The sequence below is a fragment of the Zea mays genome, chromosome 4 (genome assembly GCF_902167145.1).
Source record: "Zea mays cultivar B73 chromosome 4, Zm-B73-REFERENCE-NAM-5.0, whole genome shotgun sequence".
In the NCBI taxonomy this organism is placed as follows: domain Eukaryota; kingdom Viridiplantae; phylum Streptophyta; class Magnoliopsida; order Poales; family Poaceae; genus Zea; species Zea mays.
In genome coordinates, this window is record NC_050099.1 from 25,018,911 (window position 1) to 25,163,089 (window position 144,179).

General features: G+C 46.9%; 6 protein-coding genes and 1 long non-coding RNA gene across 8 annotated transcripts; 5 read left to right on the forward strand and 2 right to left on the reverse strand.

Annotated features, from left to right (window-relative positions):
- Positions 1 to 2,530: 2,530 nt before the first annotated feature.
- On the forward strand, positions 2,531 to 5,034 carry LOC103652955 (uncharacterized; the record flags this gene model as incomplete). The annotated part of the gene is made up of 4 exons (XM_035967205.1): positions 2,531 to 2,812; positions 3,842 to 3,939; positions 4,481 to 4,630; positions 4,805 to 5,034. Coding segments are annotated over 4 exons (549 nt in total), but the record flags the coding sequence as incomplete, so codon positions are not given.
- Positions 5,035 to 24,711: 19,677 nt separating this feature from the next.
- LOC111591299 (uncharacterized) lies at positions 24,712 to 26,535 on the forward strand. Its single transcript, XR_002750456.1, has 2 exons — positions 24,712 to 24,963; positions 26,198 to 26,535. It is a non-coding gene; the product is annotated as an uncharacterized lncRNA (long non-coding RNA).
- Positions 26,536 to 33,426: 6,891 nt separating this feature from the next.
- On the forward strand, positions 33,427 to 34,134 carry LOC103652957 (Beta-13-N-Acetylglucosaminyltransferase family protein). The gene is made up of 2 exons (XM_008679939.3): positions 33,427 to 33,585; positions 33,686 to 34,134. The coding sequence occupies exons 1-2, from the start codon at positions 33,519 to 33,521 to the stop codon at positions 34,000 to 34,002; spliced, it is 384 nt and encodes a 127-aa protein (XP_008678161.1). The 5' UTR covers positions 33,427 to 33,518; the 3' UTR covers positions 34,003 to 34,134.
- A 1,645-nt stretch (positions 34,135 to 35,779) lies between these two features.
- Positions 35,780 to 36,184, forward strand: LOC109945690 (two-component response regulator ORR6-like). Its single transcript, XM_020552010.1, has one exon. The coding sequence runs from the start codon at positions 35,780 to 35,782 to the stop codon at positions 36,182 to 36,184; it is 405 nt and encodes a 134-aa protein (XP_020407599.1).
- Positions 36,185 to 59,134: 22,950 nt separating this feature from the next.
- LOC103652956 (Beta-13-N-Acetylglucosaminyltransferase family protein) lies at positions 59,135 to 59,773 on the forward strand. The gene is made up of 2 exons (XM_008679938.2): positions 59,135 to 59,207; positions 59,299 to 59,773. Exons 1-2 carry the CDS (start codon positions 59,141 to 59,143, stop codon positions 59,610 to 59,612), a joined length of 381 nt encoding a protein of 126 aa, XP_008678160.1. The 5' UTR covers positions 59,135 to 59,140; the 3' UTR covers positions 59,613 to 59,773.
- A 2,890-nt stretch (positions 59,774 to 62,663) lies between these two features.
- Positions 62,664 to 64,217, reverse strand: LOC100216716 (uncharacterized). The gene has a single exon (NM_001143121.1). It carries the CDS (start codon positions 64,199 to 64,201, stop codon positions 62,750 to 62,752), a length of 1,452 nt encoding a protein of 483 aa, NP_001136593.1. The 5' UTR covers positions 64,202 to 64,217; the 3' UTR covers positions 62,664 to 62,749.
- A 327-nt stretch (positions 64,218 to 64,544) lies between these two features.
- LOC103652958 (receptor kinase-like protein Xa21) lies at positions 64,545 to 72,516 on the reverse strand. 2 transcript variants are annotated; one of them, XM_008679942.3, is made up of 3 exons: positions 72,419 to 72,516; positions 65,229 to 68,026; positions 64,545 to 65,145 (listed from the first exon to the last, which is right to left on the reverse strand). In XM_008679942.3, the coding sequence occupies exons 2-3, from the start codon at positions 68,014 to 68,016 to the stop codon at positions 64,754 to 64,756; spliced, it is 3,180 nt and encodes a 1,059-aa protein (XP_008678164.1). In that variant the 5' UTR covers positions 68,017 to 68,026; positions 72,419 to 72,516; the 3' UTR covers positions 64,545 to 64,753. The 2 variants fall into 2 exon arrangements, with proteins under 2 accessions (XP_008678164.1, XP_008678163.1); XM_008679941.4 differs by lacking the exon at positions 72,419 to 72,516 and adding an exon at positions 71,714 to 71,801.
- Between the last annotated feature and the right edge of the window lie 71,663 nt (positions 72,517 to 144,179).

Genomic DNA, 144,179 nt, shown 5'->3' on the forward strand with positions numbered 1-144,179 from the left:
ACATCTCCGGCTCGCCCGAGGCCTTGGCTTCGCTAAGAAGCAACCCTGACTAAATCGCCGCACCGACTGACCGAGTTGCAGGAGCATTTAACGCAAAGGTGGCCTGACACCTTTATCCTGACGCGCCCCCCCCCCCCCCCCAGCAGAGCCGAAGTGACCGCCGTCACTCCGTCGCTCCACTGACCGGTCTGACAGAAGTACAGCGCCGCCTGCGCCACTCCGACTGCAGTGCCACTCGACAGAGTGAGTCTGACAGGCAGTCAGGCCTTGCCGAAGGCGCCATAGGAAACTCCGCTCCGCCCGACCCCAGGGCTCGGACTCGGGCTAAGACCCGGAAGACGGCGAACTCCGCTCCGCCCGACCCCAGGGCTCGGACTCGGGCTAAGACCCAGAAGACGGCGAACTCCGCTCCGCCCGACCCCAGGGCTCGGACTCGGGCTAAGACCCGGAAGACGGCGAACTCCGCTCCGCCCGACCCCAGGGCTCGGACTCGGGCTAAGACCCAGAAGACGGCGAACTCCGCTCCGCCCGACCCCAGGGCTCGGACTCGGGCTAAGACCCGGAAGACGGCGAACTCCGCTCCGCCCGACCCCAGGGCTCGGACTCGGGCTCAGCCCCAGAAGACAACGAACTCCGCCTCGCCCGACCCTAGGGCTCGGACTCCGCCCTGGCCTCTGCCGAACGATCTCCGCCTCGCCCGACCCGGGGGCTCGGGCTCGGCCTCGGCCACGGAAGACAGACTCGACCTCGGCTTCGGAGGAGCCCCCACGTCGCCCGACCTAGGGCGCAGGTCCGCCACGCCAACGGGAAGCGCCATCATCATCCTACCCCGAGCCGACTCGGGTCACGAAGAACAAGACCGGTGTCCCATCTGGCTAGCTCCGCCAGATGGGCAATGATGGCGCCCCACAAGCTCTGTGACGACGGCGGCTCTCAGCTCTCTTACGGAAGCAGGTGGACGTCAGCAAGGACTCGACCGCTCCGACAGCTGTCCCTCCGCCAGGCTCCGTTGCTCCTCCGACAGCCACGACATCACGCCAGCAGGGTGCCAAGATCTCTCCGGCTGCCACATTGGCATGTACCTAGGGCGCTAGCTCTCCCTCCGCTAGACACGTAGCACTCTGCTACACCCCCATTGTACACCTGGATCCTCTCCTTACGCCTATAAAAGGAAGGACCAGGGCCTTCTTAGAAAAGGTTGGCCGCGCGGGGACGAGGACGGGACAGGCGCTCTCTTGGGGCCGCTCGCTTCCCTCACCCGCGTGGACGCTTGTAACCCCCTACTGCAAGTGCACCCGACCTGGGCGCGGGACGAACACGAAGGCCGCGGGATCTCCACCTCTCTCACGCCCGTCTCCGGCCACCTCGCTTCTCCCCCCTTCGCGCTCGCCCACGCGCTCGACCCATCTGGGCTGGGGCACGCGGCACACTCACTCGTCGGCTCGGGGACCCCCCGGTCTCGAAACGCCAACAAAATTGTAATCTAGAGAATCTACAAGAAAAACATTGGAAATAGAATGGTCAGGAGATATAGCAATTTTACCAAGACCTTTGACCAAACCTTGATTTCCATCCCCGAATGTGATAGCCCGTTGAGGATCTTGGTTTTTCTCGTAGGAGGAGAACATCTTCTTCTCCCCTGTCATGTGGTTCGTGCATCCGCTGTCGAGTATCCAACTTGAGCCCCCGGATGCATAAACCTACAAAACAAGTTTAGTTCTTGACTTTAGGTACCCAAATGGTTTTGGGTCCTTTGGCATTAGACACAAGAACTTTGGGTACCCAAACACAAGTCTTTGACCCCTTGTGCTTGCCCCCAACATATTTGGCAACTATCTTGCCGGATTGTTAGTCAAAACATAAGATGCATCAAAAGTTTTAAATGAAATATTATGATCATTTGATGCACTAGGAGTTTTCTTTCTAGGCAACTTAGCAAGGGTTGGTTGCCTAGAGCTAGATGTCTCACCCTTATACATGAAAGCATGATTAGGGCCAGAGTGAGACTTCCTAGAATGAATTCTCCTAATTTTGCTCTCGGGATAACCGGCAGGGTATAAAATGTAACCCTCGTTATCCTAAGGCATGGGAGCCTTGCCCTTAACAAAGTTAGACAATCTTTTAGGAGGGGCACTAAGTTTGACATTGTCTCCCCTTTGGAAGCCAATGCCATCCTTGATGCCCGGGCGTCTCCCACTATAGAGCATACTTCTAGCAAATTTAAATTTTTCATTTTCTAAGTTATGCTCGGCAATTTTAGCATCTAATTTTGCTATATGATCATTTTGTTGTTTAATTAAAGTCATATGATCATGAATAGCATCAATGTTAACCACTACACGACGGTTGATCTTTAGCAACCCTTATTAGGTACCAACTGTTGGTTGCTAAAGGTTAGGGACCGACGGTCAGTCGCTAAATCTTTTTGTAGCAACGGTCGGTTGGTCGCTACAAGTCTAAAAATTTAACAACTTATGGTTGGTCGCTATAGATATCGTCTGTGACTAGCGGTGGGTCGCTATAGAATTAATGGGCCTTCTTGGGCCGTCCTCAAACCCTACACGTCCTCAGCCCTGCCAGCCGCCTAGCCATCCTCAGTCGGCAGCCGCTACAATGTCACCCAGACTCCAGACTCCGGCCAGAGTCCAGAGCCGCCAGGACGCCAGGTACGCCGCCGGGCGCCGGCCCCCTCCTCCCTCTTCTCGCCGGAGGAAATGGAGCCACTCGCTCTCCCCTCGGGCTCCTCGCACCCGACCCGCCCGCAGCCGCAGCCGTAGCCGCACCCGCTCCTCCACCATCTCCCGTCCAACAGGTTCCGGGATCAGCTTTTGTGGCAGGCGTCCGGATGGGTTTACTGTTCTTGCTCAAATCCGTGTGGATTTTGCATGGCCCCGTCCCGAAAATGCCACAGGCCAGCCGGTTCGGAAACCGTACCGCACGACGCCGTCGCCACGCTCCTCCTGGGGATGCATTTGCTGCGCGTCCTGAACCTACCGTGACGAGGGCATTCTCAGAGCCTTGCAATTTTGCAAGGCTGCTGCCTGTCCGTTCAGTTCTTCTGTAGTAGTAGTAGTTCTGTATCTTTGTGTGTGTGCATCCCGAGTTTTCTCTGCTGTCGTATTACCTTTCAGTTTTCCTAATAAATTATTAGGCTTGCTTGTCCTATTCCCACTCTTCTTCTGGTCGCGCTCAAGCATGGAACCAGAACTCTGGGAGCAATGGGTATTTCCTTTTTTTTCAAATTGCTGGTTGCATTTGGTAGTAGAGTACAACAACGTACACGTGGGTTTCTCTGGATAGAAACACTGGGATCCAAGTCCTTGAGATTCGGTTCAAAATTTGAACTATCAACACACATAGGAGTGCGAAATATTCCCAGAGCATCCTCCTTGTCAAATCGGGCCCTTTAAGTGTCTGCCAGAATTCCGAACTCAAAGTTTTGCCTGCATTGTGGGCTCCTGCAACTATGCTTTTGTTTTAATCTACATGTCTCATGTCCAACTGAGAAATATTCGTCTACCAGCTGTTGGCAGCATTTGCTATTATCCTTTTACAAGCACAAGAAATCGGGTTCATATATTTTGTGGCTAGCGGTTTTAGGTACCCTGCATGAGCGCCTTATTGTGCATACTAAATGCATTTAAGCGTGGTGGGTGCAGTTGATCACATGTTATATCGACAGAAATTCTAGTTAATTAGAGTTGACTGCTTGAGCCAATAGTTTATTACTTCAGGTAGCATATAGTTCAATATTATGTTTTTTTTGTATTTTGTATCTGTTCTAATTTCTACAATTGAGAACTACTGTGTCTAATATCCATGAGGTTTGTGTTTCCTACAGACCTTGAAGGAAGCAATTGAAATCAATAACTCTGTTCCTCAAGGATTGAGCAGTTCTATATTTACAAAGAGGCCAGATATTATTTTTAAGTGGCTCGGGTAAGTAGCTCAACGATACCGAGAATTTAATTGGTATTGAACAAAGGATGTCTCTGTATTTGTGGAAAGCAAATGCGAGCTGTATTGCTCATCCCTCTTTTGCATTAGATGCCTGTGTGGACACTTTGGTGGACTGGTGGTACTGCATCGGTAGCATTCTAGTTTTTGCTTAATTGAATGGTAGTTATTTTGGTTTACAAGGTATAGCTTAAGAAAGTCTGGTTCACTATTTTTCATTTTGGTTGGTATATTCACACAGCACACTATTCAGCTAGTCCCTTCTCTAGGACAAAAAATCATGTCTTTTTTGCGTGCCAATATCATATATTCAATCAGATAATATCCAGTAAAGCAGTAAGCTTAGCTGGAGTTTCCATACATGTCATAAACATTTAACCATACTCAGCCACAAAATAAACCCTATTTAACATATTTTGAAATTTGAATATTTATTGCAAAATGTTCTCATCTTTTGTGGGGTCCTTTCGGTTATATTTTTTGATTGCCAATAAGCCTCACTGTTTGTTCTCTTATTATGCAGGCCCCATGGTAGTGATTGTGGTATAGTGAATGTGAACATACCTACTAATGGTGCTGAAATTGGTGGAGCATTTGGTGGAGAAAAAGCAGCTGGTGGTGGACGAGAAGCAGGGAGTGATTCCTGGAAGCAGTACATGAGGAGGGCGACTTGGTAAGAGTATACACATTTTTGCTGTGAGTGCATTTGAAATGGTACTATATATAATCATTATTAGAGCAGTGCATAGTAAGGGTAGCAGGGCCGGGCCTAAGCACGTGCAACAGGTGTTATTTTGGAATGGATTTCTAAGTAGTCTACTAATGATTTGGGTTTTAATTTTGTCAGGAGGGAGGTCCTAGAGTAGTAAGTCACTTGTTTACTCCATGATGGCAATAGCAAGCAGATCGCGGTGGTGCCTATGGATGCTACAACAAGAAAGATCAAAAGTTCTTTTGGATGGATGCAGCTAGATATTTTGTTTTGTATTTTCTCCAAAAGAGAAATTTGCAACGTTGTGAATGATATTATAATTGTGATGCTTTTGTGAATATATAATTGTGGTGCTTTTGTGTTTATGTGATGGATCTATGACTGTGTTATACTGATTAACTGTGTATGTCTTTATGATTTGTGTATAAAAATATGTGATTTGTAGTGCTTAATTAAATATATATTATTATTAATAACAACTGTAAAAATGGCGACTTTCTGTTGGTTGCTAAATGTATAGTATGACGACTTATGGTTGGTTGCTAAATCTATAGTACAACAATCCACGGTTGGTCGCTAAATATACAATATTAGCAACGGACAGTCGGTCGCTAAAAAGATGTCGGTCGCTAAAGCCTTTAGCGACGGCACTTACAGCGACCATCCTTATGGGTCGCTAAAAGTTTTTAGCGACCAACCGTAGGTCGCTGAAGGCCGTTTTAGCAACCAACCGTAGGTCGCTGTAAGTGAACCGTCGTGTAGTGAACATCTTTACATCTAGTGCAAATAGATACATGCTCAACGATAGATGTAGAGGGTTTGCAAGATTTTAATTCTACAACCTTAGCATGTAACATGCCATTCTTGGTTCTAAGGTCGGAAATAGTAGCATTGCAAACATCAAAATCTTTAGCCTTAGCAAGCAATTTTTCATTTTCAATTCTAAGGCTAGCTAGGGAAGCATTTAACTCATCAATCCTAGCAAGTAAATCAACATTATCATCTCTAGGATTTGAAGTTGAAACATTGCAAACATGTGAATCAACCTTAGCATTTAAACTAGCATTTTCATTCCTAAGGTTGTCAATCATCTCACGGCAAGTGCTTAGCTCACTAGATAATTTTTCACATTTCTCAATTTCTAGAGCATAAGCATGTTTAACCTTAACATGTTTCTTATTTTCTTTAATAAGGAAGTCCTCTTGGGTGTCCAAGAGATCATCCTTTTCATGGATGGCACTAATCAATTCATTAAGTTTTTCTTTTTGTTGCATGTTGAGGTTGACAAAAAGGGTATGCAAATTATCCTCCTCATCACTAGCATTATCATCACTAGAAGACTCATATTTAGTGGAGGAGTTAGATTTAACCTTCTTCCGTTTGCCGTCCTTTGCCATGAGGCACTTGTGGCCGACGTTGGGGAAGAGAAGTCCCTTGGTGACGGCGATGTTGGCGGCGTCCTCGTCGTCGGAGGAGTCGCTAGAGCTTTCGTCGGAGTCCCACTCCCGACAAACATGGGCATCGCCACCCTTCTTCTTGTAGTACCTCTTCTTCTCCTTTCTTCTCCCCTTCTTGTCGTCGCCTCGGTCACTGTCACTTGATATAGGACATTTAGCAATAAAATGACCGGGCTTACCACATTTGTAGCAAACCTTCTTGGAGCGGGACTTGTAGTCTTTCCCTCTCCTTTGCTTGAGGATTTGGCGGAAGCTCTTGATGACGAGTGCCATTTCCTCATTGTCAAGCTTGGAGGCGTCTATTGGTTGTCGACTTGGGGTAGACTCCTCCCTCTTTTCTTCCGTCGCCTTGAATGCGACGGATTGAGCTTCAGATGTAGATGGATCATCAAGCTCGTTGATCTTCCTCGAGCCTTCGATCATGCACTCAAAACTTACAAAATGCCCGATTACTTCCTCGGGGGTCATTTTAGTATATCTAGGATTACCACGAATTAATTGAACTTGAGTAGGGTTAAGGAAAATAAGAGATCTTAGAATAACCTTAACCACTTCATGGTCATCCCATTTTACGCTCCCGAGGTTGCGCACTTGGTTCACCAAGGTCTTGAGCCGGTTGTACATGTGTTGTGGCTCCTCCCCTTTGCGAAGCCGGAACCGACCGAGCTCCCCCTCGATCGTTTCCCGCTTGGTGATCTTGGTGAGCTCGTCTCCCTCGTGCGCGGTTTTGAGCACATCCCAAACCTCCTTGGCGCTCTTCAACCCTTGAACTTTGTTATACTCCTCTCTACTCAAAGAGGCGAGGAGTATTGTTGTCGCTTGAGAGTTGAAGTGCTCGATTTGGGCCACCTCATCCTCGTCATAATCTTTATCCCCTACCGACGGTACCTGTGCACCAAACTCAACAACATCCCATATACTTTTGTGGAGTGAGGTTAGATGAAATCGCATTAAGTCACTCCACCTAGCATAATCTTCACCATCAAAAGTTGGTGGTTTGCCTAACGGGACGGAAAGTAGAGGTGCATGTTTAGAAATGCGAGAATAGTGTAGGGGGGTCTTACTAAACTTCTTACGCTCTTGGCATTTAGAAGTTACGGAGGGCGCATCGGAGCCGGAGGTCGATGTTGATGAAGTGTCGGTCTCGTAGTAGACCACTTTCCTCATCCTCTTTTGCTTGTCCCCACTCCGATGCGGCTTGTGGGAAGAAGATTTTTCCTTCTTCTCTTTGTGGTGAGAAGAAGATTTCTTCTCCTTCCCTTTGTTGGAGGAGCTCTTCTTCTTCTCCCTCCTCTTGGTGTGGGACTCTTCCGATGAAGTGCTCCCGTGGCTTGTAGTGGGCTTTTCGCCGGTCTCCATCTCCTTCTTGGCATGATCTCCCGACATCACTTCGAGCGGTTAGGCTCTAATGAAGCATCGGGCTCTGATACCAATTGAAAGTCGCCTAGAGGGGGGGGTGAATAGGGCGAAACTGAAATTTACAAATATAAACACAACTACAAGCCGGGTTAGCGTTAGAAATATAAACGAGTCCGCGAGAGAGGGCGCAAAACAAATCGCAAGCAAATGAAGAGTGTGACACGCGGATTTGTTTTACCGAGGTTCGGTTCTCGCAAACCTACTCCCCGTTGAGGAGGCCACAAAGGCCGGGTCTTTTTCAACCCTTCCCTCTCTCAAACGGTCCCTCGGACCGAGTGAGCTTCTCTTCTCAAATCAAAGCCGGGAACAAAACTTCCCCGCAAGGGCCACCACACAATTGGTGCCTCTTGCCTTGATTACAATGGAGTTTTGATCACAAGAACTAGTGAGAAAGAAAAGAAGCATTCCAAGCGCAAGAGCTCAAAAGAACACGGCAAATCTCTCTCACTAGTCACTAATGCTTTTATGGAGTTGGGAGAGGATTTGATCTCTTTTGGTGTGTCTAGAATTGAATGCCTAGCTCTTGTAAGTGGTTGAGAAGTGGAAAACTTGGATGCAATGAATGGTGGGGTGGTTGGGGTATTTATAGCCCCAACCACCAAAAGTGGCCGTTGGGAGGCTGTCTGTTCGATGGTGCACCGGACAGTCCGGTGCACACCGGACATGTCCGGTGCCCCCGCCACGTCATCACTGCCGTTGGATTCTGACCGTTGGAGCTCCTGACTTGTGGGCCCGCCTGGGTGTCCGGTGCACACCGGACATGCACTGTTCCTTGTCCGGTGTGCCAGTATGGGCACGCCTCACTTCTGCGCGCGCAGAGCGCGCATTAATTGCGTCGCAGGTAGCCGTTGGCGCCGAATAGCCGTTGCTCCGGAGTTGCACCGGACAGTCCGGTGCACACCGGACATGTCCGGTGAATTATAGCGGACTAGCCGTTGGAGTTTCCCGAAGCTGGCGAGTTCCTGAGGCCGCTCCTCCTTGGCGCACCGGACACTGTCCGGTGTACACCGGACAGTCCGGTGAATTATAGCGCGAGTGCCTCTGGAAATTCCCGAAGGTAGTGAGTTTGCGTAGGAGTCCTCTGGTGCACCGGACACTGTCCGGTGGTGCACCGGACACTGTCCGGTGTACACCGGACAGTCCGGTGCTCCCAGACCAGAGGGCCTTCGGTTGCCTCTTTGCTCCTTTGTTGAATCCAAAACTTGGTCTTTTATTGGCTAAATGTGAACTTTTTACACCTGTATAATCTATACACTTGGGCAAACTAGTTAGTCCAATTGTTTGTGTTGGGCAATTCAACCACCAAAATTATTTAGGAACTAGGTGTAAGCCTAATTCCCTTTCAACTCCGCTTCGCCCGACCCCAGGGCTCGGACTCAGCCCTGGCATCAGCCGACGATCTCCGCCTCGCCCGACCCAGGGGCTCGGATTTGACCTCGGCCTTGGAAGACAGACTCGACCTCAACCTCGTAGGAGCCTCCACCTCGCCCAACCCAGGGCACGGACCGACCACATCAACAGGAGGCGTCATCATTACCCTGCCCCAAGCTGACTCAGGCTACGGGGAACAAGACCGACGTCCCATCTGGCTCGCTCCACTATACGAGTAATGATGGCGTCCCGCACGCTCTATGACGACGGCGGCTCTCAGCCCCCTTACGGAAGCAAGAGGATGTCAGCAAGGACTCGACAGCCCCGACAGCTGTCCTTCCGCTAGGCTCCGGCGCTCCTCTGACGGCCACGACATCACACGAACCGGGTGCCAAAACCTCTCCGGCTGCCACGATGGCATGTACTTAGGGCGCTAGCTCTCCTCCGCTAGACACGTTAGCACACTGCTACACCCCCATTGTACACCTAGATCCTTTCCTTACGCCTATAAAAGGAAGATCCAGGGCCCTCTTACGAGGGTTGGCCGCGCGGGGAAGGACGGGACGGCGCTCGCGTGAGGCCGCTCGCTCCCTCCCGCGTGGACGCTTGTAACCCCCTACTGCAAGCGCACCCGATCTAGGTGCGGGACAAACACGAAGGCCGCAGGATTTCACCTCTCACGCCTGTCTCCCTCCGGCTTCTTCCCCCCTTCGCGCTCCGTCTCGCGCCGACCCATCTGGGCTAGGGCACGCGGCGATAATTTACTCGTCGGTCCAGGGACCCCCCGGGTTCGAAACGCCGACAGTACTAGAGCTAATAGTTAGCTGCTAAAATTAGTTAAAGACATCCAAACAGTTTAGCTAATAGTTCAGCTATTAGCTATTTTAGCAATTTAGCTAATTAATAGCTAGCTATTTGTTAGCTAATTGGTAGTTGACTAAAAAAATTGCTAGTGAAATTAGCTAGCTAACTATTAGAGCTAGTTTAAGAGCCATAAAACCGAAGGGCATTAGAGTGGATAGATTTCCTTTTTTATTCAATTTTAGGATTGGAGGGGATAGATTCTCCTTTTTATCAATTTTGAATAAGATGGAGAATCTAGCCCTCCATTTTTCTCCTGTTTTTATTTAATTTTAAATAAGAAGGGAAACGACCATGCAACCATGTAGCCAAACAATGCTTCCACATATCTTAGCTCAAGCAAAACAGCAACCAAACAAGACTATTGCACGTACTCAGTCTGTCTCTCACCAGAATGGGAAACAAACCAATCAGGCCCTCCATTGCTTCGGCCATGAGAAAAGTGGCTACAAAGAGGTGATGAATTGGGTGTTGCTGAACTCTTCAACTTGGGTACATGCTACTATGCTAGTTACAGATGCCACCTACCGCTGTCTCCAGTAGATAAGGTAAAACAGGAGACGCAGAACTGTAGATAACATTGTTTGACACTGTTTAGAGAGTGAAGTTTGAAATAGGGAATGAGATAGAGGATAAGATATGAAAGATCTGCTGGAGATAGCCAAACTATATGCTCCTGCAAGTGACATGGAGCCAACGTTACCCATCCCGTTTTTTAACCGAATTTCGTCTGTTTCCCAAAATGGAAAATAAATGATTTCACATTTCCTGAACGGTTTACGCTTTTAAATTAAAAAATTTGAATTTCACATTTCCCGGTCGAATTCCATCGTTTTCCGTCCGAATTTCGGTTTTTTTACCGGGAAATGTATTTTAGTTAGAAAAATAAATTTTTTGGTAGAGTTTGTCTATATTTTATTCAAATCATGTTGCACAATGAATAATTTGATGCCCAAAATCACATAAACCATACTTTCGCAAATAAAAACCCGTAATTTGAGTGCAACACAAAGCAATTGAAGGTTACAATCATGTCATACAATGATATAATAAGTACATCTAAAGTTTTTCATAACACAATTCTTCACACAAATTATGTATGTACCATATATTCACCCTGAAGTCATAGTATACTCGGCAAAGACCTTGAACATTTTTTGAACCAAATCCACGTTTTTTGTGGCCAGATTCAAACTCGCAACCTCTCTCTCACACATAACCTCATCTACCACTACACCCCTACGTCAATCGTGTCTATATCATGTTTTTCTTCTCCACATGTTATAACAAATCAAGTGTAAATTGATCCTTTGAGGCACTAAATGGATTCAAATGAAAAGTTGTCAACTATAAAGTTGCATAACTTTTCGAGATCTACAACTATTATTTTGACAATTTCTTCATCCATTGAAGTTTACAAAATTTGAATTTCAATTTTTTAAACTTCAAACATATTTTTATATGACAAGACGATTTCAAATAAAAAAGTTCTTAATTACAAAGTTTCGTAACATTTCAAGACATACAACTTTTATTTTGGTCATTTTTTCATGCTAGGTTGTTTGAAAATTCTAATTTTAAAATTCAAATGTAGTTTTGCGTGACAAGATGGTTTTAAACCAAAAATTTGTCAACTATAAAGTTTCATGATATTTTAAGACTTACAACTTTTGTTTTGGTGGTTTTTCCATCTGAGGTCTTTTGAAAAATTCAAATTTAAATTTTTTAAATTCTTACATAGTTTTTGTTTACAAGATAACTTTAAATCAAAACGTTGACAACTATAAAATTTTATAACGTCTCGAGATTTACAAAGTTTATTTTGGTTGTTTAATCATTTGTTCATCCAACATGTTGGTTCTGATATTATTCATAAATCTTATACATCTCACTTGTAGTTTCATAAACTAAAGAGATATAAGTCTTGTGACAAATTTACTTTTGATTTATCATATGAAGAAATGACCAAAATAAAAATTATGCATCTTGATGAGTTATACGGTAGTTGAAACTTTTTCATTTAAATTAATTTATAGCTTCAAAATGTGATTTGAAAATTCACTTTGCGTAGTGTCAAAAAACACTCGGCAAAGAAGACACTCGGTAAAGAAGTTTTTTACCGAGTGTCAAAAAAACACTAGGCAAAGAAACTTTAACCAAAATAACACTCGGTAAAAAGCTCTTTGCCGAATGTTTTTTGTTCGGCACTCGACAAAGGATTTCTTTGACAAGTGCCTGAAAAAAAACACTCGGCAAATCTCGACAAATAGCCGAATTCTGGTATTGCATATTCATGACCCTATACAAAGTTATAAAATAATATTAGGTAGATAATATAAATGGAACATTGGTAGCTAAATCTGAATTTAGGGGACTTTTTTTAGGAACCAATGGAGGTGCTCTAATATGCACACAAAAATACTCGGTGGATAACACGTACCACTAAATCAATGACCTAGAGGCTAGAACTAGCTTTAGTTCTTGATGAACGAAGAGGAGGATGCAGACGCTAAATGTCCGAGCCGTGCAATGCACGCAGCAGATCTGGCGAAACCCGCTGCTTTCTCGCTATGATTCGTGTAAAATCGAGTGAATCTCACGGATTTGTGGCCGATTCTTGTCGCCGTGGGCAGGTTGGGAGAGGAGCACAGACATTGGAAGGGCCTGAGATATGCGATTTTCAGAAGCAGAGTGGAGATTTTCAATGATGGGTTAACGGGTAAATCGAATTTATTTTCAATGCCAAAACATAATTTTTTTTTTCAGAAGCAGACTGAAGCCCGGCCCGTTTTGGTCTGCCCGCTAGGCACGATTAGAAAACCGGGCCGAGCCATTTAAACCTGCAGGCTCGTTTCCCTGTCTGAGTCCGGCCCGCAGCGGGCCTAAACGAATCAGGCTGGCCCGGTAAGCACGGAAAAAACGGACCGAAAAACGAGCTAAGCGGGCCGATAAGCACGATTTAGTGAAAAAAGCGGGCTTAACATGCTTAGAGATAAACGGGTCGTGCCGGGTCAGCCCATCGTGTTTAGTTTCCTGTCCGAGACCAACTCGTTTATTCTTGTCGGGCCGGTTCGGACCCGTATAGAACCGGTCCATGCCGGGCTCAGATCGTGCCCAAACAGTGGGCTTCATGCCGGACTTACGGACCTCGTGCTTATTGATCATCTATAGTTGCATCCTTAGAGCATAGCACAAGTAAATACAGTCAACCAAACTTAGTCATTAAGACACCATGAGTGAGAAGAGGCCCGGGGTTGCAGCTTTGCTGCTACGGACTCTAGAGGGATGATGGGGAGACCGCCTTGCTCGTGCTCTAGTAGATCCAGAATAGCTGGGGGCCCGAACTTCTGCTAGCGGTGGAGACGACAAGCGAGGCGTCTTCAGCCGGCCAATGGTAACAGTTGTCTTGGTGTTTTCTTTGTCTTTTCTTCTTCAAAGCGTTTCTCCAATTATCTACTACTAGAGTATAGTTGTTTCTATTGGGTCCTGCACTAACTCTAACTTTCAACCTTTTATATGACTTTCTCATGACTAACTAGGCAGCGGCCAATCGTTCGTGGACTGCCTGGAGACTGGAGTGATATAAGATAGCCATGGATCACGTCGACATCGTCCACTATAGATTGGACTGCCATGCCATGGACATACATGGTCAGCAGTCAGCACTCAGCAGCTAGCCGATCGATCAACGCTGAGCAATAAATAAGCACCGTTCTATTGACCAGTGAGGTTCAGTTCAGCTGCAAATGACGAGTCCAAGGTCGTCGCTCTGCAGCTAGCACACGACAGAACAAAAAAAAATCACGTCAGCATCTTGCCTTGATTCCAGTGAAAGCCAAACCTTTCTGGATTTCGGCAAGTTAACGCGCATTATTATCCTCGGGAAACCAAAACCACACATTGCAAAATTGACCTCAGGCCCGCCGCGCCAGACTGAAACGATGTTGTTATAACAAACTGATAAAACCCTGTCGCTTGGATCTTTTTTCCCGTCTTTCCTGTAAGCCTATTTTAGATACTCTAATAATGAAAGAAATTAAAGTAGATTGAAATATATAGTGGTAGTTTTTGATTTATTGGAGATTTATACACTCTTCAATCCCTTCAAACTATTTCTCAATACTAGAGTATCCAAACAAGGCCGTAGACGACACATCCCTGTCGAACGGATACGCTGGGCGATCATCGGCGGTGCCCGTTCACCTCCGACATAGCCGATCCATGTGGAAGAGGTGAACGGGGCGCTGAAGGTTGCGGCACAAAAAACAATAATAATAATGTTTGTGTCTAGTCTCAATATCACACCAATTAACTAGTTCAAATATATAAGTATGATACTACATATTATAAAAGGTACCTTTCTATCATATTTTACATTTTATGTGACATCTTTGGATATTGGAGTATCTTATTTTTGACTCGGAATAGCCTAATGATCAGTACATAAAAGCTCTTCTGGCTTTCATCACTCCAAAATAAAGGCCCAGCGTAAATACATTTATATTAATGGTTTTATTAAGTGAACTGTCAGTGTAAGTCTATTTATCTTGTCGTAGTTCATGAAAATCTGCTGCCTCTTGATTTTTTTAGATACGTGTTTAGTAGCATAAAGTGTCTATAAAACTATTGTTTAAACACATAGTTTTTCCAACATATTACTACTAAATATTATCTGATCCTAATCGCACTGTTCAACATATCCAAATATGCATCAAAATCAATTATATATATTTCCATACATCATAAAACTATATTTATTTATTATACCATAGTCATCAACCCAAGTATAAATATCAACCATAGTATCCATATATTTACATCAAAGGTTTCTGCTCCTAATAAGTTTTATAGAACATCCAAGTATAAATATCAACCATAGTATCAATATATTCACACAAGTCACCTAGATCCAACGGCTCGAGCAAGCCTATGTTCTTGACCTTGGGAGGTGATAGTAGAATAAGGACTATAATATGCATATACGCCTTGCTCAGTAGACCGACTATAAGAATATTCCTCTAGAATATGTCAAGTGCTAGAGTCTGCCATGTGAATAGAATCTTGGGGCACCAGGCCTTGCCAAGGCTCTGTTCTCTTAACCCTATGAGGCCATGTCGATCGCTCTCAATACCGGGTCACACCCAGGGTGTGACACAATGCGACAAGGACGAATGCGAGCTCGCTACATACATGACTCTATCTCTATGTTTACCTGCCAATTTCCCCATACATACAGGAAAATCTTTGGCATGTAATGAGCACCACAAGAAGGCAAACTTAGAGAAGATCCGACAACATGATCACACCTGATGATCAACACCAAGCACTAGTAGAGGATGTCAAAGGCGATTGAGGACTATAAGCTAGGAACTAGCACTACACCAAAATAGTAAACTTCCTAGAGCCTAAACCCTAGGAAGTTAGGCCTAAACTCTAGGAAGTTAGCGAAACTCTCGGAAGTTAAGCCATCCCGTCGGAAGTTTGGCTCTCGAAAATTTTTTGTCGGAAGTTAGCTTAACTTCCTAGAGGGCTCTAGGAAGTTAGTTAACTTCCTACGGCCTGCTAAGTCTCTCGGAAGTTAGTAGATTCTCGGAAGTTAGTAGTTTCACGCCGTCAGCGCCGTCAGCTGGCTAACTTCCTACGAGTAACTTCCTACGGCTGACTGTAGCCTCTAGGAAGTTAGCTGGCTAACTTCCTACGGCTGACTGTAGCCCCTAGGAAGTTAGCTGCCTAACTTCCTACGGCTGACTGTAGCCTCTAGGAAGTTAGCTGACTAACTTCCTACGGCTGACTGTAGCCTCTAGGAAGTTAGCTGTCTAACTTCCTACGGCTTTCTGTAGCCTCTAGGAAGTTAATTTGGCCAGCATTACAAATGCTGTTTATATTTTACACCACATTGCACAAAATAACAAATATATCAACAGCTACATAACACAACAGATTATCACATAAAACATCTCACACACAATCACATAACAATATTTAAATCCATAGTCTCATCAATTATTACATCACAAAAGTCTCATCCATAGTCTCATCATCACAAAAGTCTCACAAATATCATCATCCAGTACTAATAAAAGACAATATCTCATACATAGTCATAATAAAAGTCTCAAGTATCAGAACACAATAACATGGAAGCTCACAGTCGCCGATCACCATCGATACCTCCACTATTCAAGAGGGTATCGACAAAGTCTAACCCGTCCTCTTGTTCATGCGTCGGCAAGGTAGCTGGAGGGGTCTAATATAAATGTACAAATGACATTTGCTCAGTTACATCAAAATATACTAACAACAACTAAATGATGATAAATATGCATACCTGATGTTCGGTAGATGGAGATGTAGGTATAGGTGGAGGTGAAGACCAAGGATAATGGACGGGAGGTGGTGGTGGGGGGGGGGGCACCGGGACATGTATCCCTTGGGCCTGTGCTAGTTGCTACAAATTTGTCGAACTCATTCACATCAGCATTTTAAATAAATACATATCTTAAAGTGAAAGCTATTATGTTTTGAACTTACTTGTATGAGTGTTTGCTGTTGCTGAATCTGTGTAGCATAATATTCATGTTGCGCAGCTTGTTGCTTCAAGTAATCCTGATGTCGCCTAAGTTCTTCTCGCAGTTGCTCCACTTCTGCTGGATCTTGAGTGGAGCGACGGGAGCTACGAGCAGCAGACCTCGATGAACCTCCACGCTGAACCCTAACCTGGCTCGAGTCGATGATGTTAGCAAACATTGTGTACCTACAAAACAAGTAACATCACGACAGGATTAAGAATACATGTATTGCACTCAACCAATGAAACAATATAAGATATGTAGAGTCCTCACCTTCCATGAGCTTTTCCACCACTTGCATACACAGCCTGAGGATCAATAGGTGAGGTCCTCCAGTCATAGTCTGGTCCGTGCTGACTAGTCATCGCCTCGCCATATGCAGCCTCATACAAAAGAACAATGCAATCTTACATACAAAAATCCATATAAACAGAACCTACCAAACATTTCCAAACACTCACCACACGATCTGTTGCCTTTTGGCTACACAACACATCTGGATTTGCAGGATCTGGTCCTCTGTGCCCCCTAAGGTATATTTGAACATCACTGGGCACTGCACCAGTGCTAGCTTCCTGTATGTACATTTGACAAACACTATAACCAGAAATTACAGCAAGTCAACTACAATCAACGAAAATGGCTTAAACTGTACTTACCATTCGTTTTGCCAAACGAAAGTGATCATCACCTCCATACCTATGATACGACTCGGTTCCACGATTGGAACTGTGTCGCACAGACTTTGCCTTGAATTCAGCCGAAGCCCAGTAACGACATAACGCATGCCAAGCAGCATCATTGGCAGCTATCCATAGAATCGAATGCTACATGAACACAATTCATTTATAAGTAACTGTAATATCTAGAAGCAATGGAAATTTTTTCAACACAAGCAAAAACATCCATTACCTCAAGATATTGTTGCTCAGTCATATCGAGTCCATACTGTGTCGCCTCATTCTTACTCTCTGGACGTCGCCCTTCACTACCAAATTAAACATGGCTTGACTAATCACCTGGATTCGAGCATAGTACATCATATCCCCAACAACACTTGCCGCATTCCTATGGAACACGGAGTGTGCGTGTTCCGTATGAGTATCTCCTTCAGGCAACTTGTAATGTTTCTAAAAAAAGAAGCATAGTCAAAATCAATAATATGATAGCTTAACAAAAAATTACAACTTGTCGCATTCCTATCGAGATTACAACTTAACAAAAAAATTTAACATACCCAGAAGTCGTGCCAAACTGCAGCTTGTGCATTCCCATGTTGCGCATTTATTGCAAGGGCATATTGATCCCATCTTGTGACAGGGACCTCCTTACCATCCTCTATCACCAATCCAGGCCATTTCATACGACATATGTTGCCCAACACTTTCTTTACTTGCCTTCGACGACCTGTGCCAGTGAAACTACTATCCACCCAAGCCCTAAGAGCACAAGAACAATTATCAAATACAAAATGTAGTCGTGTAATAGTGTAAGATATAAGAACAAAGCAAGGATACTCTTACCCATCTCCAGTTGGTATTATCTCAACCCTATCAACTGGTTCTTTAGGAGGGGGGACCCAACTAGTTCTCTGCGGCTTCCGGACCCGTGAAGACCCTCCAACTCCCCCACTTCCAAAACCACAAGCTTCTCCTTCCCTTGACCCACTAGCTCCCCCAACTCCTGACCCTCCATCTCTTGGCCATCCACTTGCATCCTCAGGCCATTCACGCCATCCACTATGGCTATCATGTCCAAAACCACCAGTATCATGGCATCCCCACCCTGTCTCCGCCTCCTCTGTCTCTACCTCATCATCATCTCCCACCTGTCTCCCCTCCTCTGTCTCTACCTCATCATCATCTCCCACCTGTCTCCCCTCCTCTGTCTCTACCTCATCATCAACATTTCCCACCTGTCTCCCCTCCTCTGTCTCTACCCCATCTTCAGACTCATCCTACAAACATTACATTGCATTGCAAAACAAATATTATATTAATAATTTAGTTATAAGAACTCATACAAATATTACATTGCAAAACAAATATTGGTTACCTCATTCCTCTGAACGCCAACTGTCTGACCCTGCAACTCTGGAACATGCTCCAACAAAGCTCTACGCCTACTCGAGCTGGAACTAGTGCCCTTAAACACTAAGTCCTCCTTTCTCATAACATAGGACGCTCTCTTCGCAAGTCCCTTAGTGAACTGCTTCACCTTTTTAGACATCCTGTTATTAGAACAAAATCACATTAGTAAATGAGGATAATGTAAATGAACATAAAGTAAATGAACATAATGTATTGAAAACAATAATAAATACATAATTACTTTTTAGTCGTATTCGAAATCAGGATCAAATTGTTTCCTTCGATTCGATGTTTTCTTCTTTGACTTTCGTTTCCTTTTGTTAGGACTTACTACATCTTCCGAATCTCCCACTAAGGATTCTGGCAAAACCTCAGTATCTATATTAAAATTGGTTGGGAGTTCATCTTCTTGATAAATTTCTTCAACTTCTGTCTCGAACCATTCACCCTTGTTGTGTAACCGTTCATGAGGATTAACTTTGTACACTACCCACGTGGCTTCCAGCTTTGTACATGGATATGGTATGTAGTACACCTGGTCAACTTGGTGAGCAAGAACAAATTTGCTACATGCATTTGTTTTGAGCTCATGTTTGACTTCTACCATGCCAAATTGGTTTTCTACAGTCCCTTGATTAGGATCAAACCAATCACATTTGAAAAACACCACCTTAAGATTTTTGCTACCAGCAAAGTCGTACTCGAGTATGTCATTAATAACTCCATAATAATTCATCTCTCTTCCACGATCATCGACTGCCCTGCATACAACTCCAGTATTTCTTGTCGCCGCAAATGGACGAGTAGACTCAAATTTGGCCGAACGAAAACGAAACCCCTTAATGTCGTAACGACCGTAACTTCTGACTTTTACGATTGCGTAAGACATCTGAAGCAAGTCCTCGTCTAAATTTGGAATTTTATCACACTGTCAATTAGATAGTGAAATTAGATTTCTTAAACATAATATATAAAGTAGAATAATAGTGTTAATTTATTTACATGAGCTCGGAACCAATTAATGAAATTGGGCTTCCCAAGTCTTCCTCGAAGTGCATTTTCATACTGCCTCGAGGACAATTTCTCATTAAGTCGTGATTGGAATTCTCTGTTACAACAAATAAACAATAGCGTATTAAGTCACGATTACTACATAGATACACAAATGACAAATTTCATCTTACTTGAAATACGGAGTCATCTCATCCATATTTTCATACATATAGAGCAAAGCATCCAACTTTTCTTCGCGCTCGGGATGATATTCGGTGGATGCTCCGACAGTCTTGCCCTCAATCTCAAAAATTTGGAGATTGTTGTGAGTCCCTACTTTGTCATCATGATACCTCAATGTAGGGGCATTGATATTGTGCTCGTCTGCAAAGTATACACTCGTGAACGCTGCTACCTCTTTATATTTGAATTTTTCAGCTATGCACCCTTCAACTCTTCCTTTGTTACCAACCATAGAACTAAGTTTCTTTAATGCCCTTTCAATATGATACATCCACCTGTATTGCACAGGACCTCCAACCTTAGCTTCATATGGAAGGTGGACAAGTAGATGTTGCATTGGATTGAAGAATCCTGGGGGGAATATTTTTTCCAACTTGCATATAAGGACAGGAATTTCTGTCTCTAGCTTCTCCATCACATCTTTCTTTATTTCTTTGGCACAAAGTTGTCTATAAAAGTAGCTTAATTCAGCTAACGCCTTCCAAATACTGACATTGAAGTACCCACGAAACATTATAGGGAGGAGTCTTTCCATCATTATGTGATAATCATGGCTCTTCAATCCAGTTATTTTATTTGTATTCAAGTTCACAGCTCTCCTAAACCCTGCCGCATAACCATCTGGGAATTTCAAATTTTTCAACCATTCCATTACTTCTTTCTTCTGTTTAGGTTTTAGACAAAATTGAGCATGTGGCTTTTTTCCATTTTCGTCGAGTTCCTGGCTTGGTCGGTTACAAAGTTTTGCTAAGTCTTTTCTAGCCTTTATATTGTCTTTTGTTTTGTCGCCCAGATTCATGCAAGTACTTAGAATGCTTTCACCAACATTACGTTCCTGATGCATAACGTCAATGTTATGCATCAGAATCAATGTCTTAACATATGGGAGTTCCCATAAACCACATTTATGGGTCCAGTTATGCTCAGTTCCAAACCCGATGTATCCATCACCACTTTCTTTCTCTTTCAAATTATTAAGCATAGCCTCAATCTCAAGTCCGCTCAGACGCCTGGGCGGTCCCTTTGTCACGATAGTGCCCTTCTTAAAGGTGTTAACCTCGAACCTATACGGGTGAGTTTGGGGTAAGAAGCATCTGTGGCAATCAAAGTAACAGATCTTCCCCCCAAACTCAAGGCGAAAACAATCTGTATCCTTGCCACATATTGGACATGTTAGAATTCCATGACAGCTCCATCCAGCAAATAAACTGTATGCCATGAAATCATGAATGGACCACAAATATGCAACTCGGAGTGTGAATCTCTCCTTTTTGTAGCAATCGTATGCTTCAACACCTTCCCATAACTTTTTGAGATCATCGATCAAGGGTTGCATCATCACATTCAGCCCTTTCCCAGGATGGTCTGGTCCAGGAATAATTAGGGAAAGAAACATGTAATCATATTTCATGCACAGATGAGGTGGAAGGTTGTATGGAATAACAAATACAGGCCAACAAGAATATGATGCTGCATTTGTATTGAAAGGTGTAAACCCATCTGTTGCCAACCCAATTCGAATATTTCTCACTTCACTAGCAAATTCTGGATCAAAGTCATCTAGAGCCTTCCACGCATCACTGTCAGATGGGTGTGTCATCACATGAGTGTCCTCTCGTTCATGTTCTTTGTGCCATCTCATGTGCCTAGCTGTGTTTCTCGAAAGAAACAAACGCTTAAGACGAGGCGCAAGAGGCATGTAACGAAGTTGCTTTTGAGCTATCGTTGATGTGACCATTTCACCATCATCGTTTTTTACCTCTACATATCTCGACTTGCCACACTGACACTTCTTATCATTCTGATGATCCTTCCAGAAAAGCATACAATTATCTGGACAAACATCGATTTTTTGATAGTCCATACCTAGACCAGAGAGCAGTTTCCTGCATTGATACACGTCTTTCGGCATCTTGTGATTTGGTGGAAACACTTCGCTGATTAAGATCAAGAGCTCGTTGTAACAATTGTTCAAGAACACGTACTTAGACTTAATAGCCATAAGTCGAGTCACGAAAGCAAGGATGGAAACTTTTGTGTGTTCATGCAATGGTTCTTCTGCAGCCTTAAGGAGGTCAAAGAACTTTTTAACATCTGGAGGTAGCTCCTTACTATGTGGTGGAAACACAAAATCAGGATCCTCCCTTAAATCTTGAAGCATCTCTTCCATTCTATCATATTCCACGTCATCATTGTTGTGGGCTTCAAACACATTTTCACGGGGCAACTCCTCGCCGTGATACACCCAGACTTCATAGTTAGGCATGTAGCCATATTTGCAAAGGTGTCCCGACAGAGTTCTCTTGTCTTGGCATCTACAAACCCGACACATACTACATGGACATCGCACATCCGTGCCTCTTGACAAAGCAAAAGCACGATCAATAAAATTCTCTGTCTTTCTTATCCACTCCATCGAGGGATGATTCATACGCCAACCTTCATACATCCATCGACGGTCCACACCCACCATATTTGATGCTAAAATAAAATAACACGTGATTTATAAATTTTCACGATAAGCTTAATTAACCTAACTATATGCAGCGGTTAGCCACCATATTATTAATCAAACATAAACTTAATTTTAGCCATAACATACAAGATTAATTTTAGCCATAACATACAAGATTAATTTTCATCGAAGGTCCTCACCCACCATATTATTAATCAAACATAAACTTTATTTTAGCCATAACATACAAGATTAATTTTAGCCATAACATACAAGATTAATTTTCATCGAAGGTCCTCACCCACCATATTATTAATCAAACATAAACTTAATTTTAGCCATAACATAGAAGATTAATTTTAGCCATAACATACAAGATTAATTTTAGCCATAACATACAAGATTAATTTTCATCGAAGGTCCTCACCCATCATATTATTAATCAAACATAAACTTAATTTTAGGCATAACATACAAGATTAATTTTAGCCATAACATACAAGATTAATTTTAGTCATAACATACAAGATTAATTTTCATCGAAGGTCCTCACCCACCATATTATTAATCAAACATAAACTTAATTTTAGCAATAACATACAAGAGTTTAGCATAGCTAAACTATATGCAGCGGTTAGCCAATCAAGTTAATTAACCTAACTACCTACGGCATTATTTGAGTAAACTCTCGGAAGTTAGCACATTGAATAAAAAAATAAAAAAAGTATAAACACGGTACCTGACGGTTGCAGCGGGTGCGGATCGATGATTTGGGTCAGGGACGTCCACAGCGGGGTCGGTGGCTGCGCAGCGGGCGCCGACGGGCGGGGTGGACGGGGGGCGGGGCTGTCGGGGCGGGCTCCTCGTGGACGGGCGCTGCCGGGGGTGGGAGAGACGGTCGCTGGTGGGAGCTGCTGGGGGCGAGCGCTGCCGGGGCGTGCTCCTCGGGGGCGGACGCAGGCGGGCAGCAAATCCTCGGTGCCGGGACCGCGGCCGCGGTTGGGAGAGCCGCTACTCGGGGCCGGGCCGGCGGGCGTGGCTGGCGCGGCTAGCGGCGGCGCTCCTCGGGGCCGAGCCGGCTGGCACGGCTGGCGGCGGCGCTCCTCGGGGCAAGGTCGGCTGCGCGTCTGGCGGCGGCGGTGGATCGGAGCTCCTCGTGGCCGGGCCGGCGGGCGCGGCTGGCGGGGCTGGGACGGCGGGCGCGGCCGGCGGGGCCGGGGCGGGCAGGCGCGGCCGGCGGGGCCGGGGCGGGCAGGCGCGGCCGGCGGGGCCGGGGCGGGCAGGCGCGGTCGGCGGCGGCCGGTGCGGGCGGTGGCCGGGAAGAAGGGCTGGGGCGGCGCGGCCGTAAAAAAGTAGAATGGCGCGGCCGGGAAGATATTTTCTGAAAGGTGAGAGAAGAGGGAGCTAAAAGCTAAAAACCGTAACTTCCGAGAGTTTATGCTTTGCCTCTAGGAAGTTACTTAACTTCCTACAGCCGGCTGTAGGAAGTTAGATTTTCGTTTGACCGGTCAACAGATGAATCCTAACTTCCTAGAGGAGGCCGTAGGAAGTTATCTGGGCAGCTAACTTCCTAGAGCCAGCCGTAGGAAGTTATGTTTTCGGTTGACTGGTCAACAGCTCAAAGCTAACTTCCTAGAGGAGGCCGTAGGAAGTTATCTGGGTAGCTAACTTCCTAGAGCCAGCCGTAGGAAGTTAGCTATTCTATTGGCTTGTGAACGGATGAAACCTAACTTCCTAGAGCCAGCCGTAGGAAGTTAGTTAAGTTTCTACGGTTTTGTAACTTCCGACAGCCTTTATAAAAAACTGTAGGAAGTTCTGTTTATTTCCTAGAGGTATCAGTTGCCTCTCGGAAGTTATGTATTTCCTACGGTTTTATATAAAAGCTGTAGGAAGTTACAAAACCGTAGGAAGTGTATGATTTTGGTGTAGTGTAGGGATGAGATATGGTTCCTAGTATTGCCACTAACAGAAGACTAGGACACGAAACCCTAGAAACCCTTAGAACCATGTTATTTGTACTCCTGTTGCCCTTCGGTATATAAGTCTAGCATGTGTTTCTATATAAGAGGATCAATCTATCAAGCAATAAAACTCGACAACCCCTTGATCAGTGGCATGGAACTCCCCATACATCTCTCTCTTTTCCTATTGTGAACCCTTTGATGGAGCATTCTAACACGAATAACATTATTGTTGAATATAGGTCTTAGACGCTCCAACCAGGATAAAACCTTTTTTATGTTTTTAGTGCTTAAGCTACCAAAGATCTATGCATCGACCCATGTCTAATCACTCATCACTATCGTAGAATCGAGCCCATGTGGTCCTTTCTGAGCACTATTGTGAATGCTTCCTTCTCACATCCCTTCGCACAGATATCCCTCGTTAAACTAATGTTCACTAGTCGATTCTCTATTTGGCCTTATCTCCAAACTAGAAAGAACTATTAAGGAGCAATCAACTTTGAATCCACCATATCTCCTTGGATCAAGAATAACTTTACAGTGAAGGTGGTTGTGGAGATAGTGGTCTACAACCCATGGTTTCTAGGTGGCGTCGGTGAGTTAATGGTCGATGGCTGGCCAAAAAACTCAACCACCACCTATTCCTAGTTGACGAACTCCTATCACGATTCTGGTCCACACTCCCTTCAAACTGAATGCAACCTAGCCTCGTCCCTACTTGATGGATTGGAGGATGAGTTCTTTCTCTATCGTGCAGACAAGCGCAGCTTTGAGGCCGAGTAGTCTTCCATGGAGGGTGTGGCCCTGGCGACGGGTCGAGATCACCCTACCACATGTCTGCATCATGTCGTTCCTTTCTCCTCAATTTTAAGGTAAAATGTCAAGGTTTTGTTTTGTATTTTTCTATAGCTATAGGTAATTATTATACATATTTAGATAGTTTCTTTATATTACTTGGAATGTCATTAATTATAACGAAAAATAATAATATAACTGTTATTGTTGTCCATTGCTTAGACAGTATGGAGTCGATGAATATGTGTTGTAGTGTTTTAGTTGTTGTTTCTTTTCACAAGGTCTTATAAGAATTAAAAATGATGGTCCAATTACTAGTACAAGAGAAAACTTATCTGTAGTTATTATTAAAATTAAAAATGTCTTCCATTTCTCAACTTGCTTATCTATCTTACTAGTACTAGAGTAAAATTACTCTTATTCTATCCTTTGGTTCTTCACTTCTCGTTGTTACCTTTCTCATTTTGAGTTTGAAGCTAAAAAAATTGTTGGCTTCACACAGCTCGCAACTTCATTGTCATTGTATCATTCATGTTATACCTAGTCAATTGAGTTGTGTGTGCCAGTGTATGACTGGCCTTATACCTTTCTTAAGCTCACAACATGTAGAAAAAGACACCATGCAATTTAAGTTAGGAACATATCAGGTATAAATCATACACATTGATGCAACTATACAACCAATACACAGACTTGGAGGTGAGAGAACCTTTTAAAAATATTTTGAGGAGATGGAAGAGTTGTTTTGAAACAAAATAGTTTTTAAAAGGTTCTCTTACCTCCCAGTTTTATGTATTGGTTGCATGGTTACATGTTCCCATTTAACTTGTGTTAATTTCCTTCGTATTAGCATAACACTACCATTTATTATGTCTCTTGAATTTTATTTGATAAGGTTGGTCAAATCCAATTAAATCCATTAAAAATAGTTAGATCATTATTTAGTTTAGTAAACACGTCGCAATGCATTTGCATGTTTCATTATCGTAATTTTGATGATGGAACCCATGGAATTGCCCCAATAGCCATGATAATCCCTGCAGAGGAAATGCAAGCACTATTATGGCTAATCTCTGTTTGTTTGGCTTTAATTTGTACCAGCTTAGAGCATCTTCAAGAGAGGCCTCAAACTGAAATTCTTTTTTGAAATATAGGAGTTGATACTACAAAATAGCTTCCAAAAAAGTTGATATTTTATAAAGTTTCAACAAATTAATATAGCACATCAAGCATGAGGTGGCAAATATAACACCTCGGCCTGATGGGTCCTATTCCTTTCCGATGCAATAATTTTTTTGGTTACATTGCAAGAAAATGTCCGCCTACTCCCCGACGCCTCCCTCCCGACGGAGCGCCTTCCTTCCGGTTCCCACTCACCACTCTGTGCAGCATGGAGGCTTCGTTTATCACTCTTTCTCCGTCAGCAGAAAAGAAGGATTTCTTTGGAACATGTTTTATAAGAGGACAAGACAAGTGAAGGCTTATTCTAGATGCTGATGCTACTGAAGTTGGCTCGTCGCATGAGAGCAAATGCCAATATGCTGATGAGCACGTATATTTGACATTTAATCCTTTATTTTGTCAGACAACAAGCTTTGGCAAATAATGAGGAACAAATGCCAAGATGCTGAAGTTTACTTGTCATTTAATTCTTTATTTTGTCAGACATCAAGCTTGGCAAATAATCAGGAAGAGCCGACTGCTGCCCAGCGGAAAATGAGAGAACGTTGCCGCCAAAAACGACAGAAAGGCTAGGATTAACTAAATAACGTGATTATAGGAGTTACTGTTGGGAGTACAACGAATTTGTAGGTCCTAAATAATTTAAACCAGCTCGTATTTTGTTTGTTAGGACCCAAATTTAGGAGTCTCTCTTTGAGATGTTCTTATACTGCTTCTACAGTATTTTTGTCTCTATGAATTGTAGCTGCAGCAGTCCAAACAGCCAAGTCTCGGTATTCAATTTTAAATAGCGAGACGATTTTAGCCCTTCAAGTCTTGTTCGGTTGCATAGTGATTGAAGGGAATTAAATTCCATTCTATTCAATTTTGACTAAAAAAAGATTTAATCCTCTCCAATCCCTTGTTAATCGAACATGCCCTCAATCCCTCTTTAATCCATTTGCTCTCAAACACGCCTTATGGAAATATGAAAGGGTCTATAAGGTTTAGGATCTAGAAAGTGACGGATTCGTACTGTCACGACGACTCAGTCGATTATGTGTTCACGTCAATTTTTGACGGTTTTTATTAAATAAATTTTATAGAAGCTCGCTGAAAAGCTGAACATTTAGGCCTTGTTCGGTTATTTCCAATACACATGGATCGGATGGGATTGGAAAAAATTCTTAAGAAGTTTGACTTGTTTAGGATTCAAACTCATCCAATCTCACTCAATCCACATGTATCGAGAGCTAACCGAACAAGCCCTTAGCAGTGTCTAGCGGCTCGAATCAGAAAAAAAACTGAAACATTCAGGACCATGCTCAGCCAGCCAGTCCTCTCGTTTGGGTACGTACAGCAAAGCCAGCAAGAACGATCAAAGGATGATATCATCAGAACCGAATTCTCGCCGCCATCAACTCCGCGGTCGGCTTCAGTCCGTGTTTGACTGTTGGTGCCATTGAAGAATTGGCTGGTATGTGAAATCACCAGGAAGGGAAACGGTCAAACAATGGACAGCGAGAACAGTTTAGCTTTGGTACGCTACTCATGGGGCAAAAGCCACTCACAGTTATGGTCGCTGTCATTCTGTCAAGAAAAGTGTACCACGAAGTCGCCTCTCAAATTGATGAAGAGTTTTTGCAGGACTTTTCGGCACAGCTCTGAAACCAGAGCAGACACCACGCATGCCTGCTCTCTGCAGTAAATCAGCAGCTGCAGCCAGGGACGAAGGGCCCGTTATGACCAAGTATGGCCTGTACCATACCTCAGCCCCGCTCACTAGATGTGTAAAACCTAATTTCTCTAGTAGCCGGGTCTATCAGCAGGTGCACCCCGCACGCCAAGTCGCCAAGCTTGTGCGCGTCTGTCTCCCTACTCCGCGGCCGGCGGCGGATATCGCCCATAACCACCAATTGTCCAGCTTCTCGGCGGCCACCAGTCGCTAGCTCTATGCTCGACACGCTGCAGCCAACCAGCCCCGCGCAGTCGCGCACAACACACAGGCCCGGACCTAGGGGGTGCGAGGGGTGCCATGCCCCCCCAAGACATGGGCCCCCACCCTCCAAAAAACATAGGCATCTGCCTTGCTCGTCAGCCTTTTCACTGGAAGACTGTGTCTGCGTATCGAACACAATTACACAAACCCCGCGCTGCTCTCTTGGACTGGAAGTTGGATCTTGGTTGCGCCGCCTACGCTTAGCGCCTGCCCGCCCTGCCTTGGCGATCGGTGATCGCTTGATCGGCCTGCTCCTGCCACTGTGCCTACGTGCCCGTAGACGGTTGGACCTGGACGCCTGTGCCTGCGCGCCCGGCCACCCACCGCAGCCATCTGCGTGTCGCGTTGCCTGCCGCTGTCCGCTTGGAAGGTAAATTCATGCTTACCTAAAGGATATTTGTGGTACCTTTATTTGTTTTTAATTAGTTTAATTTGCTTTTATTTCTGATCATCCCATTAAGATAGTGATAAATAATACTCCATCTATCCTAATTTATAATTCGTTTGACTTTTTTCTGGTGAGTTTGATTGACTCGTCTTATTCAAAGTTTTTGCGAAAAAATGAAAAATTCGAAGCCATACTTAAAATATATTATATGATAAACGATATTACAGTAAAAATTAATAATAAATATGATTTTTTTGAATAAAACGAGCCGGTCAAACTTAGGGTAAAAAAGTTAAACGAATTATAAATTGGAATGGAGGAAGTATGTGTTTCTAATTATATATATACATGGGTGGATGGGGCCTCCATATTAGGTTTCGCCTTATACCCTCAAACAGTCAAGAATGGCCCTGAGCACACAGCTCCTGTCGCTGGCTACCGGAGCTTGTCCGTTGGACCGCACCTCGCCGCGACCCTCCCCTGGCTGCCCGAGCACATCCATGGACCGTGGCCGGTTGGCGATTGCCCGAGCTCGACTGTGCCTCGCAGGTCGCAGCCTCGGCGCCTCCCATCCTATTGAAGCAGTGAGGTTGTGTGCTTGTATGTGCACCACATAGCACAATGCACGATATTGAGAAAGTGAGCCAATGATAGTGAGGAATTGAGGATTAGAAATTGAGAAGAAGTGAGTCAGCAAGGAACAAAGGATTATAGTTCGAGATTTTTAGAGGAAGTCGTCATTGTCCACTGCCATACTTTATTTTTGGGTCCTGCTCGGCCACTGGCTGCAGCTGCCTGCGGCAGCACCCTTGTAATCAGCACACACGAGAAAGGAGAAACCACGCAGAATCTCACACAAGTAGGCCTGCGCCGCGCGCCTGTGCATCTAGGCCGTGACGATCATGGCGGCGGCCTCGCTGAACATCTCCGGCCTCGGGCTCACCAGCACGGTCTCCGCAACCGTCGGCAACCTCACGTACCTCGAGTCCCTCATCCTCGAGAAGAACCAGCTCTCACGGGGCCAATCCAATCCTCCATCGGTGACCTCACCCAACTGCTGGAGCTTGATCTGAGCAGTAATGCGCTGAGTGGGTCCATCTTTGACACTCTAGCCAACCTGACCCACCTAACGTCGCTCAACCTCTCGGGCAATGCCGTCACCGGCCACGTCCCCAGGGAAATTTCAGCCTGCCATCCTTGTCGTCCGCCATGCAGGCCCCTACCGCCATGGACTTGTCTCACAACCAGCTAGACGGCCCGCTTCCCTCTGACGTCTCTGGCCTCACCAACCTTGGTCAGGTAGCGCTATCCGGGAACAAATTGATAGTGACGAAAAACCAACTGCCTCGCTCCCCGCCCGCTGCCTCGCTCGCCGGACGTTTCGTTCGTGAACCTACGCGCCACCTTCGTAAAGCCGCCGCGCGCAGGCGCGCCTCGGTCGTGCACGCTTAGAGATGGCAATGGGTACCCGCTATCTGAAACCCGGTGGGTTTTTGCTCTATTAAGGTATGAGTTTGGGTCAATTTCTCTACCCATGGGTTTGTTAATGCGTTCAAATGAAAACCCAACGGGTACGTGGGCATGAATTTGTTCTTCCACTACCCATACCCGCAAACCCATGGGTTTTTAAAACCCACCTTAAAATAAACATTCCTTATAAATATATCTCATAATATTGTTAAGGTGATGAGAATACCAAATATTTCCATCTCAAAGCAAATGGAAATAGGAGAAGAATGAGAATTATTGCACTAAAGGACAATGGAAATATGGTTACAGATGAAGATGGAATAAATCTGGTGGCTACTAAGTACTTTAGGGACTTATTTGGGCCTCCAACTTTATGTTCCATTGCTATAAATGAGTTACTCATGGAGAAACTTGAACATGAGGATAGACATTTCCTCACTTCCGCTTTCTCAATGGAAGAAATTAAGATGGTAGTGGATAATCTGAAACAAAACAATTCTCCAGGTCCTGATGCCATATCCAAATTGACATATACAACATGTTTCAAGACTTCTTTATGGGAAATTTTCCCATAGAAAGACTTAATTATGGATTGGTTTCTCTAATTCCAAAAATTGTCAAACCCATGGATATGAAAAATTTCAGGCCTATCTACTTGTTAAATGTCAGTTACAAGATTATAACTAAAGTGCTTAACAACAGGTTGGCTTCTTGTATTGATAAGGTGATAAGCAATTATCAATTTGGGTTTATCAAAAACAGACATATTTTAGATTGTGTAGTGGCTTTACATGAGATTGTTCATGAAGTAAAAAGGAAAAAGCAAAATGGAATTATGTTGAAAATAGACTTTGAAAAAGCTTATGACAAAGTAAATTGGCATTTCCTTTACAAAATGATGGAGAAAAAGGTTTTGGGGAGAAATGGGGAGATTGGGTCATGAAACCTATCAGGGGTGGTAAAGTGGCTATCAGAACAAATGACAAAATTGGCCCTTTCTTCCCAACTCACAAAGGGGTTAGACAAGGAGACCTCTTCTCCCCCTTCTTTTTAATGTGGCTACTGATGGTTTAGCTTGCTTAATCAAAAAAGCTCTAGAAAGAGGGCTGCTAGGAGGTTTGATCCCCCACATCATTGATAAAGGTTGTACTTGTCTCCAGTATGCTGATGATACAATTCTTCTCCTTCAAGATAACATGGAGTATGCTAGCAATCTTAAATACGTCCTAATCTTATTTGAACTGATGTCAGGCCTTAAGATCAACTTTCACAATAGTGATTTTTTTGCTTTGGTGATGCCATTGAGAAAAGTGACTTTTACTCTAAAGTTTTACCTGCCCCATTAGAAAACTGCCCCATTAGAAAACTGCCCATTAGTGATAAGATTCTTAAAATCTCCCAATGGACCCAAATGTAAGAAAATTTTGAAAAAAACTTGGGGTTTGGCAAGGAAGATTCCTTAGCCTGGGTGGGAGATTAACCTTAATCAACATCAGTTTATGCAACATTCCTTTATACATGTTATCTGTGTTTTTTGCGCCCTCCACAGTTCTAAAAAATGGATATATACAGAAAAAGACTTTTGTGGCAAGAAGGAAAAAATACAAAAAGTATCATCTGGTTGGATGGGAAACTGTTTGTACACCTAAAAATTGAGGTGGTTTGGGAATTCTTGATCTCAGATGCATGGTATTAGTCTTTTGACTAAATGCATCTGGAAATTAGAAAACCAAGAGGGTCTCTGGCAGATTGTGGTGAGGAAAAAAATATATGAAAGACAAACCGATGAGTTTACAAATGAAGAAGCAAGGACGGTCCCAATTTTGGAAAGGGATCCTTGATGTGAAAGATCTGTTCTACAAGAATAGTAAAAAATTGGAAATGGAAATTCTACCAGTTTCTCGAATGAGGTTTGGATTGGTGATTCCCCCTTTTCAGTCAGATTTAAAAGATTATTATTTGAGCTTTCTTTGAATAAAGAGATAACTGTGAATATGGCTCTTTCTGATAATTATGATTCTCTAATATTTAGAAGAAGGTTACATGGAGAAAGTGCTCGGTTGTTGGAGGATTTGAAAAACATATGTAATGGCATTAATCTTGATGACTCAAGAGATAAAACTATCTGGACTATCAATAAAAAATGATTTTCTGTTGAATCCATTAATCTCAAATGTAGGAGTTCTTTGGATAAGGTTCCTTTCTGGTTTATTTGGAAGGCCAGGATCCCCCAAAGAATACAAGTTTTATTGTGGCTTGTAATAAAGAATATAATTTTATCAAATGAAAACCTAAAAACAGAAATTGGAAAGGAAACCTTAACTGCTACTGGTGTGGTTGTTTGGAAACCACACAACATATTTTCTTAGATTGTCAAATCGCTTCTTTCACTTGGAGGGTGATCAGTATAGCGATGAACATACATATCATGCCAAAAATGCTGAAAATATGTTTGGAGATTAGATTTATAAATATAAAAAGAATTGTTGAAACCTTTTGTAGTGGTGGGCTGGAGTGCGGTACTTTGGACCCTCTAGAGGGTTAGAAATGATGTATGTTTCAATGACAAAAACACATTATACATTAATACTATTTTTCTCGTGTGCTGCTTTTGGATGAATGTTTGGGTCCTGATCCAGACAAAGATGAAAGGACGCTGGAGGAAGGAAACTTGTAAATCCGAAAACTGGTTAAAGAATTTTTCAACCGAAATTTTGGATGAAGATTGGTGGATAGACGCATGTGTGGCTGATTTGTGTCATTGCTCCCGTGGATAGCGGCTTCTTGCTGTTCTTTTGGACAAACATCTACCTTTTGGAACTGTTAATGGTGATGCTCTTTCTGATTATGTTCAGTTCACCTGGTGACCGGATGATGTAGAACTCTCGCCCGGTTTAAAAGTTTGAGTTTCTTTGGGAAGCGTGGTTAGATGTAACCCGCTGGGGTGTGTTTTCCCCCAGTTCTGACTTAGCTAGCATTGGTCATGGTTGGTTGGGCTCTGGTGCCGGTCGTCCAAGGGTGCGATGGCCATGTGCCCTGCGGCTCCGACGGCGGCGGCGCGCATGTCTGGGAACGCGGCTGCCTTGTCTCTGCTGTGAGGGTCGCGCTCAGCTGCTGCACGCGGGGAGTGCCGCTCGTGGCGGATGCGGCCACCGAGTTGCGCTCCATCAGGGACGCTTGTGCCTGTTCGACTGAACAATAACGTAAATAGGCTCATGTAGAAGTGAGTTCAATTTCTTGCTGAAATGTGCGTCACATATTGAAAATTAATTTGTTAGGAAAAATCAAACTTTAGACTCATAGAACACAAAATCGAAATATTATTATGTAAATGATGCCGTAAGAGTAAGAGAGCAGGTTGCAGCAACGGATTTTTGCCATAAGAGAGCAGGTTTCAATCTTTCCATCACTAATACAATTCTTAACAAGGAGGTTTCTGCATGAATAGCCTCATTGCCGCAAATTTTGCCTAATTTAATACGCGATTTGAATTTGATTGCCTACTAATTTCTTGCAGCTCCATGATCTTCGCGTATTACATTACATTCTGAAAACGCTCGGCAGCTGGTGTATAAATAGGTGGCTAAGAGCGCCACAGAAACCACAGAAAACAAATGGAGACCTCGAAGATGGCGAAGAACATCGCGCTCTTGCTGCTGCTATTCACCGTTTGCAACCCAGGTACACCGTCTTCTTCCACACAAACAGCTCTTCTCTCCCTATACCACCGCACCCCTGATGAAGTGATGAGTCATGAACACATGCCTGTTTGAGCGAGCAGGATGCGCAGCCGCAGGTGCCTGCAGCCTCTCAGACCTCGCCGTAACGCAGACCGCGGTGCCCTCGAAGGCGAACGTCTACGCGGTGACGGTGGAGAACCGGTGCATCTGCACACAGGCGAACGTCAAGCTGGCGTGTGACGGGTTCAGCTCCTCCGTGGCCGTCGACCCGGGCGTGCTCAGCGTGGACGGCAAGCTCTGCACCCTCAACGGCGGGCGCCCCATCGGCATGGGCCCGGAGTACGCCGTCAAGTTCTCCTACGCCTCGCCGTCCCAGTTCGCCTTCAAACCCGTGTCGTCATCCATTGCCTGCTCTTGATTAACTCATCGAGGCCAGCCTTAGCTGTTGCTCTGCCATACTCACGTTCTTTTCCACGGCGATTTGATGTTTCGATCGAACAATATTTTGACGGTGAATAATTCATCGGGAGAGACATTTTTGATTGATTTCTGTGACCAGATATGCATGAATGGACAAAATAACTATTCAAAAACCGAATGTGACAATGTCATTTCATAGTTAGAAGAACTCGGACATGGTTCTAGATACAAACACTGTCCGTTCTATCCTCTATTCCAATTTTTGACTTTTTCACTAAATTTAACTGGCTCGTTTATTTAAACTTTTGTGAAAAAAAATAAAAAAATAAACCCATATTATATGATAAATGGTATCATAATAAAAATCAACAACAATTATGTAGTTTTTTAAATAAGACGAGTCCGTTAAACTTGGTAAAAAAATCAAGAGGGAGCAAAATTGCAGAAACGAGCATTATTTGGGAATTGATTTGTGGCTTGAAATGGCTCCTGATTCCAAAAATGATTGGATAGAGTGAGACTACACGGAAAACTATTTTCTGATTTGATGTTTAATTAAAACGAACGTTATATTAAAAAGTACTCGGTGAGCTCTATTTTTGCGCAGTTGACAACTTTTAATGCCTAAATACGTAATTCAGAAGATTATATAGAGCAAATACATGGATTTCATACCCTCTACGGTGACAATTGAGTGTGTGGTGGTGGTAAAAGCTTTTGGATGAAAAAGAGATCAATTGAAGTAGTATTAGAGATAATTGGTTCACACATGTACTTAGGCTATCTCCGACAGATCTTCTATCTCATTTCATATTTTAAACTTTTATCTACAAACAGTCTTAAATAGTGTCATCTACAGTTACTCGTCCCCTATTTTGCACACTCTACCGGAGACAGTCTTAGCTGGTGCTACTCAACCTGATACCTCCTTTACGATTAACAAATTGATCTAGTTTATTGTTAATCCAGGAGATGATCTTTTGCTTGAACTTGAGAGAGTTAGGCACTATTTGAGTGTTATAATGAGATATGGATTTCACTATTCTAGGTATCATAAGGTACTTGAGGGATATTGTGATTCTAATTGGATTCTTAATGTTGATGCGATAACGTTAACGGCAACAATAGGCTATGTCTTTACTCATGGAGGAGCCACTATCCAATGGAGGTTGTGCAAACATAACATATTGATGAGGTCAACCATAGAGGGTGAGCTTAGTGCATTATATATATATATATATATATATATATATATATATATATATATATATATGTAGTATTTATATAGTATTTAGAGCCCTAGGCTCTATTTAACTACAGGAAGCCCCGACCAGGGGCGCAGATCGCACCGGACATTTTTTGGCTTATTGTACCTAAATGTGCTTACGCTAAATTATAATACGAGTTATGCTGATGTGTGTATCAGTTTATGCAAATATAGTCTGCGCATATTACGTGCATCGGGCCCACGTTCCGGCCCACGCGCTCACAATTATTCAGTCCCACGCCGCCACTATAAAAACACCCCCACGCCGCCAGGGATTAGGTTTTAGCGGCGGCGGCGGTTCCCTCGGCTGTGCGAGCGGCGGTGATCCTGGGAGCTAGCAGCGGTGTCGCCTCGAGGCAGGCGACCGACGGCGGCGCTCCACCAGGAACGAGCGACAACGACGCTCCGAGGCAGGCGGGCAAGCGGTGACGACGCTGTCGAAGCGGACGGACGACGACAGCGCACCCTAGGCCCGGCGACAACGGCGGTTGTCCCGTCCGTCTCTGCGATGGCCACCGCCGCCGCCGCTCCAGCATCTGTGGCGTCGTCCCTTGCACCCAAGGCCAACGACAGCAGGAAGGCGGTGGTGCCCGTGGACGCGTCAAAGCTGGAGAAGCACATGCTGGCGGTGGACGACAAATCCGTGGACCGCGCCGCGATCGCTAGGATCCTGCGCGGCTCCAGGTACAGGGTAACCGCCTTGAAGTCGGCGACGCGCGCGCTAGAGTTGCTCGCGATGGGCCTGCTCCCCGACGTTAGCATGATCATCACCGACTACTGGATGCCTGGGATGATCGGGTACGAGCTGCTCAAGCGCGTCAAGGAGTCGGCGGCGCTCAGGGGCATCTACGTCGTCATCATGTCGTCTATGATCATCGTGATTTATACATTTTCAAACAAAATTTTACGATAGCTCTTATTGCATTTTACGCTTCCACTAAAAAGCAAGTGACACATTCGTCGTTACAAAACAGATCATTGCTTTACGCTAAAATTCGTATCCATTTACTCTGTTTCGCATCACGTTTTACGCTTAAATCCACCTGACCTAGAACCCGAGCACGATCGAAGCGCGATTTTCACGTCGTAATTTAGGCCACATTCGTCGTTACGAAATAGATTGATGATGTACGATAAAATTTGTACCCATTTACGCTGTTTGGTTCACATTTTACGCTGAAATTTGACCAAGCCAAAATCCGTGCACGATCGAACGTGATCAATTTTCACGCCATAATTTTCGGACCCTATTCGCTGTTACGAAATAGGTCTATAATTTACGTAAATTTCGTATTCATTTACGTTATGTCGATTCATGTTTTATGATTAAATCCACCCGAGCCAGAACCCTAGCACGATCGGCTGCATGCGATTTTCACGCCGTAATTTTGGGCCCCGTTTGATGTTACAAAATAGATATATGATTTACGCTAAATTTCGTATTCATTTACGCTGTTTTAGCTCACATTTTACGCCGGAATGTGCCCTAGCCAGAACCCGCGCACGATTGGGTGCACGCGATTTTCACGCCGTAATTTTGGGATTCGTTTGCTGTTACAAAACAGATATATGATTTACGCTAAATTCCGTACTCATTTACGCTGTTTTAGCTCACGTTTTACGCTGGAATCCGCCCAAGCAGAACCCGCGAACTGCGACTGTAAATTAAAATTTATTTCCTTTTACTAATGCTCCTCAAACCGTAATTGTCCCTTTATTTACGCGATTATGCAACACGTCTTTCCTTATATCAAACCGGTCAAGATTTATATAATGCATGTGAAAGGGAAATGTGCCCTTGGGCCATTTCTAAGTATTTTGGTGATTTAGTGTCCAACACAAGTGCCTAAGTGTTAAATGGTGGACAAAATACAAATCAAGTATAAAGGTATGTTTCTCAAACTTAGTACATTGTTTTAGAGACTAATGTATTGTGTCTAAGTGCTGGAAACAGGAAAAATCAAGTTGAAATTAAAGATGGCTTTGTTCAGCCAAAGTCAGCTCTGTCTAGGTGCACCGGACAGTGTCCGGTGCGCCAGGCTGGCTCAGGCGAACTTGCTGCTCTCGGGAAGTGATTAACGGCATACGGCTATAATTCACCGGACTGTCCGGTGTGCACCGGACTGTCCGGTGAGCCAACGGTCGGCCGCGCGATCCACGCTAGACACGTGACCGAGCCAACGGTCGGAAGGGGGCACCGGACTATCCGGTGTGCACCGGACAGTGTCCGGTGCGCCAACGGCTCCCAAGCGCCAACGGTTGGCTTCGCCAAAGAAGGAAAGAAATCCGCACCGGACAGTGTCCGGTGCGCCAGGCGACAGAAGGCAAGAATTGCCTTCCTAGAATGCACTCAACGGCTCCTAGCTGCCCTGGGGATATAAAAGGGACCCCTAGGCGCATGGAGGAGTACACCAAGCATTCTCTAAGCATTCCTAAGCACCAAGACTTCGATTCCGCGCATTTGATTCTTTGCGATAGCAATTAGAGCTCCATTTGAGTTGTGAACTCGCTGAGTTGTGTTGTGAGCTCTTGTTGCGACTTGTGTGCGTGTTGATACTCTGATTTCGTGTCTTGTGTGCGTTGTTCATCCCTTCCTTACTCCATGCTTCTTTGTGAACATCAAGTGTAAGGGCGAGAGGCTCCAAGTTGTGGAGATTCCTCGCAAGCGGGATATAGTAAAGTGAAACCAAAACACCGTGGTATTCAAGTGGGTCATTGGACCGCTTGAAAGGGGTTGATTGCAACCCTCGTCCGTTGGGACGCCACAACGTGTACTAGGCAAGTGTTGGACTTGGCCGAACCACGGGATAAACCATTGTGCCATCTCTGTGTTGATCTCTTTGTGGTTATCGTGTTGTGCAAGCTCTCCTCTCTAGCCACTTGGCGTAATTGTGCTAACTCCTAATCAAGTTTTTACAGGATCAACTATTCACCCCCCCTCTAGGTGCTCTCAATTGGTATCAAAGACGTTCTCTTCAAGAAAGGGACTAATCGCCCGAAGAGATGGATCCTAAGGGCAAGGGGATTGTGATCAATGATAAGGAGAAGGAGTCCTTCGTCAGCGAGCCTAAAGATGACAAGCCTACCGACTCGGGCTCGGGCCACAAATGAAAAGATGGAAAGAAGAAGAAGACGAGGCGCATCAAGGAGATCGTCTACTACGACGACAGCGACGAGTCCTCTTCTTCCCAAAAGGACGACGACAACGACTACGAGAAAAAGAAGACGGTTAACTCAAACTTCTCTTTCGATTATTCTCGTATTCCGCATAGCTCAAATGCACATTTGCTTTCCATTCCTCTTGGCAAACCTCCTCACTTTGATGGAGAGGACTACGGATTTTGGAGTCACAAAATGCGTAGTCACTTGTTCTCTCTCCATCCTAGCATATGGGAGATAGTCGAGAATGGAATGAAATTTGATAGCTCGGATAGTCCTTTGTTTATCAATGAACAGATTCATAAAAATGCACAAGCTACTACTGTGTTGTTAGCCTCATTATGCAGGGACGAGTACCATAAGGTGAGCGGCTTGGACAATGCCAAGCAGATCTGGGACACCCTCAAGGTCTCACATGAGGGGAACGACGTCACCATGCTCACCAAGATGGAGTTGGTGGAAGGCGAACTCGGGAGATTCACGATGATAAGAGGGGAGGAGCTAACCCAGACTTACAACAGGCTCAAGACCCTCGTCAACAAGATAAGGAGCTATGGAAGCACGCGATGGACGGACCACGACGTCGTCCGACTAATGCTAAGGTCCTTTACTGTACTTGATCCACATCTTGTGAACAATATTCGTGAGAATCCTAGGTACACGAAGATGACGCCTGAGGAGATCCTTGGAAAGTTCGTAAGCGGGCGAATGATGATCAAGTGAAAGGGAAATGTGCCTTTGGGCCATTTCTAAGTATTTTGGTGATTGAGTGCAAACACAAGTGCTTAAATGTGAAAATATGCCCAAGGATGATCAAAGTGCAAATCACAAGTTAAGGTATGTTTCTAAGCCTTAGTACATTGGTTTTGTGTACTAATATATTTGTCTAAGTGTTAGAAACAGATAGAAGAAGAGAAGAGAAGACTTGGCTGTGTACAGCCAAGGGGCTGCTTCGGTCTGGGGCACCGGACTGTCCGGTGGTGCACCGGACAGTGTCCGGTGGTGCACCGGACAGTGTCCGGTGCGCCAGGCTGCCTCGACCGAAGAGGCCGCTCTCGGGTTTTTTCTCCGGCGACTTCGGCTAAAATTCACCGGACTGTCCGGTGTGCACCGGACTGTCCGGTGAGCCAACGGTCGGCCGGGCCAACGGTCGGCCGCGCGATCGGCGCGCGACACGTGGCCGAGCCAACGGTCGGAAGGAAGCACCGGACTGTCCGGTGTGCACCGGACTGTCCGGTGCGCCAGATCTGCAACGGTCGGCAACGGTCGGCTTCGCTTTTTATGGAAACAAATCGGGCACCGGACAGTGTCCGGTGTGCACCGGACTGTCCGGTGCGCCACGAGACAGAAGGCAAAGATGGCCTTCCAGATTTGTTCCCAACGGCTCCTAGCTGCCTTGGGGCTATAAAAGGGACCCCTTGGCGCATGGAGGAGTATACCAAGTATTCCTTGAGCACTCTTGATCACTCACACATCAATCTCGCGCACTTGTTCGACATTCTAGTGATTTGAGCTCCGTTCTAGTGTGCTAGTCTTTTGAGCTCAAGTCTGGGTCTTGTGTGTGCGTATTCGCTGTGATCTTTGTGTCGTGTGTGAGTTGCTAATCCCTCCCTTGCTCTGTGATTCTCTGTGAACATCTTTTGTAAGGGCGAGAGGCTCCAAGTTGTGGAGATTCCTCGCAAACGGGATTGAGAAAAGAAAAGCAAGAACACCGTGGTATTCAAGTTGATCATTGGATCACTTGAGAGGAGTTGAGTGCAACTCTCGTCCGTTGGGACGCCACAACGTGGAGTAGGCAAGTTTTGTACTTGGCCGAACCACGGGATAACCACTGTGTCATCTCTGTGATTGGATTCTTGTGGTTATTGTGTTTTGACTCCTCTCTAGCCACTTGGCATAAACTGTGCTAACACCTAATCAAGTTTTGTGGCTATAAGTTTAAGTTTTTACAGGATCACCTATTCACCCCCCCCCCTCTAGGTGCTCTCAATTGGTATCGGAGCCGTTCTCTTCAAGAAAGGGACTAACCGCCCGAAGAGATGGATCCTAAGGGGAAGGGAATTGTGATCAACGACAAGGAGAAGGAGTCCTTCGTCAACGAGCCAAGGGATGACAAGTCCAATGACTCGGGCTCGGGCCACAAGCGAAGAGATGGGAAGAAGAAGAAGACAAGACGCATCAAGGAGATCGTCTACTACGACAGCGATGAGTCCTCTTCTTCCCAAAAGGACGACGACTACGACAAACAAAGGAAACCGGTTAATTCTAACTTTTCTTTTGACTACTCTCGTATTCCGCATAGTTCAAATTCACATTTGCTTTCCATTCCACTCGGCAAGCCCCCACACTTTGATGGGGAGGACTACGGATTTTGGAGCCACAAAATGCGTAGTCACCTATTCTCTCTCCATCCTAGCATATGGGAGATTGTAGATAGTGGAATGCACTTTAATAGTTCGGATAGTCCTATATTCATTAATGAGCAAATCCATAAGAATGCACAAGCTACTACTGTTCTTCTAGCCTCATTGTGCAGGGATGAATATAATAAAGTGAGTGGCTTGGATAACGCCAAGCAAATCTGGGATACCCTCAAGATCTCTCATGAGGGAAATGACGCTACCTTGCTCACCAAAATGGAGTTGGTGGAGGGCGAGCTTGGACGGTTCGCGATGATAAGGGGCGAGGAGCCAACTCAAACATACAACCGGCTCAAGACCCTTGTCAACAAAATAAGGAGCTACGGAAGCACGCGATGGACGGACCACGACGTCGTCCGACTAATGCTCAGGTCCTTTACCGTTCTTGATCCTCATTTGGTGAATAATATTCGTGAGAATCCCAGGTACACCAAAATGTCGCCCGAAGAAGTACTAGGAAAATTCGTCAGCGGGCGAATGATGATCAAGGAGGCAAGGTATGTGGACGACGCCTTGAATGGACCGATCAACGAGCCGCAACCTTTTGCTCTCAAAGCCACAGGGAACAAGGAGGCGCTACCCAGCAAGGTGGCGCAAATTGAGGCTGCCGGGCTTAATGATGAAGAAATGGCTCTCATCATTAAGCGCTTCAAGACGGTGCTAAAGGGTCGCAATGGACAGCCAAGCAAGACTAAGACCAAGGGGAAGCGATCATGCTTCAAATGCGGTAAGCTTGGTCATTTTATTGCTAACTGTCCTGATAATGAAAGTGACCAGGAAAAGGGAAACAAGAGGGAAAAGAAGAAGCATTATAAGAAGGCAAAGGGTGAGGCGCATCTAGGCAAGGAGTGGGACTCGGATTGCTCCTCATCCGACTCTGACAATGAAGGACTCGCCGCCACCGCCTTCAACAAATCAACCCTCTTCCCCAACGAGCGTCACACATGCCTTATGGCAAGGGAGAAGAAGGTATGTACTCGCAACTCTACCTATGCTTCTTCAAGTGAGGACGAATCTAGTGATGAGGATGAAGTAGATTATTCATGTTTGTTCAAGGGCTTAGATAGATCTAAGATAGACAAAATTAATGAATTAATTGATGCCTTGAATGAAAAGAATATACTTTTAGAAAAGCAAGAGGATTTGTTGTATGAAGAGCATGATAAATTTGTTGAGGCACGAAAATCCTATGCTTTAGAGGTTAAAAGAAATGAAATGCTTTCTTTTGAACTATCTACTTGTCATGAAACCATTTCTACTTTGAAAGGTGTCAACAATGATTTAAATGCTAAATTAGAAGTAGCAAATAAATCCAATTCTTGTGTAGAACATGTTGAAATTTGTACTAGGTGTAAAGATTTTGACATTAATGCTTGTAGTAAACACCTAGTTTCAATTTCCAAGCTTAATGATGAACTGGCTAGTCTTAATGCTCAACTTAAGACTAGCAAGAATGATTTCGATAAGCTAAAATTTGCAAGGGATGCCTACACAATTGGTAGACACCCCTCAATTAAGGATGGACTTGGCTTCAAGAGAGAAGCCAAGAACTTAACAAGCCATAAGGCTCCCATTCCCGCCAAGGAGAAAGGGAAGGCCCCTATGGCTAGTAATGTGCAAAAGAACCATGCATTTATGTATTATGATAGGAGACAAACTAGAAATGCTTATAGGAGTTATAATGCTTTTGATGATTTTGACTCTCATGCCATGTTTGCTTCTAGTTCTTCCTATATGCATGGTAGAAATATGTCTAGGAGAAATGCTATTCATCATGTGTCTAAAAAGAATGCTATTCATGCTCCTAGGAAAGTAGTGAATGAACCTTCCACAATTTATTATGCTTTAAATGCTTCCTTTGCTATTTGTAGAAAGGATAAGAAAATTGTTGCTAGGAAGTTAGGGGCAAAATGCAAGGGAGACAAAACTTGCATTTGGGTCCCTAAGGATATTTGCACTAACCTTGTAGGACCCAACATGAGTTGGGTACCTAAGACCCAAGCCTAAATTTGCCTTGCAGGTTTATGCATCCGGGGGTTCAAGCTGGATTATTGATAGCGGATGCACAAACCATATGACGGGGGAGAAGAAGATGTTCACCTCCTACGTCAAGAATAAGGATTCCCAAGATTCAATCATATTCGGTGATGGGAATCAAGGCAAGGTAAAAGGGTTAGGTAAAATTGCAATTTCTAATGAGCACTCTATCTCTAATGTGTTTTTAGTAGAGTCACTAGGATATAATTTACTATCTGTTAGTCAATTGTGCAATATGGGATATAACTGTCTGTTCACAAATATAGATGTGTCTGTCTTTAGAAGAAGTGATGGTTCACTAGCTTTTAAGGGTGTATTAGACGGCAAACTTTATTTAGTTGATTTTGCAAAAGAAGAGGCCGGTCTAGATGCATGCTTAATGGCTAAGACTTGCATGGGCTGGCTGTGGCATCGCCGCTTAGCTCATGTGGGGATGAAGAACCTCCACAAGCTTCTAAAGGGAGAACATGTGATAGGTCTAACCAATGTTCATTTCGAAAAAGATAGACCTTGTGCAGCTTGTCAAGCAGGGAAACAGGTGGGAGGAGCGCATCACAGCAAGAATGTGATGACCACTTCAAGACCCCTGGAGCTGCTGCATATGGATCTCTTCGGACCCGTCGCCTATCTAAGCATAGGGGGAAGTAAGTATGGTCTAGTTATTGTTGATGACTTTTCCCGCTTCACTTGGGTGTTCTTTTTGCAGGATAAGTCTGAAACCCAAGGGACCCTCAAGCGCTTCCTCAGGAGGGCTCAAAATGAGTTTGAGCTCAAAGTGAAAAAGATAAGGAGCGACAACGGGTCCGAGTTCAAGAACCTTCAAGTGGAGGAGTTCCTTGAAGAAGAAGGAATCAAGCACGAGTTCTCCGCTCCCTACACACCACAGCAAAATGGTGTGGTAGAGAGGAAGAACAGGACGCTCATCGACATGGCGAGGACGATGCTAGGAGAGTTCAAGACCCCCGAGTGCTTTTGGACGGAAGCCGTGAACACGGCTTGCCACGCCATCAACAGGGTCTACCTTCATCGCCTCCTCAAGAAGACGTCATATGAGCTACTAACCGGTAACAAACCCAATGTATCGTACTTTCGTGTATTTGGGAGTAAATGCTACATTCTAGTAAAGAAGGGTAGAAATTCTAAGTTTGCTCCCAAAGCTGTAGAAGGGTTTTTGCTAGGTTATGACTCAAATACAAAGGCGTATAGAGTCTTCAACAAATCATCGGGTTTGGTTGAAGTCTCTAGCGACGTTGTATTTGATGAGACTAATGGCTCTTCAAGAGAGCAAGTTGTTGATTGTGATGATGTAGATGAAGAAGATGTTCCGACAGCCGCTATACGAACCATGGCGATTGGAGAAGTGCGGCCACAGGAACAAGATGAGCAAGATCAACCCTCTTCCTCAATTATGGTGCATCCCCCGACTCAAGACGATGAACAGGTTCATCATAAGGAGGCGTGTGATCAAGGGGGAGCACAAGATGATAACGTAATGGAGGAAGAAGCGCAACCGGCACCTCCAACCCAAGTTCGAGCGATGATTCAAAGGGATCATCCCGTCGACCAAATTCTGGGTGACATTAGCAAGGGAGTAACTACTCGATCTCGATTAGTTAATTTTTGTGAGCATTACTCCTTTGTCTCTTCTATTGAGCCTTTCAGGGTAGAAGAGGCCTTGCTAGATCCAGACTGGGTGTTGGCCATGCAAGAGGAGTTAAACAACTTCAAGCGCAATGAAGTTTGGACACTGGTGCCTCGTCCGAAGCAAAATGTTGTGGGAACCAAGTGGGTGTTCCGCAACAAACAGGACGAGCACGGGGTGGTGACGAGGAACAAGGCTCGACTTGTGGCAAAAGGTTATGCCCAAGTCGCAGGTTTGGATTTCGAGGAGACCTTTGCTCCTGTGGCTAGGCTAGAGTCAATTCGAATCTTGCTAGCATATGCCGCTCACCATTCTTTCAGGTTGTTTCAAATGGATGTGAAGAGCGCTTTCCTCAACGGGCCAATCAAGGAGGAGGTGTACGTGGAGCAACCCCCTGGCTTCGAGGATGAACGGTACCCCGACCATGTGTGTAAGCTCTCTAAGGCGCTCTATGGACTTAAACAAGCCCCAAGAGCATGGTATGAATGCCTTAGAGACTTTTTACTTGCTAATGCTTTCAAGGTTGGGAAGGCCGATCCAACTCTTTTTACAAAGACATGTGATGGTGATTTGTTTGTGTGCCAAATTTATGTCGATGACATAATATTTGGTTCTACTAACCAAAAGTCTTGTGAAGAGTTTAGCAGGGTGATGACGCAGAAATTCGAGATGTCGATGATGGGCGAGTTGAACTACTTCCTTGGGTTCCAAGTGAAGCAACTCAAGGAAGGCACCTTCATCTCCCAAACGAAGTACACGCAAGATCTGCTAAAGCGGTTTGGGATGAAGGACGCCAAGCCCGCAAAGACGCCAATGGGGACCGACGGACACACCGACCTCAACAAAGGAGGTAAGTCCGTTGATCAAAAAGCATACCGGTCAATGATAGGTTCTTTGCTTTACTTATGTGCTAGTAGACCGGATATTATGCTTAGCGTATGCATGTGTGCTAGATTTCAATCCGATCCTAAGGAATGTCACTTAGTGGCGGTGAAGCGAATTCTTAGATATTTAGTTGCTACGCCTTGCTTCGGACTCTGGTATCCAAAGGGGTCTACCTTTGACTTAGTTGGATACTCAGACTCCGACTATGCTGGATGTAAGGTCGATAGGAAGAGTACATCGGGGACGTGCCAATTCTTAGGAAGGTCCCTGGTGTCATGGAACTCTAAGAAACAAACCTCCGTTGCCCTATCCACCGCTGAGGCCGAGTATGTTGCCGCAGGACAATGTTGCGCGCAACTACTTTGGATGAGGCAAACCCTCAGGGACTTTGGCTACAATCTGAGCAAAGTCCCACTCCTATGTGACAATGAGAGTGCTATCCGCATGGCGGAGAATCCTGTTGAGCACAGCCGCACAAAGCACATAGACATCCGGCATCACTTTTTGAGAGACCACCAGCAAAAGGGAGATATCGAAGTGTTTCATGTTAGCACCGAGAACCAGCTAGCCGATATCTTTACCAAGCCTCTAGATGAGAAGACCTTTTGCAGGCTGCGTAGTGAGCTAAATGTCTTAGATTCGCGGAACTTGGATTGAATTGTAGCATACATGTGTTTATGCATTTGATCAGGTTCATTCTGCATTCTGTTGCTTATTGTGGTGCTCAAGTTGTACCAACACTCCCTGGACCTCACAAGTCCGTTGCAAAGTGATGCACATGTTTAGGGGGAGATGTGTTACAACTTGACCCTTTGAGACTAACCATTTGCTTGAGTTTGCTTGATTTAGTCTCGAAGGAGGATTGAAAGGGAAAAGGTGGACTTGGACCATGAAAGACTTCCACTGCACTCCGATGAGAGGGTAACTAATTCCAAGTTCATCTCATGAAATCTTATTGCCATTTGCTCTTAATTGAAGACTTTGGTGAGGCAATGGGGTTAAAAGGCCAAGATTGATCCCGTTTTGGTGCTTGATGCCAAAGGGGGAGAAAATAAAGGCCAAAGCGATAAATGGATCAGCTACCACTTGAGAGATTTTGAAAATAGCAGAATAGAGTTTTTGTTGTGTCAAAAGCTTTTATTGTCTCTTATTGTCTCTATTGTCAAAAGTTGGCTTCTTGTGGGGAAAAGTATTGAGTATGGGAAATAGGGGGAGTTTTTGAAATCTTTGATCAATCTCTTTTGGAATGACTCTCTTTATACTTCAACATATGTGTTTGACTTAGAGATAGAGATTTGAGTTTGATTTGCAAAAACAAACCAAGTGGTGGCAAAGGATGATCCATATATGTCAAAATTGAATAAAACCAATTTGAGTTTTTATTTGAAGTGATTTTGCACTTGTTCTAGTTGCTTTATATTGTGTTGGCATAAATCACCAAAAAGGGGGAGATTGAAAGGGAAATGTGCCTTTGGGCCATTTCTAAGTATTTTGGTGATTGAGTGCAAACACAAGTGCTTAAATGTGAAAATATGCCCAAGGATGATCAAAGTGCAAATCACAAGTTAAGGTATGTTTCTAAGCCTTAGTACATTGGTTTTGTGTACTAATATATTTGTCTAAGTGTTAGAAACAGATAGAAGAAGAGAAGAGAAGACTTGGCTGTGTACAGCCAAGGGGCTGCTTCGGTCTGGGGCACCGGACTGTCCGGTGGTGCACCGGACAGTGTCCGGTGGTGCACCGGACAGTGTCCGGTGCGCCAGGCTGCCTCGACCGAAGAGGCCGCTCTCGGGTTTTTTCTCCGGCGACTTCGGCTAAAATTCACCGGACTGTCCGGTGTGCACCGGACTGTCCGGTGAGCCAACGGTCGGCCGGGCCAACGGTCGGCCGCGCGATCGGCGCGCGACACGTGGCCGAGCCAACGGTCGGAAGGAAGCACCGGACTGTCCGGTGTGCACCGGACTGTCCGGTGTGCACCGGACTGTCCGGTGCGCCAGATCTGCAACGGTCGGCAACGGTCGGCTTCGCTTTTTATGGAAACAAATCGGGCACCGGACAGTGTCCGGTGTGCACCGGACTGTCCGGTGCGCCACGAGACAGAAGGCAAAGATGGCCTTCCAGATTTGTTCCCAACGGCTCCTAGCTGCCTTGGGGCTATAAAAGGGACCCCTTGGCGCATGGAGGAGTATACCAAGTATTCCTTGAGCACTCTTGATCACTCACACATCAATCTCGCGCACTTGTTCGACATTCTAGTGATTTGAGCTCCGTTCTAGTGTGCTAGTCTTTTGAGCTCAAGTCTGGGTCTTGTGTGTGCGTATTCGCTGTGATCTTTGTGTCGTGTGTGAGTTGCTAATCCCTCCCTTGCTCTGTGATTCTCTGTGAACATCTTTTGTAAGGGCGAGAGGCTCCAAGTTGTGGAGATTCCTCGCAAACGGGATTGAGAAAAGAAAAGCAAGAACACCGTGGTATTCAAGTTGATCATTGGATCACTTGAGAGGAGTTGAGTGCAACTCTCGTCCGTTGGGACGCCACAACGTGGAGTAGGCAAGTTTTGTACTTGGCCGAACCACGGGATAACCACTGTGTCATCTCTATGATTGGATTCTTGTGGTTATTGTGTTTTGACTCCTCTCTAGCCACTTGGCATAAACTGTGCTAACACCTAATCAAGTTTTGTGGCTATAAGTTTAAGTTTTTACAGGATCACCTATTCACCCCCCCCTCTAGGTGCTCTCATCAAGGAGGCTAGATACATCGACGATGCATTAAATGGCCCAATCCAAGAGCCTCAAACTATTGCTCTCGAGGCAACAAGGAGCAAGGAGGTGCTACCTAGCAAGGTGGCGCAAGTTGAGGCGGTCGGGCTTAATGATGAAGAGATGGCCCTCATCATCAAGTGGTTCAAGACGGCGCTAAAGGGTCGCAAGGAGCACCCCAACAAGAACAAGACGAAGGGGAAGCGCTCCTGCTTCAAATGTGGTAAGATTGGTCATTTTATCGCTAATTGTCCCGATAATGATAGTGACCAGGAAAAGAAGAGTGGAAAGTGGGAAAAGAAGAAGAAGAACTACAAGAAGGCGAAGGGCGAGGCACATCTTGGAAAGGAGTGGGATTCGGATTGCTCCTCGTCCGACTCCGACAACGAAGGACTCGCCGCCACCGCCTTCAACAAGTCATCCCTTTTCCCCAACGAGCATCACACTTGCCTCATGGCAAGGGAAAAGAAGGTAAGCACTCGTAATACTAGTACTTATGCTTCTTCAAGTGAGGATGAGTCTAGTGATGATGATGAAATAGATTATTCATGTTTATTCAAGGGCCTAGATAGAACCAAGGTTGATAAAATTAATGAATTAATTGATGCCTTGAATGATAAGAATAGGTTATTAGAAAAGCAAGAGGATCTTTTGTATGAAGAGCATGATAAATTTGTTAGTGCACAAAATTATCTTGCTCTAGAAGTTAAAAGGAATGAAATGCTTTCTTGTGAACTATCTACTTGTCATGAAACCATTTCTACTTTAAAAGGTGTTAATGATGTTTTAAATGCTAAACTAGAAGTAGCAAATAAATCTAACTCTTATGTAGAACACGTTACGATTTGCAATAGATGCAAAGATTTTAATGTTGATGCTTGTAGTGAACACCTAGTTTGCATTTCTAAATTAAATGATGAAGTGGCTAGTCTTAATGCCCAACTTAAGACTAGCAAGAGTGAATTTGACAAGCTAAAATTTGCAAGGGATGCCTACACGATTGGTAGACACCCCTCAATTAAGGATGGTCTTGGCTTCAAGAAGGAAGTCAAGAACTTAACAAGCCATAAGGCTTCCATCTCCGCCAAGGAGAAAGGGAAGGCCCCTATGGCTAGTAGTGCTCAAAAGAACCATGCCTTCATGTATCATGATAGGAGACATTCTAGAAATGTTTATAGAAGTTATGATGCTTTTGATTCTCATGCCATGGTTGCTTCTAGCTCCTTTTATTATGCATGATAGAAATTTAGCTAGGAGAAATGTTATTAATCACATGCCTAGAAGAAATGTTGTTCATGTGCCTAGGAAAACAAATAGTGAACCTTCTACAATTTATCATGCTTTAAATGCTTCCTTTGCTATTTGTAGAAAGGATAGGAAGATAGTTGCTAGAAAATTAGGGGCAAAATGCAAGGGAGATAAAACTTGCATTTGGGTCCCTAAGGCTATTTGTACTAACCTTGTAGGACCCAGCATGAGTTGGGTACCTAAGACCCAAGCCTAAATCTGCCTTGCAGGTTTATGCATCCGGGGGCTCTAGCTGGATTATCGACAGCGGATGCACAAACCACATGACGGGGGAAATGAGGATGTTCTCTTCCTATGTCAAGAACAAGGATCCCCAAGATTCAATCATATTCGGTGATGGGAACCAAGGCAAGGTGAAAGGGTTAGAAAAAAATTGCTATTTCATCCGAGCACTCTATTTCTAATGTGTTCTTAGTTGAGTCGCTTGGATATAATTTGTTGTCCGTAAGTCAATTATGTAATATGGGATATAATTGTTTATTCACAAATGTAGATGTGTCTGTCTTTAGAAGAAGTGATGGTTCATTAGCCTTTAAGGGTGTATTAGATGGCAAACTTTATTTAGTTGATTTTGCAAAAGAGGAGGTCGGTCTAGATGCATGCTTAATTGCTAAGACTAGCATGGGCTGGTTGTGGCATCGCCGCTTAGCACATGTGGGGATGAAGAACCTTCACAAGCTTATAAAGGGAGAACACATGATAGGTCTAACTAATGTTACTTTCGAAAAAGATAGACCTTGTGCAGCTTGTCAAGCAGGGAAACAGGTGGGAAGCCCTCATCATGCCAAAAATGTGATGACAACATCAAGACCCCTGGAGTTACTTCATATGGACCTCTTCGGACCCGTCGCCTATCTAAGCATAGGAGGAAGTAAGTATGGTCTTGTTATAGTTGATGATTTTTCCCGCTTCACTTGGGTATTCTTTTTGCAGGATAAATCTGAAACCCAAGGGACCCTCAAGCGCTTCCTAAGGAGAGCTCAAAACGAGTTTGAGCTCAAAGTGAAGAAGATAAGGAGCGACAATGGGTCCGAATTCAAGAACCTTCAAGTGGAGGAGTATCTTGAGGAGGAAGGAATCAAGCACGAGTTCTCCGCTCCCTACACACCACAGCAAAATGGTGTGGTAGAGAGGAAGAACAGGACGCTTATAGACATGGCAAGGACGATGCTTGGAGAGTTCAAGACCCCTAAGCGCTTTTGGTCGGAAGCCGTGAACACGGCTTGCCACGCCATCAACCGGGTCTACCTTCATCGCCTCCTCAAGAAGACGTCGTATGAGCTACTAACCGGTAACAAACCCAATGTTTCGTATTTTTGAGTTTTTGGGAGTAAATGCTACATTCTAGTGAAGAAGGGTAGGAATTCAAAATTTGCTCCCAAAGCGGTAGAAGGGTTTTTGTTAGGTTATGACTCAAATACAAAGGCGTATAGGGTCTTCAACAAATCATCGGGTTTAGTTGAAGTCTCTAGCAACGTTGTATTTGATGAGACTAATGGCTCTCCAAGAGAGCAAGTTGTTGATCTTGATGATGTAGATGAAGAAGACGTTCCAACGGCCGCAATACGCACCATGGCGATTGGAGATGTGCGGCCACAGGAGCAAAATGCACGAGATCAACCTTGTTCCTCAACAATGGTGCATTCCCCAACTCAAGACAATGAACAGGTTCATCAAGAGGAGGCGTGTGATCAAGGGGGAGCACAAGATGATCATGTAATGGAGGAAGAAGCGCAACTGACACCTCCAACCCAAGTTCGAGCGATGATTCAAAGGGATCATCCCGTCGACCAGATTTTGGGTGACATTAGCAAGGGAGTAACTACTCGGTCTCGATTAGTTAATTTTTGTGAGCATTACTCCTTTGTCTCTTCTATTGAGCCTTTCAGGGTAGAGGAGGCCTTGCTAGATCCGGACTGGGTGTTGGCCATGCAAGAGGAGCTCAATAACTTCAAGAGAAATGAAGTTTGGACACTGGTGCCTCGTCCCAAGCAAAATGTTGTGGGAACCAAGTGGGTGTTCCGCAACAAACAAGACGAGCACGGGGTGGTGACAAGGAACAAGGCTAGACTTATGGCAAAAGGTTATGCCCAAGTCGCAGGTTTGGACTTTGAGGAGACTTTTGCTCCTATGGCTAGGCTAGAGTCCATTCGTATTTTGCTAGCATATGCCGCTCACCATTCTTTCAGGTTGTTCCAAATGGATGTGAAGAGCGCTTTCCTCAACGGGCCAATCAAGGAGGAGGTGTACGTGGAGCAACCCCCTGGCTTCGAGGATGAACGGTACCCCGACCACGTGTGTAAGCTCTCTAAGGCGCTCTATGGACTTAAGCAAGCCCCAAGAGCATGGTATGAATGCCTTAGAGATTTTTTAATTGCTAATGCTTTCAAGGTTGGGAAAGCCGATCCAACTCTTTTTACTGAGACATGTGATGGTGATCTTTTTGTGTGCCAAATTTATGTCGATGACATAATATTTGGTTCTACTAACCAAAAGTCTTGTGAAGAGTTTAGCAGGGTGATGACTCAAAAGTTTGAGATGTCGATGATGGGCGAATTAAGCTATTTCCTTGGGTTCCAAGTGAGGCAACTCAAGGATGGGACCTTCATCTCCCAAACGAAGTACACGCAAGACTTGATCAAGCGGTTTGGGATGAAGGACGCCAAGCCCGCAAAGACTCCAATGGGAACCGACGGACACACCGACCTCAACAAAGGAGGTAAGTCCGTTGATCAAAAGGCATACCGGTCTATGATAGGGTCTTTACTTTATTATGTGCTAGTAGACCGGATATTATGCTTAGCGTATGCATGTGTGCTAGATTTCAATCCGATCCAAGGGAGTGTCACTTAGTGGCTGTAAAGCGAATTCTTAGATATTTAGTCGCTACGCCTTGCTTCGGGATTTGGTATCCAAAGGTGTCTACCTTTGACTTGATTGGATATTCAGACTCCGACTCTGCTGGATGTAAGGTCGATAGGAAGAGTACATCGGGGACGTGCTAATTCTTAGGAAGGTCCCTGGTGTCATGAAGTTCCAAGAAACAAACTTCCGTTGCCCTATCCACCGCTGAGGCCGAGTACGTTGGCGCAGGACAGTGTTGCGCGCAACTACTTTGGATGAGGCAAACCCTCAGGGCCTTTGGCTACAATTTGAGCAAAGTCCCACTCCTATGTGATAATGAGAGTGCTATCCGCATGGCGGATAATCCTGTTGAACACAGCCGCACAAAGCACATAGACATCCGGCATCACTTTTTGAGAGACCACCAGCAAAAGGGAGATATCGAAGTGTTGCATGTTAGCTCCGAGAACCAGCTAGCCGATATCTTTACCAAGCCTTTAGATGAGCAGACCTTTTGCAAGTTGCGTAGTGAGCTAAATGTCTTAGATTCGTGGAACTTGGATTGATTTATAGCATACATGTGCTTTATGCCTTGATCATGTTCCTTAAGCATTTTGTTGTTTATTTATGGTGCTCAAGTTGTACAAGCACTCCCCGGACCTTACAAGTCCATTTGCAAGTGATGCACAAATTTAGGGGGAGATGTGCTACAACTTGACCCTTTGAGACTAACTGTGTACTTGAGTGTGCTTAATTTAGTCTCAAAGGAGGTTTGAAAGGGAAAAGGTGGACTTGGACCATGCAAGACTTCCACTGCACTCCGATGAAAGAGTAACTTATTCCAAGTTCATCTTTGTACTCTTATTGCCTTTTTACTCTTAGTTGAAGATTTTGGTGAGGCAATGGGGTTAAAGGGCTAAAAGTGATTCCGTTTTGGTGCTTGATGCCAAAGGGGGAGAAAATAAGGCCAAAGCAATAAATGGATCAGCTACCGCTTGTGAATTTTGAAAAAGTAGAGTTAGAGTTTTTGTTTGTCAAAATACTCTTGTGTGTTTTGTTTGTCAAAATACTCTTGTGTGTCTCTTATTGTCAAAAGTTGGTCTCTTGTGGGGAGAAGGCTTGATTATGGGAAAAAGGGGGAGTTTTTGAACTCTTTGATCAATTTCTCGTGGAATACCTCTCTTTATGTCTCTATAAGTGAATTTGACTTAGAGATAGGAAATTGAGTTTGATTTGCAAAAACAAACCAAGTGGTGGCAAAGAATGATCCATATATGTCAAATTTGAATCAAAACAATTTTGAGTTCTTATTTGAATTGATTTTGCACTTGTTCTACTTGCTTTATGTTGTGTTGGCATAAATCACCAAAAAGGGGGAGATTGAAAGGGAAATGTGCCCTTGGGCCATTTCTAAGTATTTTGGTGATTTAGTGTCCAACACAAGTGCCTAAGTGTTAAATGGTGGACAAAGTACAAATCAAGTATAAAGGTATGTTTCTCAGACTTAGTACATTGTTTTAGAGACTAATGTATTGTGTCTAAGTGCTGGAAACAGGAAAAATCAAGTTGAAATTAAAGATGGCTTTGTTCAGCCAAAGTCAGCTCTGTCTGGGTGCATCGGAGTGTCCGGTGGTGCACCGGACAGTGTCCGGTGCGCCAGGCTGGCTCAGGCGAACTTGCTGCTCTCGGGAAGTGATTAATGGCGTACGACTATAATTCACCGGACTGTCCGGTGTGCACCGGATTGTCCGGTGAGCCAACGGTCGGCCGCACGATCCGCGCGAGACACGTGGCTGAGCCAACAGTCGGAAGGGGGCACCGGACTATCCAGTGTGCACCGGACAGTGTCCGGTGCGCCAACGGCTCCCAAGTGCCAACGGTCGGCTTCGCCAAAGAAGGAAAGAAATCCGCACCGGACAGTGTCCGGTGGTGCACCGGACTGTCTGGTGCGCCAGGCGACAGAAGGCAAGAATTGCCTTCCTGGAATGCACTCAACGACTCCTAGCTGCCTTGGGGCTATAAAAGGGACCCCTAGGCGCATGGAGGAGTACACCAAGCATTCTCTAAGCATTCCTAAGCACCAAGACTTCGATTTCGCGCATTTGATTCTTTGCGATAGCAATTAGAGCTCCATTTGAGTTGTGAACTCGCTGAGTTGTGTTGTGAGCTCTTGTTGCGACTTGTGTGTGTGTTGATACTCTGATTTCGTGTCTTGTGTGCGTTGCTCATCCCTTCCTTACTCCGTGCTTCTTTGTGAACATCAAGTGTAAGGGCGAGAGGCTCCAAGTTGTGGAGATTCCTCGCAAGCGGGATATAGTAAAGTGAAACCAAAACACCGTGGTATTCAAGTGGGTCATTGGACCGCTTGAAAGGGGTTGATTGCAACCCTCGTCCGTTGGGACGCCACAACGCGGACTAGGCAAGTGTTGGACTTGGCCGAACCACGGGATAAACCACTGTGCCATCTCTGTGTTGATCTCTTTGTGGTTATCGTGTTGTGCAAGCTCTCCTCTCTAGCCACTTGGCGTAATTGTGCTAACTCCTAATCAAGTTTTGTGGATTAAGTTTCAAGTTTTTACAGGATCACCTATTCACCCCCCCTCTAGGTGCTCTCAGCATGGTTTATGCTATCATGTTACACATCGTTATGCAGTCGTAAACGGTGTGCACATGGTAATATTCGTTTCCGTGAGTCGAGGTACAAAAGATTCCTTCTATGCATGATTTATGCACATTACTACATATATTTATGCGTGCGTATATCTCCTGACGCGTATCACCTGGGATTCGTGGCTATCATCTGCATGGCTGACGCAAGCACGCGTACACTGGGCCGACCGCGACTTGGCTGGCGTCCTGGCTGGGGCTTCCCCCACTAACGGAAGCCCAGGGCTTCCATTATATATATATATATATGGAAGCTAGGTTGTGCAAACAGACTATATTGACAAGTTCAACCATGAAGGGTGAGCTTATTGCATTGTGGTGTCCCAACGGACAAGGGTTACACTCAACCCCTCTCAAGTGATCCAATGATCAACTTGAGTGCCATGTTCTTCCTTGTATCAATATGAATCATCTCGCAAGGATTCTCTACAAATTAGAGTCTCCTGAAGCCGTACAAAGTTTGATGGAGTTTCAACTCAAAAAGCATAGCAAAAGAGAGGAGAGAGTATACACACAAGATCAATCGCAGCAATGCAACACAAGAGAGGTCACAACACAACACACTTAAGAAAAATTCAAGAACAACTCAGAACGATGTATGGATCTCAGTAGAATCACATGAACGCGTTGTTGCAGAGTATGTGAGTGATGTATTGCACTTAGAGTGCTTGGGTAGTGAAGGAGTGCACCATGGGGTCCTTTTTATAGCCCAAGACAGCCTCATAGTCGTTGCTCCTCTTCCATCTAAAAGTTGCTGAATTTTTGTTGTATGCGGGGGCACCATACTGGTCCGGCGCACCACCGGACCGGGTCCATGTGCACCATCTCCGGGATCCTAACAACCTCCTTCCGTCTGGGGACCGCACCGGACTGCCATTTGTCGCTTCCCCGTGAAGTAGCCATTAGCGCCTGGAGCTAGCCGTTATTGGGGAGCCCGGTGATGTTTATAAATAAAAATCACGATACCTCACTGTTTAGTCGTAGGAGTGGTACGGTGCATACAGACTCGGTCTGGTGCACTAGGCCGCCAAAACTCCAAGTCCGGGCACTTCACACACTTGGTCCGGTGCGGCATCGGACTGGTCCGGTGATGCCCAAAGTAGCCCAAGTTAGGCTCTTTTGAGCCTGTCTTCTTCAAATCTTTTTAACTTTTTTGGGAGCTTCCCTACAACTTAAACAAACATAATTAACACAATCCAATTTACTAAGTGTGGAAAACTCACCTTTTACTTGGTATTTTTTCAGGGTTTGCATTTTGGCTCAAACTAAGTCCTCGAAGCACTTTTCTCACCGAATTGGGTTAGGGATCAAATAGAAGTGCTAGAAACATAGTATTAGGTATATGTGACTTATTCAAACATTGAAACCTCATTGTTTTACCATTTTACTAAAAGTTGCACTTTCTTGCTCCATTTTAGTTTTTTAGGACTTAGTACCTTTAAATTACCTTCAAGTGAACCTATGCTCATACTCATATCAAACTAGTTAGTCCTCAACCGGGCTCTGCTGCCGGTCATCCAATGGCTTGATGTCCAAGTGCCTTGCAGCTCCGACGGCGGCAATGCACATGTCTGGGAACGCGATTACCTTGTCTCTGCTGTGAGGGTCGCACTTAGCTACACGCGGGGAGTGCCGCTTGAGAGGATCAACATTGAGGATGCGGCCATCGAGTTGCGCTCCATCAAGGACGCTTGTGCCCGTTCGGTAGGTAATTAGGGAGCTCGGGTCCTTCTACTACTAGTCCGGACATGTGGTGGCTCCGGACCCCCTTAGGATGTTGGACCAGGTGGTGGCACTTATAGTGGTCTGGAGCTGTCACATGCGGGTCTAACCCCTGGAAATAACTAGAAAGAGCCCTCGCTCTTAGGACACGTGGCGGCTCTGGCCCCCCCCTCCTTGATGGGGGTTCGATGATCCCACGTCGAAGTCTGGTTACCACTAGTGGGAGCCTAGGCTTATGGTTGAAGTGGCCACGCAAATCCCCCTTGCTGAGCATGGGATGACCTCGAGCCAGAGAGCAGTGGCACCATCGGGCGGGCCCAATCTCTAAGTCGAGGTAGACTGCTTGTCACCATGCGACTACGGATAGCCACAAGAGGTCCCACCTTGACCCAGCAGAAGTGGGTACCCTAGTTTTAGGGTACCGACAATCACATATTGAGAATAAATTTTCTCGAAAAAATCAAACTTCTCTCTCATAGAGGACTAAACCGTACTATTATTTAAATTAGCATATAACCCATGCTAACGCTACAATCGCGAAGATGGAGAGATCGACGGTTGTGGCGGTGCGAGAGAAAGGGTTAACGACGGTGGCGAGCATGACCACGGACATCATGTCAATACGTCGTGCAAGGACCTACCCATGCACCCACTTGCCCAGCGCCAAGTTCCTTAGCTTCTACAGCGGTGAGCATGACCACGAATGTCGTCTGATCGGGCACAGACCTAGCCTCTACCATGTCCACGAACATCTCAGCACACCAGTCATGGCAGTCGTTGTCCACACAGACGGTGAGCACGATGTTCCATGACACAACAGTCCAACGCAACATTTCATCGAACACCAACATGGCATGCCCAAGGTGGCTGCAAACAGAGTATGTGGCCACGAAGGCATTCGACACATACACCATGCCACACGCAAGGACGTTCCTGACGACCTCCGCGTGGGTGCATGCGACGAGTGGGAGGCAGCTCAGAGCAAGACACGTGAGTGCCTTGATGATGTGCGGGAGCGTGTGGGCATTCGGGCGAAGGCCCCCACGGTGGAGGGATCGAGCGAAGAGGCGAGTGGCGGCAGGAGAAGGTTGAAGAGGTTGAGCGACGGGGATGGGATGGAGAGGAGAAGGTGATGGGCGTAAGCAAGTTGGAGGTGCGACGGGTGCAGCAAAATGAGCCGACACAAGAGGGTGGGTCCGAGGGAAGAGAGGTGTTTGAAGGTGATAAGGTGGATGTGCTGGAGGTGGTGCCAGTGGAGGCGGCAGTCGGAGGTGTGACCATGCCATGGAGGTGCTAGACGCTGGTTCGCTTGTTTCAGGAAGGGAGAGGTTGATGGCGACGACAGCGGCGCAAGCGAGGGAGAGGGGGCGGGACGCGAAGGGAGGGGAGGGGGATGGATGAAGGATGATCCAAATAATATTGTGCATTGGATTTGAGTTAGTGAGAGGATGTTATCCAATGATCTGATCCATTGATTTTGATGGTGTGTTAAGGTTGGGTATAATTTGTTTAGCGTATTTAGTGGGTGTTATCGGTGTGGAGGTGATTTGGTTGGGTGCATTTTTGTAAAGTTTAAACATAATGCCATAAGTAGGGGTAATAGATCATGATCCAAATATTTCTTCACAAACCTTTAATGAATTTTAGTTTAAAATAAATAGAAATAGAGCTCGATCCTAATTTGATCGAAGCTTTTAAATTTTATAATATAAAATTTAGAGCCTATTACTGAAATAAGTGCTATATTTTGAAATGTAGGGCTTAACTCATAAAAACCAGCTCCAACATTGTCCTATTTTACAAACTTTTATCACAAAAATATAGAACACGCCATGAAATGACATAAATATACTATACTTTAGACCAGAGTCCTATCTTTGTTTTCTATATAATTTTCAACATCATATTTCTTAATAATGTAATTTACTCCTTAAAGTATATTATTTAGAGCTTAACTGTTGGAGGGCAATTTATTTTTAGTGTCATAAATACTTTAAATGATATAGTATACTTTAATTTTTGTGACATTATTTTAAGTCACCTTGTTGTTGGAGAGAGAAGGTTGCTCCTATTTGTTGTCTGCTCTCTTCAAACTCTCCATCACTAACACGATTCATAAATCTGCACGCTGATATCTTGGAGAGCTAGGAGTCCGGAGAACAAATTAAAAAGGACACAAATCAAGCAACGTCTATCCTTTCATTCCATATTAACTTCTCCCTTGGTCGTGAGGTATCTAAAATACTACGAGGTTTCTGCATGAAAATAACCTCAACGCCGCAAATTTTGGGTAATTTAATAGGCGATTTGATTGCATACTAATTTCCTGCACCCCCATGATCTTCGCGTATTATATTCTGAAAACGCCTCTGCCGGTGGTATATAAATAAGTGGCTAAGATTGCGAACAGAAACGACAGAGGACAAATGGAGACCTCGAAGATGGTGAAGAACATCGCGCTCGTGCTGCTGCTGTTCAGCATTTCTAACCAAGGTATATCGTCTTCTTCCACACAGACAGTATTTCTCTCCCTATACCACCATACCCTGATGAGTCATGGACACATGTACATCTGAGCGAGCAGGAAACGCAGCCGGTGCCTGCAGCCTCTCAGACCTCGCCGTAACGCAGACCGCGGTGCCCTCGAAGGCGAACGTCTACGCGGTGACGGTGGAGAACCGGTGCATCTGCACACAGGCGAACGTCAAGCTGGCGTGCGATGGGTTCAGCTCCTCCGTGGCCGTCGACCCGGGCGTGCTCAGCGTGGACGGCAAGCTCTGCACCCTCAACGGCGGGCGCCCCATCGGCATGGGCCCGGAGTACGCCGTCAAGTTCTCCTACGCCTCGCCCTCACAGTTCGCCTTCAAGCCCGTGTCGTCTTCCATTGCCTGCTCCTGATTAACTCGTCGAGGCCTTAGCAGCTCGCACTGCTGCCATCCTCTTATTCTTTTCCACGGCGATATGATGTTTCGAACAATTGACGGTGAATAATTCATCGGGAGTGACATTTTTGATTGATTTCTGTCACTAGATATGCATGTATTGTCAAAATATTACTGTAACTCGTTGGTCCATCAGACCATCACTACTAGCGGTTTAAAACCCGACAGTGACAGTGCCGTCTCATGGTTAAAACCCGTAGAGTGGTGTTATTTGGATGATCACTGTCGGTTCTTGATACAAAACGCTGTCGGTTCTAGATATAAGCTAGCTAGCATTTTATGGGGTTATCACTACCAATTTGTGATTTGAACTGGTTTCTAAACATGAACCAGTGATAATACCACTCCTGATTCCAAACATGATTTGATAGTGATAAAGCGCACGAAAAACATAATACTTTTCTCATTTGATGTTTAAGTAAAACGAAAATAATATTAGAGAGTAGTAATCGACGAGCTCTCATTGTAGTTGACACTTTTTAGTTTAAAATTATTTTAATGCCAAAATATTTAATTTAGAAGATTGTAGTATAAAGCAAATACACATGTGGCGTCGACTGTGATGCAAACACCTTCGTTGAGCACCAGATTTAGCACAGATGGTCCGGACGGTCCGCGTCCCGGATAGTTCGTGGGATAGCTCCAATGGTACGCGACCAGATGTGGTTGTAAATACTTTCCTTTTGGCTATGCGAGGAAGGAAAAGCCCCAAAGCTTATAACGACCGATGAAGATGCAAGCATGAGATCTGCCATTGCGTCTGTTTTCCCGGAAACAGTTCACAGGTTATGCATACATGTGGCATATAATGGAGGAAGTTCCTGAAAAGGTTGGTCCTGAAACAAGAAAAGACATCATTTTGGTCTTGTTTGAATGCTTGTGTGTGGGGTTCAGAAACTGCAGATGAATTTTATTGTATCATTTTTCGTAAAACATGTTTGGTCTATTTTTACTTTTTTTGCTATAGAGAGAGCGTGTATGATGACGAAGGAAACTTATTGGATGAGAAGCCCATATAGATGCTCGTGAAGTGGAAAGAAAAAAGATATATACACCATGCGAAACAAGGTAAACGATTTGATTCAACAAGCAAGGAGTTCAAAAGAAGGCATGGAATTCTTATTTGCAAGCATCATGAACATACAAGATTCTCCTGGTAGCATTGTACCTAACACAGGGCAAACTAGAAGAGAAGAATATGAGAGTTTTATTAGTTGCCAAATTCCAAAAACGTCGCTAGATACATCAACAACAAATGGGCTTATACAATCCTAACCATTATATGGTATGCCGGAGAACTCATACCTAGGTAAACCGCCACCTCCACCACATCTAATGGATGAAGTAGGGCCTCTGGGCATGGCCGAACTGTCCATCACCCTAGCTGGAGCATCCGGTGACCCATCGCAGACTGTCTGGTGTCCAATACACAGAGTGGCACCATAATGATAACACAACAATATTCTACACCACACCAGCACTACCCTCTCCTACCTTCGGCCCATAAGAGCCAAAGCATTCTAGCACCTAGGTCGGAGTACAAAGGTCGATGCAGGGCTTCGAGGCGGGGTTCGATCGTGGTGGGCTCGATCTGCGCAAAACCACAACAATAGTGAGCTAAAAATGTGTCAATGGTGACCTAACGAGCACGCAACGATAGGGATTGGGCTACAAAACTTACTGGGGATTCCTTTGACTCCATTGACTATCTGGTGTGGAACGAGTGGTGAACAAGGGTGGTGGTCCAACTGCAATGATGGTGGTAACCAGGAACGGATGAGTCGGTGATCTATGATGTGTTTTGGGTGCAGGTTTCAAAGGCAGCTTTTACGTAGTGAATCTCAGCGGCGGTGACAGGATGCAGGCGCGAGAACACGTCAGCAACCGGTACGGCGACAACGGTGGCACGAGTAGAGGGCGGAGATGCAACCTGACAACGTTGATGAGCAAGAGTGGGGGCTCGATCACGATGCAGGCGCAAGAACGCGTCAGCAACAGGTACGGCGACAACGGTGGCACGAGCAAAGGGCGGAGATGCAACCACACAACGTTGATGAGCAAGGGTGGGGGCTCGATCACGATACAGGGCGGTGGTATTTATAGAGAAAGGGCATGGGCGCAGGGGTGGCCAAACTACTCGCAAACGTTGGGGAGCGTTGCGGTGTCGTGCTCCTGTCCGCGTGGGAACGACGGCTGGAGACTAGGGCCAAAGCCGACAGTGGGACCGGGGTGTCAGCGAGAGCCGAATCAGCTGCATCTCCGAACGATCCAATGCACCGGTGGGAGGTTCAGGTCTAGGCTACTCTAGAGATGATGCGTGGCTAGGGCGCGGTGCCGCGCGCGCGGACATCACTGTGCTAGAGCGGAAACAGAGGAATAAAAAAAAGAAATGTTTCCTTTCGGAAGATTTTTTGGGTTGAGCTTAAAAATGATTTTTGAAGGGGAAATTTGGATCCATACCATTAAAAGATCACCACTTTAGATCCATACCATTACTATCTCACTTACATGTGGGTCCACATGAGTCAATGACATGTGGGGTCCATGGTATATATCTAAAGTTTGGATCTTTTAATGGTATAGATCCAATTGTTCCTTTTTGAAAACATGCAAATAATCAAAGTAGCAACCAAAAACTCATGTCCCTATATTCATTTTAGTGTTTTTGTTGCTCCAAGGTAAAGACTTTAAAGAAATTTTGGTACTGAGAAAACTAAGGTGTTACTCACTCTGTTTTTTATTTGTTGCTTTTTAGTTTAAAAATGAACTAGCCGACGTCAAAGTATTTAAGAATAGAGTTCTGCATATAAAATGCAAAACCACTTTTTTATAGCCGCTCAGACTTCAAGCCTACATGAATAGAAGACGAAGCCTACCACTTGATTTTTTGGTAATTTTTTTCTTCGGTTCGTGACTTCGTGTTAGCCTGCAGATGTGTGGGGTGGTTTTACTTCCCCAGAGAATTTTTTTCGCGTGGCTACCAGCTAACACTCGAGAGATTCTCTTTGAAGCTGGCGAGAACGATAGTACCACACGAATTTCAACAGTAGTGTTTGCCACCAGTGCCTTTCATTGTCTTTTCCTTGCTCTTGCTCACGTGCTCGACTCCAGCAAGACTGCAAGAGCTGTGTCCTCGTGCTCCCCCTTTTTCCGCGCGACCTCAACGACGTGGCGAACCAAGTCCCTCACATCGGTGTCCGACGACCCACCCTTCGCCATTGCGGCCCTCATCTGTTGCCCGAGCTCCTTGGCCCTCGCCCGCCTCGCCGCGCCCGCGGGGCCCTCGTCCATGAGGTCGGTGACCGCCCTGTCGACGCCGTCCCTCCAGACCTGCACCTCCAGCACCTCCCCTGGCTTAACGACCGTCACGTGCGTCGCCGGCACCTTGGCGCCGGAGCGGACGCCGGTGCCGAGCACGTCCACGATCAACGCCTCGTTCAGGAACTGGTCGACGAACTGCGGCCAGGTCATGAGCGGCACGCCGTAGCAGAGGCTCTCCAGGATGGAGTTCCAGCCGCAGTGCGTCAGGAAGCCGCCCGCGGCAGGGTGCGACAGGATGGTCATCTGCGGCGCCCACCCACGGACGACGAGGCCCCGGTCCTTCACGCGCTCCTCGAACTCCGCGTCGAGGGCGGGCGCCGTCTCCTTGGCCGACCAGATGAACGGCCGGCGCGACGCCTCCAGTCCGGCGGCGAGCTCGGCGACCTGAGCCGGGAACAGACGGGCGATGCTACCGAAGCTGATGTAGAGCACGGACGCCGCCGGCCGCGCGTCAAGCCAGGACACGATTCGGTCGGCGTCCACCGCCGCGCGGTTGCCTCTCCCGGCCATCGCGCCGGCGTCGGAGTCGGAACTGAGGAGGCACAGCGGCCCGACCACCCAAATCTTCTTGCCGAGCTCCGAAGCGAGGCGCTCCACGAACGCGCCCTCCAGGGCGGCGCACGTGTTGAACAGTATCCCGTCGGCGGTGGCCTCGGCATCGAGCGTGTCACGCCGGAACCTCTCCATGCCTGCAGGCCACTGGAAGAGCCCTTGCGCCGTCGCCCTGCTCACCACGGCGCGTACGGGGAACTCCGGCACCTCGAACGGTTCGAAGTCGTCGTCGTCGTCGGCGCGGTCGTAGAGGCCGCGCTTTTCGAGGATGTGCGCGGCGAGGATGTAGAACGCGGACGGGAAATGGACCACGAACCGAAGGATGCCGTGCCGCCGCGTGACGCTGGCAGTCCACGGCATGCACGAGTCGGAGACGAGGCAGTCCGGCAGCCGGGGCAGCGAGCGGAGGTACGCCTCGAGCGGCTCGGCGAGCAGCCACACGGCATCGTAGAACGGGATGATGAGGGAGATGTCGTCCAGCATGTCGACCCTCTCGCAGCCCGCGGCGAGGCCGAGCGCTGGCCCCGGGAACGCGAGCTCGGCGAAGTTGATGGTGAGCCCCGCCCGCGCGGCCTGCTCCAGGAAGGCCCTGTTGCGCGCGGCGTTGATGGGCGTCAGCACCACCGTGGCACGAGCGCCGTGGCTGGCGATGAGGCGCGCCAGGTCCAGCATGGGGAGCAAGTGGCCCTGCGCCAGCATCGGCACGAGCACGAAGTGCGGCGCTGCTGCAGCCATGGCACTAGAACTGACGTGGCTTTCTCACAGTTCTATTCTATAGAGCACATACGGTACAGTCTGTACAGGCGTTGGTATATTCTAGTGAGCCATGTATGACGTGGACATGAATCAAGGATGATAAATGTGTAAGCGTAACGTACGGCGAGTGTTGGAGGACATGCAAATGAAATCACTGCGACGGTGACACTCAGCGTGGTCGGAACCAGTCATTTCAGCTGGATGTTGTCCACCACTCATTGCCTGTTGGAGGACACAAAAAGACAGGAAACGGGAAGTATACGCCTCCAGACCGCAGTTCCATGCATTTTCTTCATTTCAATAAAGACACAAATACATAGCTGCAATGAAACCAAAGTTCTAATGAAAACAAAATAGTCTCGGCAATGCTGGGGGCAGGGCACCAAGCCAGTTCAGCAGCATACTGTATGTCTAAAATACATAAATAGAGTGCAAAACTTGTCCCCTATCAGTTACATATATGATCACTTAATTGTTTGCCCTTGTTAGGTCTGCGAGATAGCAGTCCCTTATCTTGCGCATCTCGGCTGCGGCATCACCCATGGGCTTTCTCTCTGATGGTGTTAGCTTGGTGCAGGACAGCGCGAGCTTAGTGACAGAAGCTATGGCGTTCTCAATCTCTTCCCCTCCAACGCTTCTGTGTCGCGGCTTTCTTGCGAACCTCTCATCAGTGGACAGCAGTACTGGATCAACGATGTCCATCAGCTTCTCTGGAAACGCTATCTCCACGAAGCCCTGTAAGGTCAATCCGTCCTCAAACATGGCGTCGGTGGGGGCCTTCCCTGTGAACATCTCAAGGAGCGTGACTCCAAAGCTGAAGACATCTCCGCACGAGGAGACCTGGCGGCACTCCCCGTATTCTGAAGTGCAAGAACAAGAAGAAGAAAAAATGTCAATATGCTCAACCAGTAAGAGAAGGATACAGCTACATATTTTCAGTTACCTGGAGGCACATATCCAACTGTTCCTCTTATTCCGGTGAAGGTACTCGAATTGGTCACAGGATCACCATCTGAATCTGAAAGAATCTTTGCAATGCCGAAGTCTCCAACACAGGCAACAAAGTCCGCGTTAAGAAGAACGTTGCCCGGCTTCAGGTCGCAGTGGACTATTGGGGGCTCGCAGTTGTTATGCAAATAGTCCATAGCGTCGGCGACATTGACAGCAATGTTCAATCTCTGCAGTAGCGTCAGGCCTGGTACACGTCCGGACGCATCTGAATCAGGATCAAGGTCATGTAGCCACTTGTCAAGGCTCTGGTTCGGCATGAACTCGAACACGATGGCTTTGAAATTATTCTGCTCCGAGTCAGTGCTAGAGCAGCAGGTTATGACGCTGATCAAGTTGCGGTGGCGGATCTTCCTAAGAGCTTCACACTCGACCACAAAGCTTTTGGAGGAACCTGACTGCTGCAGATCAAAAACCTTAACAGCTACTTGAGTTTCTACGTTTGTCAGCGACAGTGTGCCCTTATATACGGACCCGTATCTTCCTCTCCCAATCAAATTGCCATCAGAAAAGCCATTAGTTCCTCGGAACAGCTCGGCATAAGAAACTTTAGGATATTTATCATCCAACAAAGAGACGGCTGCCCCTGCCATTGCTGTAGCACGAGGTCCCTTTTTCCTTCTCCAATAGAAGGAGAGAAGCACCAGCATCACACAAAAAAGGCTCCCAGTAGAGATTATGATTACGAGAACTACACGACTTTTCATGTCCCTATGCTTCCTGGAATGGACTGGACAGGCAGGCAGATGTAGTTCCTGCACACCGCCACACAGCCTATCGTTACCAACAAACAAGAACCCCGTCGATTTGGCAAACACGCCTTGCATAGGAACTTGGCCACTGAGATGGTTGAAAGAAATGTCAAGTTGGGACAAGGAGGTCATATTCTGCAAGGTCGTCGGAATCTGCCCAGACAAGTTGTTGTGCGCAAGATACAGTTCTTCCAAGCCCTTCATGCGTCCAAACTCTTGAGGAATTGCACCCGACAAGGAGTTCTCTGTCAAATTCAGAACTACCAAACCATACATTTCAGTAATAGACGCAGGGAGGCTTCCGCTGAAGGAGTTACCATCCAAATGGAGCTGAAGCAAGCTTTGGCAGTTGCTGAGGTCGGGTAGTGAACCAGATAGGTTATTTCTGGAGATATTTAAATACACAAGCTTAGTAAGGCGACCAACTTCAGGTGGAAGCGAGCCGTTGAAAAGGTTGTCAGACAAATCAAGGATGTAGGACAGAGATGAAAGGTTAAAAATTTGCTTGGGAATTGGACCTGCAAATGCATTGCGCGAGAGGGTTGCGATGCTCAACATCTGTAGGTTGCTAATGCTAGAAGGAAGAGACCCCTCAAGATTGTTGTTGTCCATAGTGATTATCTGAAGCAGTGTTAGGTTACCGATTGAGGGTGGAATTGTCCCCGACAGCAGGTTGCCATCGATTCCCAAAGCCCGCATCATTTTCAGCCGACCAATTGTGTTTGGCAGAGCACCGGTGAAATGGTTCTGGCTGAGGAAAAGCTTCTGCAAGTTTACAAGATTACTAATGCCAGGTGGTATGTTCCCATAGATCTCGTTCCATCCAGTGTAAAGCACCTGCAGATGTGTTGATGATAAGTTTCCGACAGAGGGTGGCAACTCACCTGCAAGCATATTGTTGCGGAAGCTAAGCACGCGTAGCCTGGTGCAGTTGGTCAAGAGCGTGACGAACTCCCAGCCCTCCGTGGCGCTTGCCTCAATCTGGTTTGAGTCAAAGGAAAATATTCTTGGGCAAAGTGTTCCTATCTCCGGTGGCATCCTTCCAGTGAAATTGTTGACACTCAGGTCTATGGTGTCCATCATGGTTGCATTGGCAAGGGAGGCCGGGACATTCCCTGTGAAGTGATTAATTGCGAGGTAGATGAACTCAAGGTCTGGTTGGTTGTTTCCCCAGTTGGATGGCAGTGTACCGTGCAGATCATTTTGATCCACACCGAACGCAACCACTGATGATAGGTTGAACACAGCTTCCGGGACCTCACCCGAGAGGTGGTTCACAAACAACGCAAACCACTGGACGTTCTTGAGCCTTCCAAGCTCTTTTGGGATGGAACCCTCAAGCTGGTTAATCTGAAGATACAGCTCCTGCAGGCTTGTGAGATTGCCCAGGGATGGCGGGATGCTGCCGGTCAAATTGTTTTTTGACAAGTCCAAAGCCGCAAGCTTTGGAAAACCACCAAGCCAAGAGGGGATTTCCCCAGTAAGATGGTTGTTGCCAAGAAAGATGATTACAAGACCAGTGCAGTTACTTAATCCATCAGTGATTCCACCATGAAGTGAGTTTCCAGTAAAAACCAGATACTGCAACCGCCGAAGGCGGCCAATGGTCGATGGAATCCCGCCCTGCAGATTATTTGAGCTGAGGTCGAGGATCTTCAAGAATGTTAAGTTTCCGATGGCAGGGGAGAGGGAGCCGACAAGCCCTGCCGACGATAGGTTCAGAGCTGACACCCTTCCCTTGTGCCTAAGGCTGCAGGTAACCCCTGTCCAGTGGCAGAAATCACTAGTTTTGTTCCATGAGACAAGTGTGGGCGACTGCTGGCTCAGGCTTGCCTTGAACTGGAGCAGGGCGTCCCTGTCAGTGGCAGTCTCATTGCCGAATGGTAATGGTAACGTCGATACTTGAGCAAATGAAGTTGGCATCAGTTGGAGGACATAGGGCAACAGCAGCAACAGAATTGACGGCGACATTGATACACACCTTGCATATGCACGAAGTACGAACAAGCATTAAAGGTGCAGAAAACAAATTCGTGGACAGAAAACAAACTTCTTTAAAATGTCATAAGTTTTACATCTAGTGGGGGTAACTACTAAAATCGTTGGGTCGTCTATCATCCAGCCTTCTATGCCATCCATTCCGAATTGTAGTTAAGTTTGGCTCTGTGAATTTGTCCTAAGTCAAACTTTATCCTTTAGCAAGTATGCATAAATTCTAAGAACATATCTCGTTAAAATTTGCACATGTTTCAGATAAGAGCAAATTTTGACCAAAAAGAAATTGATAGCATTACGACACTACTTGCATAGTGTATTGAAGTATTCAAACTATAAATGGCAGCACCATGTCCAAATCAAATCAGGACATGGTTGGATGCACATGGTTAGTTGCTAGTTTGGCTAAAAATAAGGTCAAATTAGGCATGGCTAGCTAACAACTGGTTGGGGACTTGGCTAAAAACATTAGCCCGCCTATTAGACCCAGCTAAAATTAGGTAGCTAACAATGAGCCCAACATGGCCTCCGATTATGTCCAGGATTTGTTTGTACCCCCCCAACACACACACACGGTTATACCAGGCCATCATAACTTCGGCCCCCCAGCCGGCAAGCAAAAAAAATGACCAAGCTCTAACAACAAGTTTAGAATCTCTGTAATTTGGGTAACAAATCACAGGATTAGCTAAATCATCCTAAAGACAGAAGTTGATTCATCCTTGCGAATCGGATCTATGTGAAGCACATATTTCAGATATGAGCAAATTTTGACAAAAAAAATGGTAGCATTACGACACTACTTGCATAGTGTATTGAAGTATGCAAACTATAAATTGGCAGAACCATGTCCAAATCAAATTAGGACATGTTTGGATACACATGGCTAGTTGATAGTTTGGCTAAAAATTAGCTATCATCCTAAAGACAGAAGATGATTCATCCTTGAGAATCGGATCTATGTGAAGCACATATTTCAGATATCAGCAAATTTTGACAAAAAAAAAATTGGTAGCATTACGACACTATTGCATAGTGTATTCAAGTATGCAAACTATGAATTGGCAGAACCATGTTCAAATCAAATCAGGACATGTTTGGATACACCATGGTTATTAAAACGTCGCTTAAACGACGTTTAAGCGGTAAAACGTGATTAGAAACTAAAACGTCCGAACGTTCTAACAAATCAGCGTAGAACGTCCGTTTTGGACGTTTAATCGTTGTTTAAACGTCCGAAACGCGTTTTATGTCGTTTTAGACGTTCTGAGGACGTTCTAGTTACTAGTGGGCCTTCCTGGGCTTTATGTACTCGACTACTCGCTTTCGCTTCGAACCAGCGCTGGAGGTCGCCCAGCCGCGCCTGCGACTGCAGACCGCGCCTCCTCACACCTCAGCTAGCGCTGGAGATCTCCCGGAGCGGCTGCCCAGCCGCGCCTGCGACAGTGCGACCGCCCTCCTGTCCCCAGGTACGCCGCCGGCCCCCCTCCTCCCTCTTCCCTCCGCCAGTCCGCCCACAGGCTAGTGCGCCGTCGTGCCACTGCCCAGTGCCCACTTGCTGCCGCTGCATCCACTTGCCCGGCTATGCTCCAGTGCCCACTTGCTGCCGCTGCATCCACTTGCCCGGCCAAGCTCCAGTGCGCCGCCGCATCCACTTGCTGTCGCTGCCCTCGACGGCCCAGATCCATCCGCTGCCCTCGCTGCCCCTCACAGTGAATCACCTCTGCGGCTGGGATTGGGAGTGAGGGGTCCCAGCCACTTCCCACTGCGTCGTAGACCGTCGACCTTTGCGCTGCGCCTCACCTCTGCGGCCACTCCGCAAGACCAGCTCAAAGATCAATCGCGAAGGCTTATGTGTGAACTCAACTTATATGTGAACTTATTCTATATTTGAATTTCTATGTCAAGTCTGAAAAGACGTTTCAACATTCGTTTAAACGTTTAAAAGTTAAAAAGTTGGTTCATAACGTTTTACCGCTTTAATAACCATGGATACACATGGCTAGTTTGGCTAAAAACTAGCTCCAGTCAGGCATGCCTGCTTAACAACTGGTTGGAGACTTGGCTAAAAAGTTAGCCGACCTATTAAGCCCAGCTAGCTAAAATTAGGTAGCTAACAATTAACCCAACATGGCCTTGAATTATGTCCAGGATTTGTTTGTAACCCCCCCCCCCCCCCCCCCCCCCCCCCCCCCACACACACACACACAAACACACACGCGGTTATACTAGGCCACCATAATTTCGGCCCCAGCCGACAAGCTAAAAAATGACCAAACTCTAACAACATTTAGAATCTCTGTAATTTGGGTAACAAATCACAGCATTAGCTAAATCATCCTAAAGACAGAAGTTGATTCATCCGGCGACTCAGATCTATGTGAAGCACATATTTCAGATATGAGCAAATTTTGACAAAAAAAAAACAAATTGGTAGCATTATGACACTACTTGCAGAGTATATTGAAGTATGCAATCTATAAATTGGCAGAACCATGTCCAAATCAAATCAGGACATGTTTGGATACACATGGCTAGTTGATAGTTTGGCTAAAAATTAGCTATCATCCTAAAGACAGAAGATGATTCATCCTTGAGAATCGGATCTATGTGAAGCACATATTTCAGATATCAGCAAATTTTGACAAAAAAAAATTGGTAGCATTACGACACTATTGCATAGTGTATTCAAGTATGCAAACTATGAATTGGCAGAACCATGTCCAAATCAAATCAGGACATGTTTGGATACACATGGCTAGTTTGGCTAAAAACTAGCTCCAGTCAGGCATGCCTGCTTAACAACTGGTTGGAGACTTGGCTAAAAAGTTAGCCGACCTATTAAGCCCAGCTAAAATTAGCTAGCTAACAATTAACCAAACATGGCCTTGAATTATGTCCAGGATTTGTTTGTAACCACCCCCCCCCCCCCCCCCCCCCAACACACAAACACACACGCGGTTATACCAGGCCACCATAACTTCGGCCCCAGCCGACAAGCTAAAAAATGACCAAACTCTAACAAGATTTAGAATCTCTGTAATTTGTGTAACAAATCACAACATTAGCTAAATCATCCTAAAGACAGAAGTTGATTCATCCGGCGAATCAGATCTATGTGAAGCACATATTTCAGATATGAGCAAATTTTGACAAAAAAAAAACAAATTGGTAGCATTATGACACTACTTGCATAGTATATTGAAGTATGCAAACTATAAATTGGCAGAACCATGTCCAAATCAAATCAGGACATGTTTGGATACACATGGCTAGTTGCTAGTTTGGCTAAAAATTAGCTCCAGTTAGGCATGGCATGCCTGGTTAACAACTGGTTGGAGACTTGGCTAAAAAGTTAGCCGACCTATTAGACCCAGCTAAAATTAGCTAGCTAACAACTAACCCAACATAGCCTCCGATTATGTCCAGAATTTGTTTGTACCCACACACACATGGTTATACCAGGCGAGCATAACTTCGGCCCCACATCAGGCGATCTGAAAAATGACCAAACTCTAACAAGAGGTTTAGAATCTCTGTATTCTAAGCAACAAATCACAGCATTAGCTAAATCATCCTAAAGATGGAAGTTAATCCATCCTTGTGAATCGGGTCTATGTGAAGCACATGGCATCTCAGGATAGGCACAGTCACATGAAATGGGATAACTTACGTAGCCTCTTCAAATCAGAAGCAACACCATGGCTATGGCTCAAGTGCTCCAATCCTCCAACTGACCACCCCGCCCTGCCGCTGAGCACACTGCCCGTCGGCTGACCACGCCGCATGCCCTTGCCGCCGCCGGGCTGCAGGGCCCACGACGCCCTGCCGCGCGCTCGACGGCCCGCGTCACGCTCAGGCCTGCCCCTGGCGCCCAGCCCGCGCTGGCAGCTGCGTGCCCTCCTATCCACCCGGGCCGCCGCGCCGCGCCGCGCCTGCCACCCCCACCCACATCGCATCTGGCGCAGCCGACGCCGAGATGGCCTAGGCGCGCCTGCTGCTGTGCGGTGGTCGTCGTACTGGCACGCCGCCATGCCGAGTACTATAACAAGCAAAGGTTTGCCTGGAGCTTTCTCGTATGGAGAGATGCCCCCATTCGATTTTAAAACGTCTAGTCCACATTTTTTTTTCTATCCACCTTCGTTCAAACAATAGTGAAAACAGACATAAATGTAAACTATATTCATATTACTCAATAAATATGTAATTAATCTAAAACAAATTATATTTTGAGATGGAGAAAATGCTAATTTTTTAAAGTTGCAAAGGTGCCATCGGACAAGAACACCAATCTCTCTAATAAAAACACCAGACGCACTTGAACTGGCCTTATCCCGTTAAAAAAAATGAATTATATTTTAATTTATAGATAGAGTACCTTCAGAAATGCCAACGCCAGATGAAACATGAGACAAGACTGTCTGCTGATTCCCAGCCACGGACTGCTCAGGTCCTTGTGCATTTGTGTGCGATTCTATCCATACCACCGCTCTTGTTTATTTATTATATATACGCTGGTGTAAGACGCCAGGTTCAGTTATTATATTGAACAGGTCAAGATGATTTGTTCCGATTCCAACACAAAATAATAGTCGTATGTATGAACGTGTCTACAAAAAATTTCCACTTGATTTCCCAGTCTCCCATGACGTTTGTGTATGAGTCCACCTTCCAGTCTAGATAATCTAACCAGGACGTCCACGTTCAACGTCAGTGGAGTGAAAAGCACGTTATGAGCTAGTTTAGGAGTTCAAATACCGGAGGGAATTGAAAGAGCTAAAATCCTCTTTTATTCAAAATTTAATAAGGAGTGGATTTTAGCCTCTCCAATCCTTTTCGGTTTTGTGGCTCCCAAACTAGCCCTATCATACGTCAACGGTGACAGATTTCATATTTATGTTTTCAAGATGTCATATAAACATGAAACAACTAAAATCTGGATTGAAATATTTTCTCATATTGGAGAGTTTTATTTGGTACATTATTCTAGCTGCTTTCATCCCATAAAACTTATTTCATCGTTTTTTCATTAATTGCTTGCCACATCATTTAAATTGCTAAAATGTCACATCATTTAATGAGCATAAAACTACGACTGAGAATAGCCTTAATATAAGGTTCATGTGAAATAAGCAACGCTCCACCATTGTGCTTCGAAAAGATTGAGTCCAAATACGACATCTTTGGGCCTAATTGATTGTCTGCACGGTTAAGCCTGGCTTGCATCTACTCCCTCCGTCCACGAATGTTTGTCACTATGGTATTCATGCTGATCAAACTTTTTTAAGTTTAACTAGGTTTATAGAAGATATAAACAACATTTGTATCTTTGAATAATGTATTATAAAGGTACATTCAAAGAACTACCTAATGATACAAATTATGTACTATAAATATTAATATTTTCTCATATAAATGTGGTCAAAGTTAAAAATAGTTGACTCCTCGAAAAGTGAGAACGGCCACCATTTGTCGATTTGGATTTAGATTTACCTAGCCTGGCTGAGAATAAGACTACGAACGCCTAAGATAGGAGTAAATTAGGACTTCTACTTTTCTCACTAATCTAGGCCACAAATAATTCTACTAAACAAAACCTATGTAAATAACTAAGCAATAATGTGAAAACTAGGTTTTGTCTAAGTGTTTCTATCTCTAATGTAAAATGAGTATAGCAACCTAAGTTCCAATCCTATATTCTAAACTAAGAATAGTAAAGATTGCAACTTAAGTAAACAATAAATGCAGAAGCTAAAAAACAAAGGTAGAGATGCAAACTCCGGTTGACGCGCCGGTATTTTTACCGAGGTATCTAGAACCGCCCTTATGCAAAGGGAAGGCCACGCGAGGACCAAACACCCAGTCGAGTAACTCCATAGAGAGTCACAGGCCTTCTCCACGCGCAAGTAGTGCTTCGCTTTCGGTCTCCTCTCGGACGCTCCCCGTCGTCTTCACTATCGAGCTTACGATCAAAACGTCGCGGGCCTCGTTCCCTCCGATACACGGTGGCAGCCACACCACAAACTTGGTTGGAGTGGTCTCGCGAGACTCTCGCCCCCACTCGATACAATTACAACGGCTCATGCAAGAGCCGAGGGATTTATGTGGTTTTTTCTAACCTCACTCAATATACTAGGAATAACCTAGAGCAAGCGAGTAGTCTAACTAAACTAATCACTTCACAAAGCACATGCGCTAATCACCGAGTGATTCTATTAAGGACTTGGGTGTTAGGAGCTATGGAGATGCACATCACCTCACTTGGTATGTTGCTTGGGCTCCCACAGCTCCAAATGGCCAGTGTATGGTATATATAGATCCATAACTAAAACTAGCTGTTGGAAACCCTTTATTGCAACTTTCTATGGCAGACTGTATGTAACACCCCTGGTGTAACTATCACTAAAACTTGAGCATAACATCATGAGCATTAGCATATCATGTGTTTGTTACACTTAGAGTGCATTCACTAGGCAAAAATTTCAAACAGGTTGTATTGATGTGACTTATTATGTGTGAAACCCTAGGGTAGGGTACTTAACCCTAAACTAGGCTTTGGAGTGACAATAAAGCCCAAGCATGAGAAAACTTCAAAACTCATTAGAAATAATCATAATATATCATGCTTAATGGACTTGGGTAGCACCAAAACCCTAAAGTGTTAAAAACCCCAGAAAGACCCCTAGAAAACCCTAAATAGAAACCCTAGGGGGCTAAGTGTAAAATTAGTGCACTTTTGGACCCAAGTGCAAAAACCAAGGTATTTAGGCACCTCAAAGCATATGGTTCACACCTTTGTGGATTTACAAATCAAATTATGGAAATTGGACTTATTTGCAAAATGGGCAACCCATAAACTATAAGTTACTAAGTCTGAATTCAATTTAAATGGGTCAACTTTGGAGCTTTATATCTCCTAATTCATAAAGAATTTGCCCTAGGTCAACACATCAAGATTATAGAGCTATTAAAGGGGTATAACTTTGTTTAAGTCATCAAACACAAGTGTTATGCAAAAGTTGGAGTTAAATGGACTCAAAGTTGGGCTGTCAGTCAGCTCAGGATCTGAAATCCGACTGACAGTGGTTTAGGATGAACTTTGGGAGCTCTTTCGAAGAAAATCCAGTAAGTATTTGAGTCTGACCACTGTAGCAAGATTGTAGCTGGAATATAGGGCTACAACTTTATTACTATGAGATTAGCAAGTTCTCACGTAGAAATTGGAGTTATGGGTCCTGCAAGTTGGTCGGACAGAGGCTCTGAATTGGATTTCTCATGGTACAGTAAACTGAAGAAGATCTTCAGATGCACCGCCCCTCGCCGCCGGTGATCGTTGCGCCGTGATCCGCGTTATCGCTACGATTCGTGCCCTCTAGTAAGGAGATAATCACGACCGCGTAAAGATCTTGGCACCAGATAGGCTTGGACCCGATCGACGGTGAGTTCGCCGCACCTACTTGGATTGCGGTCGGCCGAAGTGGTCCTCGCCGGCGTTGGCCGCCTCACAACCTTGCGCCACGTGCCTGGGCATCTTACCACATCGCAGTTGCTCGCGTTAGGCATATCCGGTGATCGCCGGTGAACTTGCCACGGTGAAAGCCACGATATCACCTGCGCCAGGGCTCTTTCCCCTCTCTGGCCGCCGCGCGTCTCTTCCAAATTAGCCACTACCGCCCCTAGATCCTATAAATTGAGCATGCCATCGACTCCACCATGTAGTCAAGCACCTAACGCACCCACCCGTGCCTCCAATCATCCATCAGAGAGCTCCAATTTGGGATTCCCCCAAATCGGTCCGAAACACTACACGAAGTAACCTCGCCGTGGATAGCTCGTTCCAGGTCCGTTCATGCTCTCTGCTCTCTCGTTTCATTGCCCTTATGTTCCCCTAATGCTCCTCGACCCGTCCAATTAAGGTAGACCACGTTAGATCGTCGGGAACACCCGTGTTCATCTGTTGTTCGCGCTGTCACCGTGGATAGTGTGAATAAGAGCTCGAATCGTGCAATTGATCGAGGGGAAATGGTTATTAGGAGTTGAATTCGGTGTCAACCGCATGGGAGCACCGGTAGTTGAGTTATCCGACTGGTACAGGCTCGCCAAAGCTCGGTCTGCTGCCGGACGACGTTGTGGGCCTGACGTTGTAAAGGAATAGAGGTGCGAGGGCTTATTTGCATTTGTCAGTGACCCAAGCAAATAGTGCGCGGGGTTCTTCTCTAGATTTTCAAGACCATTTTGGGCTAACTCGGGCCAGATTCAGCCCAATACTGTTGACTCTTTTCCTTTTTCTTTTTCTGCCAGGATTAAAGAATTTTTAGAAAATTGTAGAAAAATGCTAAAAATACCAGACCAATTTTGCTAGACTTCTAAAATTCTATACTATTTAATAAAAATAGTCTTATGATTTTTAGTTCAAATAAGGAATTTTGGTGTATTTAAAATAACCAAAACCTATACTCCTAGAATTTTAAAAATTGATTAGTAACTCCAAAAATCACTAAACTTTTTAGATAAGCTTTAAATGTTATTTAGAAACCTTGGGTAAAGTTTGGCATGATTTGGACATTGTTTGATGCCTAAACCCCAAAACCCTAATCCTCTAATGATGCCTGCCCTAGGAACTACAGTTCTGACTTCAAAAACCCTAGTTTCCTAGAGTCCCGTGAAGGAAAGTTGTATTCAAAATCTAAGATAATATACCTTTATTATCTTTGCATTTTCATAAGCATTACATGAGCATTCATGATTATATATGTGATATATATAGAAAACGAAGAAGAAGTAGAAGTTGAAGAAGAAAGAGCTACACCACCACCACCTGAAGACCCACCCGCCGGGAACTGCTTTTATTTTGACATTTGTGGAGCAGAGCTCGACTCTCCTATAACACAAGGCAAGCCCCAGTGCATTTGCCACCTCCTTGCTATTTTTAAAATCTTTCTCACTTGCTTGATGCATTAGGTGATACGAGTTGTGTGCTAAACACTTGCTGCATTTCCTTCCTTGAAAGATTGATTACTTTCCTTGATCACATGTTTTATAAAAAGGTTTTTTTCTTATGCTTAGTCTTGCTCTAGAAAAACAAAATGTTTTGTTTTGACAAAAGATGATGCCTCAAGTGGGATGGGATGTTTTTCAAAAATAAAACTGGATGGTGGATCCATCATGGCCGTGATGGGTTCAACATCGGAAAAGATGTACCTCTGTCAGGTACCAAACTTTGGGATGAAAATAATAAAGCTGAGACCAGGCGGTTGACTTGCACGAGAAGAGAGTCTCGGTGTAGTGTCTCCATCTGAGTCGATTAAGGACCGTGTCGATGTGGGCCTGCTGACCGAGGACCCTTTAGCTGGTCACACGCCTCATCATGGGTAAGCTTTGCCTTGGGCAGACTAAAACCAGAATAAGATAACACGCAATGGGAGTGGAGAGATGGCGAGAGTAGCGTGTACCCTCCATGGCAAGAGGTTGGACGGTGGTGTATCTGTGCTCTCGGTTGGCATGAACCTGATCTGGTCTTAAGAACCCCGGTGATGAGTTGACATATATATGCAAGGGTTAAGTGCTACATATGTCATGTGATTGGAGATCCCCAGCTGGTTATTAATCGATTCGGATCGCCGTTACTTCTCGGACATGAAGACTTGGTCACTAACTTACACGTAGCATTCCAGTGAACAAAAAGGGTTGATAAGAAAATGGCTAGTATAGGCCAAGTGCTTGAACTAGGGTAGAAAGAACTCTAGATGCAGGTAATGACTTAACTTGTTAATAAAACTGGATTTTAAGGATCCACTATTAGTAAGCATTTTTGCAAAACAGAGTCTTGATTATTAATTAAGCCTTACCTTAACTCCCTTAAGCCAGCATATCCTTGAGAGTCTTTTATTTTGATGGGTAAGACTTGCAAAAGTACACTTCGTACTCAGGGTTTTCGAACCCATGTTGTTGTAGGTGAGGAAGCAACAAATTTTTGTTGCTTTTTCTCCAAGGTGGTGCCTAAGGAAGAGAACCAGGATTGAAACCTCGGGAGGAAGTGTCCTCCTTTTAAACTTTTTACTGTTCTATAGGAGGGGGTTTTGCCTCCCGGGTTTGTAATAATATTACTCCTTCACTCCTATATAGTATTGGTCTGTAATATTAATACTTTTTCTATACTTTAATATAAAACAAGTTGCTATAACTGCTTCCGCATATTCGTTCCTCCGATGTGTTGTAATATCTGCATGACGGGTGAAACGCTCTTGGGAAAGGTAAAGGATACAGATACCAAACTTGTCGAGTGATTAGAAGCATCTACAGGGTTGCCCGAGGTCCGCTGGAAAGGACAACTGTAGGTGGGCCTAATGACTTGGGAGGTTCCGTCACAGCTCGTATCGGAGCGAAGCCCATCTCTGTAGATATTATGAGACATTTCAAAAAGAAATTTTCAAAGACTTATCTAAAGAAAATTTCTTTCATTCTTATCTTACTACCTTCTGAAGTACTTATCTTATAAGACCAGGTAGTAGAGTGGAATGTATAGAAGGTTGTGAATCAACAAAGGTTGATTCTGTAATTATGCATGCATCATGTTAAAAACTATATTAATAAAGTTTTCCCCCTTATGGAGATATGCCGCCGCGCACGAGGAAAACCGCGCGTAAGTCCACTGGACCAATTGGCGTGCCTCGGCATCAGCTGGCTCCAAGGCATGAGGAGAGCAGCAGTGGCAGTAATGACCCCATTGGATACCTAGAAGCCCAGGTGGAGCAGCTTCAAACGGAGCTACGTCACAGAAATAGGTTGTGGGTAGAAGACGGTTAGCGTATAAATGAATTAAGAGCTGACGTCCGACATCTGCAAGACGAGCTTGCCGAACGGGATTTGGCAATCGATTGGGCTGTCAACTCACGTTCCATTGCTTGGGACCGGGAAGCCAAAGCTCGAGCCCGTGTGGAGGATCTTAGCACGGCCGTTGACAACTTGCAGGTGTATTACAATAAATTACATGAGGAAGTTCATGAACTGTATTCGTGACTGCACCCAGACATACCTGTCGACCCTGTTGGAATGGGAGCTGGACCTTCTGGAACAGCATGTGAAGCACTTGGTGGGAATTGGACCTTTTCAAGCCCCCTCCTTCTATGAACCTGGCTGACGAACGGTCCCCTACAACCGATAGTGAAGCTACCAAGGATGATAAATACTAGAGTAGTTTAGAAGTAATACTAATGTAAAATGGGTAATGAAGTCATGTTGTACATTGAGTCTGTATCATTACATCTTGGTAATGTAAAATGATGGTATATGTTAGCATGGTATATTTATCCCAAATATTTCTTTGCTTTAGATGCCATCCAGAACTCGTGCACATGACGGCGCGGGAACGTCCCATGGTCAAGAAGATACCACCAATCCACCGCCGGTACCACCAACATTGGCCGAGGCTATCGCTGCCTTGGTCAATGCGACCGCCGATAACACCCGCTTTCAGCGTGGAATGGCGGGAAATCAGTTTCAATAACAAGGCGGAAGGGCTTATCCGCAGGGACCCGTGAAACTTCATACCTAGATTTCTCAGAAACCCGTACCCCACTATTCGTCAAAGCCGAAGACCCTCTCGAAGCCGACGAATGGGTACGGGTCATTGAACAGAAATTTGGACTCATCCGCTACACCGAGACCTAAAAGCCATTGTTCGAGGCTCAACAGCTAAGAGGCCCTGCCAGCACCTGGTGGGGAAATTATGTGGCCATTCAGCCTGCCGGACATCAGGTCACATGGGACGAATTCAAATTGGCATTTCGTGAGCACTACATTCCAGAAGGAGTGATCCATATGAAGCAAGAAGAATTCATGAGACTCAAGCAAGGAGGAGATACTGTTATGTAGTATCTCAACAAATTCAATCATTTGTCCCAGTATGCAATTGACCAGGTCAATACTGACCTGAAAAAGAAGAACTGCTTCATGCGAGGCCTCAATGACCGGCTACAAAGAAAGATGGCCACTTGTCTTGATCTCTCATATAGCAGGGCTGTCAGCACAGCGCTGGCAGTTGAAGCAAAGAACACAGGCCCTGGAAAGTCAAAGGGTTTCGGAGGTGACAGGTCTAATCAGGGGCCTGAAAAGCGGCAAAGGTTGGTAATCCGACCTTTCAATCAAAACCGTTCTTTACCTCGTCCACCCTCCTACCCCTTCAAACAGCCTGTCTTTATCTGCCCTGCCACTACCCCCACTTCAACCAATCAGCCGAGTGCCCCTGGTGCTCGTTTCCCCGCCCTCCCTAGCTCTACAACCGACTGCTTCAATTATGGGAAGTCTGGACATTTTATCAAAGACTGCCCATATCCGAGGCAGAACAAATCCAATAATCAACAGAACCAAGGGAGTTCAAGCCAAGGCAAGGGAAATACAACAAATAATTTAGCGGGCAAGAATATAAAGAAGACTGGGCGAATATACTATACACAAGTGGCCACTACACCGAAGGGAGAGCCGGTTATGATGGGTATGTTTCTCGTGGCCAATCACCCTGCAGTCAATCTCTTTGATTCTGGTGCTTCGCATACATTCATAAGCAAGAAGTTTGTGGAGAAATATTGCATTCCTTGCATTGAATCAAGAGAAGGGTTTATTATTCATTCGCCTGGGGGACAAATATTCACTGAAGAAGTGGCTTTCCATGTGCCCGTAACATTGGCTGAACGGGACTTTCCCACAAACATGATTGTTCTGAAAGGCCAAGATATAGATGTAATTCTGGGCATGAATTGGTTAGCCCAGCACAAAGCTATCCTCAACACTGATATGAGAACCATCAGGTTGATCTATGGCCATGAAGAGGTTCTCTTGTCCATCCCTGTAGCTAATCCAGCTAAGCCATTTGGCAGAGTCTATGAAGCTATCATACCGAAAATCCAAGATATTCTAGTAGTGTGTGAATTTCCGGACGTCTTTCAAGAAGATCTGCCTGGATTACCTCCATAAAGAGATGTAGAGTTTGTGATTGAATTGAAGCCCGGTACGGCTCCTGTTTCTAGAAGGTCGTACCAAATGCCTCCAAATGAGTTGGCAGAGTTCAAGACACAATTACAAGATCTACTGGAGAAGGGATTCATCTGACCTAGCTCGTCACCCTGGGGTTGTCCAGCAATCTTTGTCAAGAAGAAGGATCAAACGCTTTGGATGTGCGTGGACTACAGACCCCTTAATGAGGTCACAATCAAGAACAAGTACCCTCTTTCTCGGATTGATATTTTATTTGATCAGCTTATCAGAGCTCGGGTATTTTCTAAGATTGACCTCAAGTCGGGCTATCATCAGATCCATATTTGACCCGAAGATATACCCAAGACCGCATTTACTACGCGGTATAGATTATTCGAATATCTGGTTATGTCTTTCGGGTTAACAAATGCTCCTGCCCACTTTACATACCTGATGAACTCGGTATTCATGCCCAAGTTGGATAAATTTGTGGTGGTCTTCATTGATGATATCTTGATATATTCCAAGAATGAAGAGGAGCATGCTCGGCATCTACGGATCGTATTAACGCGCTTGAGGGAACATCAACTTTATGCTAAATTCAGCAAGTGCACGTTTTGGCTGGAGGAAATCCAATTATTGGGACATGTACTCTCTGCAAACGGGATTGCGATTGATCCTAGCAAGGTCAAGGATATTCTAGAGTGGAAACCACCAACCACTGTACATCAAGTTCGAAGTTTCCTTGGACTGGCTGGCTATTACCGCCGATTTATTCCGGATTTCTCTAAGCTTGTGAAGCCAATCACAAGTTTATTGAAGAACGATACCAAATTTAACTGGTCCTCAAAATGCAACGAAGCATTCAAGCAGTTAAAGGTGTTATTGACCATTGCTCCGGTATTAGCTCAACCAGACATTGAAAAGCATTTTGATGTGTATTGTGACGCATCAGGCAGTGGTCTAGGCTGTGTTTTAATGCAAGAGGGCCGAGTAATAGCCTACGCTTCAAGACAATTGCACCGGCACGAGGAACATTATCCAACTCATGATTTGGAATTAGCTGCTGTGGTTCATGCCCTTAAAATATGGTGTCATTATCTGCTGGGGAATGTCTGTCATATATACACGAATCATAAAAGCTTGAAGTACATTTTTACCTAGTCAAAACTAAATATGAGGCAGAGGAGATGGCTTGAGCTGATTAAAGACTATGAATTGGAGATTCATTATCACCCAGGCAAGGCCAACATGGTGGCAGATACACTAAGTCGCAAGACTTCCTATCATTGTCTTACAATGAAAACCTCTGACATCACATTATGCCAAGAAATGGAGAAGTTAAATCTGGGAATGATTCAACATGAAACATTCAATCAATTGAAGCTTGAGTCGGTTCTTCTGCAAAGGATAATTGATGCACAAAGAAGTGATGAGGGTATGAAACACATTCATGAGAAAATAATGGCCAGTAAAGCAAACTGTTTCAAAAAAGATGATCAAGGCATTGTATGGTTTAACAACCGCATAGTTGTGCCCAAGAATGATGAGGTCCGCCAGCAAATTTTGGATGAAGCTCATCTTAGCCGCTATTCCATTCATCCCGGAAGCACTAAGATGTATCATGATCTAAAGCAACATTATTGGTGGACGAAGATGAAGATTGAGATTGCACGCTATGTGGCGAGGTGCGACACTTGTAGACGTGTCAAAGCCATACACATAAAAACTGCGAGTCCATTGCAATCCTTACCTATACCAACTTGGAAATGGGAGGATATTAGCATGGACTTCATTGTGGGTTTACCCAGGACAGCAAAAGGATTTCATTCTATTTGGGTTATAGTTGATCGACTTACCAAGATAGCCCATTTTCTGCTCGTCAAGACAGATCATCCAATTGCTGTCTATGCTCAGTTGTATATTACTCGCATCCTTAGTCTGCATGGAGTTCCAAAGACCATAGTGTCGGATCGTGGGCTGCAATTTGTAGCCAAGTTCTGGAAGCACTGCATAAGTCCCTGGGTACCAAGTTGCTCCACAGTTCGACCTATCATCCTCAAATCAGTGGGCAGACTAAAAGAGTAAATCAAATACTCGAGGATATGTTACGAGCATGTGTTCTGGAATTCCCACAGAAATGGGATGAATGTTCACCGTTGGCAGAATTCTCGTACAACAATAGTTATCAAGGAAGCATCAAAATGGCACCTTTTGAAGCTTTGTATGGACGACGGTGTCGTACTCCGTTAAACTAGTCTGAACCAGGAGAAAGATGGTTTTTAGGCCTGATATGGTGAAAGAAATGGAAGAAAAAGTTCAATAAATTATACATAATTTGAAAGAAGCACAAGCTCGACAAAAGAGTTATGCAGACAAACAACGACAACCCCTGTACTTCCAAGTTGGAGATTATGTCTACCTAAAAGTATCACCAATGAAGGGGGTATCTCGTTTCGGTGTAAAGGGAAAGCTTGCACCTCGATACATTGGTCCTTTTCCTATCCTTGAACAATGTGGACCAGTGGCATACCGACTCCAACTACCCAAAACATTATCTGCAGTGCATAATGTCTTCCACGTATCCCAATTGAAGAAGTGTCTTCGGGTTCTAGATCGAACCGTTGAGGTGACGGATGTTGGCTTAGAACCAGACTTGACATATTCAGAACATCCTATTCGAGTCCTGGATCAAAAGGACAGGGTTACCCGAAGAAGAACTCTCAAATTTTATAAGATACAATGGAACCAACACACGGAAGATGAAGCTACTTGGGAAACCCAAGACTTTTTAGAAAAGAATTTCCCAAACTTACTAGCTTCATGTAAATTGTGAGGTATGTACAATTGTTGTAAAAAAGGAGTAGACCCCATACCACCCCTGCCTTGTACAAGAAATAAGGAAATAAAAATATGACGCATTTCCTTTTCCATTACTTGCCTTAAGACTTTTAATCTCGGGACGAGATTCTTTTATGGGGGGAAGGATGTAACACCCCTAGTGTTACTATCACTAAAACTTGAGCATAACATCATGAACATTAGCATATCATGTGTTTGTTACACTTAGAGTGCATTCACTAGGCAAAAATTTCAAACAGGTTGTATTGATGTGACTTATTATGTGTGAAACCCTAGGGTAGGGTACTTAACCCTAAACTAGGCTTTGGAGTGACAATAAAGCCCAAGCATGAGAAAACTTCAAAACTCATTAGAAATGATCATAATATATCATGCTTAATGGACTTGGGTAGCACCAAAACCCTAAAGTGTTAAAAACCCTAGAAAGACCCCTGGAAAACGCTAAATAGAAACCATAGGGGGCTAAGTGTAAAATTAGAGCACTTTTGGACCCAAGTGCAAAAACCAAGGTATTTAGGCACCTCAAAGCATATGGTTCACAACTTTGTGGATTTACTAATCAAATTATGGAAAATGGACTTATTTGCAAAATGGGCAACCCATAAACTATAAGTTACTAAATCTGAATTCAGTTTAAATGGGTCAACTTCGGAGCTTTATATCTCCCAATTCATAAAGAATTTGCCCTAGGTCAACACATCAAGATTATAGAGCTATTAAAGGGGTATAACTTTGTTTAAGTCATCAAACACAAGTGTTATGCAAAAGTTGGAGTTAAATGGACTCAAAGTTGGGCTATCAGTCAGCTCAGGATCTGAAATCCGACTAACAGTGGTTTAGGGTGAACTTTGGGAGCTCTTTCGAAGGAAATCCAGTAAGTATTTGAGTCTGACCACTATAGCAAGATTGTAGCTGGAATATAGGGCTACAACTTTGTTACTATGAGATTAGCAAGTTCTCACGCAGAAATTGGAGTTATGGGTCCTGCAAGTTGGTCGGACAGAGGCTCTGAATTGGATTTCTCATGGTACAGTAAACTGAAGAAGATCTTCAGATGCACTGCCCCTCGCCGCCGGTGACCGTTGTGCCATGATTCGTGTTATCGCTACGATTCGTGCCCTCTGGTAAGGAGATAATCACGGTCGCGTAAAGATCTTGGCACCAAATAGGCTCGGACCCGATCGATGGTGAGTTCGTCGCACCTACTTGGATTGCGATCGGCCGATTGGTCCTCACTGGCTTTGGGCGACTCGTGACCTTGCGCCATGTGCTCGGGCATCTTACCACGTCGTAGTTGCTCGCGTTAGGCATATCCGGTGATCGCCGGTGAATTGCCACGGTGAAAGCCACGGTATCACCTGCGCCAGTGCTCTTTCCCCTCTCTGGCCGTCGCGCGTCTCTACCAAATTAGCCGCCACCGCCCCGGATCCTATAATTGAGCGTGCCTTTGGCTCCGCCATGTAGTCAAGCACCTAACGCACCCACCCGTGCCTCCAATAAACCATCAGAGAGCTCCAATTTGGGATTTCCCCCAAATCGGTCCGAAACACCGCACGAAGTAACCTCGCCCTGGATAGCTCGTTCTAGGTCCGTTTATGCTATCTGCTCTCTCGTTTCAGTGCCCTTATGTTCCCCTGATGCTCCTCGACCCGTCCAATTAAGCTAGACCGCGTTAGATCGTCAGGAACACCCGTGTTCATCCGTTGTTCGCGCTGTCACCGTGGATAGTGTGATTAAGAGCTCGAATCGTGCAATTGATCGAGGGGAAATGGTTATTAGGAGTTGAATTCGGTGTCAACCGCACGGGAGCACCGGTAGTTGAGTTATCTGGCCGGTATAGGCTCGCAGGAGCTCGGTCTGCCGTGGGACGACGTCGTGGGCATGACGTTGTAAAGGAATAGAGGTGCGAGGGCTTATTTGCATTTGTAAGTGACCCAAGCAAATAGTGCTCGGGGTTCTTCTCTAGATTTTCAAACCGCCGAGGGCTTCAGTGCAAAACTGTCACGCGGGCGCGTTCTGCCCTTGTTGGGCTAACTCGGGCCAGATTCAGTCCAATACTGTTGACTCTTTTCCTTTTTCTGCCAAGATTAAAGAATTTCTAGAAAATTGTAGAAAAATTCTAAAAATACCAGACCAATTTTGCTAGATTCCTAAAATTCTATACTATTTAATAAAAATAGTCTTATGATTTTTAGTCCAAATAAGGAATTTTGGTGTATTAAAAATAGCCAAAACCTATACTACTGGAATTTTAAAAATTGATTAGTAACTCCAAAAATCACTAAACTTTTTAGATAAGCTTTAAATGTTATTTAGAAACCTTGGGTAAAGTTTGGCATGATTTGGACATTGTTTGATGCCTAAACCCCAAAACCCTAATCCTCTAGTGATGCCTGCCCTAGGAACTACAGTTCTGACTTCAAAAACCCTAATTTCCTAGAGTCCCGTGAAGGAAAGTTGTATTCAAAATCTAAGATAATATACCTTTATTATCTTTGCATTTTCATAAGCATTACATGAGCATTCATGATTATATATGTGATATAAATAGGAAACGAAGAAGAAGTAGAAGTTGAAGAAGAAAGAGCTACACCACCACCACCACCTGAAGACCCACCTGCCGGAAACTGCTTTTATTTTGACATTTGTGGAGCAGAGCCTGACTCTCCTATAACACAAGGCAAGCCCCAGTGCATTTGCCACCTCCTTGCTATTTTAAAATCTTTCTCACTTGCTTGATGCATTAGGTGATAGGAGTTGTGTGCTAAACACTTGCTGCATTTCCTTCCTTGAAAGATTGATTACTTTCCTTGATCACCTATTTAATAAAAAAGTTTTTTCTTATGCTTAGTCTTGCTCTAGAAAAACAAAATGTTTTGTTTTGACAAAAGATGATGCTTCAAGTGGGATGAGATGTTTTTCAAAAATAAAACTGGATGGTGGATCCATCATGGCCGTGATGGGTTCAACAACGGAAAAGATGTACCTCTGTCAGGTACCAATCTTTGGGTTGAAAATAATAAAGCTGAGACCAGGCAGTTGACTTGCACGAGAAGAGTCTCGGTGTAGTGTCTCCGTCTGAGTCGATTAAGGACCGTGTCGATGTGGGCCTGCTGACCGAGGACCCTTTAACTGGTCACATGCCTCATCATGGGTAAGCTTTGCCTCGGGCAGACTAATACCAGAATAAGATAACACAAAATGGGAGTGGAGAGATGGCGAGAGTAGCGTGTATCCTCCGTGGCAAGAGGCTGGACGGTGGTGTATTTGTGCTCTCGGTTAGCGTGAACCTGATCTGGTCTTAAGAACCCCGGTGGCGAGTTGACATATGCAAGGGTTAAGTGCTACATATGTTGTGTGATTGGAGATCCCTAGCTAGGTATTAATCGATTCGGATCGCCGTTACTTCTCGGACATGAAGACTTGGTCACTGACTTACACGTAGCATTCTAGTGAACAAGAAGGGTTGATAAGAAAATGGCTAGTATAGGCCAAGTGCTTGAACTAGGGTAGAAAGAACTCTAGATGCAGGTAATGACTTAACTTGCTAATAAAACTGGATTTTATGGATCCACTATTAGTAAGCATTTTTGCAATACAGAGTCTTGATTATTGATTAAGCCTTACCTTGACTCCCTTAAGCCAGCATATCCTTGAGAGTCTTTTATTTTGATGGGTAAGACTTGCGAAAGTACACTTTGTACTCAGGGTTTTCAAACCCATGTTGTTGTAGGTGAGGAAGCAGCAAATTTTTGTTGCTTTTGCTCCAAGGTGGTGCCTAAGGAAGAGAACCAGGATTGAAGCCTCGGGAGGAAGTGTCCTCCTTTAAAACTTTTTACTGTTCTACGGGAGGGGTTTTTGCCTCCCGAGTTTGTAATAATATTACTCCTTCACTCCTATATAGTACTGGTCTGTAATATTAATACTCTTTCTATACTTTAATATAAACAAGTTGTTGTAATTGCTTCCGCATATTCGTTCCTCTGATGTGTTGTAATATCTGCATGACGGGTGAAACGCTCTTGGGAAGGGTAAAGGATACAGATACCAAACTTGTCGAGTGATTAGAAGCATCTACAGGGTTGCCTGAGGTCCGCTGGACAAGGACAACTGTAGGTGGGCCTAATGATTTGGGAGGTTCCGTCACACCGTACCTTCCTGTGGTGCATCGGGCCTGTGCAACGGACCTCCATGTGTACTAGCCCATTAGAGGTAGCTATTGGAGCTTCCGAAGATGACACACCGGACCTGTGCGTTGGACCTCCACGTGTACTAGCCGTTAGAGGTAGCTGTTGGAGCTTCCTAAGATGGTGCACCGGACCTCTTGCCCAGAACAGGATGCTTCTCGTATTTTGGGCATAACTTTTAGCTCCAAACTCCGATTTTGATGATCTTGGACTTTTTGGGAAGCTAATAAAATTATCTATATCCGAGTGTTGAATCCATGTCAGCTTGAGTAGATTTGGCGCACTGAACCGCTTGTGCACTCCACTCATATGCTGCTGCTTTTTTAGCACAACCAAATTCATATTGTGGTCATAATTCCTTCAAACTCCAATTTTGATGATCTTGCACTTTTTTGGAAAGCTAACAAAAATCTCTACATCTCAGAGTTGAAGCCATATCAATTTGAGTAGATCAAAAATCATGAGACACTTCTAATTTAGTCACCCCTTTTCATCAACTTTGGTAACTTCACTTTTGTTTGTGTCTTTGCATCCGACTTCAACTTCTTAATGTGTTGAATTCTTAGCATGTATAAAGGTCTTCAATATAACTTTATAATTTCTTCTTTGAACTGTTAATCTCCTCATTGCCTTAGTCCATCAATACTTTGCATTTTGTGAACTACAAACACAAACACTAGCAAACAAACACCAAGATCATTTAGTCAAATGGGACGGGGTCCATTTTCCTTACAATCTATGCCTTTTTGGTGATTGATGACAACACAACCAAGGCAAGAAAATATAACAAATACTTGATGTAAATATACAATCTACTTGCTAGGATGCATGAATGTCCCCCACAATGTGTGATTATAGACTTAAGCCTCCCCCTAACTCCATAATTCACATACTTCTTATTTTGGACAAAAACCAACATAAGAAACCAATTGAAGACTAAAAATTTTAAAATTAGTGGTTTTGGTATTTGATATACTTTGGTTTTCTTTGATCCTCAACTTTCTCCCCCTTTGGAATCAAACACCGAAAAGGAAGACATTAAGCGTATATAGGAAGCTTAAGACCTCTCTAAAAATTTCCCTCCCTTTTAAATGAAGTTTTCCCCATTTGGTGAAGCAATCTCCCTCAATTTGAAAAAGATGTGCTCCCTTGTCAAAAAACTCTCCCTAACTAGAACACGTGAAATTGAAGAACAAGCGAGAGACTCAAAACATGAAGAATAGACTAGACTCCCCTTTTCTCTAGCATATTTATATGAAAAAAATATTCTATAGATATTAATGGAAAAATTTAAAGCATATGCATAAGGGCAACATGAGGTGTAAAGGATTCCTAATCAAGATGATAGTCTATTCAGGAGGAGATGACATGAAAATGATACCGAATGTAAGATACCACTTGTAGGGTACTGAATGAAAGATCATTTTAGCAGTGGAGGCTTTTATCAATCTCTGGGACTCCATTTTCCTTCAATGGGACTACTACACACATAATGGACTTAAAAAGGGTCTTAATCTCAAAGAAATAAAACTATAGAGTAACCTCCCCCAAAAAATGTGCATACAAGTTTTGAATACTTGTAGGAGACATGCACTTGATCTTCTAAGGTCAAATAGGGGCAAATTACCTATAAATTGAAATTTGGCGCATATAATTAAAAATTATACTAATGGAAAATACTTGAAAGATGACATCATGAGTATCATTCATTTAGGAGTTTAATTAAGCTATGTGTCGTGCTTTATTTTAACATTTGAACCATGTAGGTATGCTCCAAGAATATGAATTAAAAGAGAGCAACCCTACCATATGATTTTACCTTGTATGTATGATATGCATTGAAAATGAATACCAATTAGAAAAATCTATAATTACTAAGCATGAGGCATATCAATTGAAAAACATAACAATTTAAAGCTATGAACTGGGCATGAAAAGTAAACTAGATTCATAAGAAATAGATATGCATATCTAAAGAAAGCAAATAGCAAATCTAGTTACCTTAGTCATGGGTGCGGAATTTGGGTCCATAATGTTCACTAACCCACTTCGCAATAGTCCTGATTCGATATGATGTATCTCATGATATACATTTTGTTTTTGCCAAGTCTCCAAATTCCCTGAAGTTCATTAGACTTCTAACTTCCATCAAGGGACCCAAACTTTCTTGGTGCTTTTTATGGTTGAAATAATCTCCTTTGGCACCTAGATTTGTTTGGCCGCTCTCCCTTTATTGGCATGCTTGTTGGCCTTGATGGCTATCACCTTTCCATTCTTCTTCTTGATCAAATATGGTGTAGCCACCTTCTTGTCACCACCTTGCTGGTGTAGGTGTTGGAGATCTTGCTTGTTAGCTTTTTCTTCTTTTCTCCCATGTTCTTCACCTTACATTGCTAAGAGTTGTGTCCTTCCATGTGACACAACCAACAAACCACAATTTCACCCTCATCAGACTTGTTCACTCCCTTGATGAACATGTTTCTACAGTAACATTCTTAACCAAGACTCGATTGCAAGGATTATAGTTAATGTCAATTAAATCTAAGCAATAAGTAGAAGCATCATTTTTAATTATTTTAGGAATTTAAATTAAAGATGCTTCTGGGGTATTAATGATACTTTCTAGCCTAGTTGTTAGCTCATTATTATGCATGCTAAGAATTTCCATTTTCTCTAGCAAGTTTTCAATAACATCTTGAGAGCTAGCTAACTTAGCCTTAAGTTTTTCATTTTTTAGCAAATTCTTATAATTATTTCAGAGCTAAGCAACTTAGATTTTAGCACTTTTAATTGAACCTTTTGTTTAGTGTAAACATCCTCAAAAAATTTAATGACATGCATAAGTTCATCTACAGAGGGCTTATCATCATCGCTATCACTATCACTATCATCACTAGAGGATGGGATACTGGTGTTACCTCTTGCCATCAGGCATTTGTGTGATGATCGTGAAGAGCGATGGTCATGGCTCCTTGGAGGTTCACCTTCACTTGAAGAATCACCCTAAGTTCTAACAGTGGTGAGCGCTTTGCATTTGCTCCTCTTCTTAGGTTTGGCTTGGTTTGGGCGATTATCCCGGAAATGACCCTTCTCCCCACATCCAAAGCAACCTTTATTTCTTTGTTCTTTCATGTCAATGTTAAAAATGATATCCTCAACCTACAGGGGCACAACCGTTAGATTAATCTTGCAAATCATCCTTATTACTTTTCTGATGTGTCGGATGATTTCTTCATCTTCGGAGGATGATGTAGGGGGTTGATCATCTTCTTCATCATCATCTTCTTATTCTTCATTCCCCTATTCTTCACTTGAGGAGCTTGAGCTCTCAACCTTCTTTTTGTCTTTCATCTTTTTATGCTCATCACAAGCGAAAGCATATGGCTTTGAAGAGGTTGGTTCTTCTTGACCCATCTTGTATGACATTTTAAATGCCACAATATTTTCAATTAAGAGCGTGGGAGTCATTTGGCTCAAGTCCTCCAAATGGTGAAGGATGGTGATGATGCCCCCATATTTTTGTTGTGGTAGAAGGAAGATGATCTTCTTCACCATGTCTGTATCACCTAGCTTATTGATCCCAATTGAATTGAGCTTGTTAACAATAAGATTCAAACGAGAATACATATCTCTAACAAGCTCATTTTCTTTCTTTGTAAAACAATTATAATCATTTAAAGCTAGGCAATTATAATCATGGAGCTCATGCAATTTTAGCCAAATCTCATTAGCAGTTTTTAAAATAAATACTTGATTGAAAATTTCCATGTTAAGAGATTCATACAAACAATTTTTTGCTCGAGCATGTAAATGAATTTCTTTTTCATCACTCACGGTGAGCTTTTCAAGATTCTTAGGGGGTTTGATCCTATCGCGAGTGACTCACTAAACACCTAAATCAATATATTCTAGGTACCAATCCATTCTAGCGCTATAATAGAGGAAGTTAGTGTCATCGAAGTGTGGTGGACTATGGATATCCATCTCTTACCTCTCATCTAGTGTTGGCTCAACAACGGTTAAGCCAAAAGATTCCTGATGAGCCAAACCAGGCTCTAATACCAATTGGAAGGACTACGGATGCCTAAAAGGGGGTGAATTAGGACTTCTATTTTTCTCACTAATCTAGACCATAAATAATTCTACTAAACAAAACCTATGTAAATAACTGATCAATAATGTGTAAACTAGGTGTCGGCGTTTCGACCCCGGGGGCCCCTGGACCGACGAGTGAATTGTCGCCGCGTGTCCCAGCCCAGATGGGTCGGCGCGAGACGGAGCACGAAGGGGGTAGAAGAGAGGGGAAAGCCTGCGGCCTCCGTGTTTGTCCTGCGCCCAGGTCGGGTGCGCTTGCAGTAGGGGGTTACAAGCGTCCGCGTGGGGGGAGAGTGAGGGACTCTACGCGTCGCCCCGTCCTCCCGCGCGACCAACCTTCTCGTAAGAGAGCCCTGGACCTTCCTTTTATAGGCGTAAGGAGAGGGTCCAGGTGTACAATGGGGGGTGTAGCAGTGCGCTATCGTGTCTAGCAGAGAGGAGCTAGTGCCCTGAGTACATGCCGTCGTGGCAGCCAGAGAGGTTTTGGCACCCTGTTCACGTGATGTCGTGGCCGTCGGAGGAGCGTTGGAGCCTTGCGGAAGGACAGCTGTCGGGGCTGTCGAGTCCTTGCTGACGTCTCCTTGCTTCCGTAAGGGTTTGAGAGTCGCCGTCGTCATGGAGCACGCAGGGCGCCATCATTATCTATTTTCTAGGGCGAGCCAGATGGGACGCCGGTCCTGTTACCCGTAGCCTGAGCTAGCTAGGGATAGGGTAATGATGGCCCCCCATGTGACGTGGTCGGTCCGAGCCCTGGGTCGGGCGAGGCGGAGGCTCCTCCGAGGTCAGGGTCGAGTCGGTCTTCCGAGGTCGAGGTCGAGTCCGAGCCCTGGGTCGGGCGAGGCGGAGTTCGTCGTCTTCCGGGGCCGAGCCCGAGTCCGAGCCCTGTGGTCGGGCGAGGCGGAGTTCGTCGTCTTCCGGGGCCGAGCCCGAGTCCGAGCCCTGGGGTCGGGCGAGGCGGAGTTCGTCGTCTTCTGGGGCCGAGCCCGAGTCCGAGCCCTAGGGTCGGGCGAAGTGGAGTTCGTCGTCTTCCGGGGCCGAGCCCGAGTCCGAGCCCTGGGGTCGGGCGAAGCGGAGTTCGTCGTCTTCCGGGGCCGAGCCCGAGTCCGAGCCCTAGGGTCGGGCGAGGCGGAGTTTCCTATGGCGCCCGAGGCCGGACTTGGCTACTGTCAGCCTCAGTCTGTCGAGTGGCACAACAGTCAGAGCGACGCAGGCGGCGCTGTCTTCTTGTTAGGCCGGTTAGTGGAGCGGCAAAGTGACTGCGGTCACTTTCGGCTCTTTCGACTGAAGGGCGCATGACAGGATAAGATGTCAGGCCATCCTTGCATTAAATGCTCCTGCGATTCGGTCGGTTGGTTTGGCGATCTGGCCAAGGTTGCTTCTTGGCGAAGACTGGGCCTCGGGCGAGCCGAAGGTGTGTACGCCGCTTGAGGGGGTCCTCGGGCGAGACGTGAATCTTCCGGGGTCGGCTGCCCTTGCCCGAGGCTGGGCTCAGGTGAGGCGAGGTCGTGTCCCTTGAGTGGATCGAGCCTTGGCTTAATCGCACCCATCAGGCCTTTGCAGCTTTGTGCTGATGGGGGTTACCAGCTGAGATTAGGAGTCTTGGGGGTACCCCTAATTATGGTCCCCAACAGTAGCCCCCGAGCCTCGAAGGGAGTGTTGATACTCGCTTGGAGGCTTTTGTCGCACTTTTTTGCAAGGGGACCGGCCTTCCTCGGTTGCTTTTTGTTCCGGTGGGTGCGCGCGAGAGCACTCGCCGGGTGTAGCCCCCGAGGCCTCGGAGGAGTGGTTTGACTTTTTCGAGGTCTTAGTACGTTTCGTAACGCTTCGGCCGGTCTAGCCGCTCCCTCATGCGAACTGGCCGTAGCCCGGGTGAACAGTCGGGTCCCAAGTTCTCGGGCTGGTATGTTGACGCTGTCAACGGTTTGGCCGGAGCCGGGTTTGCGAGAGCAGCCCCCGAGCCTCCGCACAGAGCGAGAGGACGGTTATGGACATACTCGACTTTTTACATACGCCCCTGCGTCACCTTTCCGCAAGGAGGAGGGGGGAAAGCGCCATGTTGCCCTCGGAGGATGCCGAACATGGTGTCTCCAGTGAGTTGCTAACGGGTAATCCGAGTGGACGCCCGTGCCCCATTTGTTAGGGGTCAGCTAGCGGCCTGGAGGCGCGCTCCAAAAGTACCTGCGGGTGACTTGCCGGACCCGGTCCCCTTTTGACGGGGTCCGAGGGCTCGAAGCCTCCCTCTGGTGGGATTCCGTTACAAAATCGTTCCCGTCGGTCTCGGAAATGTCCTAGGGTACCTCAGGAGCGCAGCCCGAGCCTCGGTTATGTATCGAACGTACCCAGGGTCATCCCTCGCTCTGCGTCTGAGGTGGCTGTCGAACCCTTCGGGGGCCAGCCTTCGAACCCCTGATCAGTAGTGGGCGCGGAGCCCGAGTGGCCTGAGGCGGCCGTTGAACCCTTTCGAGGGGCTGACCTTTGAACCTCTGACCAGTAGTGGGCGCGGAGCCCGAGCGCTCTGAGGAGGCTGTTGAACCCTTCCGAGGGGCTAGCCTTTGAACCTCTAATCAGTAGGGGGGCTCGGGGCCCGCTTCCTTCTCGGAGAAGGATCCCTTTCGGAGTATCCCCTTTTCTGACCCCTGGGGCAAGAGAGAGAAAGAGGAAGTGAAAAGGATACGAAATCGAATGACGTGGCACACCTTTTTTGATGCGGTCATTATGGCGGAGGTGAAGCATCGCCTGCTTCGTCTGCCAAAGGTGCCGTCTGTCCTGCCGCAGAGTTAATGCGACGGGACGAGTGGTTCACGGGGCGGCCGTTGCGCGTGCGCGAGCCGTTTCGAGGGACGGGCGTCTCTTTGAGTTTTGAACCTTGCGGTGGGTTCGGGCGAAGTGTTGAATGGGTCTCGCCTTGGCCTTTATATATTTGGGAGAGGGGCTGGTGACGGTTCTTTACTCAGCGGCTTGCCTCCCACTTAGGTTTTCGCAACCCGAGGGAATAGCCAGAGAAAGGAAACCGCGCACCCAGTTCCTCCGCCGCCACCTCTTCCGCTTGGGGATGGCCGACCGGGTGACCATTGTCCTGCCGCGCGACCCGTGGCCTTTCTCCACCGTTACGGCGGATGACCTGGAGGCCCTTGTTGCTGAGGGTTTGCTTCGCCCTCTCTCTGGTGACTCGCAGCTGGAGTGGATGGCCCCTCCGAGCGGAGCTGCCCCGTCCCCGCCGCCGGGGTATGTCGTGAGCTTTGTCTCCTTTCACGAGCGGGGGTTCGGAGTGCCGGCAAGCCATTTTATGCGGGCAATTCTGCATGTCTACGGGGTGGAGCTGCACAACCTCAGTCCCAACTCCATCTCACAAGCTGCCATCTTTGCGGCGGTTTGTGAAGGATACTTGGGGATTGACCCTCACTGGGACTTGTGGACCCATCTCTTCTCTGCGGAGCTTTTTGCCTCATCGACGGGGGAAAGGAGGGTCCGCATGGCGGTGCGGGCCGGTGGCTGCATCCTCCAGCTGAGGCAGGCGCGGGCGCTGCAGTACATCCCCGCCGTCCTGGCGTCTTCGAACAAAGGGTGGCAGCGCCGGTGGTTCTATCTCCGAAATGACGATGGGAGGCTCCCGTCGTTTTCTCAGCGAGTGGTGACCGCCGCCGCCGATAACTGGCGCTACGAGACCCCGCGCGACAGGCAGAAGAATCTCCAGCCCCTTCTGAAGGCCCTGGAGGAGCTGCGGAAAGGAGGGCTCACCGCTGCGGGGGTGGTTGCCGCCATTCACTGCCGGAGGGTGCTTCCTTTGACGGGGCGGCGGCTGCCGCTTTGGGAGATGATGTCGGGGGTCGACTTGGAGGGTTCGCGGATGTCCTCGGATCCCCTTCCCATCGAAGACCTCCACAGGCGGGTAGCGGGCACGTTGGGGAAGCCGGACGCCGGCGCCCTTTCCCAGCTCTCGATGCGTCTCGATCGCGGGTGTGTGTCCCTGGTGAGTGTCCGCACCTTCTTCCTTCTTGTGTCGGATTGCCCTTGGTTCTCACAGCTGAGACCTTTCGTCCGTCTCCAAGAGGTGGGGTTTCACAAGTCTTCCCTGCCACCGGTCCCGGAGGACGCGATGGACCGAGCTGCGCGGAGGGTCGCCGCGGAGAAGAGGAAGGAGAAGATGGACACGGAGAAGGCTCGAGCCCGCGAGCGGATGCGGGCTCGGGACGCCTTGGAAAGGCTTCGTCGTCGGCAGGAGAGGGATGGGCTCCCGAGGGAGCCATCGCCGGAGACGCCTGATGATGACGACGACGATGATGAAGACGATGATGAAGATGAAGATGACGACATGGCGGCCCGCCTCGGCCTCAGCCCAGATCTGAGGCTGGGCCAGGGGTCGTCGAGCCAGCCCCCGAGCGGGCTGGCGCCGTCGGTATCCGGGGCCGGGATGTCGGGGTCCCGGTCCAAAGAACGGGGGCAGGCCGAGGGGGTACTTGACCCCTTGGCCGAGGTAGTTGAGGTGACCCCGGGGTCTCAGGCCGAGCCGCCTGTTTCCGAAGAACCGTTGCCCGTGCCGACTGTACAGGAGGGTGACCCTCAGGTCGCCGTCGCTATGCCTGGGCAGTCCATCCCTCTGGTGCCTCGGGTGCCTGAGGCAAGGATGAAGCCGGCAGCGGGGCTGACCTTGGTGGTACCTTCGGAGATCGAGGCTCGAGAGACCTCCCCACAGGCACGATTGATCGTGGCCCGGAGTGGGTAAGTATCTTAGGATATCTTTGTCCTGGCTCCTCCTTCGTGTGTTCTGATCCTGCTCTTCCTTTTCCTCCCAGCAAACGGAGGCATGGTTCGACCGGTCTGGCTCCCCGGAAGGCCCTCAAAACGGCGCCGGCTTCTGCAGCCAGTGCCGCACCGGGCCTCGCCGGCCAGCTGACCTTCTTACAAGATGCCCCAAAGCGGGAGGCCCAGGCGGCACAAGTCGCCGTGGGGCGAGCTCCCAAGGCTGACTCTTCTGCCGAGGCGGTCGTCGTGCCGAGGGAGACTGCTGGCGCGGTTGCGGCCTCGAGCCCACCAGACGCGTTGCTGGCGCTGTCACCGGCTTCTGCTGAGGCCGCTGCCATTCTGGCCGTGGAGCCACCCGTTGCCGCTGACGCTGAGATGGCCGAGGCGTCGCTACCTGATGCCTCGGAGGAGGGGGGCGCAGAACCGCGACCCGCCCCACCGAGCGGCAGCCTTGTCCCCGCGCGACACAGTTCTGAGGGGCGGCGCCAGTTGCTTCGGTTCCGGACCCGTGGGGCCTCGGATCCCCTCTTCGTTCTTGACGATGAACGGGAGGAGAAGTCTTGGGACAGGCTTCGTGAGTGTGCCGAGGCAACATTGGGATCGCTTCGGTCGACCTTGGAGGTCCTTTGCAGGGACGTTCCCAAGATCCTCTAGGTAATGACTTCATGCATACCTTTCTCGTGATTAAGGCGTTCTTTGTGACACCCCGCTTCCTTCCCTCAGGATCTGACGGATCTGAGCGCCGCCAAGTCGTCGTTCATCCGCCGCGAGGTTGATGTCTGGGGTTTGCTGTGGTCTCTGAGGACCACGCTTGCCAGTGCTACCGCGCGCCTCTCCCAATAGAGCGCAGAGGTGGCGGACCTTCGGTTGCTCTGTGCCGATCTGGGAGCGGAGGCGGTGGTGGCACGCGCAGAGGCGCAGCGGCGGCAGTCGGAGCTTGACCAGGCCACCGGCGAGCGGGACCATTCTTGGGGCCGGGCCGACGAGGCCGAAAGCCGGGCTGAGGCTCTTGGAGTCCAGTTAGCCGAGGCGTCTGCTCGGGCTGGAGCCCTTGCAGCGGACCTCGCCGTGGCCCAAGCCGCATCCTCGGAGCAGCGTGCCCAAGCCGAAGGTATGTCTCGGCTGTTTGAAGATTTTGTTTCAGCTTTGTTCTTCAACTCGTGTTTGAGGTCTTCCGCTTTGGCTGTTCCCAGAGCTCGAGTCTACCCTTGATAAGTCCACCAGGGCGCTTGCTCAGGCGGCCGAGCAGAGGGAAACCGACCGCGCGGCCATGTCCGAGGCCATCTCGGCCTTCTGCCGGGTCTTCAGCTTCGACGACGTCCCCTCGGGAAGCTCCCCTCAAAGTCGCCTGCAAGCCTTGGGTGACCATGCGCGTGGCAGACTTCGCGAGGCGTTGCATCACGGCGTCAGGCAGGCCTTCGCCGTGCTAGCTTCCCACTATGACGTGGATCTGGAGCGGGTCAGCGAGGGGTATTGCCTCCCCGACGAAGATGAAGCCGCCCTGGCCGAAGTCCAGAGGCTTGACGCGGCCGCCGCGGGCCCAAGCGCGGTGCTGGCAACCACCTTCGAGGCAGAGATCCTCCCGCTTGTGCCGTCATCCGAGGCCGGGGCAGATCTTGCCGAGGGTGGAGACGAAGCCGAGGGCGCGGCTCCTTCTCCGGGCGATGCCTGATTCTGCCGGAGCAGTTTTCTTTGAATGCATACGTGTCTTTTGCGGCCGCCGAGGCCCGAACACTTTATTATCGTAATATAAGATCGTGTTTCTTTTCCTTCCGTTTTATCCAGACCCGTTCGTTAGTAGCAGGGTAGCTTGCCCAAGTAAGAGTCATTTTTCATGGTAGGCGACGAGTGAGGTATCCGTATCCCAGAGGCATAGGAGTCCCTCGGCTCGGTCGGCCTTGCCACTTAGATGCACCCTTATTCGTTTCTTGGGGTCCTGTTACTGACATAGCCGGGGGACACGAAAGCTTTTTGATGGAAGTCTTTTTTCGTGGAAAATTTTGACGTAGAGGGGGTTCCCCCCTTCTAGCCCCCGAGGGAGGGTCGGGCTTTGCTGAGGCAAGGCTGACCCTTCCTTGATGGTTAGACTTTGAACGTGAACGAGGTGTACGAACGACTTGAAAGCATCTTAAGGGTAGAAGCGACGTAGCTGTCGGATGTTCCAAGCGTTGCTGTAGACCTCGCCTTGGCTGTTGGCCAGCTTGTATGTCCCGGGCTTCAGAACCTTGGCGATGACGAACGGCCCTTCCCAGGGAGGCGTGAGCTTGTGCCGCCCTCGGGCGTCTTGTCGTAGCCGAAGCACCAGGTCGCCTGCTTGGAGGTCTCGGGACCGAACCCCTCGGGCATGGTAGCGTCGCAGGGACTGCTGGTACCGCGCCGAGTGTAGTAAGGCCATGTCCCGAGCCTCTTCGAGCTGGTCCAGTGAGTCTTCTCTTCTCGGTCGGTCTGGTTTCTTCGGTCGTCGTACGCCCTCATCCTCGGGGAACCGTATTCTAAGTTCGTGGGCAAGACGGCCTCGGCCCCATAGACTAGAAAGAACGGTGTGAAGCCTGTGGCCTGGCTCGGCGTTGTCCTCAGACTCCAGACCACCAAGGGGAGTTCCTTTATCCACCGCCTTCCGAACTTGTGGAGGTCGCTGTAGATCCTTGGCTTGAGTCTTTGCAGAATCATGCCGTTGGCACGTTCCACTTGCCCATTCGTCATGGGGTGAGCCACGACAGCCCAGTCCACCCGGATATGGTGATCCTTGCAGAAGTCCAGGAACTTTCGGCCAGTGAACTGGGTGCCGTTGTCGGTGATGATGGAGTTCGGAACCCCAAAGCGATGGATGATGTTGGTGAAGAATGCCACCGCCTGTTCGGACCTGATGCTGTTTAGGGGTCGGACCTCGATCCACTTGGAAAATTTGTCGATGGCGACCAGCAGGTGCGTGTAGCCCCCGGGTGCCTTCTGCAAGGGACCGACGAGGTCCAGTCCCCACACAGCAAACGACCAGGTGATGGGTATTGTCTACAGAGCCTAAGCGGGTAGGTGGGTCTGCCTTGCGTAGAACTGACACCCTTGACAGGCGCGGACAATTCTAGTGGCGTCGGCCACCGCGGTCGGCCAGTAGAAACCTTGTCGGAAGGCGTTTCCAACAAGGGCTCGGGGCGCTGCGTGATGACCGCAAGCCCCCGAGTGTATTTCTCGTAAGAGCCCCTGGCCTTCGGCGATGGATACGCACCGCTGGAGGATGCCGGATGGGCTGCGGTGGTAGAGCTCCTTTCCGTCACCCAGTAAGACGAACGACTTGGCGCGCCGCGCCAGTCGCCGAGCCTCGGCTCGGTCGAGGGGCAGCTCTCCTTGGAGGAGATATTGTAGGTACGGGGTCTGCCAGTTTCGATTAGGCTGGACCCCACTCCGCTCTTCCTCGACGCGCAGTGCCTCACCCTCGGGGGCCGAGGGTGCCTTGGGCCGAGCCGAGGGCGCCTTGGGCTGTGCCGAGGATGCCTCGGGCTGGGCCGAGGCCTTCTCGGGCTTGGGCGCGTCGTCGGTCTTGACTAAGGGTTGATGTAGGTCTCAGGAGAAGACGTCCGGGGGAACCATTGTCCGCCCCGAGGCTATCTTAGCTAGCTCGTCCGCAGTCTCGTTGTGTCGTCGGGCGATGTGGTTGAGCTCGAGCCCGTAGAACTTGTCCTCCAGGCGCCGAACCTCATCGCAGTAGGCTTCCATCTTCAGGTCGCGGCAGTGGGAGTTCTTCATAACTTGGTCAATGACGAGCTGCGAGTCGCCGTGAGCGTCGAGGCGTCGGACCCCTAGCTCAATGGCGATGCGCAACCCGTTGACTAGAGCTTCGTACTCAGCCACGTTGTTGGACGCCGGGAAATGGAGGCGCAGCACGTAGCATAGGTGTTTCCTGAGGGGTGAGATGAAGAGCAGGCCCGCGCCTGCCCCTATTTTCATCAGCGACCCATCGAAAAACATGGTCCAGAGTTCAGGCTGGATCGGAGCCACCGGGAGCTGGGTGTCGACCCATTCAGCCACAAAGTCCGCTAGGACTTGGGACTTGATGGCCTTCCGAGGGGCGAACGAGATCGTCTCGCCCATGATTTCCACCGCCCACTTTGCAATCCTACCCGAGGCCTCTCGGCACTGGAAGATCTCCCCTAAGGGGAAGGATGACACCACAGTCACCGGATGAGACTCGAAGTAGTGTCGCAACTTTCGCCGCGTCAGGATCACCGCGTACAACAGCTTCTGAATTTGCGGGTAGCGGATCTTGGTCTCAGATAGTACCTCGCTGATGAAGTAAACCGGCCTCTGGACGGGCAATGCATGCCCTTCTTCTTGTTTCTCAACCACGATCGCGGCGCTGACCACCTGAGTGGTAGCGGCGACGTAGATCAAGAGGGCTTCTCCGGCGGCAGGGGGCACCAAGATGGGCGCGTTCGTAAGGAGTGCCTTCAGGTTCCCGAGGGCTTCCTCGGCCTCGGAGGTCCAAGTGAAGCACTCAGTCTTTCTTAAGAGGCGGTACAGAGGTAGGCCTCTTTCACCGAGGCGCGAGATGAAACGGCTCAGAGCCGCAAGGCATCCCATGACCCTCTATACGCCTTTCAAGTCCTTGATGGGCCCCATGTTGGTGATGGCCGCGATTTTCTCCGGGTTGGCCTCGATGCCCCGCTCGGAGACGATGAACCCAAAGAGCATGCCTCGGGGGACTCCAAAGACACACTTCTCGGGATTGAGTTTTACGCCCTTTGCCTTGAGACACCGGAATGTCGTTTCAAGGTCGGAAAGGAGGTCAGAGGCTTTCCTCGTCTTGACTACGATGTCATCGACATAAGCCTCGACCGTTCGACCAATGTGTTCGCCGAACACGTGGTTCATGCACCTTTGGTACGTCGCACCCGCATTCCTCAAACCAAATGGCATAGTAACATAGCAGTACATGCCAAAAGGTGTGATGAAAGAAGTCGCGAGCTGGTCGGACTCTTTCATCCTGATTTGGTGATACCCTGAGTAGGCATCGAGGAAAGACAGGGTTTCGCATCCCGCAGTGGAATCCATGATTTGATCGATGCGAGGCAGAGGATAGGGAACTTTTGGGCATGCTTTGTTTAGACCAGTGTAGTCTACACACATCCGCCATTTCCCTCCTTTCTTTCTCACAAGCACGGGGTTGGCAAGCCATTCGGGATGGAATACCTCTTTGATGAACCCTGCGGTCATCAGCTTGTGGATCTCCTCGCCTATGGCTCTGCACTTTTCTTCGTCGAATCCACGCAGAGGTTGCTTCACGGAACGGGCTCTAGCTCGGATATCCAGAGAGTGCTCGGCGACATCCCTCGGTATGCCAGGCATGTCCGAGGGACTCCACACGAAAACTTCGGCATTTGCGCGGAGAAAGTCGACGAGCACTGCTTCCTATTTGGGGTCAAGCTCGGAGCCGATCCGGATCTACTTGGAGGCGTCGTTGCTGGGGTCGAGTGGGACGGACTTAACCGTCTCCGCTGGCTCAAAGTTGTCGGCATGGCGCTTCACGTCTGGCACCTCCTTGGAGAGGCTCTCCAGGTCGGCGATGAGGGCCTCGGATTCGGCGAGGGCCTCGGCGTACTCCACGCACTCTACGTCGCATTCGTACGCGTGTCGGTACGTGGGGCCGACGGTGATGACCCCGTTGGGGCCCAACATCTTGAGCTTGAGGTAGGTGTAGTTGGGGACGACCATGAACTTGGCGTAGCATGGCCTCCCCAGTACCGCGTGGTAGGTTCCTCGGAACCCAACCACCTCGAACGTGAGGGTTTCCCTTCTGAAGTTGGAGGGAGTCCCGAAGCAGACGGGCAGATCGAGTCATCCGAGGGGTTGGACGCGTTTCCCGGGGATGATCCCATGAAAAGGCGCCGCACCGGCCCGGACCGAGGACAGATCGATCTGCAGGAGCTCGAGGGTCTCGGCGTAGATGATGTTGAGGCTGCTGCCTTCATCCATGAGGACCTTGGTGAGCCTGACGTTGCCGATGACGGGGTCAACAACAAGCGGGTATTTCCCCGGGCTCGGCACGCGGTCGGGGTGATCGCCCTGGTCGAAGGTGATGGGCTTGTCGAACCAGTCTAGGTAGACTAGCGCCGCCACCTTTACCGAGTAGACCTCCCGACGCTCTTGCTTGCGGTGTCGAGCCGAGGCGTTCGCCACTGGCCCACCATAGATCATGAAGCAGTCGTGGACCTTGGGGAACTCCTCTGCCTTGTGATCCTCCTTCTTGTCATCGTGGGGGGCCCTGCCACCCTCCGCAGGTGGCCCGGCCCTGTGAAAGTGACGCCGAAGCATGGCGCATTCCTCAAGGGTGTGCTTGACGGGTCCCTGATGATAGGGGCACGGTTCCTTGAGCATCTTGTCGAATAGATTGGCGCCTCCGGGAGGTTTCTGAGGGTTCTTGTACTCAGTGGCAGCGACAAGGTCCGCGTCACGTTTCGCTTGCGACTTCTTCTTGCCTTTCTTCTTGGTGCCGCGCTGAGCGGATGCCTCAAGAACATCTTCCGGCTGGCGGCCTTGGGGCTGCTTGTCCTTCCGGAAGATGGCCTCAACCGCCTCCTGGCCAGAGGCGAACTTGGTGGTGATATCCATCAGCTTGCTCGCCCTGGTGGGGGTCTTGCGACCCAGCTTGCTCACCAGGTCGCGGCAGGTGGTGCCGGCGAGGAACGCGCCGATGACATCCGAGTCGGTGACGTTGGGCAGCTCGGTGCGCTGCTTTGAGAATCGCCAAATGTAGTCCCGGAGAGACTCTCCCGGCTGCTGGCGGCAGCTTCAGAGATCCCAGGAGTTCCCAGGGCGCACATACGTGCCCTGGAAATTACCGGCGAAGGCTTGGACCAGGTCGTCCCAGTTGGAGATCTGCCCCGGAGGCAGATGCTCCAGCCAGGCCCGAGCGGAGTCAGAGAGGAACAGGGGGAGGTTGCAGATGACGAGGTTGTCATCGTCCGTTCCGCCTAGTTGGCAGGCCAGCCGGTAGTCCGTGAGCCACAGTTCCGGTCTTGTCTCCCCCGAGTACTTTGTGATGGTAGTCGGGGTTCGGAACCGGGTCGGGAACGGCGCCCGTCGTATGGCTCGGCTGAAAGCCTGCGGGCCAGGCGGATCGGGCGAGGGGCTCCTATCCTCCCCGCTATCGTAGCGTCCCCCACGCCTGGGGTGGTAGCCCCGGCGCACCCTCTCGTCGAGGCGGGCTCGATGGTTGCGGTGGTGGTGCTCCTTGCCGAGGCGTCCCGGGGCTGCAGGCGCTGTGTTGCGCGTGCACCCGGTGTGGACCGAGGCTTCCCGCATGAATCAGGAAGTCGCGGCACAATGCTCCGAGGGGTATCCCTGTCTTCGGGAGGCAGAGCTCTCGGCCCGTCGGACCGCGGCATCCTCTAGGAGATTCTTGAGCTCTCCCCTGATCTGCCGCCCTTCGGAGGTTGATGGTTCCGGCATCGCGCGGAGAAGTATCGCTGCTGCAGCCAGGTTCTGGCCGACCCCACTGGAAGTCGGTGGCGGCCTTGCCTTGACGTCGTCAGCGATGTGGAGCTGGACGCCCTGGGGTAGATGACGCGCTTCTCCGGCCGGAGCTTGGTCTACCCATTCCTGCCCAATATTCCGGCGGAGCGGCTCAAGTGTTCCTACCCCCTCGTCGAGTCTGGCCTGCATCTCGCGGATTTGCTCGAGCTGTGCGTCCTGACCCCCCGCAGGGACTGGGACCATAGCTAGCTCCCGAAGGATGTCAACGCGAGGCGCAGGCCTAGGGGGATCACCGTTTTCCGATATACCAAGATGGTTGCCTTCGTCGGGACCCCCTAGATCGACGTGGAAACATTCACGACTTCGGCCGCTGTCTCCGTCGCCGAAGCTGTGGCTACCGTCGGAACAATCGGAAAGGCAGTAGTCGCATGCAGTCATGAAGTCCCGCATGGCGCTGGGGTTACCGAGCCTGGAGAAATCCCAACCAAAGTTGGGCTCGTCATCTTCCTCGGAACCCGAGGGTCCGTAGGTCGAGACGGCCGTTAGCCGGTCCCAGGGTGACCGCATATGATACCCCGGAGGGCTGGTGCATGCCTCTATGAAGGCTTCCACCAAAGCGGGGTCGCTTGGTGGGTCGAGGCCGAATCCAAAAGGCATGAGACGAGAGTTGGTCGGTACTTCTTGGTCGATAGGTGGTGACGTTGTCACGTCAGGGGCGGACTACACCATCGTCTCAGGGCGAGGGTGACGCCTAGCAAGTCCTTCGCGAGCATGCTGGAGTCGTCCGTCCGCTTGGAGTTGGCGTGTTGCGGGGAAACGATGCTCGTCTTCGTCTCTGACGCGAGGTCGACGCCCGACGTGTCCCCCGTCGGGGCGCCGGCGCCGTCGACTCGCTCGACAGCCGATGAGGTGCCGCCTCCTGCTTGGCCATGGTTGCCCCGCCTCCTCCTCCTCTAGCGGGGGAGGTAACGGGACAAACTCGGACGCCGTTCTTCCGCCTCGTGGGGAAGACGTCGTCGATTCCACCGCCGGCGGGCATTGTCGCTGTCGCGCGGCGGAAGAAGGAGTATCATGTCATAGCTGCCGTCGAGGGACATGAACTCAAGACTCCCGAAACGGAGCAACGTCCCGGGTTGGAAAGGTTGCTGGAGACTACCCATCTGAAGCTTCACGGGGAGCTGTTCGTCAACACGCAGCAGGCCCCTACCTGGCGCGCCAACTGTCGGCGTTTCGACCCCGGGGGGGTCCCTGGACCGACGAGTGAATTGTTGTCGCGTGTCCCAGCCCAGATGGGTCAGCGCGAGACGGAGCACGAAGGGGGGTAGAAGAGAGGGGAAAGCCTGCGGCCTCCGTGTTTGTCCTGCACCCAGGTCAGGTGCGCTTGCAGTAGGGGGTTACAAGCGTCCGCGTGGGGGGAGAGCGAGGGACTCTACGCGTCGCCCTGTCCTCCCGCGCGGCCAACCTTCTCGTAAGAGAGCCCTGGACCTTCCTTGTATAGGCGTAAGGAGAGGGTCCAGGTGTACAATGGGGGGTGTAGCAGTGCGCTATCGTGTCTAGCAGAGAGGAGCTAGTGCCCTGAGTAATGCCGTCGTGGCAGCCAGAGAGGTTTTGGCACCCTGTTCACGTGATGTCGTGGCCGTCGGAGGAGCGTTGGAGCCTTGCGGAAGGACAGCTGTCGGGGCTGTCGAGTCCTTGATGACGTCTCCTTGCTTCCATAAGGGTTTGAGAGTCGCCGTCGTCATGGAGCACGCGGGGCGCCATCATTATCTGTTTTCCGGGGCGAGCAAGATGGAACGCCGGTCCTGTTACCCGTAGCCGGAGCTAGCTAGGGATAGGGTAATGATGGCCCCCCCTGTGACGTGGTCGGTCCGAGCCCTGGGTCGGGCGAGGCGGAGGCTCCTCCGAGGTCGGGGTCGAGTCGGTCTTCCGAGGTCGAGGTCGAGTCTGAGCCCTGGGTCGGGCGAGGCGGAGTTCGTCGTCTTCCGGGGCCGAGCCCGAGTCCGAGCCCTGGGGTCGGGCGAGGCGGAGTTCGTCGTCTTCCGGGGCCGAGCCCGAGTCCGAGCCCTGGGGTCGGGCGAGGCGGAGTTCGTCGTCTTCCGGGGCTGAGCCCGAGTCCGAGCCCTGGGGTCGGGCGAAGCGGAGTTCATCGTCTTCCGGGGCCGAGCCCGAGTCCGAGCCCTGGGGTCAGGCGAAGTGGAGTTCGTCGTCTTCCGGGGCCGAGCCCGAGTCTGAGCCCTGGGGTCGGGCGAAGCGGAGTTCGTCGTCTTCCGGGGCTGAGCCCGAGTCCGAGCCCTGGGGTCGGGCGAGGCGGAGTTTCCTATGGCGCCCGAGGCCGGACTTGGCTGCTGTCAGCCTCACTATATCGAGTGGCACAACAGTCGGAGCGACGCAGGCAGCGCTGTCTTCTTGTCAGGCCAGTCAGTGGAGCGGCGAAGTGACTGCGGTCACTTTCGGCTTTCGACTGAAGGGCGCATGACATGATAAGATGTTAGGCCATCCTTGCATTAAATGCTCTTGCGATTCGGTCGGTTGGTGTGGCGATCTGGCCAAGGTTGCTTCTTGGCGAAGACTGGGCCTCGGGCGAGCCGAAGGTGTGTACGCCGCTTGAGGGGGTCCTCGGGCGAGACGTGAATCTTCCGGGGTCGGCTGCCCTTGCCCGAGGCTGGGCTCGGGCGAGGCGAGGTCGTGTCCCTTGAGTGGACCGAGCCTTGGCTTAATCGCACCCATCAGGCCTTTGCAGCTTTGTGCTGATGGGGGTTACCAGCTGAGATTAGGAGTCTTGGGGGTATCCCTAATTATGGTCCCCGACACTAGGTTTTGTCTAAGTGTTGCTATTTCTACCGCAAAAAAAGTTTGGCAATCTAAGTTCCAATCCTATATTCTAAACTAAGAATAGTAAAGATTGTAAATTAAGTAAACAATAAATGCGGAAGCTTAAAGAGAACGATAGAGATGTAAACTCCCATATCGATGCGCTGGTATTTCTACCGAGGTATCTAGAACCGCGCAAGGTTCTAACTAATCCTCGTTGGTTCCCTACACATAGGGAAGCCCACACAAGGGCTGAGCACCCGGTCGTGTAACTCAGTTTAGAGTCACGGGCCTTCTCCACACACAAGTGGTGCTCTGCCTCCAGCCTCCTCTCAGATGCTCCCCGCCATTTTCACTATCGAGCTTCCGGTCGAACTTGGTTGATGTGGTCTCGCAAGACTCTCGCCTCACTCGGTACAACTACAACAACTAATCACCGAGTGAGGTTTTTGTGGGTTTTTCTAACCTACTCAATCTACTAAGAACAACCTAGAGCAAGCGCAAATAGCGGCCTAACTAAGCTAAGCACTTTGCAAAGCATCTATGCTAACCACCGAGTGATTCTGTGAAGGACTTGGATGTTTGGAGCTATGGAGATGTGTCTCACTTCACTTGGTATGTTGCTTGGGCGCCCACACCTCCAAATGGTAGAGTGGTGTGGTATATATAGAGCGCCAACCAAAACTAGACGTTGGAAACCTGATTGCAACTTTCTAGGTCGCACCGAACCTCCACATGTACTAGTCATTTGAGGTAGACATTGGAGCTTCTGAAGATGGCGCACCGGACCTTCCGTACTTTACGCACTGGACCGATCCGGTGGCGCATTAGACCTTTTGCGCAGAACATGATGCTTCTCGTATTTTGGGCATAACTTTTAGCTCCAAACTTTGATTTTGATGATATTGGGCTTTTTGGAACGCTAATAAAATTATATAAATTGTAGAGTTGTGTTCGGTACCTAGGAACTGGGTGCCCAAAGAGGCCCCAAAAGGCCTCCCAAAGGCAACCCACTAACTGACCAGCCCGCCTGCCAAGCGACTCGGCGTGGCAGGACTATCGACCAACACTCCCGTCGAGCAACTCAGCAAGGCGGAACTGTCGACTAACCCGCTCGACCAACAACCCACCCGCTGAGCAACTCGGCGGGGTGGGATCGCCGTCTAACCCGCTCATCGAACAATGCTGCCGAGCAACCCGGCGAGGCAGGGCTACCGATCAAACCAGCAAGACGACAACCGACTCTCTGGCAAGCACATCTACAGGAGGGAAGAGCCAACCTAGTACCATCAAGTCATGACGGCACGATGAGACAGATTATCACCAAGCCATGACCAAACTATGGGAACAGTACCAAATGACCTATATAAATCATGACACCGAAGAGTATCCCCGCTGACTGGTGGGACCAGTCAACCCCAGACACGGGGACCTCAGCATCGGGGTCCCTACAGTGGCCCATACGCTAGAAGGGATGGGGCAATACACTGTACCAATGATACTGAAAGTTCCCTATGCCCGAGAATAGGATCTGGATGTCGCCTAGAGGGGGGTGAATAGGCGGATAATAATTATCACTTTAAAACTGGAAATTCTTACTCTACTCGAAGGCTGGATCATAGTGGAATGAAAGACCCTTCGAGTAGGTTGCAGCGGAATAGAAGTTCCTGTCTTAAAATACCCTGCACTTCGAAGACAGCTTGAACCACATATAAATATTGAAGTGCAAGTATAAACAGCAAATAAGACAGAGAAACAGCACACAACACAGAGCAAAGCACACAGACATAGGGATTTATCCTGAGGTTCGGCCAAGCCTGAAATGCTTGCCTAGTCCTCGTTGGAGTTAGCCACACCTTGGCTTGGAGTCTATTTCAACTCCTTCCTTCGTTTGCTCAGATCTGTTAGTGCAACAGATAGAGCCTTCCACTATGTTGATATCAGTTACAACAATGTCGTGGCTTTAGTAATTTTTCTCGTCCAGCTCTCAAGTTAGCACTGATGCCGCTACCTTTACCACCTACAGTAAACCACAGGATCGTTGGCCATACTAAAGATCATCGAGGAAATGTGCAGGTTACCAATAAAAATGAGGATGGCAAACTGATAGCTCTCAGAGCATATCACAGAGCAAAAGGATTGTGCTTCAAATGTGGAGAAAGGTGGGGTCATACACATAGATGTTCCACCAGTGTTCCTTTACATCTGGTCGAGGAGATGTGGGAACTGGCTATCGAAGGTGAGGAAGCAGTGGGAGAAACTGAAGGTAGTATAGAAGAGCCAACTGGAGAGGGTGTTTTGGCCATATCTTTGGATGTAGTGAGTGGGGGCGAAGGTAACAAATCCATCTGGTTATGGGCATCGATCCACTGCTAGTAGGTACTTGTGCTTGTTGATTCAGGTAGCTTTGCGAGTTTTCTTGGTGGTCATTTGCTAGGAGTTATGCTAGGAATTCAATTGTTGACAGCACCAATAAAAGTGAAGGTAGCGAATGGAAGGACATTGTGGAGTAAGTATGAAGTTCTAGAGTGTAATTGGTTATGTGGAGGCTTGACTTTTTCTAGCACCTTGAAAATACTACCGCTAGGAGGTTATGACATGATCTTAGGTATGGATTGGTTGGAATGTCATAGCCCTATGGCTGTTCATTAGGCACAAAAATGGCTAGAGTTTGAGTATGATCATAGAAAAGTTCGGTCGTAGGGAGTTTTGCCCAACACACAAGCATGCAACAGCATTACCTATTTGCAGCTTGACTCTTTAATCAGGCAAGAAGGAGTAGAGCAACTATTGGAATTGCAACAAGTACACAAGACACCAGAAATTGAGGTTCCTGAACAAATCAAACAGTTGTTGAGTCATTATCAGCACCTTTTCAGTAAAACCCAAGGCTTACCACCTAAACGGTCAGTTGCTCATGCCATTGATTTAATACCTGGTGCACCGCCTTTCAGACTCAGACCGTACCGCTATACATCTCAAAAGAAGGATCAAATTGAGAAACAAATCCAAGAGATGTTAAACAGTGGAATTGTGCAGCAAAGCTCCAGTTCTTTAGCCTCTCCGGTGTTACTAGTGAAGAAGAAAGATGGAGAGTGGCACCTATGTGTGGACTATAGAAAACTGAACTCCTATACAGTCAAGAACCGATACCCCATGCCTGTATTTGATGAGATTGCGGATGAACTGGCAGGCGCATCGGTATTCTCTAAACTCGACCACCGTTCGGGCTACCACCAGATCAGGCTCAGAGAAGGAGATGAATCCAAAACCGCATTATAGACACATCATGGACATTTTGAATATTGGGTCATGCCCTTCGGGCTGATGGGAGCCCCGGCCACCTTTCAGGATTTTATGAACCAGTTGCTAGTTCCATTTCTTCGAAAGTGGGTGGTAGTGTTCTTAGATGATGTGCTAGTATACAGTACTACGATGGAGGAACATGTAGTACACTTGAGACAAGTGTTGGATTTGATCAGTCATCAATAGCTTTATCTGAAGGAGTCCAAATGTGTGTTCAGTCAGGAGAAGTTGGAATTTTTGGGTCATGTTGTAAGTGCATCAGGTATCACTATAGATCCCAAAAAAAGCAAGGTGATCAGGGAATGGCCAAACCCAGTTTGTGTGAAGGATGTTCGTAGCTTTTTGGGCATGGTGGGTTATTATAGAAAGTTTGTGCCTAACTTTGGAGTCATCAGTAGATCTCTCACAAATATGTTGAGGAAGGATACTGTATTTGTTTGGACTCAAACAGAAAATCAGGCATTCATGGCTCTAAAAACAGCACTCGTTCAAGCCCCTGTATTAGCCATTCCAAACTTCCAAAAACAATTCATCATTGAAACAGATGCCAGTGGGGGAGGAATTGGTGCGGTTCTACAATGTAACACCCTGAATTTGGGGTAGAATTTTTTCTTCTTTTCACTCACCAAATTCGGGCGTTACTCTCTTTTCTCTTCCTGTTTCGCTCCTTCTTCCCAATTTCAAACCAGTATAGTGACAGGTGTCCGTGTCATGTATAAACAAAACCTAAGTGTCATGGGTGTTGCATCATGCCGAAGCGCATTTCTTTGTCTGATGTCGCGTGTTTGTCTCGTCCCATTTTGAATTTTAGTTCGTGATTGGATTCCGTTTAGTGGTCGTGCGTGTCGTGGGTTTCGATCCGCGGTGTGGCCCAGCCCGGCTCGGTCCGGCCCGCATGCCCCTGGCACCCCCTGCCCTCCCCATGCACGCGCCCCCTCCCTCCCCCTAATCCATTTGTCTCATTTGATTTCTCCCGCGCAGTAACCTCCCTCTCCCTCTTCCACCTCTCTCTCTCCCCGTGGTGCCTTAGGGTTTGGAGTTGAGATCGCCGGAGTTTGGATCCCCGGAGGTGAGTTTTCTCCTCCCCTTCCCTTCTCTCTCTCCCTCCTCCCTATCCCTTCTTCTTCCCCTGGACGCGCCCCTCCCCTGTCCTCGTCGCGTGCCCCCCTGGCGGGTGCCACCCCGTCGCGCCCCTCCCCCACCCCGCACCCAGCGCGCTGGCCGCCGGTGAGCCCCTCCCCGGCGAGCCGCGCCCCGGCCCCGCGCCCGCCGCGCCCCTGACCGCGCGCCCTCCCCTGCCCTATCGTGTGCCGTGGCGGCGGCCCGGCTGCGTCGCGTCCCACACCCAGCCCCGGCTCCGCGCCCCCCGCATTCTCCTCACACCCTCCCCTCCCCGTCCCGCGCCCCTCCCCTTCCCGCGCGCTCGTGCCCCCGGCGAGCCCTCCCCGCACCGCGGCTCGGCCCTCCCTGCACCGCGGCTCGGCCCTCCCCATGTCGCGCCCTCCCCGCCCCCGCCGAGCCCCTGCCCCGGCGAGCCCGCGCGCCCCCGCGCCCTAGCCGCGCGCTGGCGGCCGCGCCGCGTGCCCCGCGCCCCGATCCCCGCGCCACGCCCTCGGTCGTGCCCTCGGCTGTGCCCTCGCACGCCCCTGCCCGAACCCATGCCCTGGCCTCACGTCCCGCGCGCTTGCACGGTTCACGTGCCCTCGGCACGCGTAGCGTGCTCTCGCGCGTGCAACCATAGTAGCGCTTCGTTTAACCCTCGTTTAATCCATTTTAATTTTGTTTAGTCAATGTGCTGCATCGCGCGCTTCACCGCGCGACAGTTCATTCTAATTTCATCTTTATTAATGTGCTGCGTCGCGCGCTTCGTCGCGCGACGGTTCATTCTAATTTCATCTTTATTAATGTGTTGCGTCGCGCGCTTCGTCGTGCGACGGTCCTTTTAAATTTATATTTATTAATGTGTTGCGTCGCGCGCTTCGTCGCGCGACGATTCGTTTAATTTATATTTATTACAGTGCTGCGTCGCGCGCTTCATCGCGCGATGATTCGTTTTAAATGCAGTTCTGTTGACGTAAGCCGTCATGCGTTTCATCGCGCAACGCGTAACATTTGTCTTTAATTAATGCAAGAATCCCGTTGCGCGCTCTGTTGAGCAGCGAGTCATTTAATTCTTAATTCAATTTAAATGCTGTATTGTATGTCTCGCCGTGCGACCACTCCCTTTCATTCATGTTTATCTATTTATAATGATTAAACATGGAACATGACCTTACTTTATGCTAAACGCAGTATCCAAATTGATACCCTTTTGTTTAAACGAGTGGTTTAATTTATAATTATGTAACATGATCGCTTCTCAACCGTAGACTCGACTATCAGTTCCTCTTTCTCTTTTAACCGTAATTGCAAGCCCCGTGTTGAACGTCTGTTTGATTATTGCGTTCTATTGTATGGTGTACTGTTCTTTTGTATTAAATGTATGGAATGTATGTTTGAACTCGTATAGAGAACGACCTGGTTGAAGAGCCCGAGGAACTCACAGGAGAAGCCCCTAAGCAGCAGCTGGTTGGTGGAGGCAAGTGTCCCTTGACCTATCTGTCCTATCCATTCTATAATTCACTTCCCGCATTTACACAATTATACCTAAGGATTGACTAGTTTTTGTTATCCATGTCCTTGTTTACCTATTTGGGTTGGATTACTATTGCTTAGCTTATTGCTAGTGCTTAACACTAATCAATGAACATGATGAGATTTATCAACGATACGCTGTTTTCCCTCCTTTATTATTGATATACTTGTGGCATTTAAGGGGACTCGAGCGGTTTCTCGAGTGCCTCTCCGTAAGGACCTGTTCGTTGGATGACCGCCCAGGAAAACAGTGCAACCATGAGGGTGGAGTCGGACGCCCTTAGCTGAATAATTAGAGGAACCGGGATGTGGTTCGCTTCGCTGTCGTGCCGTTAATGGGGCTCGGTGTATGCGGCTCGCTCTGCCAAGGTTGATTTGTCCCTTGGGGAGGAGTGCGGTACATTTAGGAAACCTAACGGGCGGCTACAGCTCCGGGGAATCTTTGTAAAGGTTACGTAGTGATACCCTGCTGGGTCACCTTGGTAGTGATCAATGGAGAGTTATGATCTTCGGGCAGAAAGGGAAATCATGGCTTGTGGGTAAAGTGCGCAACCTCTGCAGAGTGTATGAAAACTGATATATCAGCCGTGCTCGTGGTTATGAGCGGCCAAGGGAGCTCCAGTGATTAGTGGTACTTGATCAGAGATGTTCGGATTACAGGTGGCAATGAGAATGATGGTTTTGGTATTGACTATGGTAATGGTAAGTTGTATTCTTTCCATTTGGAAAGGGTACGTTTGGGTTAATAACGTGGGTTAATTCTAAAACTTGGCTTTCTCTACTAGTAATAATCATCTGACCAACTAAAAGCAACTGCTTGACTTACCCCCACATAAAGCTAGTCCACTATAGCCAAATAGGACACTTGCTGAGTATGTTGATGTGTACTCACCCTTGCTCTACACACCAACCCCCCAGGTTGTCCATATTGCAACCACTGCTCAGAAGAGGATGAAGCCATGGAAGGAGACTTCCAGGAATTCCAAGATTACGATGAGTTCTAGGCGTGGGTTAGCGGCAACCCCCAGTCGGCTGCCTGTGAAGGCCGCATGTATCTACGTTTCTTTTCCGCACTTTGATTATTGTAAAGACTATGTGGATGTCTCAAACATATGATGTAATCGACTATTATTCCCCTTCTATGTTATTATTTGAGCACTGTGTGATGATTCAAGTTATGTAACTGCTGTGTACGTGAGTTGCTGATCCTGGCACGTACATGGTTCGCATTCGGTTTGCCTTCTAAAACTGGGTGTGACATAGGTGGTATCAAAGCCAGGCTGACTGTAGGACCGCTAACCTAGAGTAGAATGGTCGTTCTAAGGATTATAGACCCCTATTCCTACCTTGACTTTTGTATCCCTTCAAAATTTGGTCATATCGACCAAACCTATGTTCTACTATATATTATACCTTGCTGAAAATTGTCTTTTATTCTAATCCTTCATTTATTTATGGTTAATTACTTGCTGGTCATATTAGTTCTGTTCTCACTCTTATGCTTACAGTGTCTTTTGTAGATGGCTCGTCTTAGACACACTGCACGGAAGTCTATCATCCCCTTCTTACCCTCTCGTCTCGCTGAGCGTCCGCTTTGCTGTCCAGTGACCGGTCAGTCCAGCCATTTGGAGAGGCTGCACCACCGCCTGCACGAGGAGCAAGAGCATCGACGACAGGAGCAGGAGTAGGAGCAGCAAGGCTCTTCTTTCTCGCTCCAGCAGGAGATAGAGCCTGTGAGGAGTTGTTTCCCCGTGCTCCCGCTGGAGGCGCCCCTGCACCACCGCTGAGCACCCCAGTCGCTGGAGTAGCTGCTGGAGGAGACCTAGACGACGGAGGTGGCGATAGTAGCTCAAGCCACGACACCGACCTTTCCACCGCCCAGGAGCCGGAAGGATGGGTTGCTCAACCCATCACTCGCGACGCTGCTCGCAGGTGTCACTTCCACGACGCGCTTGACACCTTACTACATCGGGCACTCGACCGGTGTACTTGGTCTATCGAGTATCGCTGTGTGGTCTTCCAGCACCATCGCGGGATCTACCCGGACTGCTGGGAGGCGACCTGCTTGGTGCACCGTCTGGAGAACTGTCTCCGGGGTGCGGAGGTCTGCTGAGAGCAATATTCCATCTCTGAGCGGGACTCAGCTGAGGTGGCCATGCAAGATGCCGCACGACATGCGCTTTCGCACTACTGTTCAATGCTCGGTGGGGTAGCTGATGGTCTCAACCTGAAGTATTACCCCCACCGTCCATCTGGCAGCACAGGAGGCGTGATTGTCTCACCTGTTAGTGAGGACAATCCTAGGTTGAGCAGCACAGTCAACCTAGCCGCCGTGCTAAACATGGAGCTGGACCATGCATTAGATGAGCTGAGTAGGGCTGCTGCTGAGATCGCCCAGCTGCGGGCTGAGCGCGCGGAGCGTCGTCACCTGGATGATGGCTCCCCCGCTCCCGTCGGGACTCAGCACCCGTACCGCTCACCTCGGCGTGGACACCAGTCTTATGGCAACCCTGACTGCAAGACCAAGATAAATTTAGAACCATAGATCATCAGCGTCGGATCTTGTAATTAATACAAAAATATATACATAGAAGCTATAGTCTTAGCGTTAGTCTTGCTTTTAGTTAGTCTTAGTTAGACAGGGTAGTTTGCTTATCCTGTGCATTTATGTCTGTCATGATGAACTATGTAGGATTTGGATCTTTGTAATGACTGTCACCAGAGTGTGGGCATCCCCTGCATTGTGGTTTACCTGTTATATGTTAATGAGGTTAGCTATCTAGTTGGGAAACCTTTTATTCCACTTTCCTCTTTATCTGAGAAGCTGTGTTGGTCTGTGTTGGAGATCAGTGAAGATGTTCATCTGTTCAGTGTTGTGGAAGAATTCTATACTCTTTTCTTATGCTGCAAGATTTGCCAGATCAGTTCTGATGTGTGGTTGCATTCTGCAAATGTCAGAAAACAGGCGCAGAGGAGGAAGGCATCCTTAGCAGGAGCATGCAGCCCCATAGGATGAGGCACTCCAGCAAAAGCAGCTGCCACCCCCGCCCCCGATGTCGATCGAGCAGATGTTCCTCATGCAGACTCAGGCAGTTCAAGCCATCGGTCAGACTCTGGCCGCCATTCAGCAGCAGCAGCAGCCACCACCCCAGCCTCAGATGCCTCAGATGCCTAGGGACAAGCGTGCTGAGTTCATGAGAGGTCATCCCCCAACGTTTGCTCATTCTTCTGACCCCATGGATGCTGAAGACTGGCTGTGCACAGTGGAGCGGGAGTTGCATACCGCTCAGTGTGACGATAGGGAGAAAGTTCTGTATGGTCCCCGTCTGTTGAGAGGAGCAGCTCAGTCCTGGTGGGAGTCTTATCTCGCCACCCATGCCAACCCTGACACCATCACCTGGGAAGAGTTCAGAGGTAGCTTTCGTCAGTACCATGTTCCTGCAGGTCTGATGACAGTGAAAAAGGAGGAGTTTCTGGCCCTCAAGCAAGGGTCATTGTGTGTCAGTGAGTACCAGGACATGTTTTTGTAGTTGTCTCGCTATGCTTCTGAAGATGTCAACACCGACGCCAAGCGACAGTATCGTTTCCTGAGAGGCTTAGTCAACCCTCTTCAGTATCAGCTGATGAATCATACCTTCCCCACATTTCAACACCAGATTGACAGAGCAATCATGACAGAGAGGAAGCACAAAGAGATGGAGGATCGCAAGCGCAAGATCAGTGGACCCCAGCCTGGAAGCAGCAATCGCCCTCGTTTCTCAGGCAATCAACCTCAGCAGTTCAGGCAGAACTAGCGTCCACTTCAGCAGCAGCAGTTCCAAAGGCAGTACCCTCAGCACTAGCAACAGAATCACCAGAACAATCAGTCAGGTGGAGGTTAGTTCCAGAGGCAGAATCAGCAGACACCTCGTCTTCCTGCCCCAGCAAAACAGCAGAACAGTCAAGCAACACCAGTTCAGGGTGGAAGCAGAGCATGTTTCCACTGTGGAGAGCAAGGCCATTGGGTGATGCAATGTCCGAAGAAGGCAGCCCAGCAGCAGTCAGGCCCCAATGCCCCAGGAAAACAGAATGTGCCTCAGCCTAGAACAGGCAACCGCTCTCAGCCACGCTACAACCATGGGAGACTGAACCACTTGGAGGCTGAAGCAGTTCAGGAGAACCCCGACATGACAGTAGGTATGTTTCCAGTCAACTCCCATATTGCAGAAGTGTTATTTGATACTAGAGCAACACATTATTTTATAACTGTATCATGGGTAGAAGCAAATAATCTTCCAGTAACTACCATGTCGACCCCCATTCAAATTGACTCAGCCGGTGGTAGAATTCGAGCCGATAGCATTTGCTTGAATGTAAGAGTGGAAATAAGGGGGATAGCGTTTTCTGCTGATCTTATAGTATTGGGTACTCAGGGAATAGATGCCATCCTAGGGATGAACTGGCTAGATAAGTATCAGGCAGTTATCAGTTGTGATAAGAGGACAATCAAGTTGATGTCCCCACTAGGAGAGGAAGTGATGACCGAGTTAGTTCTGCCTGAGCCAAAGAAAGGAAGTTGTTATCAGATGGTTGTTGATAGCAGTGAAGCAGACCCACTTGAGATTATCAAGGTTGTGTCTGAGTTCCTAGATGTGTTCCCAAAGGACCTACCAGGTATGCCACCAGAGCGAAAAGTTGAGTTTGCCATAGAGCTTCTTCCTGGCACCACCCCCATCTTTAAGAGAGCTTACAGAGTATCTAGACCAGAGTTGGTTGAGCTTAATTAGTAGATTGATGAGCTGTCAGAGAAAGGTTACATCCGGCCAAGCACCTCGCCTTGGGTTGCCCCTGTCCTATTCGTGGAGAAGAAAGATGGCACCAGAAGGATGTGTATCGATTATCGAGCTCTGAATGAGGTCACAATCAAGAACAAGTATCCCTTGCCCAGAATAGAAGATCTGTTCGACCAGTTGAGAGGAGCCAACATGTTTTCAAAGATAGATCTGAGGTCAGGTTATCATCAGCTTAGGATCCGACCTTCAGACATTCCGAAGACGGCATTCATTACCAAGATGGGTTGTATGAGTTCACTGTGATGTCTTTTGGCCTAACAAATGCGCCAGCCTTATTCATGAATCCGATGAACAGTGTATTCATGGATTATCTTAACAAGTTTGTGGTGGTATTTATTGATGATATTCTGGTATATTCTCAAAGCGAAGCAGAACATGCAGATCATTTGAGGATGGTTTTGCAGAGATTGCGAGAGCACCAGCTGTATGCAAAGTTGAGCAAGTGCGAGTTCTAGATTGATGAAGTCCTGTTCTTGGGTCACATAATCAACAAAGAAGGATTGGCTGTGGATCCGAAGAAAGTGGTAGACATTCTGAATTGGAAAGCGCCAACAGATGCCCGAGGAATCAAAAGCTTCATTGGAATGGCCGGATATTATCGGCGATTCATTGAAGGGTTCTCAAAGATTGCGAAACCAATGACAACTTTGCTAGGCAATAAAGTTGAGTTCAAGTGGACCCAGAAATGTCAAGAGGCCTTCGAAGCGCTGAAAGAGAAGTTGACTACAGCGCCTGTTTTAGTCTTGCCTGATGTGCACAAGCCTTTCTTAGTGTATTGCGATGCTTGTTACACTGGTTTGGAATGCGTGTTGATGCAAGAGGGAAGAGTTGTGGCTTACTCGTCCCGACAGCTGAAGGTTCATGAGCAGAATTACCCAATCCATGACCTAGAGTTGGTAGTAGTGGTTCACGCACTGAAGACATGGAGGCACTATCTGTATGGGCAGAAATGTGATGTTTACACAGACCACAAGAGTCTGAAGTACATATTCACTCAGTCAGAGTTGAATATGAGGCAGCAAAGATGGTTAGAGTTGATCAAGGACTATGAACTGGAGATTCATTACCATCCAGGCAAAGCGAACGTAGTGGCAGACGCTTTGAGCAGGAAGAGTTAGGTCAATCTGATGGTCGCTCATCCGATGCCTTATGAGTTGGCCAAAGAGTTTGACAGGTTGAGTCTCGGATTTCTGAACAATACGCGAGGAGTCACGATTGAGTTGGAACCTACCCTAGAGCGGGAAATCAAAGAAGCACAGAAGAATGATGAGAAGATAAGTGAAATCCGGCAACTGATTCTGGAAGGCAAAGGCAAAGATTTTTGGGAACACGCAGAAGGTGTGATATGGTTCAAAGACCGCTTGTGTGTTCCCAACGTCCAGTCTATTCGGGAGTTGATCCTCAAGGAAGCTCATGAGACAGCCTATTCAATACACCCTTGAGAGCACCTAGAGGGGGGGGTGAATAGGTGATCCTGTGAAACTTAAACTTATAGCCACAAAAACTTGTTAAGTGTTAGCGCAATAATCGCCAAGTGGCTAGAGAGAAGGTCTTGCACAATACGATAATCACAAAGAATTCAACACAAAGAAGACACAGTGATTTATCCCGTGGTTCGGCCAAGTACAAAACTTGCCTACTCCACGTTGTGGCGTCCCAACGGACGAGAGTTGCACTCAACTCCTCTCAAGTGATCCAATGATCAACTTGAATACCACAGTGTTATGCTTTTCTTTTCTTATCCCGTTCGCGAGGAATCTCCACAACTTGGAGCCTCTCGCCCTTACACTTTTGATGTTCACAAAACAAAATCACGGAGTAAGGAAGGGAAGCAACACACACAAATCCACAGCAAAATGCGCACACACACGGCCAAGAATCGAGCTCAAAAGACTATCTCAAAGTTCTCACTAGAACGGAGCTCGAATCACTGAGAATGACAAACGAATGCGCAAAGACTGAGTGTGGATGATCAAGAATGCTCTAAGGTTGCTTGGTGTACTCCTCCATGCGCCTAGGGGTCCCTTTTATAGCCCCAAGGCAGCTAGGAGCCGTTGAGAGCAATTCTGGAAGGCTGATCTTGCCTTCTGTCATCGGGCGCACCGGACAGTCCGGTGCACACCGGACACTGTCCGGTGCCCGATCTCCTTCCAAAAAGGCACAACCGACCGTTGCAGATCTGGGAGCCGTTGGCGCACCGGACATGTCCGGTGCACACCGGACAGTCCGGTGCCCCCTTCCGACTGTTGGCTCGGCCACGTGTCGCGCGCGGATTCCGTGGCCGACCGTTGACCCGTCCGACCGTTGGCTCACCGGACAGTCCGGTGCACACCGAACAGTCTGGTGAATTTTAGCCTTACGTCGTCGGCGAATTCCCGAGAGCGGCCACTTCGCTCGAGCCAGCCTGACTCATCGGACACTGTCCGGTGCACCACCGGACAGTCCGGTGCCCCAGACCGAAACAGCCTCTTGGCTGTACACAGCCAACTCTTCTCTTTTCTTCTTCTTTCTGTTTCTGATACTTAGACAAGTATATTAGTACACAAAACCAATGTACTAAGACTTAGAAACATACCTTTGCTCTTGATTTGCACTTTGTTCATCCATGGGCATAGCTTCACATTTAAGCACTTGTGTTGGCACTCAATCACCAAAATACTTAGAAATGGCCCAAGGGCACATTTCCCTTTCAATCTCCCCCTTTTTGGTGATTTATGCCAACACAACATAAAGCAACTAGAATAAGTGCAAAATCACTTCGAATAAAACTCAAATTTATTTTGATTCATTTTTGGCATATGTGGATCATCCTTTGCCACCACTTGGTTTGTTTTTGCAAATCAAACTCAAATCTCTATCTCTAAGTCAAACACACATGTTGAAGCATAAATAGAGTCATTCCAAAAGAGATTGATCAAAGATTTCAAAAACTCCCCCTATTTCCCATAATCAACACTTCTCCCCACAAGAAGCCAACTTTTGACAAGAGAGACAACAAAAGAGATTTGACAAACCAAAAGCTCTATTCTACTGTTTTCAAAATCTCTCAAGTGGTAGCTGATCCATTTATCGCTTTGGCCTTTATTTTCTCCCCCTTTGGCATCAAGCACCAAAACGGGATCAATCTTGGCCCTTTAACCCCATTGCCTCACCAAAATCTTCAATTAAGAGCAAATAGGCAATAAGAGTTTAAAGATGAACTTGGAAAGGTTACTCTTTTCATCGGAGTGCAGTGGAAGTCTTGCATGGTCCAAGTCCACCTTTTCCCTTTCAATTCTCCTTCGAGACTAAATCAAGCAAACTCAAGCATATGGTTAGTCTCAAAGGGTCAAGTTGTAACACATCTCCCCCTAAAAATGTGCATCTCTTTGCAACGGACTTGTGAGGTCCAGGGAGTGTTTGTACAACTTGAGCACCATACTACACAACAAGATGCAAAAAGGAACATGATCAAAGGCATAAACACATGTATGCTATAAATCAATCCAGGTTCCGCGAATCTAAGACATTTAGCTCACTACGCAACCTGCAAAAGGTCTTCTCATCTAGAGGCTTAGTGAAGATATCGGCTAGCTGGTTCTCGGTGCTAACATGAAACACTTCGATATCTCCCTTTTGCCGGTGGTCTCTCAAAAAGTGATGCCGAATGTCTATGTGTTTTGTGCGGCTGTGCTCAACAGGATTTTCCGCCATTCGGATAGCACTCTCATTATCACATAGGAGTGGGACTTTGCTCAGATTGTAGCCAAAGTCCCTGAGGGTTTGCCTCATCCAAAGTAGTTGCGCGCAACACTGTCCTGCGGCAACGTACTCGGCCTCAGCGGTGGATAGGGCAACGGAAGTTTGTTTCTTAGAGTTCCACGACACCAGGGACCTTCCTAAGAATTGGCACGTCCCTGATGTACTCTTCCTATCGACCTTACATCCAGCATAGTCGGAATCTGAGTATCCAACCAAGTCAAAGGTAGACCCTTTTGGATACCAGAGCCCGAAGCAAGGCGTAGCAACCAAATATCTTAGAATTCGCTTCACCGCCACTAAGTGACACTCCTTAGGATCGGATTGAAATCTAGAACACATGCATACGCTAAGCATAATATCCGGTCTACTAGCACATAAATAAAGTAGAGACCCTATCATTGACCGGTATGCTTTTTGATCAACGGACTTACCTCCTTTGTTGAGGTCGGTGTGTCCGTCGGTCCCCATCGAAGTCTTTGCGGGCTTGGCGTCCTTCATCCCAAACCGCTTTAGCAGATCTTGCGTGTACTTCGTTTGGGAGATGAAGGTGCCGTCCTTGAGTTGCTTCACTTGGAACCCAAGGAAATAGTTCAACTCGCCCATCATCGACATCTCGAATTTCTGCGTCATTACCCTGCTAAACTCTTCACAAGACTTTTGGTTAGTAGAACCAAATATTATGTCATCGACATAAATTTGGCACACAAACAGATCACCATCACATGTCTTAGTAAAGAGAGTTGGATCGGCTTTCCCAACCTTGAAAGCATTAACAATTAGAAAGTCTCTAAGGCATTCATACCATGCTCTTGGGGCTTGCTTAAGTCCATAGAGCGCCTTAGAGAGCTTACACACGTGGTCGGGGTACCGTTCATCCTCGAAGCCAGGGGGTTGCTCTACGTACACCTCCTCTTTGATCGGCCCGTTGAGGAAAGCGCTCTTCACGTCCATTTGGTACAACCTGAAAGAATGGTGAGCAGCATATGCTAGCAAGATACGAATTGATTCTAGCCTAGCCACAGGAGCAAAAGTCTCCTCAAAGTCCAAACCTGCGACTTGGGCATAACCTTTTGCCACAAGTCTAGCCTTGTTCCTTGTCACCACCCCGTGCTCGTCTTGTTTGTTGCGGAACACCCACTTGGTTCCCACAACATTTTGCTTGGGACGAGGCACCAGTGTCCAAATTTCATTGCGCTTGAAATTGTTGAGCTCCTCCTGCATGGCCACCACCCAGTCCGGATCTAGCAAGGCCTCCTCTACCCTGAAAGGCTCAATAGAAGAGACAAAGGAGTAATGCTCACAAAAATTAACTAATCGAGATCGAGTAGTTACTCCCTTGCTAATATCACCCAGAATTTGGTCGACGGGATGATCCCTTTGAATGATTGCTCGAACTTGGGTTGGAGGTGCCGGTTGTGCTTCTTCCTCCATCACATGATCATCTTGTGCTCCCCCTTGATCACACGCCTCCTGTTGATGAACCTGTTCATCGTCTTGAGTTGGGGGATGCACCGTTGTTGAGGAAGAAGGTTGATCTCGTTCATCTTGTTCCTGTGGCCGCACTTCTCCAATCGCCATGGTTCGTATAGCGGCTGTCGGAACATCTTCTTCATCTACATCATCACAATCAACAACTTGCTCTCTTGGAGAGCCATTAGTCTCATCAAATACAACGTCGCTAGAGACTTCAACCAAACCCGATGATTTGTTGAAGACTCTATACGCCTTTGTATTTGAGTCATAACCTAACAAAAACCCTTCTACAGCTTTGGGAGCAAACTTAGAATTTCTACCCTTCTTCACTAGAATGTAGCATTTGCTCCCAAATACACGAAAGTAAGATACATTGGGTTTGTTACCGGTTAGAAGCTCATACGACGTCTTCTTGAGGAGGCGGTGAAGGTAGACCCTGTTGATGGCGTGACAAGCCGTGTTCACGGCTTCCGACCAGAAACGCTCGGGGGTCTTGAATTCTCCAAGCATCGTCCTTGCCATATTGATTAGCGTCCTGTTCTTCCTCTCTACCACACCATTTTGCTGTGGTGTGTAGGGAGCGGAGAACTCGTGCTTGATCCCTTCCTCCTCAAGGAACTCCTCCACTTGAAGGTTCTTGAACTCGGACCCGTTGTCGCTCCTTATCTTCTTCACCTTGAGCTCAAACTCATTTTGAGCTCTCCTGAGGAAGCGCTTGAGGGTCCCTTGGGTTTCAGACTTATCCTGCAAAAAGAATACCCAAGTGAAGCGGGAAAAATCATCAACAATAACTAAACCATACTTACTTCCTCCTATGCTCAGATAGGCGACGGGTCCGAACAGGTCCATATGTAGTAACTCCAGGGGTCTTGAAGTGGTCATCACATTCTTGCTGTGATGTGCTCCTCCCACCTGTTTACCTGCTTGACATGTTGCACAAGGTCTATCTTTTTCGAATTGCACGTTAGTCAAACCTATCACGTGTTCTCCCTTTAGAAGCTTGTGAAGGTTCTTCATCCCCACATGTGCTAAGCGGCGATGCCACAGCCAGCCCATGCTAGTCTTAGCTATTAAGCATGCATCTAGACCGGCCTCTTCTTTTGCAAAATCAACTAAATAAAGTTTGCCGTCTAATACACCCTTAAAAGCTAGTGAACCATCACTTCTTCTAAAGACAGACACATCTACATTTGTAAATAGACAGTTATATCCCATATTGCATAATTGACTAACCAATAGCAAATTATATCCAAGAGACTCTACTAAAAACACATTAGAGATAGAGTGCTCATTAGAAATTGCAATTTTACCTAACCCTTTTACCTTGCCTTGATTCCCATCACCGAATATAATTGAATCTTGGGAATCCTTGTTCTTGACGTAGGAGGTGAACATCTTCTTCTCCCCCGTCATATGGTTTGTGCATCCGCTGTCGATAATCCAGCTTGAACCCCCGGATGCATAAACCTGCAAGGCAAATTTAGGCTTGGGACTTAGGTACCCAACTCTTGTTGGGTCCTACAAGGTTAGTGCAAATATCCTTAGGGACCCAAATGCAAGTTTTGTCTCCCTTGCATTTTGCCCCTAACTTCCTGGCAACAATTTTCCTATCCTTTCTACAAATAGCAAAGGAAGCATTTAAAGCATGATATATTGTAGAGGGTTCATTCACTACTTTCCTAGGAGTATGAATAATATTCTTTCTAGGCACATGATGAATAGCATTTCTCCTAGACATATTTCTACCATGCATATAGGAAGAACTAGAAGCAAACATGGTATGAGAGTCAAAATCATCATAAGCATTATAACTCCTATAAGTATTTCTAGTTTGTCTCCTATCATGATACATAAAAGCATGGTTCCTTTTAGTACTACTAGCCATAGGAGCCTTCCCTTTCTCCTTGGCGGAGATAGGAGCCTTATGGCTTGTTAAGTTCTTGGCTTCCCTCTTGAAGCCAAGTCCATCCTTAATTGAGGGGTGTCTACCAATCGTGTAGGCATCCCTTGCAAATTTTAGCTTATCGAAATCATTCTTGCTAGTCTTAAGTTGAGCATTAAGACTAGCCAACTCATCATTAAGCTTGGAAATTGAAACTAGGTGTTCACTACAAACATCAATGTCAAAATCTTTACACCTAGTACAAATTACAACATGTTCTACACAAGAATTAGATTTATTTGCTACTTCTAATTTAGCATTTAAATCATTGTTGACACTTTTTAAAGTAGAAATGGTTTCATGACAAGTAGATAGTTCAAAAGAAAGCATTTCATTTCTCTTAATCTCTAATGCAAGTGATTTTTGTGCTTCTACAAATTTGTCATGTTCTTCATACAACAAATCCTCTTGCTTTTCTAAAAGCCTATTCTTATCATTCAAGGCATCAATCAATTCATTAATTTTATCTATCTTAGATCTATCTAAGCCCTTGAATAAGCATGAATAGTCTATGTCATCATCATCACTAGACTCATTATCACTAGAAGAAGCATAAGTGGAGTCTCGAGTACTCACCTTCTTCTCCCTTGCCATAAGGCATGTGTGATGCTCGTTGGGGAAAAGGGATGACTTGTTGAAGGCGGTGGCGGCGAGTCCTTCATTGTCGGAGTCGGAAGAGGAGCAGTCCGAGTCCCACTCCTTGCCTAGATGCGCCTCGCCCTTTGCCTTCTTATAGTTCTTCTTCTTCTCCCTCTTGTTCCCTTGATCCTGATCACTATCATTGTCGGGACAGTTAGCAATAAAATGACCAAGCTTACCACACTTGAAGCATGAGCGTTTCCCCTTTGTCTTGGTCTTGCTTGGTTGCCCCTTGCGGCCTTTTAGTGCCGTCTTGAATCTCTTGATGATGAGAGCCATCTCTTCATCATTAAGTCCGGCCGCCTCAATTTGTGCCACCTTGCTAGGTAGCGTTTCCTTGCTTCTTGTTGCCTTGAGAGCAAGAGGTTGAGGCTCATTGATTGGACCGTTTAGAGCGTCGTCGACGTATCTTGCCTCCTTGATCATCATCCGCCCGCTTACGAATTTTCCGAGTACCTCCTCGGGCGTCATCATCGTGTACCTGGGATTCTCACGAATATTGTTTACGAGATGAGGATCAAGAATGGTAAAGGACCTTAGCATTAGGCGAACGACGTCGTGGTCCGTCCATCGAGTGCTTCCGTAGCTCCTTATTTTGTTGATAAGGGTCTTGAGCCGGTTGTAAGTTTGGGTTGGCTCCTCTCCCCTTATCATTGCGAATCGTCCAAGCTCGCCCTCTACCAACTCCATTTTAGTGAGCATGGTGATGTCGTTCCCCTCGTGAGAGATTTTGAGGGTGTCCCATATCTGCTTGGCGTTGTCCAAGCCGCTCACCTTATTGTACTCTTCCCTGCACAAAGATGCTAATAGAACAGTAGTAGCTTGTGCATTTCTATGGATTTGTTCATTTATAAGCATAGGGCTATCCGAGCTATCAAATTTCATTCCATTCTCTACAATCTCCCATATGCTTGGATGGAGGGAGAATAAGTGACTACGCATTTTGTGACTCCAAAATCCGTAGTCTTCCCCATCGAAGTGTGGAGGTTTGCCAAGAGGAATGGAAAGCAAATGCGAATTCGAACTATGTGGAATACGAGAATAATCAAATGAAAAGTTCGAATTGACTGTCTTCCTGTAGTCGTTGTCGTCGTCCTTTTGGGAAGAGGTAGACTCATCGCTATCGTCGTAGTAGACGATCTCCTTGATGCGCCTTGTCTTCTTCTTCTTCCCGTCTTTGCGCTTGTGGCCCGAGCCCGAGTCAGTAGGCTTGTCATCCTTCGGCTCGTTGACGAAGGACTCCTTCTCCTTGTCGTTGATCACGATTCCCTTCCCCTTAGGATCCATCTCTTCGGGCGATTAGTCCCTTCTTGAAGAGAGCGGCTCCGATACCAATTGAGAGCACCTAGAGGGGGGGTGAATAGGTGATCCTGTGAAACTTAAACTTATAGCCACAAAAACTTGTTAAGTGTTAGCGCAATAATCGCCAAGTGGCTAGAGAGAAGGTCTTGCACAATACGATAATCACAAAGAATTCAACACAAAGAAGACACAGTGATTTATCCCGTGGTTCGGCCAAGTACAAAACTTGCCTACTCCACGTTGTGGCGTCCCAACGGACGAGAGTTGCACTCAACTCCTCTCAAGTGATCCAATGATCAACTTGAATACCACAGTGTTATGCTTTTCTTTTCTTATCCCGTTCGCGAGGAATCTCCACAACTTGGAGCCTCTCGCCCTTACACTTTTGATGTTCACAAAACAAAATCACGGAGTAAGGAAGGGAAGCAACACACACAAATCCACAGCAAAATGCGCACACACACGGCCAAGAATCGAGCTCAAAAGACTATCTCAAAGTTCTCACTAGAACGGAGCTCGAATCACTGAGAATGACAAACGAATGCGCAAAGACTGAGTGTGGATGATCAAGAATGCTCTAAGGTTGCTTGGTGTACTCCTCCATGCGCCTAGGGGTCCCTTTTATAGCCCCAAGGCAGCTAGGAGCCGTTGAGAGCAATTCTGGAAGGCTGATCTTGCCTTCTGTCATCGGGCGCACCGGACAGTCCGGTGCACACCGGACACTGTCCGGTGCCCGATCTCCTTCCAAAAAGGCACAGCCGACCGTTGCAGATCTGGGAGCCGTTGGCGCACCGGACATGTCCGGTGCACACCGGACAGTCCGGTGCCCCCTTCCGACCGTTGGCTCGGCCACGTGTCGCGCGCGGATTCCGCGGCCGACCGTTGGCCCGGCCGACCGTTGGCTCACCGGACAGTCCGGTGCACACCGGACAGTCCGGTGAATTTTAGCCGTACGTCGTCGGCGAATTCCCGAGAGCGGCCACTTCGCTCGAGCCAGCCTAACTCACCGGACACTGTCCGGTGCACCACCGGACACTGTTCGGTGCACCACCGGACAGTCCAGTGCCCCAGACCGAAACATCCTCTTGGCTGTACACAACCAACTCTTCTCTTTTCTTCTTCTTTCTGTTTCTGATACTTAGACAAGTATATTAGTACACAAAACCAATGTACTAAGACTTAGAAACATACCTTTGCTCTTGATTTGCACTTTGTTCATCCATGGGCATAGCTTCACATTTAAGCACTTGTGTTGGCACTCAATCACCAAAATACTTAGAAATGGCCCAAGGGCACATTTCCCTTTCAACCCTGGAAGTGAGAAGATGTATCAGGATCCGAAGAAAAAATTCTGGTGGTACAGAATGAAGAGGGAAACCGCAGAGCATGTGGCTATGTGTGATAGTTGTCGAAGGATCAAGGCAGAGCATCAGAGGCCAGCTGGATTGTTGCAACCGTTGCAAATTCCTAAGTGGAAATGGGATGAAATCGGTATGGATTTCATAGTCGGATTGCCTCGCACTCGAGCCGGCTACGATTCCATTTGGGTAGTGGTGGATCGCTTAACCAAGTCAACCCACTTCATACCTATCAAGACCAACTACAGCAGTGCAGTATTGGCAGAGTTGTACATGTCCCGGATCGTTTGTCTCCATGGTGTACCAAAGAGGATAGTGTCAGACAGAGGAACACATTTCACCTCTCATTTCTGGCAGCAGTTGCATGAAGCCTTGGGTACACATCTGAATTTCAGTTCAGCCTATCATCCGCAGACAGACTGTCAGACCGAAAGAACCAATCAAATCCTTGAAGACATGTTGAGAGCCTGTGCATTGCAAGATCAATCCGGATGGGACAAGAGGTTGCCTGGAGAAAAGCAAGTGTTTGGGCCAGACATTCTACTTGAAGCTGAAGAGAACATCAAGATGGTTCGGGAGAATTTGAAGATAGCGCAATCAAGGCAGCAAAGTTATGCAGACACAAGAAGAAGAGAGATGAGTTTTGAAGTTGGAGATTTTGTCTATCTGAAAGTGTCACCGATCAGAGGAGTCAGAAGATTCAGAGTCAAAGGCAAGCTAGCACCCCGCTATGTTGGTCCGTATCAGATCCTTGCAAGGCGTGGAGAAGTGGCCTATCAACTCAGTTTGCCAGAAGGTTTGTCCGCAGTGCATGATGTCTTTCATGTGTCTCAGTTGAAGAAGTGTTTGCTTGTGCCAAAAGAGTAGTTGCCAGTGGAAGGTCTGGAGGTCCAGGAGGACTTGACCTACATAGAGAAGCCAGCGCAGATTCTTGAGACTGCAGACAGAGTCACCCGGATGAAGACTATCAGAATGTGCAAAGTCAGATGGAGTCACCACTATGAGGAAGAAGCAACCTGGGAGCGTGAAGATGATCTGATGGCTAAATATCCTGAGCTCTTTGCTAGCCAACCCTGAATCTCGAGGGCGAGATTCTTTTAAGGGGGATAGGTTTGTAACGCCCTGAATTTTGGGTAGAATTTTTTTCTTCTTTTCACTCACCAAATTCGGGCGTTACTCTCTTTTCTCTTCCCGTTTTGCTCCTTCTTCCCAATTTCAAACCAGTATAGTGACAGGTGTCCGTGTCATGTATAAACAAAACCTAAGTGTCATGGGTGTTGCATCATGCCGAAGCGCATTTCTTTGTCTGATGTTGCGTGTTCGTCTCGTCCTGTTTCGGATTTCAGTTCGCGATTGGATTCCGTTTAGTGGTCGTGCGTGTCATGGGTTTCGATCCGCGGTGTGGACTAGCTCGGCCCGGTCCGGCCCGCGCGCCCCTAGCGCCCCCTGCCCTCCCCATGCGCGCGCCCCTCCCTCCCCCTGATCCATTTGTCTCATTTGATTTCTCCCGCGCAGTAACCTCCCTCTCCCTCTTCCACCTCTCTCTCTCTCCCCGTGGTGCCTTAGGGTTTGGAGTCAAGATCGCCGGAATTTGGATCCCTGGAGGTGAGTTTTCCCCTCCCCTTCCCTTCTCTCTCTCCCTCCTCCCTCTCCCTTCTTCTTCCCCTGGACGCGCCCCTCCCCTGTACTCGTCGCGCGTGCCCCCTGGCGGGTCCCGCCCCGTCGCGCCCCCTCCCCCACCCCGTGCCCTGCGCGCTGGCCGCCGGTGAGCCCCTCTCCGGCGAGCCGCGCCCCAGCCCCGCGCCCGCCGCGCGCCCTCCCCTGCGTGCGCCGTGCGCCCTCCCTTGCCCCGTCGCGCGCTGTGGCGGCGCCCCGGCCGCGCCACGTCCTGCGCCTAGCCCCGGCCCTGCGCCCCCCGCGTCCTCCCCACGCTCGGCGGCGGCCCGCGCCGCGCCCTCCCCTCCCCGTCCTGCGCCCCGGCGAGCTCCGCCCCGGCGAGCTCGGCCGCCTGCGCCCCTACCCTCCCCGCGCGCTCGCGCCCCCGGCGAGCCCTCCCCACGCCGCGCCCTCCTCGCCCCCGGCGAGCCCCTGCCCCGGTGAGCCCGCGAGCTGACGGCCGCGCCGTGCGCCCCGTGCCCCGGCCCCGCGCGTCGGTGCCCGCGCCCCGGTCCTCGCGGTGCGCCCTCGGCCGTGCCCTCGGCTGCGCCCTCGCACGCCACTGCCCGAACCCGTGCCCCGGCCTCGCGTCCCGCGCGCTTGCACGTTTCGCGTGCCCTCGGCACACACAGCGTGCTCTCGCACGTGTGACCGTAGTCGCGCTTCGTTTAACCCTCGTTTAATCCACTTTAATTTTGTTTAGTCAATGTGCTGCGTCGCGCGCTTCGCCAGGCGACGGTTCATTCTAATTTCATCTTTATTAATATGCTACATCACGCGCTTTGCCGCGCGACGGTTCATTCTAATTTCATCTTTATTAATGTGCTGCGTCGCGCGCTTCATCGCGTGACGGTCCTTTTAAATTTATATTTATTAATGTGTTGCGTCGCGCGCTTCGTCGCGCGATGATTCGTTTAATTTATATTTATTACAGTGCTGCGTCGCGGGCTTCGTCGCGCGACGATTCGTTTTAAATGCAGTTCTGTTAACGTAAGTCGTCGTTCGTTTCGTCGCGCAACGCGTATCGTTTGTCTTTAATTAATGCAAGAATCCCGTTGCGCGCTCTGTCGCGCAGCGAGTCATTTATTTCTTAATTCAATTTAAATGCTGTGTCGTACATCTCACCGTACGACCACTCTCTTTCATTCATCTTTATCTATTTATAATAATTAAACATGGAACATGACCTTACTTTATGCTAAACGCAGTGTCCAAATTGATACCCATTTGTTTAAACGAGTGGTTTAATTTATAATTATGTAACGTGATCGCTTCTCGACCGTAGACTCGACTGTTAGTTCCTCTTTCTCTTTTAACCGTAATTGCGAGCCCCGCGTTGAACGTCTGTTTGATTATTGTATTCTGTTGTATGGTGTACTGTTCTTTTGTATTAAATGTATGGAATGTATGTTTGAACTCGTATAGAGAATGACCTGGTTGAAGAGCCCGAGGAACTCACAGGAGAAGCCCCTCAACAGCAGCTGGTTGGTGGAGGCAAGTGTCCCTTGACCTATCTTTGTCCTATCCATTCTATAATTCACTTCCTGCATTTACACAATTATACCTAAGGATTGACTAGCTTTTGTTATCCATGTCCTTGTTTACCTATTTGGGTTGGATTATTATTGCTTAGCTTATTGCTAGTGCTTAACACTAATCAATGAACATGATGAGATTTATCAACGATACGCTGTTTTCCCTCCTTTATTATTGATATACTTGTGGCATTTAAGGGGACTCGAGCGGTTTCTCGAGTGCCTCTCCGTAAGGACCTGTTCGTTGGATGACCGCCCAGGAAAACAGTGCAACCATGAGGGTGGAGTGGGACGCCCTTAGCTGAATAATTAGAGGAACCGGGATGTGGTTCGCTTCACTGTCGTGCCGTTAATGGGGCTCGGTGTATGCGGCTCGCTCTGCCAAGGTTGATTTGTCCCTTGGAGAGGAGTGCGGTACATTTAGGAAACCTAACGGGTGGCTACAGCTCCGGGGAATCTTTGTAAAGGCTACGTAGTGATACCCTGCTGGGTCACCTTAGTAGTGATCAATGGAGAGTCATGATCTCCGGGCAGAAAGGGAAATCACGGCTTGTGGGTAAAGTGCGCAACCTCTGCAAAGTGTATGAAAATTGATATATCAGCCGTGTTCGTGGTTATGAGCGGCCAAGGGAGCTCTAGTGATTAGTGGTACTTGATCAGAGATGTTCGGATTACAGGTGGCAATGAGAATGATGGTTTTGGTATTGACTATGGTAATGGTAAGTGGTATTCTTTCCGTTTGGAAAGGGTACGTTTGGGTTAATAACGTGGGTTAATTCTAAAACTTGGCTTTCTCTACTAGTAATAATCATCTGACCAACTAAAAGCAACTGCTTGACTTACCCCCACATAAAGCTAGTCCACTACAGCCAAACAGGACACTTGTTGAGTATGTTGATGTGTACTCACCCTTGCTCTACACACCAAACCCCCCAGGTTGTCCACTTTGCAACCACTGCTCAGGAGAGGATGAAGCTGTGGAAGGAGACTTCCAGGAATTCCAAGATTACGACGAGTTTGAGGCGTGGGTTAGCGGCAACCCCCAGTCAGCTGCTTGTGAAGGCTGCGTGTATCTATGTTTCTTTTCTGCACCTTGATTATTATAAAGACTATGTGGATGTCTCAGACATATGATGTAATCGACTATTATTCCCCTTCTATGTTATTATTTGAGCACTGTGTGATGATGTCCAGTTATGTAACTGCTGTGTACGTGAGTTGCTGATCCTAGCATTTACATGGTTCGCATTCGGTTTGCCTTCTAAAACCGGGTGTGACATACAACAGGAAGGACATCCTATTGCTTATATAAGTCGAGCTTTAGGGCCAAAGAATTTGGGACTGTCTATTTACGAGAAGGAATGTATGGCTATCCTTTTTGCGATGGAACAATGGTGTTCTTATTTGCAACATGACGAATTCCTGATTAAAACCGATCACCAGAGTTTAACCCATTTAGATGACCAAAAATTGTCCACTCCATGGCAACAAAAGGCCTTAACCAAGTTACTCAGTCTGCAGTTTCGGATCATATATAGACAAGGCAGCGAAAACTGAGTAGCAGACGCTTGTCGCGTTGTCCAAACCTAGACCAGGATGAACTAGAGATGCAGCTGAATGTCACTTCAGTGTCAACAGTTATACCAAGTTGGCTGAGCCAAGTTGCTAAAGGCTATGAGCAGGATCCAGGTACAAAAAATGTTGAGTAACTTAGCTACTAGGCAACCAATGGAACACTACACGTTGTCTTAGGCATCATTCAGTTTAAAGGATCAATCTGGCTTGGAGGGAACAAGACCATACAACAACTGATCATGTATGAATTACATGAAAGCGCTGTTGGTGGCCACTTTGGATTTCCAGTCACTTACCGCCGAATTAAATCGAATTTTGCTTGGCCGGGTATGAAGCAACAGATCTATGATTTTGTTCAAACGTGTCAGATCTGTCAACAGGCAAAACCTGAAAGGGTAAAATATCCAGGACCGCTGTTACCTCTACCAATCCCAGAAAATGCCTGGCAGGTAGTAAGTATGGACTTTATATCAGGGCTCCCTCCTTGCCAAGGCAATTGCATACTCGTTGTGGTCGACAAATTCTCAAAATATGCACATTTTATATCATTGACACATCCTTTCACCGCTCTGATAGTGGCTAAGATGTATTTGTCTCAGGTGTACAAACTCCATGGACTTCCCAATGCTATCATATCATATCGTGACCCAATCTTCACTAGCAATCTATGGAAGGAGCTATTCAGACTTTCAGGGACTAAATTATGCTTGAGTAGTTCCTACCACCCACAATCTGACGGGCAAACTGAGTAAATCAATGCCTAGAGACCTATTTACGTTGTTTTATGCAGTCTTGTCCTTGGTAGTGGCCCAGTTGGCTGTCGCTTGCAGAATTTTGGTACAACACCTGCTACCACACCTCTCTGTGAAAGTCTCCATTCGAAGTACTATATGGCCATTCACCATCCCATTTAGGCATTGGGTCAGCTGAACACTGTGTCGTTCTAGATCTACAACTGTTTCTGCAGGACAGACAGAGCATGCTGCAGCAAGTGCGTATGCATCTACACCGCGCATAACAACGTATGAAGAAGCAGTCTGATAAGGGCAGAACTGAGCGGACTTTTTGAGTGGGTGATCGTGTTTTTCTCAAACTTTAGCCCTACTGCCAGTCATCTCTAGTTGAACGCTAGAACCATAAACCGTCCTTTCGCTTCTTTGGACCTTATACCATTGTGGAACAAATCAACCCAGTGGCTTATGAATTCGAGCTGCCAGCTGGGAGTTTAGTCCATCCAGTATTTTATGTCTCGCAACTCAAGGCGGTAATCAATCATCAAACTCATGTGAGCCCTACTTTGCCTAACTTGCATCATGGTATTCAGGTACCGGAAGCTATCTTGGCTACTAGACTTTGCCTTCGTGCGGGTAAAGTGATCAAACAACTGCTGATCAAGTGGAGTGGCTGGCATTCTTCACTGGCCACGTGGGAAGCTGAGATCGACATCAAGCAACGCTTTCCACTTGCCCCAGCTTGGGGACAAGCTGGAATTCAAGGAAGGGAAGATGTTAGCGACTGCAGCGATGAAGGGAGGCAAGACAATGGTGCGGGAGATGCTGGTCGTGAGGCAGAGAGAGATGATCAAGCTCGTGGGCCGAGTGGAGAACCTCTCAGGCGAAGCAAACGAATACCCCGGCCCAACAAACGGTTCATTGGTGCTGACTGGCGCCTATAAGGGGGTCCACAGGTAGTGAGAGGGTGGCTATAAGGTGATAGTAGACGTGGCCCGATCTTCCATGAGATACGATAACTTGATTGAGTGGAGATCTCGACGTTGATGATCCAAGGCTCCGAGCGAACGGTTCCTCGCAATCACTACACCACGGCTCCGTTGGTTATCACCCGTGACACACGAATAACCTCGCCACGAAGGCTTATCCCTGCAAGCGCAATCAAGAACAGAAGCAAGAACAGGAAAGAAACGCAACCAAAATTGTACTGATTACGAGATGGGGTCTCACAAGCCAATGACGGCGACACTGTTCGATGACAGAATTGATCTAAGCAAAACCCAAACCTAAATGTGGCGGCGGCTGCTGAATAAATAGAGTATTAGGGCGTGCGTGACCCCTGGACTTGCCCCTAATGGGCTCCGACGCGATACACGGCCCAACGGCCAAACAGACAGTGTCGCAGCACCAAAACATAATCTGAACGCTGACTTGTTTCGACGATTCCCGTTGACTCCGGATGAATTTTAGGGTGGAACCAGTTGGGTTGGTTAGATAATCTCGTTATCTTTCCAACCATATCCAGTCTGTCGCAATCGGAGTCCGGATGCATCTTGGGCATCCATTTTAGTGCAGACTGGTCCTGGAACCCGAGATGGAGTCGCAGCTGAGTCGGACTTGATCTCCTTCCTGTTGTGGCCGCCCTTGCTGCTCCTCCTCAACACCTTGGCCTTTCCCAAGTCCTTGCTGGTCCTTTCCAAGGTACCTAATCATCAAAACATCCATGGCCCCAAGCGTAAGCTCTAAAACACAATTGACTAGGGTAGAACGTACCTGGAGATTTAGCTGTCGTGCACGAGATCGTATTATCGGTCCATTCATTGTATGTATAGAAGTGATGTCCTCATCATCCTCCTCCTCTTGAATTGGAGTCGTCCTCGACTCGATCTCATCTTCGACACCCATATATGGCTTCAAATGTGAAATGTTAAAGGTGGAACTAACCCGAAAATCTAGAGGCAACTCAGGTGGTAATCCAGGGGGTATCTCAGAGGGAAACACATCCATATACTCTTGCAAAAGGTTAGCAATAGCCGGTGGCAAAGCAATAGACGTATCATCAATGGAATAGAAAACATTTTTGCACACTAAGGCATAGCAAAGTCCAACAGAGGCATGTAACTCATCAAGATCATATTTAGTGGCTAGCAAAGTAGGAGTTTTTAACTTTATAGGTTGCTGATTTTCAGAGTTCAAAACACCTTTTTGCTTAGCATTAATATTTTTTTCATGTTCTAAGTGGACTATTTTAGTGGGAGTCATAGGAAGCAACACAATTTTCTTTCCCTTATGCATGAAAGTATATTTATTAGATCTACCATGGTGAATAGCATCAGTATCAAACTCCCAAGGACGTCCTAGTAAAAGAGAGCAAGCATCCATACTCACCACATCGAAATCAGCAAAGTCATGGTAAGAGCCAATAGAAAAATGCACCCTTGCTGTTTTTGTTACCTTGAACTTACCTCGGTTGTTAAACCATTGAATGTGATAAGGGTGGGGATGCTCTCGTGTGGTCAAGCCAAGCTTCTTGACCAACTCAACGTTCACCAAGTTGTTGCAGCTACCACCGTCAATGATGGTATGTACACGGTAGTCCTTGACGATGAGGAACATGTTGAAGAGGTTGTGGCGTTGTTTGTTGTCGTCGTCACTAGCCGTGGCACTCAAAGCTCGTTGCACAATCAAGGCCTTATAGGTCTCGGTCGCATCACCAGTAGCAATGTATGCCCATTTGCTGGGCAATCTCGCTGAATATGGCCAAGTCCCTGGCAGCGGTGGCACTTGATGTCGGAGGAGCGGCCTGTGGAAGAGGTGGTCGTAGTAGGTTTTGCTGCAACACCTGAAGGCACCAAGGACTTGCTGTTGTCGTGTCCCTGTGATGCCGAAGGTGCGGTGCTGCGTGTGCCGCTGGTTGAGGAAGATGTGGACGTCCATACGCCCGAAGAGGATGACGCCTTGGCTGGCGCCGGTGGCTGGTGTGGCGCGAAAGTGCTGCTCATCCGCTGTTGACGACCCTGCAATTCTTTTTCTGCCAACATAGAAAGATGGAACAAGCGTTGTATAGAATGATATTCTTTATAATCAACAATATCCTAAATCTCCCGCCTCAATCCCCCCATAAAACCTAACCATTTGATCCTCCGGATCCTCAACTACCCCACATCGTAGCATACCTTTCTCAAGCTCTTGGTAGTATTCCTGTACCGACATGTCTCCCTGATCTAAGCGTTGCAATTTTTTTCAAAGATCACGTCTATAAGAAGGGGGAACAAAGCGAGCTCGCATCTCCTCTTTTAACGCATTCCATGTTTGTGGTGCAACACGTGTGTTAACAAGTTCATTCCACCAAATGATAGCAAAATCTCTAAATTCACTAGTGGCTTGTCTAACCCTATGCTGCTCAGGAACAAGATGAGAATTAAATTTTTGTTCTACCGTCATCTCCCAGTCTAAGTAAGCTTCAACATCATAAGAACCCATGAACGGTGGAATAGAGAACTTAATCTTAGCAAATGGATCATAGTCTAGTTGAGGATTATGATGACGACGTCTACCATTACCTTCCATACCTTGTCGATTACGTGTGAGGCGTTGTGGCAGCGGTGCATAAACATCGTCGTCATCGTCGTCGTCGTCCACAGGAGAGTGAGATGGGGCTAGAGTTGATAGTGGGGGACGAGCCTCCAGTACGTCCATACGTGTAGCAAGTTCATCAACTCGTCGATCAAGCTGCTCATAGGATGTCGCCGCAGAGTCCTGGTACTTTTTAAAAGCTTCAGTCATCGCGCGCATCATCTCCTTCAATTCCAGCTGAGAGACACACTCATCGTCGTTAAGCTTAGGCCCCTTGTCCTTGTCCATTTGATTCTTTGGTCCTGTCATTGTTAGCAGAAAACAGAGACAAAAGGCAACAAACAATATGAACCCTACAACTATCTCCCAGGGTGGGTGTGGAGGTGGAATACAAATTATGGAGCGTCTTACCCCGCTCTTACAACGTTCTTACCAGCACTGCAGGTGGCAAACGGTGACCGGTGTGACCATCCAACGAGCGTGGGTGTGATTGCAAAGGAGTACCTGTTCTGCTCGAGAGAAAGCTGGAGTTTTGGGAAGGCTGACTAAATATATATATGTGGCACACAAGTCAGTAACAGATAGCAATGCTGAATAAGTGTTCCAAGTACTCGTCCTAGTTGCTGGCCTAGAAAATGTAATAGAACAGTTGGACCAAGGCACAAGAAAGGAGGTACAAGTATCTAGTAGAAATGAAAGTTCTGTAAATATAGGAGATTTTTCAGCACTAGTAGAAATCAAAGGCACGTTTCCAAAGGAGTACCAGCAAAAGAGCTTGAAATATTCTGAATTTTTTATCACTGATGCAAAATCACAAAAGATGGAAGCACACAAAATTTCAATTGAAACATAGTTGTATTGTGACCTAGAGAAATTCACAAAGGATCTCTAAAATTCCTGAAAACACTTAAACAATTTTTTTAATTATCTTCCTGATTTTTTTTGAATTTTTTGACCGAACCAAACAAGCCAAAGGTGAGTTTGGGTTACCCCAGAATGGAGTCAAGAATCTGCTGTAAAAAATGGAGCTCAAACGGAGCACCGAGCGAAAAGTTATGCCTGTTTTATGGAAGGTACCTCAAGTTATGGTTTTCAGAGGCACAAATCGGCAGAAACCGAAGCGGCGGCTATGGAGCACAGGGTCGGTTTTAGAGATAGGATTTGTTTTGTGGATATGGTTGGTTTAGATACAAGATCTGTTTTGTGGATAGGGTCGGTTTTAGAGATAGGATCTGTTTTTTGGATAGAGTGGGTTGTATAGATAGGATCTGTTTTGTGGATAGGATCTGTTTTGTGGATAGGGTCGGTTTTAGAGATAAAATCTATTTTGTAGATAGGGTCGGTTTTGTAGGATGGAAGCGGATGGACAAAATCAAATTGAACCAAAACAAATCTAATTCAGCAACCGAACTCAACTAGAACACGAACTCAGAACTGCGGACTCTAAAACTGAATTGTGCAAAGGCTAAGGCGATGGTTTTAGGTCGGAATAAACTGATCGTAATTTTTTTTGGCTTTTTGTGGACTATGGGACAAAACAAAACTAATCTAAAGGTAGGATTATACCTCACGGGCAACCTAGAAATCTGATACCAATTGATAGTAGACGCGGCCCGATCTTCCGTAAGATACGATAACTTGATTGAGTGGAGATCTCGACGTTGATGATCCAAGGCTCCGAGCGAACGGTTCCTCGCAATCACTACACCACGGCTCCGTTGGTTATCACCCGTGACACACGAATGACCTCGCCATGAAGGCTTATCTCTGCAAGCGCAATCAAGAATACAAGCAAGAACAGGAAAGAAACGCAACCAAAATTGTATTGATTACGTGATAGGGTCTCACAAGCCGATGACGGCGACACTGTTCGATGACAGAATTGATCTAAGCAAAACCTAAACCTAAATGTGGCGGCGGCTGCTGAATAAATAGAGTATTAGGGCGTGCGTGACCCCTGGACTCGCCCCTAATGGGCTCTGATGCGATACACGGCCCAACGGCCCAACAGACGGTGTCGCAGCACCAAAACAGAATCTGAACGATGACTTTTTTTGACTATTCCCGTTGACTCCGGATGAATTTTAGGGTGGAATCAGTTGGGTTGGTTAGATAATTTCGTTATCTTTCCAACTATATCCAGTCCGTCGCAATCGAAGTCCGGTTGCATCTTGGGCGTCCATTTTAGTGCAGACTGGTCCTGAAACCCGAGATGGAGTCACAGCTGAGTCAGACTTGATCTCCTTCCTGTTTTGGCCGCCCGACCTTTCCCAAGTCCTTGCTGGTTCTCTCCAAGGTACCTAATCATCAAAACATCCATGGTCCCAAGCATAAGCTCTGAAACACAATTGACTATGGTAGAATGTACCTGGAGATTTAGCTGTCGTGCACGAGATCGTGTTATCGGTCCATTCATTGTATGTATAGAAGTGATGTCCTCATCATAAGGACCCTTGCCTTGGCGTAGAGGAAAAGGGAACGACAGACAGAGAACAGTTTGGATCCCGGCTACGTCCGGTGGCTGGCGGCGGCGTCCGTCGTGTATTGGCACCATTACTACCGATTACGAAATCTTCGAAAGAGGAGACAAGTGACGGGAGTGGTGCCCAAACTCAACCATTCCACCGTGCGTAACAACTGGTGCTTTTGCTGTGTATAGATGAGTTGATGTAATGAGCTAGTCTTGTGAGTTGTCTTTAAACATGTCTATTTTCCATATCTCTTCCCTGTCTCTCAAATCATGCACATGCCTCTATGTTGGGTCCCTAGCTCCCTTTAAAAACGCAGAGGCAAGAGTTATAAGTCGATTATGTGCCATAGATGTAATCATATTATAATACGAGTACAAACCATAATATAGATCATAATTGAGTAGAACTTTATCTTGTGTTTGTAAGGCATACACCGTCTTGTACCATATCTCATTCATAACATCAGTCGATCTATTATACAGATGTTTAGTTTCTTGCGTTCAAAGAACCCTACGTGACATGTTTCCCACAATTAATATAATGTGTGTATTGTATTGATGTTTGTGCCAACTGCCTAACCATTTTTTTAAAAAAAAAATCACAAGCAATATATGTAAACTATATTGTTGTATATGTTATGAAATTCTTTTTTAACAAATCTAGCAATAACAATCTTTGTGAACTTTTAGGTATCTTGGAATGTTTAAAAGTTCAGAGTTGAGAGATGAAACTATATTTGAGATTATATAGATATTTGGTATATGCCAATTCCAATTTCCTATCTATCAATCTATATCTTTGTTTATATCTTTATCTATCCATGATATCTCTATCTATTGATTGTATTTATATCTATATTTATTGATAATATCTATATCTATTATTATGTTTATGTGTATATCTATCCATAATATCTCTATCTATCGTAGGAGTATCTATCTATCTATCTATCTATCTATTGACCTCCATTCCAAAACACTCCCTCTATTCTAAATTATAAAAAATATACTTTTATGCACATTGTTTTTCTAGGGAGGGAATATTGGGAGCCCTAGGATTCTAATAGGTACAGGAAGCCCTAGGCACCCCTGGATCGTTCCCAACAACCAGGTGCATGCAGTCTGATACGTCTCCGCCATGCACCAGGCTAATACCCCACGTACGCACGTCAGTGAAACCCCCGGTCCCCACATTACCGTTTGTATGCAAGAAAATTTTGAAATGCAGGTGCACAAATTTAGGAAATAGTTTGGCATGCATGGAAACAAAAATTCAGATTTAAATGATTTATTCTATCCATAAATATAGGATCTCTATAACAGCGATGCAGCTAACTCGTTAAAACCAGTTTATGATATATATTACTACTAATTATGCTACACGATATAGATATTTATGTAATACGGTACGCTGCATAAAAATCAGTTTCTTGCTGCATTTGCACAAATTTAGGATGATAAGAATGTGCATTGAGAGAAAATGGATTGACATTCATGGAAACAAAAAAATTAATTTAAATGATTTATTTCCTACATAAATTTAGGATCTCTGCTACAGCCATGCAGTTAGACTCGTTATAATCAGTTTATGATATATAATAATACCAAGTATGCTATAAAGTTTAAGTATTTATGTAATATGGTACCCTCGTAAAAAATCAATTTTGTGCTATATGCGCACAAAATTAGGATGACAAAAATGTGTGTTGAAAGAAAATCGATTGGAATGCATGGAAATAAAAAGTCTATTTTAAGTGCTTTATTTTCTCCATAAATATAGGATCTCTCCAACAGCCATGCATCTAGGCTTCTTAGAACTAGTTTATGATATATACTGATACTACCTTCTTTCATAAATATATGACACTGTCGACTTTTTTTGAAAACTTTGACCACTCGTCTTATTCAAAATATTTATTCAAAAATATAAAATTTTAAATCAAGCACAAACTATCTTATGTGATAAAACAAATCACAACAAAATAAATGATAACTCATTATTTTTTGAATAAGACGAGTGGTCAAAGTTTCTGTGTCATATATTTATGAACGGAGGGAGTACTAATTGTGCTACACGGTGAAGGTATTTAAGCATTGCGGTACACTGCGTAAAAATTTGGCATACGGTTCGAATCAACATCACACACGTCCATACAGGCAACATAAATAAAAATGATTTGATTAGAGGAGTTGATTAGGTGATTAGGGAATATAATTTTTTATGGCAGTAATGAACACCATAAATGAAGGGATTGCTTGCGTAAGATTTTACAAAATCATGGCAAATGGCCTTATTTTCGGGAGCGGTTACCTTTTTGTGAATTTTTGTTTCGTTGCGTAAATGAGTGTGTCATAAATATCTTGTACATATGGCGTAAACGGTAGGAACCCAATATACACAACAGGTTAGGTAATGAGATAATGCATAAAATTAATAAATATTTACGTAAAATGTGAATAGAAATATCATAAACAAACAATATATGGAAGGGGAGCCATGAACTAAAATATATGTCGTAAACACCTATTGACGTTGGCATAAAATATGTATACAAAGTCGCATAAAAACAGGGCCGCCACTCGCGAAACCGCCACCTTGCCTCTGGGATTTGCCACCGCTCGCTGGAGGATGCCTGAAGCACGCTGGATCGGAGGATGTCACAGGGCCTGCGGTGCGTATGGTGGGGCGTGCCTCTGGGGAGCCACCGCCGCGCCTCTGGGAAGCCATTTACACCATGCCTTTAGATCGGGGAGCCTCTGTGCCTCCGGATGGAGGAACTGTCGTCGTCGTGCAACTGGATCAGGGAGCCGCCATCGTTGCACCTTCGGATCGAGGAACCCCCATTGTCGTGTCGCCGGGGACCTGCCGCCCCGTACCTCCGGATCAGGGAGCCACTGTCGTTGCGCTTCTGGATCGGAGAACCGCCACCATCGCACCTTTGGATCGGAGAACCACCGTCTCGCGCTCTCGTGAAACTACCTCTATCGTGCGCACCTAGGTGGGCGATCGTCGCTCGTGCATCGTGGTGGGAGCGTCAAAAACTGAGCCCTGGCGGCCTGGAGCTCTTTTTATAGACGCTCGAGACCTGGTGCGGCTGAACCGGATGGAAGTATTAGGTCAGGGCTTCCCCTAGCTATTGGAAGACCAGGGCTCGTAATATACAAACTATATATATATAATAAAAATAATGTGCCTAAAAATCAAAATGTATTACAATTTAGAATATAGAGATCACAAAGCTTAGTTTAGACAAAATGGGTCATACATGGCTCCCTATCTAACATATTTTGTGCTGAATAGAGTAAATATAGTACAATTTACCTTTATAAGGCTTCTAAACAAGCTCTAGCTTCTCAGAAACCCCACTAAATTGGAGTGAAAAAGAGCTTCACCTCTAAATTGACCAAGAGAAACTCTACTAAATGGGAGTAAAAATGACTTCGCCTCTAAATCCACCAACACGCCAAGAACCTTTTTAATCTAGGAGTCACCTAAAATCTTTAGCTTCTACCCTCTCGTCCTCTCAAAAATTCTATCCAGTGCAGTTTTGCCAAACTTTTCTTTTATAAAATTCTTTTGATATGATCCACTAGAGCAAAGGCATTTTAAGTGGAGCTAGAGCCCTACCAAACTAACCATAACATATATGCATTGTAATTTGCATGTAGTTTCTTAATAGTTATATAACACTATTAGGCTAGAGAACATTGTAGAATGAGTGAAAAATCATGAGGAAACATTTTCCTCTTGGCAAACTGATAAGAACAAGCTAGCATGAACATCTCGATGGGAAAATTCTGTAAATCCTAATGAACTTTCACCAGGAAACTTTTCATGTCGGCAGTTTCTAACATGGCTAGTTTGACCAATTAGGGGTGGGCATTTTTTTACCGTAAACCGAAAACCAAACCGAACCGTACCGAACCGAACCAAAATTTTGGTTTTTTTGGTAGTTCGGTTCGGTTTCGGTTTTTACATCTGAGAATTTCGGTATTCAGTATCGTAATCGGTTTTCACCGTATACCGAACCGAAATACCAAAAAAACCGAATACCAAACATTATGAATTCAAAATTTTGACTATTTGATTATGTGAATTAAATGTGTAATGCAATCAAATTGTTATTCACTTATTTGTATGTGATGTATGATATATTTTGAAATATTTATACCTATATAATTTTTACTCTTAAAAATTATGTGTAATGTGTTGTCATTTATCCTTATTAAGT

Excerpts from the sequence above, each read along its gene's own strand:
- LOC103652957 (XM_008679939.3), top strand. The coding sequence starts at position 33,519 with ATGGAGACCTCGAAGATGGCGAAGAACATCGCGCTCTTGCTGCTGCTA. Across the intron at positions 33,586-33,685 it reads ATTCACCGTTTGCAACCCAG|GATGCGCAGCCGCAGGTGCC; the intron begins GTACACCGTCTT and ends TTGAGCGAGCAG.
- LOC109945690 (XM_020552010.1), top strand. The coding sequence starts at position 35,780 with ATGGCCACCGCCGCCGCCGCTCCAGCATCTGTGGCGTCGTCCCTTGCA.
- LOC103652956 (XM_008679938.2), top strand. The coding sequence starts at position 59,141 with ATGGAGACCTCGAAGATGGTGAAGAACATCGCGCTCGTGCTGCTGCTG. Across the intron at positions 59,208-59,298 it reads GTTCAGCATTTCTAACCAAG|GAAACGCAGCCGGTGCCTGC; the intron begins GTATATCGTCTT and ends CTGAGCGAGCAG.
- LOC100216716 (NM_001143121.1), bottom strand. The coding sequence starts at position 64,201 with ATGCTGGACCTGGCGCGCCTCATCGCCAGCCACGGCGCTCGTGCCACG.
- LOC103652958 (XM_008679942.3), bottom strand. The coding sequence starts at position 68,016 with ATGTCGCCGTCAATTCTGTTGCTGCTGTTGCCCTATGTCCTCCAACTG. Across the intron at positions 65,146-65,228 it reads AGTTGGATATGTGCCTCCAG|AATACGGGGAGTGCCGCCAG; the intron begins GTAACTGAAAAT and ends CTTGCACTTCAG.